The 142,626-nt window shown below is 44.1% G+C and overlaps 7 protein-coding genes and 1 long non-coding RNA gene across 12 annotated transcripts; 5 read left to right on the top strand and 3 right to left on the bottom strand.

Annotated features, from left to right (window-relative positions):
• The first annotated feature begins 39,603 nt into the window (after positions 1 to 39,603).
• rpl38 (ribosomal protein L38) lies at positions 39,604 to 42,267 on the top strand. Of its 2 annotated transcripts, none has more exons than XM_053413689.1 (5): positions 39,604 to 39,672; positions 39,879 to 39,896; positions 40,470 to 40,530; positions 41,079 to 41,201; positions 42,198 to 42,267. In XM_053413689.1, the coding sequence occupies exons 2-5, from the start codon at positions 39,894 to 39,896 to the stop codon at positions 42,221 to 42,223; spliced, it is 213 nt and encodes a 70-aa protein (XP_053269664.1). In that variant the 5' UTR covers positions 39,604 to 39,672; positions 39,879 to 39,893; the 3' UTR covers positions 42,224 to 42,267. The 2 variants fall into 2 exon arrangements, with proteins under 2 accessions (XP_053269664.1, XP_053269665.1); XM_053413690.1 differs by having other exon boundaries at positions 39,615 to 39,668.
• Positions 42,268 to 43,699: 1,432 nt separating this feature from the next.
• On the top strand, positions 43,700 to 89,177 carry ttyh2 (tweety family member 2). 3 transcript variants are annotated; one of them, XM_053413860.1, is made up of 14 exons: positions 43,702 to 44,174; positions 54,937 to 55,109; positions 63,332 to 63,443; positions 70,564 to 70,784; positions 72,651 to 72,746; positions 78,857 to 78,929; positions 81,616 to 81,685; positions 81,767 to 81,822; positions 83,556 to 83,648; positions 83,771 to 83,863; positions 84,249 to 84,391; positions 85,204 to 85,389; positions 85,471 to 85,549; positions 87,620 to 89,177. In XM_053413860.1, exons 1-14 carry the CDS (start codon positions 44,052 to 44,054, stop codon positions 87,698 to 87,700), a joined length of 1,599 nt encoding a protein of 532 aa, XP_053269835.1. In that variant the 5' UTR covers positions 43,702 to 44,051; the 3' UTR covers positions 87,701 to 89,177. The 3 variants fall into 3 exon arrangements, with proteins under 3 accessions (XP_053269836.1, XP_053269835.1, XP_053269837.1); XM_053413861.1 differs by lacking the exon at positions 85,471 to 85,549 and having other exon boundaries at positions 43,700 to 44,174; XM_053413862.1 differs by lacking the exons at positions 43,702 to 44,174; positions 54,937 to 55,109; positions 63,332 to 63,443; positions 70,564 to 70,784; positions 72,651 to 72,746 and adding an exon at positions 74,020 to 74,168.
• Positions 71,640 to 73,915, bottom strand: LOC128426816 (uncharacterized). Its single transcript, XR_008333290.1, has 3 exons — positions 73,719 to 73,915; positions 71,810 to 71,881; positions 71,640 to 71,729 (listed from the first exon to the last, which is right to left on the bottom strand). It is a non-coding gene; the product is annotated as an uncharacterized LOC128426816 (long non-coding RNA).
• Positions 89,178 to 89,572: 395 nt separating the features above from the next.
• Positions 89,573 to 90,590, bottom strand: LOC128427164 (collagen alpha-1(I) chain-like). Its single transcript, XM_053414263.1, has 2 exons — positions 90,380 to 90,590; positions 89,573 to 90,013 (listed from the first exon to the last, which is right to left on the bottom strand). Exons 1-2 carry the CDS (start codon positions 90,459 to 90,461, stop codon positions 89,817 to 89,819), a joined length of 279 nt encoding a protein of 92 aa, XP_053270238.1. The 5' UTR covers positions 90,462 to 90,590; the 3' UTR covers positions 89,573 to 89,816.
• A 1,435-nt stretch (positions 90,591 to 92,025) lies between these two features.
• Positions 92,026 to 94,220, bottom strand: LOC128426837 (collagen alpha-1(I) chain). The gene is made up of 3 exons (XM_053413883.1): positions 93,982 to 94,220; positions 92,965 to 93,156; positions 92,026 to 92,379 (listed from the first exon to the last, which is right to left on the bottom strand). The coding sequence occupies exons 1-3, from the start codon at positions 94,061 to 94,063 to the stop codon at positions 92,336 to 92,338; spliced, it is 318 nt and encodes a 105-aa protein (XP_053269858.1). The 5' UTR covers positions 94,064 to 94,220; the 3' UTR covers positions 92,026 to 92,335.
• A 2,380-nt stretch (positions 94,221 to 96,600) lies between these two features.
• On the top strand, positions 96,601 to 122,653 carry kif19 (kinesin family member 19). The gene is made up of 20 exons (XM_053413991.1): positions 96,601 to 96,715; positions 98,579 to 98,659; positions 113,249 to 113,359; positions 113,449 to 113,536; positions 113,922 to 114,058; positions 115,946 to 116,071; positions 116,185 to 116,379; positions 117,352 to 117,498; positions 117,597 to 117,719; positions 117,874 to 118,030; positions 118,127 to 118,298; positions 118,636 to 118,834; positions 118,925 to 119,195; positions 119,342 to 119,466; positions 119,806 to 119,960; positions 120,069 to 120,174; positions 120,620 to 120,743; positions 120,878 to 121,266; positions 121,357 to 121,554; positions 121,616 to 122,653. Exons 1-20 carry the CDS (start codon positions 96,677 to 96,679, stop codon positions 121,727 to 121,729), a joined length of 3,057 nt encoding a protein of 1,018 aa, XP_053269966.1. The 5' UTR covers positions 96,601 to 96,676; the 3' UTR covers positions 121,730 to 122,653.
• Positions 122,654 to 123,529: 876 nt separating this feature from the next.
• On the top strand, positions 123,530 to 127,038 carry si:ch73-127m5.2 (uncharacterized protein LOC561202 homolog). Of its 2 annotated transcripts, none has more exons than XM_053413732.1 (5): positions 123,530 to 123,627; positions 124,242 to 124,764; positions 124,845 to 125,045; positions 125,126 to 125,255; positions 125,337 to 127,038. In XM_053413732.1, the coding sequence occupies exons 2-5, from the start codon at positions 124,371 to 124,373 to the stop codon at positions 125,806 to 125,808; spliced, it is 1,197 nt and encodes a 398-aa protein (XP_053269707.1). In that variant the 5' UTR covers positions 123,530 to 123,627; positions 124,242 to 124,370; the 3' UTR covers positions 125,809 to 127,038. The 2 variants fall into 2 exon arrangements, with proteins under 2 accessions (XP_053269707.1, XP_053269706.1); XM_053413731.1 differs by having other exon boundaries at positions 123,530 to 123,659.
• A 1,090-nt stretch (positions 127,039 to 128,128) lies between these two features.
• Positions 128,129 to 132,401, top strand: si:dkey-21e13.3 (uncharacterized protein LOC100150043 homolog). The gene is made up of 5 exons (XM_053414336.1): positions 128,129 to 128,228; positions 130,234 to 130,341; positions 130,970 to 131,092; positions 131,174 to 131,299; positions 131,929 to 132,401. The coding sequence occupies exons 1-5, from the start codon at positions 128,129 to 128,131 to the stop codon at positions 132,399 to 132,401; spliced, it is 930 nt and encodes a 309-aa protein (XP_053270311.1).
• Positions 132,402 to 142,626: the final 10,225 nt, after the last annotated feature.

Raw genomic sequence — 142,626 nt, 5'->3', positions numbered from 1 at the left:
TTCTTATATATTTTATATTTATACTTGCACAGATGCACCACAGCAAAGTCCTTGTATGTGTAAACATGCTTGGCAATAAAACCTGAATCTGACTCACACAAATCACTTCTTCACCCCTGGTGTAAACGAGGAAAACATTCAGCTCTACCTGTGTCAAATTTACAGGCTGAGACGCATTAGGACGCCATGTTGATAGATTCGTTTGGACCTTCCTGCCAGGAGAGCCAGTGCCTGCCATAAACCCTCAGCGCCTGCATAATGTCTCTGTGATGGAGTGGCATGTTATTATAGCTCTTTGTTTTCACCTGATAATCAGCTGCACATTAGGTCCCCTCTTCAGGAGGCGTCTTTGTGTGTCCACATCTCCATCATTAACGCAGTCAGCCAGTGCCTGGGCATGACGGGGGGGGGGGGGGGGTGTCTCGTCTCCCATGAAAGTTGGAACACTGTGATGCCAGCCAGAGCTCTGTTTAATTACCTTCTCCCTTTCTGCCCCATTGATTTACATTGTGAGCCCTTTAATTATACAATTCATCACCTTTTAAACATGAAAAACGGTGCAAAACACACGCTAATTAAACCTTGTCGAAAGGTTTTATGAAAGGCCCCAGTAAATCAAGGGAATGGACTGTGTGCGGACTCTGTGTGTATGTTGTTTTGTTATTTCTTTCTGCCACGTGCTGCCATCAATTCTGCTTAATCCAGCGCAGCAAGCCGATGGAGGCTCAATGACATTGGAAGCAGGTGCCATGAATTAATTTGAATGCCTTCGCATGCTGTAGCTTTTGCCTGTTTTGTTCCCTAATAGAGGGAACACAACTCATTCTCATACAACATTGACGGAGGAGGAGAATTGATGAGTGGAAAAGTTCTCAGATAATGGAGGATAATGGATTCAGGCCCCTTTGTTTTATTGCCGTAGCCGCTCGTGTGGAAGGTGCTCGTCTGTGTACTCAATCACACACATCCACCATTGTTCATTTGTTTTTTGTTCCGTGCGTTTCTGCCATTACAGTAAATGATGATGCTGGTGAAATTCCCCCCCCGTCATTCTGTCAAAACAAAATATCCCATGAAAAGCTTCAAATCAGCGATGAAATGATGCTGCTCAGTATCGACTGTGAAGTCACAGCCGGGTTCGGTTTTATTCTATTGTGCTTCGGAGTTCTATTGTTGTTCAGAGGCGTTTAAAGTCCCGCCACTGCACAGGGTGACAGGTTCCTTCATCACGAGGAACATGGCCACAGAGTTCAAACACTTTAAATCCACATTAGAGGAGCAGATATGTATAAATACACAGCTGATATATATGGAAAAGTAGTAAAAGTCAGAAATTCAGAAGGCTACGTATATGTGGAAAATGAGAAGACTAGTATCTCATTCTTATTTCTCACCAGTGAAGCAGCCTCTCGCTAAAATACTCAAGCCTGGTGACTCAGATCTTATAGATACTTAAAGCAACACTAGGTAGTTTTTATACCTGACTCCTGTGGAGAGCAGAGGATGTCACACCTTGTTAAGTCCTGTGAGACAAATTGATTGATACCTTTAAATAACAACTTCAAAATCCAAACTAATAACAGGGAGAAAGGCTTGTCTTCCATTGCCACAGCGCCCCCTGGAGGCCTGGAGCTCCACTTTGTAACTATACTGTACCGTGCTGGAACATTATGACCTGCTCACACACCAACAACCGGAGCTGGAGCTGGCAGATGGCTTGGAAAGACAAGTAGCTTCTCATTCTCAGTGTGGACATCACTGCAGAGCCACTAAGGAAACCTAAGAGGAAATGAAGAAGACGAAAAGAGAAAGTGACAGAGTAAGCTGTGTGCAGGATGAGGCTCGGACCACAACATGTATTTGTGCTTTAATTGATGTTGTTGGTCATTAGCAACGCTCGGCTGGCTTGCGTCCATTCCTAGGTGATTCTGAGAGAAGCTGTGCAGTTTCTAGTCTGTAGTCTCTGGAGTGAACCTGATGGCCTCGTCCACTTCCTGCTTCTTTTCCCTTCAAACAACACAATTCAGATGCTAAAATGTCAGAAATGATTGGCCTTCTTCGCCAGGTGGAGAAAGACAGGTTTTTCCTCTACTCTTAAAGCCATCATGTCCTCAGTTATAAGATATGCTGCAGCATGATTCCATTAGTTTGGCTTGTTTGGAGTTGGGATCCGACCTAATTCCCTTTGCAAGCAACCGTGTGGCAGTTGGTTGGGTTGAATGTGGAAGGGTCTCTGCAGAGCTTTAGGTCTTCACAGTAAAACCTACTGGGTACGTGCTGTTAGAATCCACAACATGTAGAAAGAGATGATGAGTCAGAGCGGAAGAACACTTTTACAATTAGATTTTTCTTAATTTCTAAATTAGTTAATGTGGGTACTTGATAAAACAGTTATTTTACTGTGAAAGTCATGAGCTTCATTTCCATTTTGATTATTGCTGGAGGCCAAACTGGCATTGCTAATGACCAGTGCTGTCTAGGACATATTGACTGGTTTGCCGAGTTACCAGAGTTCATGCGAATGGATAGCCCAGCTCGTACAGTGGGCTGCTCGCCTCAGACACACACCAGGAAGAGACCTTCCGACCTTTTATTTAACACCGCAAGCTTATCAGTGGCTTAATCAGTTTCTGGCCTTGACATGAACGCGTCTAATTTGTGGTGTAACATAGAGCTACATCAACCTCCGCTCTAGTTTTTGAGAGGGCGTTGCACGAGAGTATTGAGCCCCTTTGACACCAACCGTCTTTTACTTCTAATAATACTCATGTAGAGGCTCAGAGACAGTGGGGAAACACTTTGTTCCTCAAATCCATTCATTTCCAGTCCTTCCCGACGCCTCACGCTGTCACCACAGCTGTCACCAGTGTCGCACACATAAAATTACATAGTCATGGGGACGACAAACGCTATAAAACTCACAGCAACAGCTTGTACCATTTTGTTAAGGCGCCTTGGCACGGGGGGGGGGGGGGCCGCGGCACAAAGGGTAGCCGTCTTCTTGATTCCGTCTGTAGGAGGCGCCGCTCCGAGATGTGACATTGAGAAGCAGAGGTCAGCGGATCAGCAGAGAACGTGTCTCGAGATGGAATCTCCACCGTCTTTATATCGCTTCTCTCCCATAGAGGGACGAGAGGAATACTTACAATGTATGAGGCATCTCTGAATGTATAGTTTGATGTAGGTGAGAGGTCTGGGCTCCGTGTATGGAGAATGTCAATCAGGTAGCAGAACTATTTCACAAGGACACACACACACACACACACACACACACACACACACACTAATATTAACCAGGCGACTGCAGAGTCATTTTAAAGTCTTTAGTTTCAGAGGGGCCGACGGTGCTTTTGCATAACCTTGCCTGGTGTGTAATCGTTTCAGAGAACTCTCTTGTATTGTCACGTTGTGCAGCTCGTGTCCAACGGCAAGTCATCAAGTGATTTAATTTGAGTAACTAGTGAGATATTTGCGGCTGGGGGAGAACTGGGGGCTTTCTAAATGTCACCTTCTCTACATTCTGGGGATGCTCGGGCTTTCTAAATGGCACTGCATTAATGATCTGCGATTAAATGCTCAATATCAAATAGAGTCGGTTGCAATTACAGTTTGTTCGGTTTTGCTGTTGTGTGGCCTTCAAGTTTCCCCCGACATGAAAAGCAAATTATAAAAGGCACGTGTGCCGTTGTGCATGTTGCTAGCTGGGAATATTCCCCTAAGATGATATGTGCCATTTCCAGTGAACTCCTCGCCGGAACAAAGGCGTCTTTTGTGTCTTTCCTCTCCTGATCCAACATAAATGACCAAATTGAAATCCTCTCCTCTGCAGTGACCTGCAAATATCTGGGGACATGAGATAGGAGCTCGCGCCGCCTTGAACAATGCCACGGAGTTAGGGTTCTGATTCATGCTGAAAACGGATTAATTTCTCCACAAATTAACTGCTAATTCTTCTCTTATCTTTGCCCCAGACTCTCATTGAGCAAGTCGCCTTTCTCTCCTCCGCTCTCCGTGTCTCTCTCGCTCGTGGCTCTGACTTTGTGCGACTGGGCTCGGGGCGTGAGCTGCAACTGGTACCAGGCTTTGGTCGTGTTTACCCACGAGTCTGCTCCGTGAAGCTCGGAGACATGTCCTGTATGTCCTCCTTCCCCTTTTTCTGAAAGATGTCTGCAAGCTAATTTGCCCCCTGAGCTGCGTAAGTATTTAACGACAGTGACCAACTCAATTAGATGTGTGAAGTGAGTGCTCGTGCGCCCACAAATGGGAACTATAAAACACAAATATAGAATGCCAGGAGATATTTTACAGCTTGGTGAGAAATGCGAGCGGGCGACCTTTGTTTCGCAGAGATGAAGATGTTGTCGGGATGATGCAGGGCCGTTTGTTTACAGCAGAATGGAAAGGCAGCCACAAATCAAGGCCCAGCGAGCAGGAAGAAGGATTATTGGCGACTCTCTGGCTCTACACTTTCTACTTGCTGCCGTACCTCCAGGCCCCAGTTTGATACCAGACCTTCAGGCTATCGTCTCTGCCGTAGACGCCTTTGTAATGAGGAGATACAGCGAATAGCTCAGCCCAGGCAGTGTAACACCATCAGATTAGCGGCACCTAGCTCGTAGAAAAGGGAGCACGCCGCCGTGTCTGCCATTTAGCGAACTTTGGAAAGGACACGGAGAAAGGACATGGATTCATTCAAACACAGCTCATCATTTATTCATGAAAAGTGAGCAGGGAATTCAAAGCTTTCTTTCTTTTCCTTCCTTTAAAGCAGTCTTATAGAGAATATTATATTTCTCACTGGGGCGATAGTGGGTTTATCTACCTGCTGCACCTCGTGTAGCTTCCCTGGTGGGCGAGGCTGCTTGCACTTACAGTTATGTATGCGCATATACGCTCGGACGCAGGAGTATTAATATGCACATATGCCCACACATACACACACAAATCACAGGATACACAAGAAATACGCCAACACTTGCCATACGTACACGGTGTGTGCTTACACAGACTCAGAATTAATGGGCTCATTATGTTCAGCAAGTGTTTGCGTATCTGTACACTATCCTCTGGTTTCTGAAGAAAGTCTCTGCTGTTCTCTGGAGGGTTGTGACTCCCACCGGGACACCGGTGCCTCCATAACTACTGTGACATGCTTCCACTGAAATATCCTTTTGAAGTCAAAAGTGACTCATGCCGAGATTGACAGTGGCATTTAACTCCGCCTGGCAGCTCCTCACCCTTTCCTACCTTGATTAATAAGCCTCGCCTATTATTCGCTCAAACTCCAGGATAATATGGAGGTAACGTGTCACATCGGGTTCTTTTGGGAGTCATTTCTCATAATCGTGGTGATAACCCTCCTTGAATGGGGGGGCTAGGTGCAGGGAGGGGGGGGGGGGGGGGGGTCAGCGAGGTGGCAGCCATGGACAGCTGTAGCACTCTATAAACGAGTATGCTAATGCTGACTGACATTTCCTGAAACAGCAGAGAGGGAGGAAATGCTAGCTCCCAATTACGCCGAACGTCAGTGTGGAATAATATACGTCTGGGAATACTTCAACAACCACAGCTATAGGTCAGCAGTAAAAACAATAAGACTGTATATAAAAACGCATGTTGACACCGGGTTTGGAAAGTGCTCAAACAGAAACTTCTCTTGTCTCGAATGACCAGCAGGGGGCGACTCTACTAGTTGCAAAAATAAGTCAGTTTATATAGAAGTCTGAGGATATTTTTGAAGAGGAGTTTTTGATCCCAACTCAAATTTCAAGTCTTCTTTAGTACAGAATAATAATTTAGTAAATTATGGTCCCATCTAGAGTCAAATAGTCGAGAAAGCACTGTATTCATTGGGGCATGTATGATTGACAGCGGGTAACGTCCAATGGGTGCAGATCTCAGGTGTAGGTAGGCGTGCAGGGTCCCTGAGCTCTTAAGGACAATCAAACACCCCCCCCCCCCCCCCCCGCTAATGTGGATCTTCACCAAACAGACTTTAAACAAAAGGTTATAATCAAACAATTACTGCAGCTTTAAACTTATATTTTAACTAACACACACTTTACTTGAATTAAAGAAATACTAATAATAGCCTCTTTTCTTGTGATTTCTAATTTAATGAAGAAGCTGGTAAACATGAGCCGCTTTGTTCCTCCGGTGAGTTGAGTAAAGTGAGGAGGGGTTTTTCTTTTTTTAGTTTGTCCTTGACCCAATGATTAAAAATGCTCCTCTTATGTTATTTCAATTGGACTGCAACCGATTCCTCCTGTTGACGGAGAGTTGTGAATATTCCATATCAGGAAAGTTATTAATCCTCATGTCACACTTTTAGATTAGGGTCAGCCGAATTGATTTCTTCTGCTCAGGTTGGCAGGAGAAACAAGAAAGGAAGCAAAGGGGGGGGGGAGACCGGGCGGAAACGATGAAAGCACACCATGAGCCGTAATTTCCCTCGGTCACATAACCAGGGGAGTCATACATATACATGCACATACAGTCATACACATGCATTTATGCATAAAGTGTATGAATATATGCAATGAGGTCATCACTCACTACATGAAAAACAATTATTGGCTCTTTTACTGCTCTGCTCCACGTGAAATCAATCTCCAGACTTCTGTGAGGGTCGGGGGGGCGACACCAGCGTGCACGTGATATCTCCTCCTGCTGCCGCTATCAACACGTATCATCTGTCCTGTGGATGAAAGAGGAAATTATCTTGTGGTTACAGCTACAATACTTTCAATCTGATTAGTTTTAAAAGCCAAAGTGTGTGTTCTCATTTTAGATGTTTACATATTATCTCGTGCAGGAGGAGCATCGCAACGAGGGCACGAGGACAGACGATCATGATAGGCAAAAGCAACAGCAATTTTGTGAGAACCCTAATTCTATGAGTTCCCCCCCCCATGAGTCCCCAGGCCACTGGGTTTCTGCTCAAAGCTGCAAAAGTCTGTGATGACCCTGTGGAGGAGGTTTGCACTTTAACTTTACGATTTATGAATATGCACAGTTTGCAATTCATACTAAAATAATCTTTTAAAGATTGGAAGCATATGGTTGTGTTTGGTTCGATGTACCCCCCCAGGTCTCTTTTACCTTGGGGCCCCCAAAGTCTCCTGAATCCTTCCTGCTCATGTTTGTATTTTATCTTTAGATTTCTCCTGTGAATTAAAGACACAAAATGAATCATCACAACACTTTGAATAAATATGGGGATTTCTATGGTATCAGTAGTATCAGTGTCTAACTGGAGCAGCAGGGAGTTCGAAGACGGGGGGGGGGGGGGGGGGGGGGCAGCGACAGCAGTTTGATGGGGATGTAACCTGTGGTCCTGCAGGTCCTCCACCTGCAGACGGGTTATTGATCGGTGCAGACTTTGCACCTGATTAAACAAGACAAGAGGAGTTCACTCTGGGATGTGACAGGAAGCTGCCGGCTCGTCTTTCCTCTCCCCATCTTTCCTCGGCTAATGGATTCACCTATTGGTTTGTGGGCAAGGTCATTACAGGGATTAACTTTTTTCTTTATTCTCTTTCCTCCCGTCTCAGACATAAGCCTGTGGTAACGGGAGCCCACACCCGAGAGACTCGTGAGTCACTGGTGGTGCCGGGCGGTGGAGTGACGGCAGCACAGACGCCTGAGAGTGGAACTGCCCGGTGAGAACAGCAGGAATTGTGGGATTTTTTCCTTCTGGGGTTTGGTGAATCTTTTCTTATCCATCTGTTTTACAGGATGTGAAAGTTAAACAAACTCCGGATCAATTAGTGGGCCACTGAAATGAACTCATGGAGTAAGAGCATATGACAAATATGTTACACTCGCCTTTATTGAATTCATGGCAGCTGATCTCTGTTTCCTCAAACAGCTGGCTGGCTGCCGGGCTATCAGGGCAAGGCTTTTATTCAGGTATGTAAAATAAAAGAAGCTTTTTGGAGTTTTCAATCTGAATTTCATTTCTGGAGAGAAGTTTTATTTCCCTGCATCGACGTGGCACCAGGAGAAGATGTCTGGCGCAGAGTGGGATGGGGGGGGGGGGGGGGGGGGGCAGCACCGGGGCTTTGGGGAAAGACAAATGGGAGTGAGGAATGAACTGTCGAGCCCTGCGCTCAGCTAATGGATCACACGGCTTCCCCTGAAGTGGCCGGCCGCGCCTTCTACTGACCACGCCGCCGCTGCACTGTAATTACCCGCGGTGAAGGGACAGATATTGAGAGAGAGGCCAGCAAGAGAGCAGCCAGAGAGGAAGTGAGTAAAGACTGACGGGATGAAGGAGCACTTGTCAAAACCATTTTCACCTGCGGGGAGGATTTTCCACCCAGTTTCAAAAAGGGTCTGATTCATCTAAAGCGAGTCTAAGACCTTTTGGATTATTTATATGAAACTCGAGTGAGACGCTGCCACTCTAACCTCTTCAGTATTTTTCTAATCTGTCATAAAGATACAAGTGACGGCTGCAGCTGACTCCCGGTCACCATTTTGTTTTTAAATGCCGGCACATTTGACAACTAACTCACTCTTTGGGAAAGAGGCTCATGCTCTAGACTCTAAAGATGGACGACATGATGGCTCCACACATGTAAAGGCAAAAGGGTCTAAATTGCCCCCTGGTGGCTGCCTCACCTATAGACTCATAAACTCCACCTTCTCCATGTTAGCAGATGTGGACATGGACCAAACTTCTAGTATATAATGTTTTTCAGAAGACGTGTTCAGATATTTTAGGTCGTTTTAAGTGTAGACGCCTTGTCCATCTTAAATTACACTTTATATTTTAAAGAGATTTTACACTCCATTTTGGATTCAAGTGTTAAAACTGTCCTGATCCCTTATTGCTTTAAGACAATAGCAAGAATTGTCAAAATTCTAATTTGCCATTCAATTCCACTCAGATGAATTTAAATTGATATCAGTATTTGTTGTTTCAAAAGCTGCTGTGACAGATTTGCTAGTTTCATTAGTAACTCGGCCGTGTATTGTCCGAGGAGAGGAACAGCCGCCTCGGTCGCTTGCTCCTGTTGTTCAGTGTTCTTTATTTATCTATTTATTTTGTGTGGCGGTGAATAGACAGTTCATTCTTCTCTCAGAAAGGTTAGCGGGATGATATTTCAGCCCAGCAGCCTCCATGCTTTCCCATGACCTCTGCAGCTCTCACACAGTCTATCCTTGGTGCACACAACAACTCATTCTCGGGCGTTTGTTCCAGAGTCCCTCCCTGCAGCGAGCTGTAAGTCAGCGCTGAGAGTGAACAATGCACCAGAGTTTCTTTTCAAAATTAAACCCACATCACAATGGCCATCCATAACCTCGACTGGCATGTTGTTTTATTCTTCTGCGGAGGATTGAGATAGCCAATGCTAAGAAAAATGAAAAAAGGAGCAGAGGAATAAAAAGCCCAAACACTTTCTCTCTCCGGCTCTAATGAGGGCGAAGTGAGACGGCTCCAAAGCAGGAGGCTGGGAAGGGCCGGCTCGCCGCTGGCTCAGGGCTGCTGCAATTAAACGTCTGTCTCGTTGGACAGTTTCGAAGGCTGCCTGGGTAAAATTAATAGCAGCCAGTCCTTTGGTGCTCCCTGATCTCTTCCACCTCTCGCCACACACGGGGTCGCGGGTTGTTCAGAGGAGCGATATGAGCTGGAAAGAGAGAGAAGTAATGGACCAAGGAGCCAGAGGAAGCCTGGCGAGAAAAGCAACCCTGTGTAGTTTCTATCACTTCCTGGGTTCCACTTTGTGACATATCAGCAGCATCTGAATTCACAGTCGCTAAACAAGCAGCATCTTTTTAAAAGTTGGATGCACATGTCTCACTGGGAAGGTTCTTTTTAAGTTTATGGTTAAAAAGCTGAAATAACTACATCCTCTGCTTGTTTGTTGGGTCGTTTTAATTAGAGTTCAAAAGGAAAGACAGGCTGCTGGTGCAAACACTGCTGCAGCTTCTACTCTCTCGTTTTGGTTTGCAGATTCATGAATGTGATAAAAACCTTAATCATTAACGAAACCCTAACAGGTTCGTGGCCCATCTTTTTAAATAAAATGGAGAAAAGTGTGAAGGAAAACAGTTTGGAAAGTGATTTATATTTTACCGGCTGGACCCCAGATAGTTTCCCCACTTGTCTCTTGTGTTGTCAACAAACTTTAAGACTCTGCAGATATTGGTTTGGTGTTTTTCTGCCTCCAAAAATAAGAACTATGGTTTAACCTTAAAAATTAAAACGAAATACAGCAACAAATTTTGCCTGAAGCTGTCACATTTACATAATGTTGTTTGTTTAACACTTTGACCAGTTAAAAATAACCAGTTGCTGCTTATTGACCAGTTTAAAAGAACAGAATACATTGTGTAAATAACTCTTATTAACTGTTGGGCATGTTTCTCCCTCAGAGAGCCAGGTTTCCTCCGGCCTCTAGTCATCAATACAGAGCTCAACACTTCACGACTCTTTAAGATTCAAAAAGTTTTACACCAGACTTCAATTCCTCTCATCACCCAAACAGAAAAAAGTAAGAACGTCCACGTAGGAGCAAACAATTTTAATGCAAAAAATATATAACTACTGCATGCGAGATATGAAAATGTCTATTTCTTTACACTGAGATACAAAGAAATCTGAATTAAAGACATCACAGGTGAGAAATACTATTTGTTTCCCCATTTAAAATATCCACAGTGTTGTGTTTGACTGGAGGAACGATTTCACACGACTCGTTTGTCATGAATTTCAAAAGGTCATGAAAATCAGTGTCAGCTCTGCACACACACACACACACACACACACAGCTGCTGTAAACACTGTATGAGGAATTATACAGCTGTTGACTCCATTATAAACTAATCACTGTTTCCGCTGCGTTGCCAGAAAAGAAAAGCAAACTCAAGTTTAACAAACACGTCTTTGATTATTATTTTATGAACTGAAGTTAAAATAAATGGTCAGAAGACGGTACCTTAAATTACAGAATTGGGAAAATGCCTTTGCAAAGTGAAAACAAATCTAACATCAGGACCTTTTTCTATTTGCTTTGGAGATAATTGGTACCAAACCATTAACTAAGCCAGGACCATCTGGAACACTCCATTGGAGGGGAAGGGTCATGATTGACCTTAGGGTCATAAAAGCCTTTTAAACATTTGTGAGCTGGAACAAGAGCCACATTAGCCTGTGACAGGGACAGGGACAGACCTCGATAACGGGACTTATAGGTGGTAACGTGCAGTCGAGGACATGTTGTCATTAAAGGGCCGGATCGATAAGTGAAATGTGGAATCCTTCGTCACCTTTAAGGGTCATTTATGCTAAATGTTTAAGAAGATAGGAAACAGCAACAAGGTTCAGGACGAGCTGATGGTGACTCTCATTTCTGTTTTCATTCATTGACCTCCTAGAAACACGTGATTATTCAATATAGTAACTCTCATCGAATTTGTGAAGATGTTTAATTCATTTCAGACTTGATGTTTTGTCTGTAAACCCAGGCTACCTGTCTGGACCCTTTGACTTTGTCTCAACCTCCTCGTCTTTGTCTTCTCCGGTGCACTCGGCTTGTTGCTTTATCAGTCGATATCTGTCCGTCGTTTCTTCTTCTTCTTCTTCCTATTAAATCAATTTTAATCTCCCTTCCTTGTTTTTTCTATTTAAAAAAGAGAATAAGAATGAATGCAATAATCCATATCTGTATGTTTTTCCCATCTCAGTTCGGAGATAGCGCGCTGTGCTCAGGAGTTTATTTGCCAGACCCATTTGATTGTGATGGGCTTGTCTCTTCTGCTCAGGCAGACACTGCCTCGACCTGTCGGCGTGAAGTGGGCCCTTCCTGAGAGAATAAGTAAAAGGTTCAACAAAGGCCAACTCTGTGAATTATTAAATCTCTTTAGCTTGAAAAGGTAACAACAGTCCATCTGAAAAAAAAAAAAAAAAAAAAATGAGGGGCTGTGCAAAATGATTAATTTACCAATTCTGATGGAAAGCAAGCAGGGTGAAACTGGAATCTGTTGTTTTTCATCCCAGTGTTCTTTCGCCCTTTTGATGTCTTCAGAGACTCATTACACACTCTGAATTTCTCTTTGCCTTCCATTCTACTTTCACCGCGCCACTGAATTTTTTACAAGGCCAGCGGATCTTCAGGTGGGACCACTATCTTTAAAATCCATTGAGTATGCATTGGTCTGTATCTCTGTTATATCTATACATAATAAATGGGCTGAGACTGGGAGTAGCATGAAGCTGTACACTGCAGTACTGTGAATGAAGTCAAGTTAAGATAATTCCATGATAAAAGTACTCAACTGTTGTCTTAAATCAGTTTTTTTTTTACTTTTTTGGTTTTCTTTGCAAGATTCCATAGATCTAAAACTATTTTTTTCTAGTCTCCTTTTAGTTTACACTTTAATTTCTCTATTTTTACACTTCACTCGTCTCCAAAACTCCATCGATACAACCAGGATTATTTGTAAATCTGGCTTTTATGATAAATTCAAACCACTCCATCAGTGTTTACACTCTCCAGGCCGTCGAGCCCCAAAGGAAGATTAACTCTGAAGGACCAGCAGGGCCACCACCCGAGTGCTGTCGTGGTCAAACACCAGCACCACCACTACCACCACCACCTCCCTGTTTACTCCTGGAGTTCAGACTCTAACAGGCCGTGAAATTACATTTCCACTCGGCGAGGAGAGGTCATCTCTTCAGTGCTTCACCTGAAGACAGCGAGCCGATACCGAGTCAAACTGTCGTTTTAATTAGTGTCCACTGTCTAGTATTGAACAGCTATTTTAGTTTATGGACTCAGCGGGTCATCTGTCCCCTGCTGGTCTGTAGGGGACACTGCAAGTTAGCCACAGACACAGAGGTTGTATTCACTGAAGTGAGATCCACCTTTTAACAGTTGTATTTATATTTTGTGTGACGAAGACGAACAATGAGGAAGAATCATCATGGTTATGTTAACAAATATAATTTGTGATTGACAATGGGATAGATATGTCTCCTAGTATTGTGATGGTACCTTTTAGACCTAGTGTGAATGATCTATGGGCAGAAATAAAGTTTTTAGAATAACTTTTTTCATTAATGTTCATGAAAGAAAGAATGATTGTGTTTACTGAGAAATAGAATATATGACAAATCTGAATATTCATCCTCCACTTTGAAGGGGGGGGGGGTAGTTCTTTAGGAATCAATTCAGACAGACTGTGTATATTGTTTTGCTGCGTATCGGCGCCAATGGAGGACACACAGGAGCCTGGTAATAATAAAAATAATGACATGATACTGTATAACTTCTGAACATACCAGTGTCTGGTTTACATAATGGTAAAAATGGAAATTGGCTGCAGCAGTGAGTTTGCTGATGTCAGCAGAAACACCTTCACAGGGATGCAATTTCTTCACTGATCGAATATTCATTAATCAGTTTAGCAATCCGCTGTAATGTGTTGTGTCCATTTTCCTTTTGTCTGTTCACAGCCAGGACGGCCTTTACTATTCAGATCAATGCACGGAGACCTATGCTGCTTTTAATATTTCCAACCACATCATTCAAACTGCCAGGCGCTAATGTAATACACATACTGTAATATTCAACACCTGTGCCTCTACTCCCCTGGTGGGTCTCACAATCCCCTTTTCATATTTTAGTTCCAGGGAAATGGAGACATTCACCTCCGAAGATTACTGGAGGTCATTTTGAGCAGAGGCAAAAAAAACAAGACGGAATAGAAATAAGGAGAGGCGCCTCTTAAAAATTCATACTGTGTTTATCCCTGACGTGATTTTTTCCTCCCTATCACAATGAAAGACAAGACAATGCATAAGGGATAAGATCTATTGGTTTTTTTTTTCCATTGTCTCTGAACACCCGGTCTCCTCTGAGGCGATGCCCTCCCCGAGCCACGACCTTCTCCTCACTTATATCGCAAGTTTTCACTCCTGATGATTTTCTTTCCATTTCTTACTTTAATTATCTGCCGGCATATCTCGAAAAAATGCCCTTGTTGCCTGCAAGTATGGGAAGGAAACAGGTTGCATCCAAAAGCCTGAATCATTGTTTTTGTTTTTGTGTATGTGAAACACGTGCAACACAACCCTGGTGTGTAGCAGCTTGTCGAATACTCAAAGGTTTGTTTATGCAGGTCTTGTAAATCGGGCTCCGTGTACTTGTTGTCCAATTGCAAACTGGTAAAAGCAGGGAAATTAGACAGGGTTGTCAGGAGACTCGGAAATCCCTACAGTTTCTAGAAAAACATCATCCGTAACTTTCCTATTAATTTTCCCACGCACCAGCCTTCACTGAAGAACCAATCGACTTGACAAACGAAGCATTTCACTACTGGTATTTTAGCAAATAATTGCTGTGAAGCCAAGTAAAACTTCACCCCCGCCATTAGCACTGCTGTTTTACAACCGGGGAATAATTAACTCTCAGAAGTGTCACAGCGGCTTCCTTTGCTGCGCGTCTCTTGAATTTGTAAGTAAACAGCTTCTGAATTGATGTTTGACCCGATACATTCACAGGATCCACAACAGAGTGACCTCGGTTCCCCCGGTGTCCGACTCGGCCTGACCTCACTCGCTGGGCTACAGCTGCACGCCTCCGACACTTGTGTTACATGAATAAGTGGTTAGACAACAGCCCTGCCTGAACCTGAGATGAAGCCTGAGCTGAAGCCTGCCTGACTGGAGGAAAGATCTGCTCACAACATCCAACTAGTCAGACAAAACATGTTTTTTGCATGTGAAAGCTTTCAGATGTGGACAAAACAGACAAAAGGAGCAATACCATCAGAAATCACGAGGGGGGGGGGGGGGGGAGCAGTGCAGCCAATGGCAAGATACTAAAATGAAATTTTACCGAGGGCGTAATTGTTGTAGGTAAATTAGGCTAACCAGCATTTACAAGAGGGGAAGTACATGATCACAACCTCCTTCACCATCGACATGTTCGTTGTCAGAAACTCTAGAATCTGTGCTGCCCTCTAGTGGAGATATTGACACCGAACGATGAGGGGCAGTGATGGCTGCACAGACTGAAACGTTGAAATAATTTTTCTCCAACACTTGTCCTTTACATCATTGCATCTCAAAGTAATATAAAAAGTCTTTCCTCAGATATGATTTAGTTTAATAAAATAGTTAACTTTTATAGTTAGCATTCAGCTTGCAACTGTCTTCTGAAGGTTTGGGGCATAATTTAGGAACTTGAGCTACGCAACATAAACATTCTCTGCAATACTTGCAGTAATTACTACTTCAGCTAGGTTTTGTCTTTGTGTTATGAACCGAGAGCACAGTGTGGACAACAGGGACAGGCTTTTAATTAGTAGTCCAGTGTCTCTGTTCACACATTCCACAGAAGTACTGACCATTTATTTGAGCAAAGATATTTTGAGGACAGTGGTGGCCCAGTCGAGGGAGAGTTTGAGATTAAGAGAGATCTGCATCCGTTTTAAGTTTAATCTTGAGACCAATCTTTGCTCCCAGTGAGACACTTTTTTCCTTATCTTGTACGAGTGGTATTTACGAGGCACTTTACCCTAATAACTGCTCAGATAATTAATCTCTATTAGACGAGAAAATATCACGTAATTTTAATAGAGAAACCCAACAGTTCACACAATGAGCAAGCACTTTGGCAACTGTGGAGAGGAAAAACTCCTTTTAATCGGAAGAAACCTCCGGAAGAACCAGACTCAATGTGGGGGCCGTCTGCCTCGACCGGTCGGGGTGAGCAGGGGGAATTGGAGAGGAGAGAAGGGTGGAAAAGAGAGGAGAGAGAGATAGAGGAGGAGAGGTGGAGAGAGAACAGGAAAACCATCAGATATCAGCTCTGACTAGTTATAATTAAAACAGTGTAAAGATGTTATATTATAATCTAAGATATTCTTGTCACAATATAGCAAGTGAGAAATCAGTGGGTAACCAAGCTTCCAGTTCACCTCATTAATTAAGAGAAACAAGTTTGACTTTATGCACAGTTCAAATAATGAGCTAAACGTAATGTACGAAATTAGAGAAACAGCTGAACGCAATTTATAATATGGTTAGTACAGTTAATAGTTGCGCATTAAAAAGTTGTATTAGTCAGACAAATGATATATAAAACACTTCAATAGGTAGCTAAATGCAAGGAAACCGTTATAATAGTCAATGCTACGTATAAATAGTTAATGGTACGTATAACGGTTTTTAACGCCAAGTGTAAAACAGATGAAATAGTCAATTCTAGGTATAAAAAACAGTTGCTAAAGCTAGATATAAACAGTTGAAATAGTTAACGCTAGATATAAAACAATCAAAATATTTAACTCTACGTACAAAACAGTTGTTAACGCTACATTAAAAACAGTCCAACTAGTTAATGCTGCGTCTAAAACAGTCGTTAAGGCCAAATATAAACAGTCAACTAGTTAAAGTTACCTATAAAACTGTTGATAGTCAACTCTACATTAAACACTTGTAAGTTAATGCTAAATATATAAAAGTTCTTAAGGCCACGTATAGAACATTTCAAATCGTTAACCCAACATACAAAACAGTTCACATAGCCAATCGTATAAAACAGCTGAATTGATAACAATACATGAAATAGTAGTTACTAATAGTAGCTAAATTCTATGTTTAAAACAGTTATTTAAATGGTACGTATAAACAGTCATAACTGGTGATATTTATGAAGGCGTTGTATCGACACGGGAAAATCTGAAAATAATAAAAAAGGTTGGGGACAACTGCTTTTAATTCAAGCGAATAAACTTTTGGACTTAAGCAAAAGGCTTCAAGCAGCCAAAGAGAAGAAAGAATCCCACATGCCCCCGTTCGCTGCCGACAGTTTTCTATGCCTTGACATTTGGGCTGATGTGCAATGACTCACCTCAGCTGTAGACAAGCGTGATGCCAGGTGTTTACTCCAGCCTGCAATCAGCTGTCAAAGTTTGACACTGAGTCTCCATGATCTTGTCAACAGGCGCACATATTGTACGCTACATCAAACACGCACAAGCACACACACACACACACACCTTACAGAGATGGAGCCTACATGGGTTGTTAAGCTTGCAGGCTGCATCAGCGGGATAGATCTGTTCGGCATTGAGCCTTGTCATTGCTGTCATCTTAATTTTGGGCTTGGCGCGTTCTCCAAATCGCCCGCCCTCCCTCCTCCGCCACCACCACCACACACACACCACCTCGACCACCATCAGCTTCCCCTGCACCATCTTCAGCCGAGTGGAAAATGGACGGGACACCGACCACAGCTTGCTCCACTTTTACATGACTGTGCCTCCATCTCCCAATCAGACGCAGAGGAGCAAACTTCTTGAGACTCCCTGGCAAGAGGTCTATAGGGAGGGAGGAGGAGGGGAAGGGGAAAGGGGGGGGGGGGGTGGACAAAGGACAGTTTTATCTCACTTTTGCAAATGCACACCCCTCATTTCATCAAGCTCTCCCCCCTGTGAAATACATCCCCTCCTTCTCGAGCCAAAGCCCACGGGGGCCAAACGCCGGGGAAGTCTCTTATTGAAATTGCCATTTTATCAGATGAAATATCACCGAGACGTCACTTCACAAATAGGAGTGGTAATAAGTCTCGGTCAAGTAAGGTGCCTTTTTTTATATCAGACCCCTTAGCGTACAATGAAGCGGTTTTTGCTATTACTCAGATGTTGGGAAGATAAAATGGTATCGCAGCGGTGGCCAACTCTCCGGGCGGCTGCAGGGAACAGCTGTCAGGAACACTGCTCGATGAGAGAGAGCAAACACACACAGACACACAACAGTGCATCTACACGCCATCATAAATTACGCTATTAAAGCGTATATTGGATTGTTTTTTTATCCTCTTCAATCAAGCAGGGCAAAACACAGGCAATAATGGAGCAGGAAATTAGCCTGGATGGAAAATTAGCATTCACCCTGAGAGGAAAACATGTCACACTGGTGTCAAGAAATTCATCTAATTTCACAGCAAGTAAGAGGTTTGACGTCGCAGCTTTTTTATTTATTTATTTCTCTCATCTTTATTGAATTCTAGTCGGCCCTCGAAAACATCTGCTTCAGCCCCTCGGCAACGTGGCAGATCGATATCTGAACAAGTCCGTGCACATTCTCGGCGGTGCACTTCAATACAGCCGCATTAAGATTTTTGCTTTCCCCCTTATCTGTCATCCTGTCTGTTGCCGGCCCACTTGCAGGTTAACCCCCCCCCCCCCCCCCCCCCACCCCTCTCTCAGCGTGCCCCAATTCAGGATATGCTCTAATCTCACGTCGCTATCTTCAAAAGGCCATATGCCATCCTTCTCTTTTAGGAGGCTGGCAAAGATTGCCTCCGGGAAAGCACTTTCTGTGGCGCTCCATGGGGATTGCCGGGTTTGATCTGTGCTACCTGGACAACAATGGCGCTGCAGAGGAGGATCCCCCCCCCTCCTCTCTGATCTCTTCCACACACTCCCGTCTCCCATGTGGGCCGGGCTAATGCCTTTTGAGATATACAACCTTTTTCATAGCTACTCTATTCCAGCCATTTCAATTCCAATAGTTTAACGTCCCTAATCCAATTGGAGCTTGGAGATATCTGTGGCCACAGCTGAAGCCGAGCCGCGCTGCTCCAGGGTCAGCTCCCTGCCGATAAGAAAACCACCCTCATGATGAAAAAGTGGCCTCACGCTCACTTTTCCTGGGTAAATCTAGGAGCTTTATTTTAATGAGATCAGCGGTGTGAAGCACGTCGGGCTCACGGTAAATGTGGTCATTCTGTGGCCAGGTTTCCTTGCTGTACCTAATCACTGCTGAGGATGAGGTGATATTAGAGGCTTCGGGGGTTTTGGTTTGGGGAACAGGCTCGGAATCAGCTCTGACCGATCCAATCATCTTTACCTGGAACGACAGTCTGGAGTGGACGCGGTAATAAAGGTTAATGAGAGATGACACTTTGATTTTTTTCCTGGTGCTGAGAACGTTTTCTCTCAATGTAGAATCTGTTTTACCGATAGAGTAAAGCAGGTTTGGTTTTCGGCCTTGTGCTCCAGCTGTGTTCTACAAACCAAAACATTTAACTGGCAGTCCTGGGAACAACAGCGGAAATGTATTTCTAATGCAGATTTCTTAATGTACTTTGTTTTCAAGGGCCCTAGATACAGCTGGATGTCAGCAGACTGAAGTATGAATATGCAACGTTAAGTAGAGAAACATTCCAAAACATCAGTGAAAACATTGGCTCATTTTAAATTTTCCTGATGACCAAAATATACAGAATTGTGTCTTTTATTGCAAAGCTCTGTGGTCTACTGGCTGTTTCTAAATAAGCTTATAACTTAAGCTTAAATAAATTGAAATTCAGATGTTACAAACCAATTGTCTAATTAACGAAACAGGAAATCAAACTTACAGGGAGGTGATGCAGGCAAACGTCCAAACCAGCAAATCCAAGAGGAGCAGGCGAAAGATCGGAGTCCAGGTATTTGTCCAAAATACAAAACACAACAAATCTGTGTGAATTAGGCAAAAGCAGATGAATAAACAAATCAAATAAACAAACTGGGTAAATGCATGAGGGAGCAAGCTGCTAAACAAGGAAGTGACAGAGAACATCAAACACTGGGGACTGGTCAAAGCAGAGTATATAAGGGGTTTACTGACAGGAAGCACAGGGGCCAGTCAATCAGGTGACAGGTGAGTTGGATCAAGTAATCAGGAAGCAGGAAGTGAAGTGACCAAAAATAAAACAGGAAGTACAACAAGGTGGTTGACAGGAAGTAGATCATGAATGTATTGATTTGACCAAATCAGAACTAAAGGGTTCATAAAGTGAAGCCACCAAAGGGACCAAGCAGGATATAGCAATCATTGATTGATATCTTAACACACCAACTGTCAATATTAAACTTGCAGGCTTATGTTGCTGGGAAAGAAGTTTCATTGTGAATTCAAATTGTTAGAAAGTAGAGAAACATTACAAAAGGCTGATAAGAACATCTTAGAAGATTAAGTTGGAACCATAGACTTTATGGAAAGATCCCAATATTCATAAAAAGGAAGCTAAATATATCTTTGATATGAACTCTGCAGCCCTCAACCAATCACAAGACAGACTTAGCTGTCAATCATGATCCATGTGTACAGCATCGAATGACAAATTAAGCATCCAAGTAATAAGAATTATTTAAACTGACAGAAAATATCTATGAGACAAATGTATTTGATGCCTGCTTTGAAATTATTAATTTTCTCAGCCTTTGTCTAGTCCATTAATATGGAGGATTTATTACCGACTGCAGTCAGCCAGCAGGTGGTGTTTTTAGAAACTTTGGCTTCACTTTATCTTTATATAATCTTTATATAAAGTCTACGGTTGGAAAACCACCAGAATCAATCTGGACCAAATTGAAATTCAGAACCTGTTTCCCACGTTAACTCCAGAATAGTAAAGACGCTGATGCAGTTTGGATGAAACATTACGACACAGATTCAAACAGAGAACGGAGCAAATTAAACTACTTAAAAACACGGTTATCAGATGAGATCATCGGTGACAGATGCACTGAAGATACAGAGGCCCACCGATGAATTAGGCTGATGATGTAATTGACTATAAAAGAAAATGCAAAGCCATATGCTCCAACAGCTGAGCCCACTTCAATTTATACCTTAAAGCTCACCGAGAAGTGCCAACTCCTCTAAATGAAGCCGTTAGGATCAATGATGGATAAACAAAGCTCCCTCACTCTATTATTCATTCCTTCTTCATATGGTTGTTCCACGTTTGAACGCAAAACCAATCCCCCTCTGGGCCTATAAAAACACAAACGTCTGGAGTCTAATCACAACAAACTAATGGTGTGTGTGTGTGTGTGTATCAGCGCTCAGTGCCACAGGCTTTGACCTCCATAACTCCTGGTACCAGGCAATACATTTGTTTTGCAGCTCTGCTCCAGCGCGGGTTCGTTGCTACAAAATAATCTCACGGTTTGATCTGTTTTTCGTGGATTTTTTCCCCTGACAGGACAAAATAGTAAACGAGCTCAGAGTCATTTCTAGTGCGAGTTTATGCTGAGTCAGGCCTTGTGTTGTTATTAGAGGTTGTAAAAAAAGTGCGTATGCAAGGGCACGTGTGTGTTTTGTTTTTGTGGAAGTGCCTGAAACTTGTATTATACTTGAATATTGGAAGGTAGATATTTATTTATTTATTATTTAGACATAGATTTCTATAGCGATAGACTTCTTTTTGCAACCAGTGGTGTCACCCTCTGCTGGTCACTCGAGAAAATACACGTTTCAGGCACTTTCGCATCTTCTCAGTTGATCTATGATGTCAGTAAATACATTCCAGAATATTTATTGTCTCAAACTCTACTTGTAAGTCTTCTTTAATACGGCATTAAGTTCATTTTGTGAAGTAAGGTCACATTTAGAGTAAAATAAATGATAAAACACTGTTCTCAGTTGGACTCCACCCCCCTCCTACAAATATGGTTACTTCTGGTTTTAAAAACAAAACAATTATTATTCCTTATTATCCCCGATGTGCAATAATGTGACTTTTAACATCGAGTCTGTTTGCTCATTTATTTTAATACGTATTCTGTTTTTGCTTTAGCTTATTTAATTAATTACTTCTCTTTATTAATTTGCTATTTTCCTGATGCGCTCGCCTCTGTGCTCTCAGCTGCAGTAGCTCCACAGATTTCCACACTGTGGGATTAAAAAAGGATTAAAAGGATTCTTATCTCATAAATATGCTTTCAGACGGGTTATTAGGACGTGTGGAGTGGTTAACGTGAAGGCCGGTGTAATAATAAGACCGTCTCTGCCCACTGCTGTTCCATCTCTTTATTTTTTTTTTATTTCTACACATACCCACTCAATTCCAAATGCCCTTTTCTGCTTAACAATTAAAATTCAATTACCTGCAGATGTGAAGAAATGACTTTCCTTCTGGAACATACATTTGGCACATCTATTTCTCCTTTGTCACTTCTTATGCAATTACAGAGGAGAGTTAATGGGAGCGAAGATTGGAAATGGGGGAAAGTGGAAGAGGGGGAGTGGAAGGATGGGAAGACATGGGTCAGAAAGTTGATAATTGATATTGATGTCTGCATTTCAATGATAAAGCCACATGCTCCTCCTGAGAGAGGGAGATAGAAAGAGAGAGAGGGGGAGAGAGAGAGAGAGAGAGAGAGAGAGAGAGAGAGACAGCAAGAGAGAGAGACATTTACACCTGCAGTTAAAAGGCATCGTGTGTCTAGACATGATTTTAACCTGATTATATTTACACCTGCTGTTAATAAGAGTCTCCTGTGTCTGTTTATCTCATGTCTCCTCGTCCTTTTGTCTCCAGGGGTCCAAAAAGTCTCGTCTCCAGTTCATCCGAGTGTCTTGAGTGACGTCCATAGTTAAACATTGAGGAGAAGAAGACTGCTTTGTGTGATTCGTGGCCAATGGCTGCTGCGACCTCGCTGGTCTATGTATTTTTTCTCCGCCTACGCAGGTTGTTATATGTGGATTGAAAAATGAATTTGGAACTATAGGCTCGAGTTCAACGTGGTCATGTGTCCCTGATCGGGAGTTGACCACAACACGTCTCGGCAGCATTTACACATATTCACTTTTGTCTTGATGTTGTTTTAATAATCATTTGCACTTTTGTGACTTTGTCCGATGTCCTTCATGCATTAAGTAATTATTTGTGCTTCATGTGTCGGTATTTTAATTGTATGTGTTTTACCACCAACTCGATAAATGTGGCAGCTTCCCACGTTGAGTACACATGTTAATTCAGGCGCGTTGTCCCTTTTAAATACAGTGAAACATTAATGGGTGCACCTTAAATTCCATGCACCTTTCTTTAAGTGCCTTTAATTGGCTAAATCCAATTAGTCAAATTGTTCATATAACAGCAATTAGTTCTTTGTACTTCTGAAGAATCTTGAGAAAACCCAGAAACCATTAAAGGCAAACTTGAGTAAAAGACTAAGAGTGTGAAGGGAAGCGTGGACGTCCTCAGGAAACGACTTTTCCTTTTAGAGCAACATCTGATCTAGGTCAGAAGAGCAAACACATGTCTTGTACATGATGTTTAAATGTCTATATATTGACTTATTGAAGTGGTCCTGGATCCCAGGGCAGTGGAGCATGGCGCTTTATGTGAGGAGATTACACCAAGAACTGGGCCTCCATATCTCTGCACACGCCTAGAGGGGCTCTGTGGTTATCTGGCCTTTTCTCATTAACTGGGAGATGAAAGTAGGAGCTTGTCTTCGGTCATGCGGCCCTTAGAGAAAACCTGGACTGGGACATTAATAAAGGCCTGAAGTCTGGAGGGAATCACTCCGGTGCTATCTCTCATAGCCGAGAACCAGTCATTTCTCACAGTGATATTCACATAAGCCACCGCTTCCTCTTTTGTCTTTTTCTATTTCCACAAAATCCCTTCTCCGCACGACCCCTAACTCAAACAAGAACGCCGTCTCCTCGAGCCAGGGAGGGGTTAAACTGTTACAGTTTGATAATGAGGGGGTGATGGTCGGCTGCCTGCTGCTTAACATTATAATGTCACGTGTGTACACATGTCCCAAAGCGCAGAAGAGACTTATAATGAAGAGAAAACCCTGGACTGGGCTGAGAGGAAACACTGCATGAATGATAAGTCTTAAATAGGTCATAAGGAAATAGGGAAAACAACATGTTGGACTTTGCTTTTGAGTTGCTCTTCATTAGAAAATATTAAATAACACTTCTCTTGTTTTTGACGTCTTTAACATGCAGACACTAATTTAACAGATAGCATAAATCTAGCAGGGAATATAATTTTGAAATAAAATCCATACATACTTACATTTCCTACAGGTGCTAGAAGCAGTCGACCAATCACATGAGTGTGTGCTGGCTGTCCAATCACAGCAGCTGGAGCCGTTACCAGGAGGCAGGCCTTAGCTCAAATCAAGCGTTTCAGACAGAGGCTGAAAAGAGGAGCTGCAGCGATGGACAATATGAGGGAGAGTAAAGTTTAGAGCATGTAAACCTTTTCATGTAATAACACAAAGTAAAACTGCGCACCTGAATATGAGTTCATGGATTCAATGAAAGAGGTATTGAGTCCTCTCAAGAAATACACAAGTGATCCCTACTTGAAACCGGTCCTCCATGTTTTCAATAACCTTGTGCTCGAGCCTGAGGATGACAGCACTCGGCTCAACCCGACCATTAGAGAGGGCTTTTTCTAAACTACTTCTGCATCTGAAGTATAATGAACAGACCACTTAAAGCAGCTGCTACACGAGGCCTCTCCTGTTGACCCCTGGTTCCAAACCACAGATGTTAGAGGAAGAGAGGGTGGGCTGCTTTATGGAAAGAGACGTCTAAGATGTCTTTATAAAACACGTATGGCAAATAAATGTAATTGAGGTTCGATGTTTTACAGTTTAACCATAACGTTTATCAAAAATAAATTGATATGCCAGGACTCAAATATGTGACTCACATACACAGGCTTGGGTCTTTAATACACTTTTTTTAGACTGGAAAGCATAATAGAACTTTAATTAAAAAGAAATATAAAAAAAAATTACGTAAAATGTAACAATAAATGCATTGTGGGGTCAAATTCTCACTCAAATTGCTCAAAGGTGCCAAATATATCACCTTGACATTTGGAGAAATGTATAAATTGGGTTTTTATTTCATCAGTTAAATTAAAATGAGCAGCTTGATTTGAATACCTCACACATAACTTGCATGTGATGAATGTGTTATAGTGACTTGACTGATGATTTTCTTTCCATCTTTCCAACATCAAGGCTGAAGGGAAATAAAAAAGATGAAAGCTGTTTGAATGTTAGAAACGTTCAACATATTTCCTTCTTAGTTTGTTCTTTTCTGCGGAGGAAGACAACCTCGAAGATCCGCAGGTCCGGGTCAAACCCGACCCGTCTGAGCGTTTCCTTGTGGATTTGTTGTCGTGAAATATAAACCCAACACATGTCCCACGTCTGAGCTCAGGTTCATATGTCATCTATGCCCGGAGAGCAAACCTGGCTATGATACAAGGACGAGACAAATTGACTGAACCTCCAAGCCCCTGAAATCTACCAAGATGGATGTCTGCAAGAGCTTTGCAAACGCACGTCGTGTGAATTCTAACAGCTCTCCTCTCCGATCCGCCTGGGAAGGACAAAGTTAAGTTATGTTCTGCCCAGGAGTTTTTTACAGAAATATCAAAAATTGCCAATATGCTCTTTGAATTCAACCAATTAAGCCAGGAGAGCCAGATGAAACTTCCTGACAGCTTGACTGATTTGAAATGTTGTTTTAAATTGGGCCCATAATTTAGAGCTCTTGGGCTGTCAAGGTGTGCTCTTCCATTTGTCTCATCAATTAGCCAGATCCCAGACGATTATCATATTAATACACCCGTCCATCTCAGGTGGAGTAATGAATCTAGATCTGGAATGAGGACGAAGAGGACGTGGCTATACGACGAAGAAGGAGGAAGATTCTCAAAGGGAAACGCTGATCCAGTTAGAGACGTGTTTATATAACATTATAACATCACTACAGACGAGTGCTGTGTGTGTGTGTGTGTCCCAACTTCCCGTCCCCTCGGCCGAACTGCAGGCGATCTCCCATCATCCAGCACCGAGACGCAATCTCCCCCAAAAATAATGGAGCTTGGAATGAAAGATGGAAGCCAATAAGCCATGAATGGAAAATAGATTTACATCACGATTATAATTTGAAACAGAGGCAGAGTTTGTGGTCAATGTAGAGAACAAATATACATTAGACAAGCACACAGTGCACATCTCGATGGGCACCCCCTGAATGACACCACAATAATGGCTTCCCAGAGATCGGTAATAGCTGCTGCTGTGAGGGGAAAGTTCTTTATTGTATTTGCTTTTCTGTTTATAAAGTTTTTAATGATTTGAGAGAAGTGATGTTTGAAATGTTCCAAGGTCGTTAACATCAATAGACCGAATATACTTTTTTTTAAACGTGATTTTTCCTTAATCTAAATTTTGATACCTTGACGAACAAGTCAGAGATGTTTATTATTTCATTTTTATGCATGATTGTGCAATTTGATGCCAGAAGAAATGAAAGTCCATCTTTTCAAATGACAGCGAGTCAGATCATAGACAGGAGATAGTGGGGGAGCTCTCTCACTCGGGCAATTTTGCTATATCTTCATCTAATAACAGTCATTTCTTCAGCCCTTCTTTCTAACTGGGTTTTGAATGACTACCTGGTGAATTACCTGAGAGAGTCGTTCCACTAATGGCTTTAAAATCACCTTGGAAATCTCCATCCACCAGAGAAAAAAAACCAACTCTCTTTTGACTTGTAGAGAAACTTCTCACTTGGTATTTGTAATGATCTTTCTAAGTCCACAGTCTTAATGTTTTTCTGGTTGTTTGCCTCTTCCTTGTTCAGACGGCTCGGTCTTTCCATGAAAAATATGGTATTTTCCTGACTTTCATTTTGTAGCATCAACGCAGAGAGTAACTAATAAGGGTATTAATCCCACCGCTACGGCTCAGAGGCTTCTCCCCCCTCGTCCCGCCCTCCTATAATCTATCATATCCTCCCCTCACAAACAAACACTATGCTCGTTCACTCATGTCAATGTGCACATAATGACTCGAGCGGCGAAATGCCACCAGTTTAAGTGTCAGCTCTTGTTAGAGTAAAAACTTGTGTGTGTCTAAATCTGCCGGTTTGCCGGAGACTTGGCACCGAGCGTACGAGGGAGCCGCTCCGAGCGAGTCACATTTAGCATTTGAGCATTTGCCAATTCCTCGCAAACCATTAGAGTGATAGCGTAATGGTTGGGGTAGAGGCCAGGAGCCTTGATCCACGTTGCTGAAAACATTTAACCGCTTCAACGATATCCTTTATTACACTGAGAGAAGATAAAAGAGGCCGCTTAGGCTCCAGTTAGAGGCGGGGGCGGGGGCGGCGGGGGGGGATTGTGAAATACTCACATGAACGCGGATGCGGTGCAATATTAGCAGAGGAGGAATTGATGATTGTCGATCCAATTTAAAGATGCTCCGAGGGGCTGCAGGTGAAAATAATGAAAACACACCGAACAGCACGTTAAGTCAAATGAGACCCTGCAGCTGTTTGAATCAAAAGAGGAAGATACGCAGATATGTTCTGGTGCAGTTTGGACTTAACGTCAAGGACACGTGAAGGACGCTTCTTTGACAGTGTATGTGCAGTGGGTGAGGGATGCTACACCCAGTGGGGCCGGGGGGGGGCCTCACCGCTCTCTGGCCCAGTGTTCCCAGCCCGTGGGATGATCCATAATTCATGTGGGAGCCGAGCACTTGTCACCGTGGGTCTGCGCGGTCAGCTCCACAAAGACGAGTTTTGTGGGTAATTGGCAAACCCAGTTACGATGCATCTCCCAGCACCGTCCTCCAGCAGGGAAACATGCACGGCTCAGTCCGCTGCATAGTAATGTCCAAGTGGAGCTGTGAGCGATGGTGACCTTATTGTGCGCATGCATATTTATCACATGACTGTTGACGATCAGTCACAAACACACACACACACACACACACACACACACACACACACACACCGAAAAGCAGTCTTGCTCGTGGTACAACGAATGTTCCACTTCCCAGGCTACACACCCACAGCAACATATTACTCTATAATGTAGTAGGGTTGGACACAATGACACAACTTCCTGTACAATATAACACAATCTCATGTGACGCCGACGGGAAATAGAATCTCACAAATTAGCATAAGGATCGGTCCAGGTCCTTCTGACTCGCGCTCGATGGAAAACGAGGATTTTGATGCTCAGCAATTACGTTGCACTGTGCAGGTGTATGGCTGATTGTGTCCCCCCCCCACCTCCACATGTAGATTCTAATGCCTTATTAGTATACTAATGGAAAAGAGGGCCCGGACTCTGCAGACGGGAGGATTCTGTTCATCATTCCCAGCACAATGTGTGAGGCTCTCTGGTCTATCAGCAATACAGATCTCAAGAAAATCCCAGGGTTGAATAATGTAGAGATAAAAGACTCTGTACAGTGGAAATAGTCTAGGGAGGCTTTAAATAGAAGTGCAGTCTGTTTCTCCAGCTTTATAATAAGTTTTTGCCACACGACAATAAGTGGAAAATAAACGTTAACACAAAATGTTACGACAAATAAATAATTTCGGTGAGACAACTTGTAAGTAGTCATGTATTCGTTGGAAAGCTCTACGGAGTGCTATTGCAATTAACCATGTTAATATGTTTTTATAAGGCAGGTTTCTCTTATAGTGTTAATTGAAAATAAGAATGCAGGGACAGCTTCATCTACATTTAATGTCAGAATTAACAACATGCTACACCTGAGCTCTGACGACAACAAACACACACATCTCCGCAAATCCTAATCACTCACATGGACAATCCTGTGAGTCGCAGCACATCACAAAGCTCCATATCGACATTAAGAAGAAGCATTCTATACCATATGTAATTACCACTAATTAAAGTATGTAAACCTGAGACTAACGAGGTGATTTAAAAGAATAAATCTCATCTCCCACTGTTTTTGTGCCAATCGTCAGAAAACATTGACTGTGCCTGGCTGAGCGGATCAGGGAGGGCACGGTGCACGGTGCAGGGCATCGACTCCTCGCCCACACACCGCTGGGGACTTGACACTTTTTATCACGCGGGCTGACACACGTCACATCAACGGGATTCACCACTGTCACATTAACCAGCAGCCTCGGCTCCTCGGGAAAACGCCCTGCGGCTGTACCATGACGCCATCCGGTGTCCGAGTGGCATCTTGTTTACCAAAACACGAGTGTAATATACTAACCTGTTTATTTAATGGTATTTAAACTTCCTTTTTAAATATTGGGGAAGGATTTGCTCGCTGCCTTTTTCCCTCTCCAATCCCATTAAGCATGTTGGTAGAGTGACCTAATTTCCCCACAGAGATAATAAACAATATTTCTTTTTAATATTATTCTCTTTGATCTCTCCTGCTCGATTTGCCATTCTCATCCCGCCGCTCCTCCCCGTGATTCATCACCGGCTCACACTTTACGAGGAGTTCCACTGAATTTTAAACGTGTTCTAAAAAGGCTTCACACTTTCCCTGTGATGTGTAACTGTACCATTCACGCTCGTGAAAACCCAGTTCCCTTACAACACTTAAGAGCTGTGAGACGGCTGTGATGTCGAGCTGCTGAACAATAAACGACATAAATCATACAAAAGAGGCATGAGGAGAAAAGGGAAGAGACTGGATTTCCCAGGATGATCCGTTTTAAAAGCTGTCACAATGAAATCTAATCTCTGTAATGCATATTACAGATAACGCAACAAGAATCAGGAGCGAGTAATTTAGAGTTTGATGCATAAACCACAGGTTTCCTCTTAAAACAAAAAGACACTTGTAGAGTCTTAACCCAAGAGACATGAGATGAATTGCGACACATTTGTATATAAACAGTTTATGTGTTTGTGTGTTTGTAGACACTCTTTTTGTTACCTGAGAGGATCTGTTCCAGTATAAATGCTCACCTTGTCAGGACCAGTAGATCCTGGTCCTAAAGTATGGAGGTTCTTACTTCTCTTTATGCTAATTATTGATTTCATGCTCAGATTCTGAAACGTATTCACTCAACCCCTCCGCTTGCACTCTAATAGAACCTGCTTATGCTTTGTTTTGCTCTGGTTGTGCTCTCAGGTGTTTGCTCTGATACTTTGTTGCTTGGACAGATTTCTTGCGCTCCAGCTCTCACACTCACTCCATGTGTAGCCAGATGGAAAATGTTGAAGTATCATATCAGAAGCTGAAAATTGAATTGCAAGGGATGGGATGCTCCGTACCAGAGTTTCAAAGCTGGGTCCAGATTCCGAAGCGCAGGTGTTTTGAGTCACGTTCAATACCAGGTGCAGTGTTGACAAATTAAATTGTCCCGCCCTCGCTGTGGCTGCGTTAGCTTCACTTGTTTGAGAGTTCCATACAGGTGCTTACTTTAACCGGGTTCATGCACTCATTCCCTCCGTTGCTTTAGTATAACACCAGCTGTGTGCTTCAGGGACCATTCACAACATATTCGTGGAGCAGGAAGCAGAAGGAGTTTTGAGTGTTTACAGAATGTGAACGTGAAAATCAATATGTGCTGATCTCAAAGTGAAAGAAGCTCTTAAACAGGCAGAAGTTCATTTCTGAGGTTCTGGTTAGCGGCTGTGAATCGTGGTTAGTTTAAGGTCGGGCAGGATTTGGTCGTGCTTCAGGTGAGGGATAAGAGTTTGGATGTAGGTCAACCACAATGAATGGAAGACTGAATAAGTAAAGCTGCACAAACCTGTGTGTGTGTTCTTCTTGTTTCCTACAGCGATGTTAAATGCTCTCTACCCACTTGGCACTATTAACAGCTCGGCGCTCGAAGGTCAAGATTGGGTCATTAACGTAAAGAAAGGGTGGTTATGACTCTTAAAGACCTTTAAAGGGCCCGTGGAGGTGGTTGAATCTCTGCAGAGGCTTGTTCTTAATGTCGGGTATTAAGGCTGCTCGTTATTAGAAATGCTGAAAATTGGTGTTTCAGCCTTTTCGAGCTGTTTTCTCCGAGACAGAAATGTGTTTACTTGCCTCCGCCGGCAGCCGCTGAATGCATGAGATACAAAATGGATAAATAGATCCTTTTTGTTTTGGAGACCATAAATATCTCATCCAACTATAACCCTACGGCGGCAGGGAGATTGGATAAATATTCAATGACGCAAGGGGAGTAGGTGGACATTTCAATATACCCTCTATAAAGCAATAGACTGCAGCAGCAGCAATATTCTCTATGCACATAATGGCCAGTGCAGGTGAACTGCTTTTCAAAACAGATGCCACAGCCTCCTCTCTCCAAAAGCCCCCCCGATGGTCGTTTCATAGCTCGATCAGGGAATCTGCAGAAGTGCCATCTCGTTCTGTGATACCAGTACCAACCCATTGCCCTTAGAATTCATCTTAATATCTTTTGGTACAGATCATCACCTAATTACCAGTGACAAAGAGCAGCTGGGAGGTACACGGCATTAGAGGAAGTAATGATCCAGCGGTAATGAGAAGCGTTAGTGAGATATACTGTAGACATTATGTAGATATGGAATGCACTGATTAACCTAATGGAACCAGTGTTGTGGCCGCACCAGTTTGGTGCTTTGAGGGAAAGACGAGGGACGTGGAGCGAGGAGGGGGGGTACGTGATGCAAAGGGTCGTTTGTATTGTGTCATCATAGAAACCAATTTTTGACTGTTTTGACGAGATGCACACACTTGATATCAAAATAGTTAATGTCAGCTGTGGATTACACATAGTAGAAGTAGTATGAAATATAATTATAGCTCACATCTTAGTGATAATGATAAAACTGATCGACTTTACACTTTCATTTTCTCAAAGAGAAATAATCAGCCTGTGAAAAGGGTTTTCAATGTTTTCTGTTGTTGTTGACAAACGTGACATGGGAGGTCAATACAAGTAAATAACAGAACTTGTTAAAATACATGGAAACAAAAACATAGAGAGAAAGTTTAGTTGAGGTGAATTAGTTGCTGATAACCTTGGTTTGAAGAGCTGCTGCTGCAACCAAACACCCGAACTCTGTTTAGAATTATTCATATTCTAAAAAGTTTCCGGCTGAATAATGGAAATAAACTCTGGTTTTTAACGACTTCTATGTTTTTTTAAACTGATCTTCAGTTCAGCTTTACTGCGACACTCTGTTGTGCCCACTCACCAAAGTTCCACAGAACAAAAACAGACAGTTCAGGGTGAGAAGTGGGAATAAAAGAAGAAACATTGCTGCTATTTAAGTTTAAAAAGTAGTGTATAGTTTTTTTGCTTTAAATCCGGATGTGTGTAGCCAAGCGGAGTTTTTGACATAAGCAGCAGTTCACACACCAGCTGTTCAGAGAGGAGCAGCAGCAAAGCAAACAGCCAACAGCTCCCCCCCCCCCCCCCCCACCCACGCTGAGCAGAGTCCAGAACATGTTAGCTGGTTAATGCCGACCCGCTGTCAGCCAGGACTGACACCGCAGGAGCAGAGCGGTGCAGGGGAAGGCGGTCCGACCGAGGGCACGCGGGACAATAGACATCCCGGCAAGGCAGTGATGGAAGGTGTGTGTTTGTGTGTGTGTGTGTGTGTGTGTGTGTGTGTCGGCTGCAGGGAAGCAAGTGTACATTGATGGCTGCTCAGACAGTGAGTGGCAGACGGGCAGGTCTCAGCCGTGGTCCAGAGGAAAGATCTGCTCCTCCATGATTTGCTGGACTCTGCTGCACAGTCGTATCCGAGTCAGAGCGAGACAGACCCAGTGAAAAGCTGCCACTTTAATTAGCAAGAATCTGCCTTTCTATCCTTTCTGCAGGAGATGGTTCAGTGGTTGAAAGCTCAGCCGTCTCACTTCTATTTAATGATTCTTTAAACGAAAACAGCTGTTGTACATGCTGAGCGGCTGCTTTAACTGAGAGTGTTATTTTCTTACAACCACAGAGAAGCAAAAGATTTGTTTTAGCAGATAAAACTAAGCTGCCTTAGAATCAGCCTGGTTTGAAGCTGGTGCACGGCAGCGTAGCAATGTGAATAAAGAAATTAATTATTGAAGTTTTGTCAGTATTGACACGCAACGCTTCATCAGCTCAAATCGATTTTCCACAATTCAACTGTTCAGCTCGTTTTACTGGATAAAGGTTGATTCAAAGCATCAAAATGCAAACGATCAATACATCTGCCACTTACTGAACAATACGTTAAAAATTTCACGACAGAAAAACAATTCTGGTTTTTTCTCTGAGGCTCTGAGGTTTTTTTAACAATCGAAGGTTTTTAAAAATTGAAGCAATGGTGAAATCATCGAAAGCGATCAAATAAACTCAGAACGAAAAAGTCACAAAAATGTAGAATCTGAAGACGGAGAAGAATGTGGAGAGATAATAAATCAGCTTCATTCTCTTGTTATTCTCTGGTTGTTCCCATTAATTCTCTAAAAACTATTTCATTCTATTTCATTCTCTTCACTCGTCTTCATAAAATAGAAAATACCTTCTTCTCAAATTCTGTGTCCAGAGTGAAAAACTGCCTCCAGCTGTGATTCACCTTGTTTACCCCAAAAACTCTGAAATACTGCATTTTTTTTATCATAGTTTGTATATTTATTTATTTTTACGTCCAAACCTCCTCCACCAGAGACAGAGAGTCAGTTTTGTTTGTTCCTGTGTCTATAAGGACATGGAGTTTACTGGCTAATGGGTTCTCATATGTTGGCTACCACCCACTCTGCACATCACATTTAAAAGAATATTTTGGCTTGAGATGATGATGATCAAATATTTAAGTTTCCGGGCAGTGATTTCCAAACACGTGGGATTCACGATACACAGAAGGACAGTCATATATATACGGAGGCTAAGACGTCTCACACAAGGGAATCAACAGAAAACATGAATTCAAAAGCTACAACACAACTACAGTTGATTTACTTGTGATAACCCAGACAAGCCAGTCGCTGTTTAAAATGCGATGCTTGTCTATTTGGTGTGTTACGGTACAGATGCGCTCCAAACACCTGTACCAGCCAATTTTGTCAACATCAATTGTCGCCCACTTCTGTTGTCGTTGTGTTTCCGTTGTGACTATTCGGGAAAAGAGTTGTGGTCGAAATTCTCTGGTACAATAATTTTTTGGGTCGGAGGATGAGAAGGTTTCAAACCCCTGATATCGGTTCATAAAACATCACTTCAGTCTCGTCTTCTCTCCTCCTCCGACCTTTTGACCTTGCTTAGATTCCGAAAAAATTATCATCCTTCACATTTTGCACTTCTATCCCCCTTCGATGTAACATTCATCCTCCACCACAGAGTCTCTGAGGTCCGGTGTGTCGGCCCCGAGGCCCGGCACGCTGAGACAAGTGGAAAAGGCCTGAGGGCGAACAGGTGCGACTGATGACTGCACGGACCGGATGGAATAAGTGACACATCTGAATTCTCGTGAATCTGAATGGATTTCTTTGACACCCTGCTCAGAGCCATCTTTAAGACGTGCCTTGACCTTTGTGACCTCCTCTGCATGAGCCTTCAGCGCAGCATTTAAATCTGCAAAACTCCGACCAGCGGAGCACACTGATGTTCCTCCTCCCGTCTGTTCTCCTCTCTGTCTCTTTTTATCTTTGCTCTGAAGCTGCTTTTAGACCTGCTCTGAACTCCTGAGATCCTCCTGATATTCGGACTTTCTCCGGCCAGCTCCACAGTAAAATGTCAAACGTTCACATCTGGAAACGGTATTAAAACGACTGTGATAAAAAGCCGCATCGATTACTCACAGGAGCAATTTGCAGCGAGAACTTCACAGAAACTTTCTCAACGCTGTCGGCCTCTCTGGCAAGTCCTGCTGACATTGAGATTCTGTCTGGGTAAAGCCTCAGACTCTAATAATCTCCCCTCATCTGCAGATGTACTCTGGGTTTGCCTCTGATAAGACGGCCGCTCGAGGGATCAATACTTGACAAATCGATCGGATCGATAATCGTGGAGATTAACTCGGCAGTGCGGGAGAGAGGATTTTCTGAAGTACACTCTCCTCTTGCATCTCTAATGACACACGCACTCCAACACAACTTCACTGGCACAGATTTAATTTCACATTAACTTCTAAGCATCCGTATTTCACCCCACATTATCCCCGCAGGTTGTTTCCCGGGGTGAGTAATAACGTTCTGAACACAGTTAATCCTTTACATGAAGAAATAAAGTAAAATAACAGAACCTGGCCGACCGCCGCTGCCGCTCTATATTACAGTGCGATCAAGCTCGACGTGCATTAAGAACCTCCACGAGCAGAATGAATCCAATGAGGACGCTTCAGTTAACTATTGCAGGTGATCTTTTGTTGGGTCTCAGATCAAATTGTGATGAATGACAGAAGCTGCTCGGGTGGAAATGAAGAGCATCATCTACAGCATCTGTTAAAAAGCATCTCTGAGCTTTAAGATGGTTCCTCTTTCGTCCCCTAACACCCACTTTGCCTTTTTAATGATCCAGCATAGTTAACAAACTGAGATCAGCCATTCGCTTGAGGGTTCACATTTTTATTCCATTAACCAAACTCACACAGAAAAAAGGGAATTTCTGATTGTAGGTGTGTCTAATAGCTTTCAGTGCAGAAGGAATTCACAAGCAAACAAGCACCGCTGTGTAAATAAATGAATAGTTGCCCGAGGTTTATGAATCCATCTCTTTTCAGAGTAGATAATAGATTTTAAAAACAGTGAAAAGGCAAAGTCTCAGTCTAAATCCTGAAAGAGTGATGGGATGTTCTTTAAATCTTGAAGGAGGAACAAATCTTTGTTCATTCTGATAAGTTGAGATGTGTTTATAGCAAAAACAGACTTTTTAAAGGGTCTAATGGTTAATTCCACTTGCACGACATCTTATAAAACCAAATATTTGTCTTTTCCCATGTCACTAAAGGAGTAAACAGAGATAAAGGCTGTGTGGAGAACGGTGGAGTCTATTCCTTGATCCACAGCGTCTCCCATCGTCCTCACCGAGGAGGAGACGCTCCTCACAGCCACAGCAACAATTACTCACTGCCCTCTACTGCACGGAATCCAGAAGTGCAACTGTAAAACACATATAGATGTACATTTGGAATCAGACAGGGTTATTACAAGCAGCTTGGCACCGAGGATCATGTTTGTTGCTGTGCAAGCAAATGGAATAAAGATCATCCTGGTGGAAAAGAGCTTTAGTTAAACCAAGCGTGGTCATTTGTTATAATCTACGAGGCTGAGCCGATCCTCCCTCTGCGCACACACACACACACACACTAACACACACACACAGGCTCGTAGTGTGGGCAACAAATGAAAATAGATGATACATATAGTAAATACACTCTCACACATGGATTGATAGAATTAAGAATTGAACATGAAAACTATGTAGATGAATAAATTCACTTAACGCTCGATGTTCTGTGTTGGAATCCTGTGAAGCTCAAAATCCCTTAATGTTGTTTTAATGGTTTATCATAATTTCTTATTAACACAGTTTTTAATTTTTTACAACGCAGAAACTGACCTTTCAAAGCTAAATTACCTTCACTAATCATAACATATATATATCCTGATATCTGTTATTGGAGTTTACTCTGACATCTTGATAATACAACTACAGAATAACATGCTGTCCATGTGTTTACCTGTAACTGTGCCTGTACACTCAGCTCTTTGTATAAAGAACACTAGTCCCCCCCCCCCCCCAGCACCACCACCACCACCAGCAACACCACTACTAGCAGCTGGGACCACTGGAGGCCGGTTGGGTTCAGGGATTCATGCTGCTGCCGCCTCATTCTGACCCGACTGTCTGCAGCCTGAGCAGAAATAGGATTTATCACACCAGGCTGGCTGGTGATGATGAGCCTGTTCCCACTGCAGCCCCAGTTTCCTGTTGTTGGCTGGAAAAGTCCTGAGCTTATTTCCTGCTGAGTTACTGTGCCTCTCTCTCTGAGCTCGACCCAGCTCTGACCCTTCTCCTCTGACCTCCCTCATCAACCAGCGGTTTCTCCACCTGCAGAGCTGCTGCTCACCGAATTGTTGTTTTTCCCTCTGCAGACGTCTGTGAGGGAGAATCCCAGGAGAGCAGCAGCTTCAGAAACACTCACATCAGTCCGTCTTTTCACCGTCCTGATGCACTGAGGCTCCTGAGCCACAGCTGCATGATGCACTGCAGCACTGCAACAGGTTAGCTGATTGCATGAGTAAGCAGGTCTACAGGTGTTCCTAATAAAGTGATTTGTGTGTATATTTGTTTTTCCTTTAGCACAGAGGAGATTGGAAGCATGAAATGTTTCTTATCGTTCCTCCACGCGGGAGAGAAGAATTTCCTCAAAAGTTAATTTGTGCTCTCAAATGATAAGATTTGATTGGTCAGAGGTCAAGGTCACAGTGACATCATGTCATCATGACTGCAATTTGTTAGGAACATCTGGAAGGAGGGAAACTGCAGCAGATGGCGGATTAAAGGAAGTATTTCTATTTTTATTATAAATTATAAAAACATTGATGTTTTTTGATCAAGTTTTGTCCATCTCATTAAACCCAGTCTGTGGAAAACAGAAGGTTACCATGTAAATATTGTTTCTTATATATAAAATGGCGTTTAATGAAAAAAGAGAAGCATTTATTTGAAAGAAGAAACTAAATGTTGATTTTGGTTGATCGGGATTATTCATTTAAGTAACAAAATATCCACCATATTGATTTTAGATTGTATAAAGTATAAGATAAGTTCCTCATATCTGTGTCTAAACCAGATTTCATTCCGACCCTGTGAAACCCAGCAGCTTCGTTCTCTCACATCCTGTGAACAGTGATCAAGGACGTCTTTTATAACCTGTTAGAAAGGAGTGAGGACCCAGCGGCGACCTTTCACAGAGGCTATGAGTTCCTCTTCGTTTCCTCCCACGTGCACGGGTGAAGGACATAACTCAGCAGCGGCGAGCTGTGAGAGCCGAGGCCGAACCGGCAGTGTGACTGAACGCCAGCTGGAGAAACAGATCTTGTGGGCAGCGAGAGAACACAAGAGCCACACTGAGATAAACTGATCATTCTAGCTGTTGTTCTGGAGAGGAAAATGATTTGTGGCTGCAAACAAACACACACAAAAAACAACAACAGGAACGATGATATAAAAACATATACATCCTGTGCTTGTGTTGCAGGGGATTCTATCCGTCATCTGAAATCCTGAAACCTTTATTGAAACATTCCACAATCTGTCTCTTGCTGTGACTGACAGGAGGCTGCTGAAATGTTAAAACCCAGAGAAGGACGTGCTCGGTCGTAGAAGAGCTGATTGAGTATCTAGGGGGACATGGCCTGTGGCCACGGGCAGACAGGTAGATAGGAGGTTAATTATAAATTACTGATATGATGTTTCCTCTGTTTATGAATTAATGTCATGCCAAAGTGGATCTCCATGGAAAGAGACTGCATTAAGCTAAGGGAAACTTTGGCAGCACAACAGACCCACCCGTTGTTTCTGTGCCGCTCTGGAAATACATGGAATTATTTTTGTCAGGTTGTTTGGATAATAGATGACACTTTCTCCGGCGTGAACCATTTATATACTTAAAGGCTTATTATTTTGGCACCGTTTGGATTTATCTGTCCTGACAGTGAAAGATAATTGAACTCATAAGTCAGCAGGTGTGGTGGTAATGTGTGCAGTCGCAGAAGGTCTCTGGCAAATCTTTCTTCCTTTTTTTTTTTTTGGGGGGGGGGGGGATGAACAGCCATAATTTGCAGTTAGTCTGGAAGTGAAGAAAAACACCTGCCAGAGTAAATTCCACAAAAGCACAAACACAGCAGGTTTTGCAGGAAAACAAATTGTGGGTTGAATGCAATTTCCTAAATTTTCCAAAGAAACAATCAAATCAAAATGCAAAGCTTTTTCTTTTTCTTTTTTTCTCAGGTCTCCCTCAGCTCGATGCTCGGCCCGGAATCGGATAAGACGCCTGATGTCTGCTCACTGGAAAAATCACCTCTGGGGTTTTCAGCCTCTCTGTATTCACCAGGAGAAAGAAAGGAAAAAAGAATAAGAGTAAAGTCAAATGGATTAGAAGGAACTCACTGATAGAACGAACACAATTATGACTTGAATTAAAGTATTTCAACAATCAGACGATTCTTAAAATTGCATTGAATAGATTTGGCAGCTTAATCTCTCTTTCTTTATCGACGGGAACACCGCCGCCCCCTGAGGCAGCCTTGACCTTGGGCTGTTAGATAAACCTGCAGCATTGACACAACCTGCTGTGTGAACATTATCCATTGAAAAGCATTTGAATAGAACGTTTTAGAACACGTTTAGTTTCAATTCAACATTATTTTTTCTGGGTGAAATCAAGGTTTTGGAGGTTGTCACTCTAGAAGTCTCATTGTCCACACAGTGTGAACTTTAATTGAAAAACATTTAACTTCATGTGTATCCATCATCTTTCTCCTAATATATATAATTACGTCACTTTATTGTAAACTTTACATTTTGTGTGAACTGTAATGTTGGATTTTTCTTCCTGTTGTCTTCAATTGTAATTCTGTTGATGTCTCAGGGTAGATATACAATTATGATTACTGTATGGTCTATATCTATTGTACAACTATTAACAAAGTTCTTTCAAAATCCATGATGATACATAATATATGAAACATTATTCTGAGCCAATTTCTATCATGTTATTATAACTTATTACTACTACTACTACTACTAATAATAATAATAATGCTGAAAATGATACTACCGCAAATCTGAGTTTACTAAACTTTTTATTTAGTTTAGGTTAAGTTTTGTATTACATTCTTAAACAAATGATGAAATAACAAATCATCTTTCCATTTTTGGATCAAATGAACGAACGAAACAAGGATTAAAAACTGGAACAAAAGATTAATTTAAAATTATTTAATTTCATACAATTAACATACAAATTAATTATTATCTTCCAGATGATCCCCAGTCCCTCAACCGGGTGCTTCGCTTTTCCTCCTCACCAGACTTTGACCCTCTGTGGCTGCCGTCGCCGGGTATAAATACTCTTTGAACCGGAAGTCCAACCCCTCTTCATCCCGTCTCCGGCAGAGTGAGTGAGTTTCACGCGATGACACAAACAAACCAAACATTTCACATCATCTTCCATCTTATTAAACACACAGTTTCACCTCCATCTTCCCGCTAACGTGTGATTCTCCTCATCACGAGCTGCATAACCATATAAATATTAATCTTCCGTCACTTTGCAAATAGATGTTATAAACGATAATCTGACTCCATCTTTCTTTTCCCTCCGCAGCCCTCCACCGGCAGCATGGTAAGAATCCACTCACTCGTAAATCCCTCAGTTTGAACGTTAGCTTGTTATTTAATGTGTTATGTAGTAAATAAGTAAACAACGTAATGTTTAATGACCGTTTGTTGTGATGTACGAATCAGTAAACATGCTGAAAAAAGCGACTAGCCTCGGTGGGTTAGCATTAGCTCGATGCTAATGCTAAACTGCGCCTGGCCTCTCTCTGTTTCTGATCCGTAGTAAACTTGTATTTCTTTTAAATGAGGCACCGGAAGTACGTGATGCTGAATTAAAAGTAATTAATGTTACGTGTCGCATCTCTGGTTCGTGACCCGGTGTTCAGTCGCTTCTGGTGTCCGGGTTATTACGTGTATTAGCCCGTTAGCAAGACGTCCAAACATCCCGGGCTGACGGTGCCGGTGATGCATTTCACAAGCTTGCAAGATCAAGGATGGACCTAGTGCTGGGTTTCGGCTTTTTAACAGAAACCCCAGTTCCACCGGTCCACTGACAAACCCTGTCTGCTCATCTGTGTGTTCTGGATCCGAGCAGTGACGCGTTGTCTCACTCTGGTTTTCTGTTCTTGATTTGCAGCCTCGCAAGATAGAAGAAATCAAGGATTTCCTTCTGACGGCCAGGAGGAAGGATGCCAAGTGTAAGTTCACCCCTGAACCCGAGTGGACAGGCAGATGATGACTTTCATACAACTCTTAACACTGCATGACAGAGTGGCACGTGTGACCATGCTTAAAGATGTATAGATATTTTATTAAGTATAAATGCATTCAACAGTGAATGATTCAGGTCCTTGTTTGTCCATTATGGGTGTTTTCAACTTGTTTCTGACATTTGAAGTCACAGATACTTAAATATATATTGTAATCTAAGTTAAGATGCTGCACAGTAAATTAACTTAGCAGTGAAATCAATTACCACGATATTAGCATACGTAGTTGTCTGTAGATCCACTAATTAATGCAAAAGTATAGTGAAAGTAGTTTATATTAATTGGTACGCCTCCCCGTGAGGTGCTAAGCTGAACAGACTGTAAAGTTAAATGTAGTCTTATCTTTTAAGTGAATAACCTTTTATTATCACGTGTATCAGGATCTAATTGATGTGTCTAAGCACAGCATGTTAGCTGCCAAGTGATCAGTGATGCTGGGCTACATGGTTAAACTCTGACTCCCTCTCTGTCTGCAGCCGTAAAGATCAAGAAGAACAAGGACAATGTTAAGTTCAAGGTGCGCTGCAGCAGGTACCTGTACACGCTGGTCATCACAGACAAGGAGAAGGCCGAGAAGCTCAAACAGTCCCTGCCCCCAGGTCAGTGTCACTGGAAAGACTTAATAATAATAACTTAATCACAGCAGTTAGGAGATAGTGTTCTTGGTTGGAGGAACTTAGATTTGCTTTAGCTCTTTGTTCAGACTCTCACTGATTACACAACCTGCCCACCAGCCTCAAGTCTATTCCGTTTATTAATAGACATAAAAGCCATTTGGCGGCCGTCACATCCATCAAATAAAACCAACTCCTGCCAGTGAGATTATTGAGGTTTCGCTGCCTGTAGCTCAAAGTAATCGCTTCACTGACATTGAGCCGACGCATCTTTTTCTGCAAAGCTCAGTTATTTTGAGTCCTGATGGGAAAATGTCCAAATCATAGTCTCTAGCTTTCATGCCCGTCACAAGCTCAGAAATGTGTCTGATGACCAAGGAAGAAAAACTGTCATTAATTAATGTGTTTTTTAAATAGATCAGTGAAGACTCAGCTGATGTTTTACAATGAAAGGAAATATTTCAACATGTGCATTTTGCCTTTGAAATGCCGGTCATCTCAAATAATTAAGTTTTATAATAGTTTAAAATAAAGGAGTAGTTGAGTATCATTAAGCCTAAAAGTGGTTCAAGCACCAAAAACTACATCAATCCTACTGTTGTATAATTGACTTATAGTTGCCAATTAAGTGGTTCTGGTCTCTGAAAAACCCTGTCTTCCTTGGAAATCCTCCAATCCAATGCATTTGTAATTAGTCTGCATTTGCTGCAGTGATTATGTTGCATTATGGGCTGGGGATTGTGTGTTCAATTAATTTACGCACTTGTCGTTAGTTTGCCAAACAATGTTACCATCAATTTACAACAAACATGAAGCTTCATGTACAAAACTTGTTAAGGAATTGTTTTAGTGGAAATGATCTTCACAGGTTATTGAAACATGGGCTGCTTTGTCGGATGTTCAGTTTGTCCGGCTGTGTTTTGTGTTTCTGTCAAATAGTCTCAGCAGCAAATGTCTAACCAGTTGTCTTTGTCTTTCCAGGTCTGGCTGTCAAGGAGCTGAAGTAAATCAGTGATGTACAAATAATTGTAATAAAAACAGAAAACACCAAGTCAATTGTTTGTCTTCTGTATTTTTCATAATAAAAACAGGATGGGTTAAAACTGAATTCTGTGATGGCAGGTTGGTTTAAAAAGCTCAGACGTGGTGTTTTTAAATCTTTCCACCAGATGTCACTGTTGCCTTGAAACTTTGATAACTCCTGGACACTGACACTTACCTTGTAGATGGACAGTGTAACTAACGTTTCTATCACCCTTCTGCTACTTGCATGGCTCTGACCATTCGAGGCACGAATGAGATCTGCAGTATTTAGAGAACTCCTGAACTTCTCGTGTTCCATAACATCCAGTCTACGGTCAAGGGGGGGTGTATGGACAGGACTTGAGGTTTCCCAACAACAGTTATTTTTTGCTTGCACTTCTCCCAGAATGCATCCTGCGGCCCTCTACCAGGTGCACCATGTGACCTTTGACCGTGACTCAACATCATTATTTGACCCGTCAAAGTGGCTCAGCTCCTCTTCAACATTTTTCCTTCCAACACATTAACATCAATAAGTGACAGTTCACTGCTGCCTGACTTCAGCCCTCTTCTTTGATGGATGTAATGAGTCAATTGATGTTGTTCACTTCACCCGTCAGCGGCTTTAATGCAGAGACCAGTTAATTACAAGGATCTGTCGTGATTCTGTGAATGTTCTGTAAAAGAACAGCAAATCCATGTCAATGTTTAATCAAGTTGAAACCATTTAAATTCATTCATTCTTGTCCATCAAATCAGAACATCCGTTTATTGAATCTGTTGAATTATTAAACAGGGTTAATACACCATGTTTAACCCTTTTAACTGGCAATTAAACATGAATGAATTATTGATTGTATGCCTAAATGCACCTTTATACAGAAGAGCTGTGCACTGAGCCTTACTGAAATCTGACCGGCGCCTGAAATGCCCTTGTCCTGCCTGTAAAATCAAAGTATATTTACCACTGAACATTTACACATGTATTACTGATGTCCACTCTTGGCCCGAAAGCTTTGGCAACCAGCGTTAAGTGCCTTCATTCTGTTGGTGGGGTTTATTAAAGTTAAGTGTAAATACACTTTTTTTTACGTATGCAGCACTTTAGCAGAGCTTCACAAACAAAAACACAGAAAAAACATGAAGGTAAATTACAACTTTATACAAGATAATGCAAGACAATGGGTTGAATACAGAAATGTAACAAACAAATACCTGGTTAATAATAAAAGGTTTAAATAAAAACAATGGAAAAGAAATCAAACTATCAAAGTCTGACCACCAGGTGGCAGCACGGTGGCTGACTCCACTGAGGGAAGAATAAAAATGACACTTTAATAATGAAACGACGTGATGATGATGAAAGAGCTGAAGGATTGTGGGTATTTAATTATCACTCTTATTCTCAGACAGAATTAAAACTAATTGAGCGTGCCCTGTCTGCGCGCTCTCGTGGCCCCCCCTCCATGTCCCCCTTAACCAGTGCGCGCCCCCGCTGCTCGCTGTGTTGTGCGCTCGGATCAGAAGCTGCGGACGCACACGGACACATGGACGCACTGTGATTATTCCCCCTGATTTTCCTCTTTTCTTTGCGGGATCTTCTCTGCACCGGGTCCGTCTCTGCGGGGGACTTCTCGTGCGTTGTTGTTTGGGGCTCGTGCGTGTCTGGAGTGTGCGTGTTTCCCCACTGAATCCAGCGCGCACGCTTCCACCGGAGCCTTTGTACGAGATGAGGCTGGATTAGGGATCCGCGGCTGCTCGGCTCGACCGGACGGAGGCTAATTCAAAGTTCGGTGGTTCCTCGGACCCGGGATGTCTCGGGTGGATTACACGGCGCCCTGGTGGACCTACTGGCTGCACAATTTCCCCCACATCAACCTGAGGTTTCAGCCCATTGACAACAGCTTCCAGCCCGAGGAGGAGAACTACCAGCAGGTCAGTGCAGGAGGATGAGACAGGAGCCCAGACACCCAACACAGGGGGGGGGGGGGGGGGGCACACACAGTATCCAAACAGGGCTGCTCTACTCTAAATGGAGGTTAATGGCTTTATATGTGTGAATCAAGGAGCCAATAAAGTCAATATAGAGTGTTTTTATTATTCAACTTACACTTTGCTTTATTCTACAACACCGGTGGTCCATAATGTGTCAGTGTCCTCCAGGTTTCTTGAGGAGCCTCCACTTCCATTGATCAGCCAACGAAGTCAAAATGTGTAAAACTTTATTCAACCTTGGACAAAACTTTAACTTGTAAGGGAATCACAACAAAGGGAATGATGATGTAAAGAAAATACACCATTGTAGCTGAGTGATAAGTACTATGGTACAAAAATAACTTAAAAAACAAAATCTTATCATATGGGCACATTTTTGATTGTTTGTCTATTGAATGGATCCAGAATGCTTAGTTTCAAAGAGATGGGCGAGACGGGGAAAGTCAAAAATGATTTGTATTGGTTGGAAGTGGTTGTGCATCATCAAGTCGTATGGTTCTCCCTTCAAGAAATATTAAAGACACTTAGTTCTCTTTACTCGTGGATTCAGGACATCTTGTAAGTCCTACCTTCAAACTGGTCCCTGTAACATTACCCATTTGTCTTTGAGGTGGGACTAATGACCTGTGTCTGCAGAGGCAGACCAGGACGTGGACTTGCTTCACCCATGGGAGTCAAAGTGCTTCTAAAAGTCCACGGGGATCAGCCGCTGGTTGACTAATGACCTTCTTGTCAAACACCATGAATGTTTATCATGACACTGGTTAATTTTTCAAGGTTACAGACGAGCTCCTGTCAGTGCAGTGGAGTGTAGCCGCGTCATGGTGAGAGCGGGCGGCATTACCGTTAATCATCCTCAGCAGAGTCTCCAGGGTGAGGTCAGGGGACCCGTCACGAGAACCAGTGAGTCAGGGACGCACTCTGTAACGATGTAGAAGGGTTTCATTTGTGAAATAACAGAGCTGCTGTGTATCCGTTAGAAATCACAGTTACATGAACGTGTGTTTTCTCTTTTTAAAGGTGAAAGCAAAAGGAGAAACTTCTCGAGAAACCAGTTCAGTTTAGACTAATAACGCTTTGTTGAGATGAAGGATAGGGCCATGGTGGGAAGGCAACTGCAACTACTTTGATGAGACAATAAGTCAGGATATGAAAGGCAGCGTAAAGCGAAACTCTAACTTGCTGAATAATATCGTCTGGCTGGTTTGTTTGATTTCACGATGCTAACAAGGAAGAAACCCTCTGTTTTGATCTGTGTGTTGAACCCATAGACGATATTTAAAAAATGGACGCACACTCCGGGCTTGGAAAGTGAAGCCAACGGCAAGTGTCTGAAACAAGTCTTCTCTGGAATGACCAGCAGGGGGCGACTCCACTGGTAGGCAAAAATGGATACCCTTTCCATAGAACCAAATATGGTTACTTCTGGTTTCAAGAAAAGAAGATGGCGCCGGACAAAATGCCAAACTTGAGGCTTCACCACAGCAGATCTCAAATCAACGGGGGATGTTCGGTCGGAGTTCGTACAGCTTTAGCTAAAGTGTGTCTCCATATTTCAACGGAGAGTTTTCCTGTTGGTGAAATCGTCTGTGACAGTCTCATCAAAACCCTTCAACAGTAAAGCCCTACCTAAAACGAGGCAAAGCTTTCCCTTCCTCTCCTGCAGCCATTTTCCATCCATCGTCAGTGTCTTTGTGAAGACGGACTCGGGGCCCTGGGAGTGAGGGAGGGGAGGGTTGGGAGTCTCAGCAGGAGAGCAGCGGCTCCTCCTGAGAGGAGTGTCATGCACAGGCAGCTGGTGAGAGGTGGGGAAACCCCCGTCAGCTCCACCATCACCCCCCTCTGCTTCTCCCTGGCTTTTGTTCCTTGTCTTTCTCCTCAGCCTTGTCCTCGTCCAAACTTCGCTCCAGCTCTATTTCAATTTCAGGCAGAGGCGAGGTTATTTGGGCCGTTACACTTCCGTCCTTCGTGGGGGTGTCACCTGGGTAGAGCATGATGGAGGCAGGACATGACCCGTTGTTGTTAACATCACATCAACACCTGCGTCGGCCCTTATCGCCAAAAGCTCTAGAATCCTGTCTTCAGTCCAAGTCGGCGTCTTTGTCGTCTCTTTCTTTTACGTCCTGAGATATTTGTGTTCTGCCAGTTTTCACATCCGTTCCACAGCAGGATCGTCATCGACACCTCCCACTCGCTTGATGTGAATCTTTCCTGTTGTGTTCTTACATGCACTCAGGACAGGAAACTGCCTGTTGGGGGTGTATGTGAGAACTCAAAACAAAAACACACAAAAATGTCCAGAGCAACTGACGGTGACATTTGCATTCTCACATATTTTTAGATATTTTAATCATGCAAGCAAATCACTCTTGAGGGTATTCTGCAGCTCTTTACTTCTTCTCAGGGACGATTAACTGGATTCCAAATTATATTTTCAACATATTTAACGTCCGCGGAGAAATGACAGAGTGAATGTTGAGTGTTTGTGCTGCTCTGGATCGAGTTGAGCAGCAGAATCAAACAGCTTCCGTCCGGGCCACATGCCTCGGCGGTGGAATTGTAATTGGCCGGCTGCAGTGTGGGCAATCCTGGTGAATTCCTCCGCTGGCTCTGGGCCATTGAATGTGATGGAATGTAGGGTCAGGGTCTTTCACTGTGCTTTGTGTGTGTCCTCGTGTGTGTGCGTGTGTTTTTCTCACCCTCTGTCGGACACTGCTGTTGTCAGTGGAGCCGGTTCACTGAATCACCTGACCAGAGTTTTTTTCTGTCTCTAGTTTCTGGAAATTCTCAAGTTTCATGTGCATAGTTGTTGAATTGTCTGTTTGGAAAAGTTCTGGAAGTTGTTGGACTCAGATAAAAAGACTAAGGGGATGCATACACACACACACACACACACACACACACACACACACACACACTCTTGAGACTATCTGCTGATCTCTTTAGTTCTCTGGAAAGATACGTGGGACAAGGGCCTTGTTTTTTTATTTGTTGTGTGTGTGTGGGACTTTGTGTGTGGGTGTGTTTGTGTTGAGCCAGACATCATGTGTAGGTCAGCAGGTCCTGGTCCATCTGACTTCCCTTTTTCCATTTCCTGCTTTGTCACCCAAACAAGTGTGAACCAGCTGCTGTCCGATGTGTCCCTGACACTCTGATGCTCTCCAAACACACAGAGCTGAAACACAAATACAAGCTCTATCATTAAATCATGGATCGATTAAAGGCTAGAATGTAGTTTTTGTATGAAAGCAGCAGCGTTGGGCTGCGACTACACAACGTCCTCTTCTCCCATCTAACCACTGGTCTCTTTTATGTCTAGCTCAGCTCACACGTTCCCTCTAAAAGCTTTTATCGTGCTCGTACCGTGGCCCAGAACGATACGACATAAACGAACAAGCCACGGTTGTATTGTTCAATTACAGCGACACACACACACATACACACACTCTACACTCAACCTTTGTGCTTCACTGGCTTTTCTCACAGGGATTCTCAGGGAACAATGTTCCAGCCGAGTGCATCCACACAGTCTCCCCCTCCAGACCGCTCTGTGTCTTTCTAAGTTGTCTTCGGTTTATTTTCTCTGTTATGTTCATCAGCATCTTCCTCCTCCCTCCTCCCTCCCCCCTCCTCCCTCCTCCCTTCACCCTCCTCCCTCCCCCCTCCTCCCTCCTCCCTCGTTGTTCTTGGTTTTTAACGTCAAACGTCCCTCTACTGATTTAAAATGGATGTAACCTTCGCTTCACAGCCGCTCGTGTGGAAGATTTGAGAGAATCCATGTGAAGTCATGGGGGATAAAATATTCATCCATTTGGCTAAACATACATTTGTGAATATTTCTGATTCCATGGTACCTCAGGGTTTGATTGCGTATTTGCTTCAACCCATTGAACTAAAAGCCGTCTGGAGCAAATAACAGCTGAGTTTACAACTAAATGCATCTGCATTGTCTTTGCATGAAATTAAAAATGCCATAAACACAGTTTCTGCTCAGCTCTCTCAGCCCAAGTCATTTACCAAGTCTTATTTGTGCTCTTAACGAAATCCTGTTTTCATGTCCATGTTCCTCGTCCCACATCCACCTCCATGTTTCTGTGAATGATTGTTTGATCTTATTGTGAAAACAGCGATTCCCCTCATCTCCGTCACATTGATGACGTGTTTTTCTTCTTCTTCCTCGTTTGTGTTTTGTATTTGCATGAAAGATGCGATCGCAGTGCCCCCCCCCCCCCCCCCCCCCCCCCCCGCCCTCTGGCTCCAAGGAAGATCATTAACCCCAATCTGTCTCCATGGTGCTGGAAGCCAGTAATTAGCATCACCTGATTGGCTGGATGGTATTAGCGAGGCTGGTGCTAATAAGGCAGCAGGTCCATACCTCGCTGATCTAACAATATTCAAACAGGAAGTGACAAGTGTGTCGGCCGTCTCTCGTGCCGGGAGGGAGGGGGGCTGTGATTGTTTGGTGTTCCTCTGCTGTTTCTTGGTTGCATCATATTCGTTGGTAATCACCGGCGCAATAAGAAGCTTTAGCCGGGGAGATCAAATGCCGTCAAGCAAGTGTGCCCACTCGCCGGCTCGGCATGAACTGGGACAAGTGGATTCATGCAGACACATTCCCCTCCAGCGGAAAAGAACCCCACAATGAGAGTCTGCTCCTCCATGGAAGCTGGGGGTGGGTGTTGGGTTTCCTTTGTTGTGAGGGTGTACCATCAAAACCATGACCCCTGACTCCCCCGAGGGAAGGGTCCGGGCTTCGGGGGTTCAGGGAGGGTGTCATGGAGACTGGGAGATAACAAGCCTCGCTGCACTCTGAAGATGTCCCGTGAGCTCGGAGAAGCAGATGCTGGCGAGAGATTTACGACGGCTGTGCAGAACTACGGGAATAAGCCAAACATTTCTCTTTGGGGGGAAAAAAAGCGTAAACCACAGGAAATGAGCAGCGGGGCTTTACCTTCACAAAGACCCAGGGACCCTCGGTTTGTTCATGGAGAAGTTTGAGGGCAACGAGGCAGATTTAATAAGGAATCCTTTACATCCTGTCTCTTCAAATCCCTTGGGGTGGCTTTACTGGGAGGTAATGGTGTCCCAGCTGTGAGCACTGGGCTGGATGACCTCTGGTCCCCGGGGCTTTCACCTGAGTGTCAGAGGGGACCAGGCAGCAGCAGTGGGACTCGCACCGCTCTATTGATCCTCGATGAGGGGGTGGATTTCCTTATGGTGCTGCCGTCATCGCCCACATTGCTCACGGAACTTAGCATCTCTCATTCAACCCCCAAAGGCCCAACGTATGCATTATTTAAACTGATGTATTTAAAGCATTTTCCACCATTTCCCAGTTACCAGGAACCAGGGTTTAAACTCCTGGTTCCTGGTAACTGGTTCGTTCTACAGATACCCCCCACTGTGTGGATCTGTAGAATTTAATAATTAATAATCAGTGAAATACGAAGACTGATTATTTCCAGCAGTAAGAAGAGAATCCTGCAGCTCACTAGGCTTTGACCTTTTAAGGTGGAATTTCCTTCTACTTCCTCAAACGGATCTGACACCCGTTTAGCCCTTATGTCAAAGGAATGTCACTGTCCATTCCGTCTGTGTACAAACACACACACACACAAACACACACACACATTGTAGATGGGTGCACATGAGCCTGGAGACCTTCTCCACCTACACACAGCTGTCTGCCACCTGCTGTGCAGCGGCCACGCTCCTGAAAGCCACTTCCTATCTCTTAGCGTGTATTTAACACCACTCACCAACATGTGGACCTCAACTGTTGTGTGACTCAGTCCCACTTAGCAGATGCACTGTAACAGATGGAGGTGCTCTCTGTCTCTATGTATTAATTATGATGACAACTCGTGTTTTTAAAAATTTATTTTTAGTGGGCACTCTGCTTAAGGTACGAGCTACGCACCACTTAGCCTGCTGTGAATCTGCATCTGTCTTGACGTTCATCACATCTTCCATCTCCTCCTGTTGTCTACCTCTTTTCTTGCTGCTCCAGTAAAGTGCCCCTGGTTTAACAGTGGAGTGCTCATCAAGTGGGAGATATTCAGGTCCTCTGGGGAAATAAGAGATATCTGCAGGAAATCAGTGTTTCGGAGTCCTGATGAAATGAAGTGAAGGTTTAAACACAGATCTTACATCCTACCCCCAGAGTTCACTGCAGGGTCACTGCTAATCCCAATCACGTGAGCATAGGTCATAACACCAGTCTCCTCCATGTTAGTTGATGAGAGATGGACCAAACTAAAAACTCGAAGTACACACGCTGTTTCTAAAGTCCTTAGACGTACAGGGAAGTGTGTCTTTCAAAGATGGTAAAGAAAACAGATGATTTTACGATCGAGAATAACAATAGTTTAAAATCTATTTCCTGTTGGATGAGCTTGACCTCTTCTCTGCACCTTCAGACGCTCCTCAGTGGCTTCACCTAATCTGCACAAGCGAATGAATTAATATTGAAAATACAAATTGCCTGCATTTATTCACCTGTTTCCATGAGGATGTCTAATGCTGCTCCGGTGTTTCTTTGCATGAACACGATGAAACCGTTTCATAAAGTCGCTCTCATGTTTGAGTTACACACACATCTTTTACTTTCCACTGTAGGAACAGCGGTTGCATAACTTTTTTTTAAACAAAATGAACCCTAACTAAATGTGTCTTCGGTTCACTGTGGTTATTAAAACAAATATCTCTACTACACCTCTGCCTGAGCTGTTCCTCCCACAGCTGCTCTCTCTCTCTCTGAGGAGAAGCACCGAACTCGCTCTGGGGGCCGAACAGATTCTCCTCAGTTATTGATTTCCTCTTCCCAGCCTTGTAGTCTTGAGAGCATTCAGAGTTTAATTTTTTATTTTTCAGGTGCTTTTCCAGATCATCTAATATTAAGAACCGATGCAGCTGCTCTGCGGTGGCCAGTTATCTTAGAATCGTGTCTCTGGGTTCTTTGTCCTGTTTTTTTTCACGAGGCTTCATAATGGACCATTACAGCCTGAACGGCCATTTATCAGACTGTCCTCATCTGTGCCGTCATCCTCCCATCGGCTTTCATCATACCTCTGATGGGACTAGGGAGGGGAGGAGGGTGGGGGGGGGGGGGTGTAAATGACTAACACAGTCCCCTCTGGGTCATATCCGCTCCAGGCTATTACTACCTCATTATGCCTCTCCCTTTGTCTAATAGGTGTCTGGCTGTGAGTGTGTGTGTGTGTTTGTGTGTCTGTATGTGTGAATTGCATCTTCCTTTGTTTATTTCTGAAGCATTTTCCTTTTCTTCTTTTAAAACCTCAGTTATTCACCAGATTATCGTCATTAGGCACACAGTGTACTTCAGCACAGTGCCCGACTCTAAATTGTGTTTTCATGCAAACCACTCGAGACTTTTGAGACATTTTTGTTGTCGGGAATGGAACAGTTTTTTAAAGATGGCCATTCACTGTGTGGTTATAGAGATGTTAAACTCTGTTTGGATTCCGGGCTAAAACCATTTCAGATGACCAGGGAGACACCTGCTTGGTTCTGTAGCTGAATTTTAATCACTTTTTAATAGGAAAAAATATATCGACAAAGTGAATAGTGATAAAAGTCATTACTTGCAGCTATAATTAAATCAGATTGATTTGTGTGTTGGCAGCTTTGCATTAATTTCAGATATTTTCCGTGAACCCCCCCCTCCTCCCCCTCCTCTCCTTTTGACTCTGCTGAGTTCATTCGTGTGTCATCCTTTAAATATAAATCCGTCCATGAGTCGTTCTTTGAGGCCGAGCTCGTGGCTGATTTGTCTTGTCACACGCTTGTCTTCGGTTTTTGCCATTAAAGATTGAGATTCCTAGGTTTGCTTGCTATCTGGGAAGAGGCGTAAGATTATGCAACGCTGCCGCCTCGGGGGGGGCGAAGGCGTCTTCAGTGGGAAACTGGGCCGTGCGCTGAGTAATATCGGAGGTGGCCACGTGGGTGAGGAGGCTCCGTCTTTGTCTTCCCATAAACTGGCTTTGTCTTCCAGTCATTTAGCATCACCGCCACCGCCGCTCTTCTTAAACTGTTTAAATGTTTCTTAACTCTTTCTTACCAACAACATTCCCTGCATCACTCCATCACCGTCTCTGGGTATCTTTCTTTTCCCCTCCCTCTCGGGGGGGGTTTGCCTTTTCCGCTCAGCTGGATCCTCCTTCCTTTCTTTCCTGTGTCATCGCCCCCCCCCCCCCCCCGGCCTCCCATCCCTGTCTACAGGGACAATTGAGAGGAAGCAACACAAGGAGGACACTGCAATTTGCCTCTTGAGTTCAAGGCGCAGGGTGTGAACACATCCAGTTTGCTCTCATTGGAAACTACTCCCACCTAATGTAGGCAGCAGTTAAGTGGTCGGAGCTGAAGATTTGATTTTTTTTTTTTACCAAAGAGGGAATGTGTGCAGACAGAGATAACCAGTGTTTCTAAACCTAATGGAAGGTTGGAGCTCTTGGGGAAGTGATGGTTCCAGGATGGGGTTGTGGTGCGTGCCTTTGTGCGCCTCCCTCCACTGAATGGATGCTACATAATTTAGAAGCCATTATTTCTTGCACCTGACAGGCAAAGGACAGTGGAGATTCTGAGAGTGAAAAGACTGGAAGGGGAAGTGGAAACCCTACCACGGAATAAATGTGTCTCCAAAAAGTTTGTGTTTTTGAGTTGCTTACCTGCTACGTGGGTTTTTACCTCTGGCAAGGAGGATGTTTGTCTGCTGGATTATGCAAAAACCACGGAGGCAAACTTATTGAAACTCGGTGGAAGGATAGAAGATGAGTCGAGAAAGAAGACCTGAACTTTTGGAGTTGAGTTGATAAAGAGGGTGGATCCAGGAATTCATTTAAATTCCTTTAACACTTTGAGATGAGGGTTTTAGTTTCTGCTTAATCCTGCTAACAAACAAACAAACACATGCAGATAAAAACACAACCTCCTTGGCAAAGGCGATCATTCGATGGTTTGAGTCCAGAGCTTCATCCACGAGGAGCTCCAGCCGAGTTCCTCCAACGTTATATATAAGTTCCTCCCTGGTTCTCCTCTTTCTGCCACACTCCCTCTTTTCTTCTGCATCGCCAGGCTGCAGAGGAATCACAAGACAGAGGCATGGCAGTTCAAGCCGGCCTGTCACATGCTGTTTAATTCCAATAGACAGGGATAAGTCGCCATTTCACTCGTCCTAACCCTAACCCTATCTTTCATTGGTCCGAACTCGCCCATTAACACAGTTACAGTCCACTCCCTTAAACCAGATTTCCGTTAATTTCCACACTAACTTTATTGGACCCTTAAGGGTACATGGGGAAATCCTGGGTCTTTCTGCATCTTCTTCTTCTGTGGTGAGCAGATGTGCGGCATGTGGCTGTGAAACGGGACAATATGAGGCCCTGCACCCGACAGATGGAGCCATAGGGAGAGGAGCGAGAGAAATATTGATTTAACTGGAAGGGAGCAAATAAAAAAAAACGAAGATTCATGGTGCGAAATGAGTGAACACGGCTTTATCGTTTCATGCAGTTGTAATTTTTATCTTTTATTAGCAGAGTTGACAGGATGAGGGCCGTGTCAGATGTTGCCAACAGCTGCTCCGGAGGATTTTTTTCAATCTTTTGCAGTTTACCTGCCTCTTTTATAACGCTCGTCGACATAATCCTGCAAATTCTTCCATTTTTCATATTTAATCCCGCTGCTCGACTCGCAGGACACATGACATCACAGCATGGGAACAGATGGCTCAGCACCAGAAAGATTTCAGACAAACTAAAAAGGAAGAGCAGGGGGGGGGAGGAAGAAGGAGCCGAGCTTGAATAAACCCATCTGCTCACAGATGGCTGCAGAATTCATTTCAGGCTGTTAGGACACTCTTGTTGCTATTTTCGTCGCCACACTCCATCTCTCGCAGGAGGTGGGATGGGGGTTAAAGGAGGAAGGAGAGGGAGGGATGGAGGCGCAGGGACGTGTGAGGAGGTGTCTGCTCTCCAGCTGGAGACAGAAGCATAACAGGCTCCCAGAATGCAGCTTGTTTCTTTCTTGGGCACCGGGGGAAGTTATATTCACTTGTTTTTTTATTTTTTATCGTATCACAGAAGAGCATCCTCACATCATGATGCTAAAAGAAGAAAGACATTTGTTTTGTGAATGAAAAGAAAGGAATGATGTTTGAAATGGATCAAATAAAAAAATTACTCGCAACACAACATGTTAACAAACAATGACTCAGCATTATTAGCTTTAATTGGCCTCCTGAATATTCACTTGACTTTTAGCTCCACATTTGGTTGCCACCACCTGCTCAGAAAATAACTGGCTCTTCAGATTCTTAATGTTTTACTGTGTTCACATGTTAATAACTTATATTTACTTTAATTAACGCCTCTGCTTCTCGTACTATGACGAGTTTAATGTCTGTTGTCAGAATAATACGTCTGAAGTTACTTTTGAACACAGGAGATGTATTTGTAAAGGAGCAGGACACCTTGAAATCGAATTACTTCCAATGCAAAGTGCTCTAATTGATTTGCTCTGCCTCGACAGGAACTTGAAACAACACCAAAGTTGTATTGATCTTTTTTTACATTGAGTTTTCTGTTGCTTTTTAAAAGCTGGTACGCGTCACTCAGAGTTCCAGTAGTTCCAGGTCCTAGAACTTTTTGTTTCTGACTCGGCCGTGTCATGTCTCCCCTTCCAGTCCCTGATATTTCTGGCGTGCGTGGTGGCCGCAGGACTCGGCGTGAACCTCCTCTGCCTCGCCATCTACCTGAGCTGCTTATGCTGCTGCCGCAAAGATGAGGAGGAGGAGAGCAAGAAGAGCAACTCCTGCTGCGTCACCTGGTCGGCCGTGGCAGCCGGCCTCATTACATGGTAAGAGCAGGACGAGCTGTTGATTGACACACACACACACACAAACACACACTCTCTCTCTCTCTCTCTCTAAAGCAGTCTGCTGGTTGGAGCTGTAAGATGAATCTGTCTGACATGCACATCCACATTTCCCACACGAATCCATAACTTACTGTGCAGACTCTTCTCAGTTGTGTACGTCTGCCTGTTGTTGTTTTCCCATTTGTATTCTGGAGGTGTGTGTGTGTGGGGGGGGGTCACTCTCCCCGGTCGACACGCCTGTCCGTCCACTTCTCTTTTGAAATGCCCCAAAGCTTCTATTTCCAAGTTCCTGCATTTACTTGGGTTCACCATCGCACAGCCAATATATTCTCCTTTTCATTTCCTTCCTTTTGATGGGATCCGTCATTGATATGCTTCTGCTTTTCACCTCCTGTAGCCTCGGATGTGGTGGATGAAATCTCTGTGATCACCCTCTGCTCTTCCAGTTTACTGTTTGATATGTGCTTTTTAAAAGAAGACATAACATGAAGAAAAGAATGAATGTTTTTATTCTTTGTTCATGCAGTCGTCTCCATGAATAAATCTTTCAAAACTGTTTCCAGGAAGCTGTTACCTACAAGTGACATGAACAGAGCTGTGACTGTCGAGCACTTTACCACCATAGTGGGAGAGTCACGTGACCTTTGACCTTCCAAAATATAATCAGTTCATCTTTGAGTCTTAATTAAACATTTGTGCCAAATTTGAAAGAATTCTCTTGAGGTGTTTTTTAAGATAAAGCATTCACAATTATCTTGACCTTTGACCCTTTATCCCCAAAGTCGAATTAATGAATCCGTGATCCAAGCAAACGTTTGTAACAAATTTAAACAAATTCAAAGAAAACAAATATGAAATAAACTGTGGGACTTTTTAAAGATAATAAGGGAATTATAAAAAGTACATGTGATGAGTGTAAAGTAATTTTACACATGCTTAAGTGTTGGTAGGAAAATAATACTCATCTCGACACTAAGTGCAGCTCAGGAATAATAATGGGATTCTGTAAATAAAAACTCCCTGAGCCTTTGGATATAAAGTTCATCAAGCGTAGCCTATTTATTTCTGTGTCGATGTAACCTCCTGTTTATTTTTCTGGATGGATGACGCCTCATCGTAATAAATGAAAAGCGGTTACAGGTTACTAATGGAGGGTAAAATTAAAACTTGTATTGCTCCCTTTAGCGCAGACCTGGTCCTACAAGACCTCAAACAGAATCTATAATGAGTTTCAAGCTTCGCTGCCATGTCTCGTGCATAAACAAATTTCATTTTTTTTATTATATCACTTAAATTATTAAAAATGTGACCATTTTAGAGGAAGAGAAACGTTTCCTTTTACATAAGAAGAAGCTGGACCCAGTGTTTCCCCTCAGATTCTACTCAGCGTCAAAGTGATTTATTTGGGCTGGAGGCGTCTGGATCTCATTAAGTCTGCGCCAGACTGAAAACTTTCCTCATGTGAAGTGACGTTATGTTTATCTCCAATAAAGATTGAATGATATCGCTGTTGTAGCCTTTAGCTGCTACACAGGCAATCCAGTTAGGTTTTTACTCAAGAGCCAACTTTTCATTTTCCAAATATTCCGCTGCTGCTGAAAAACCTCACATCTACTGGGGACGAAGATTCGAGAGCTTTCTTTATGTCTTTATTCTTTTAATTTTGAGAGCGTTACTTCCTCATTTCATGCTCAGATTTTTCTGTTCTCTTGGATATTTGTGAAATAACCACGTCAAGATTCTACCCAACCAATAGAAACGTATGTTATTGTCACAGCCCTCCTACTTCTTACAGAGTCAGAGACATTGTGAGCAGCCTAATGTTTGGTGATCTCCAGTTATCTCAATTAATTTGGAAGAATGCTGGTAAACAAGCCACGGAACCAGGATGAATTAACAGATGGATGGATGGATGATTGGATGGATATATGGATAGATGGATGGATGGATGGATGGATAAAAAGATGGATGGATGGATGGATGGATGGATGGATGCCTGCATTGAGAGGCGGTGATGATCACATTCAGGCAACGTCCCACCGTGTCTCTCACAATCAAAGATGACGCTCTTGAACAAGTAGAAAGTTAACTCCATTAGAGACTCACTCACCGTCTAATGAAGTTACTGAAACACATCTGATACGACGCAGTCAGCGCTTACATCACCAGACACAACCCATTAGATCAGTCCCAGAAATCTACTCTATTCATGAAGGAGCTAATTGAATTTGGTGGCGGGGGGGGGGGGGGGGGGGGGTTACGTCTGTCAGCCATGTGACAGTCGTGTTTATAAACCAGTGAGGGATATTGAATTAGACCTAGAGCATTGTTGTGCAGGCTTGTAGGATTCCATCTACTTTAACTGAGGGTGAAATATCTGTTCTATTATAGACAAAGTGTAAAGCACATGTTCTTTACCTCTGGAGGTTTTAATTATACTTATAATGTACAGTAGATAACTTTTATTTATTCTCATATTGTTTTTTCTCTGTCCGAATCTACTAAATTCAATTTAATGACAAAGTATTTTTCATAAAATGTCTCAAAATATGGATGTTTAAAAGCAAAACATTTAAAATTATGATTAAAACAAGATTCCGGACGTCAAATTATCTTATATTTATACTTATTATCTAAATCCCTGCTTGTTAGAACAGCACTAAAGCACTACAGCCTGATTCTCTAACACTCAGTGTTTCCCCCTTTTGGCCAAAGGAAGCCAACTGGCCTCTGCTTCCCACCGAACTCCGCCAGTTTTCATTACGTCATATTTAATCATTCATGTTCACTTTTCTTAAACTGTGCCGTGGCAGCACCCCTCACATTAAACATGTATGCAGCGGAATTAAAATTAGAACAGAAAGACGACGGAGGTCAGGCCCCAGTGGAGATGAGAGGTCTGTTCTGTTCTGTGTGGATTCACCAGCAGGTCAGGTTGTGTTTTCAAACCACAGCCTGGGATGCTGCTGCTGCTGGAAGAAGCTTTAATGAATTGATTGTGTGGTTTTTGTGGTTTATTTGCATCGTTATTAATAAAAACCAAACCACAGTCTCACACTTAAGATCCTTTGCAAATATGTGGACTCCTTTACCCCTCATATAATTATTGCACACATAATTCTATAATGATAATTACAAGGTTTAACATGTGGCCCCCAGCTGTTAATTCCAATGCACATTATTCCTACTTGCATAAGAGCAGTGGATGGAAACACATGTTTATTTGGATTTAATCTTGATTAGAAACAGATTCACTCACACATATTGTTAAGGGGATAAAGTGTTCTTTTCTAATTGTTGCTAAAGTTCACTTCCTTATTTACTTATATCGGAATAAAAACCTAAGAACTGCACATATGAAGTTAATCTCTTTTCCCACCAATGTCCCGGGGAAGTGCATTTTCTTTTGTACTTTAGAAAGAAAATATGTAACTGTGGATAAACGACGGGGAAGGTCTTCATATCCTTGTAAGAACTGTTTCCACTTAAAAAAGGAATAAAGTCTTTGTCCGAGCCTGTGGGAGATTTAGTGATAGCGGCTGTTTCATATCCATCTGTCTGATCGTCCCCAGACTGATAGATATGATCTGTCCAGCTCAGGATTTAAGTGGAAACCTCTGTCACAGCATGTGCATAGTAAAAGTACTTTCGGGACTTTTAAATATGTCACATGAACTTTTGTCTCCGTATCCATCCCAGGAAAGTGACTCGTTCTGTGCCGAAGCTTAAATTTGAAGACTTCAGGTTTGAATGAGACGGGATTTCCTTTGGGAAATCAACTCTCTACTTTGATTCTCAACTTTGATTGGGTCAATCCACTGGATCCACCAGAGGACGGATGGGATTTAGCGTTTGGCCTTTGACTGAAGAGAGAAACTGACTTAATTTTAATCTCATCAGTCCAGACTCTTCCCCTCTTGTCCCCTTCTCCCACCCCCCCCCCCCCCCCCCTCACCTCTACCCCCTGGGTCCCCTCTCGTTCTGTCCGTCCTCCCCTCGTCCCTGTGTTTTCTGTTTTAAAGTCCCACTGCGCTCCACTGTTATTATGTGTGACAGTGGCGGGAGCCGATGTGCCGTTATGTCCATCCTAATTAACGCTGGTGGAGCCGGAGCAGATGTCACTCAGCCGTGGTCGCAGCCCTGCCCATGGTGTAGCACTGCGACTGTGTAATTACACTGTCACCACAGCAGATCAGGCTTCTCGTGTGGAAGACATCTGAACGGGGACAAAGCATCTAAGTTTTTAGTGTATCCTGTCCTGTGACCGTCTGGTACTGATCAGTTTCATCTAAAATTTAGTTGAAGAAATGTATTTAAAGTGTAATTTGACCTTTTAATTTGGTCCATGTCCTGTATGCTAACATGGAGTAGGCTGGGTTTATGTGGTTGGGACCATAGAGTAGATTTAAAAATTGAAAATTAGACCGCTGCTCAAAAGTGAAGCCAAAGCATCTTGATCGCCCCCTGGTGGCTGCCTTCAGTATAGACCCCAAAACCTGTCTCCTCCATGTTAGCAGATGGGACCTGGACCAAACAAAGAAGTCAAAGTACACTCTTGACAACTGAGACTGACACTTGCAATTGGTGGGAGGGGACACTGCCCCACTAAGCCTCTTTTACTTCTTGGGGATAATCTTTTTCTACTAATTGGAATGAAAAAACATAAAAATGTGTTTAACTGCTCCTTGGGCGTTAAAATAGTTATTTTAGAAAAACCTCTCCCTCTCAAAGTCAGAGATTCATGCGTGACACATTCAGATGAGCCGCTGCATATTAAGAGGATTTGCTTTGGGGGTGACCCTTGCTGTAACTCGAGGAGGACAGGGTAAAATATAAATTCGTCTGTCAGTGTTTGTCACGTCAACCGAGTCTTTGCTGCCGTTGTGGAGCCGAAGCTCAAACAGTCAAACATGTCTGAGTCTATTTAAAGTAGCCAAAGGCCTTTTTCTCTGCTGCAGGCTGAAGGCTCCTTTTCTCTAAAGTCCCTTCACTGTCTCTCATCCTCTTTTGTCATTTATCAACGTGACAGTCGGGAATTTGGCTCCATGCTCGGCTGCTGAAATCCACGATATCCTCTCTGAATGAGATATTTCAAGGAGCAGCGCTAACTGGGCCGATGGATGGATGGATGGAGGAGAGGCGGGGGAAGAAAACGAGGGATTCGCTCGTGACTCTCCGTCCTCACGTTAATTAAAACCCGAACTTTTCAAAATATTTGCAAGGTTCAAAGAAGGCGATGTTTCTCTGGGGGGATTTATTCACACAATGCATTTTTTTGATGTGTGATCAGAGATAAAAAGAGGAGCGACTCCTGTGGTTTGCTTTTGTAGGTGATTCTTTGGATCAGAGGAAAGATGAAGAAGAGCAGCAGCCTGTGCGTCATCATCGCCGGATTGTGGCTCAACGTGGCCACATGAAGCAAAGCTAACCTTCTCGTATTCGCTCTCTGTTTTCTCTCGTCTCGCTGGGATTCGCCCGTCCTCCTGCTCTCGGGGCTTGTGTCATATTATTTGTTGTGAGCGGTCCGTCTTGCTGTCCTCACAAATGCAACAACCGCTGCCTTTTGCTTATTTCCCTGTCAGTTCACTGTCTCTCTGGCTCCGTCCACATCCGTCACTCCCCGTCTCTCTCTCCAGACGGATGATTATATTGATGCATTCTCCGTCTTTCATGTGTCTTCTTCTGTGGGAGGTTTACCTGCAGGGCTTCAGTTAATGAGACTCGAACCTTTTTGTACTAATCAGGGCTGTTCCGCCCCAGTGCACCCAGCATGGACTTGCCACACTGCTGCACAGCTCGCTCAGCCAGATCCAAGGGGGGAAGCTGCAGGAAGCAGCATTGACTGCGGTTTTATTGTCTCTATTTTCTGCTTAATGCTTATTCAGAGCATCAGGGAGGATTCGGGGGGGGGGCATAAGGTTTAAGAGACTGTCTCAATTAGGCTGACTCCTGATTACCTTCCCTTTGGTCCTGACCTGCCCCAGCATAGCCTTTATCTGGAGAACACTTTGGCAGTTGGTTAATTTAGAGATTCCCAAACCTGACCTCCTTACTCCAGGAGGCACTTTGGCAAATTCCTTTGGAAACATTAAAATCATAGAGTGGTTTAACAAATCACATTTTAATTTCAGAAATCATATTGACTCACCCTGAAAACCATGTTAGTCTGTGAGAACTAGCAAATAAGAACTTGTGATTGTCGAGGTAGATTGACAGATAGATGGTTATCATCTGATTCAGATCCACACCAACTTTCAACCCGTCACCCGGCTTCTCCCTTTGCCCCCCCCCCGACTTAATTACCACCACCGTTAGAGGTCACTCCAGGTCTCAGGGAAACCACGGTGATAAATCCCTGTAGAATTAATGTGGTCATAAAATATTGACTAACGAATAAAGCCAAGTAGCCATAAATCCTGTCTGCTCGACACCGGGGAGTGAAATGATTCCCAGTTAAGCTCCATTGATTATCAGATAATGGACTGAGGTATAACTGGGGGATGCTAATTCGGGGCGCTAGCTACAACCGACGTTATTCTATACGACAGCTCTGCAATAATAAAGCTTGTATTTAATCACCGTGAGTCCGATGTATTGATTCACGCTGTCCAGCCGCATGTTTTATTGAAAAGAGAAAAATTAGAAACACCTCTCCAACTCATGCTTAATTCAATACCAATAACCCCTATAGGTGATATATTAAAGGGAAAACTTTTTGTATTTAATAAATCAGTGGGATAATGATGCAATAAAAGAAAAGAATGTTTTTTCTGCTGAGTCAGTTGAACATCTATCTATCGGGGATTTTTGCAGCTACATAATCTTTTGTGAAGAAAGTTCAACCCTCCATCAGAGTTCAGAGGACTTCAGGATCACTGAGACCCGCAGAGCAGAGACATGGTGGCTCAACACGTTACACTGGTGTTGTGTTAAATGTGTGCCCCCCCGTGTGACACTGAACACCTCCGAACATCAAACACTCAGTAAACACAGGATTTCCTGCAGCGCCTCTGTTCTAATTCAAGGTTTAAAGCGTTTCCTCCAGCAGAGACGTCAGCGGAGGTTTGGAGCTTTGTCGTCTTCCGAGTCTGACGATTAAAGAATGTCTCTCGTCTTATGATGAATTTAGTTGCACTGTGTCATTAAGCACAAGAACTTCCCTGCAGATTGATGTTTAATTTTAATAAAAGGGTAAAAGTGTCCTGCAGAGATTAGCAGATGTTTTTTTTTATCTTATGTGAGACAGGCTTTTCACTGCCCTGGATTACCAGTGTGACCCGTGACCTTCAGTTCTTTACACCAGCTCCACTTGCTAATGTCCCACGTGTCCTGTGAGGCTGTGAGACATCTTGTCTCCGCATCCGAGAAAGATGCTTTCAGAGGGGGGGGGGGGGGGGGAGAAGCCACAGCTCACAGAGACAACTTAAGATTTTGTGTTTGTGTTGGAGGTTATTTTGATTGTGCTGAACAAACCGAATCCTCGGATGACTGAATCCGTAAAAACAACTCCCGAATTATGCATATTCCAAAATCCCTGTGTTGTATGAAATTCCGGTTGAAAGAGTGTTGTTTACATAAGCAAACACAGAAATTCAGAGAGTGTTGTTGTGGAGCCGCTGCGGCGCTGCAGAGATCCAGTGTTTGTTTTCCCTGCTGCAGTAAACCCGTCTGTTTTGAGGTTTGCATAAACACGTCCATCAAACGGGAGTTTACTGCAGAATACAGTTACTTATCTTTATGAACTTCTGTTATTGCATCGGAGAGAAAGTAAGAGGGGCCACAGTCTTTGAGTTGGACTCAGAGAGGCTCCCCTGAAGACACAATGTGAATGTCCAGATGTTGTGTAGATGCTGTTTTCTGTTTTGCCACATTTCTAATCGGTTGTTTACATCTTTCACAATGTTTGATAACAGACGGAGAGTCAGTAGTTTGGTTTTGATAATTTCTAAGCTTTGGATGAACTAATTTTGAATTAATTGATCCAAGGTCAAAGGTGAAGATCACTGTGGCTTCACAAAACAGGCTTTTGGCCTCTTGAACTTTATATCTTATAAGTCAGCCTTTCTTGGAGATTCAGTTTTGGAAGCTGACGAATTTATCTTCAACTTCAGGACCTCACCTTCGATTCGACTGATTTCCCAGTCCAGCCAGTGTTGTCCTTGTTTCCAGTCTCACCAGTTCCCGTCTTTCTCTCTCCACAGCGTTGCAGTGGGTGTGGGCTTCTACGGAAACAGTGAAACCAACGATGGAGTGTACCAGTTGACCTACTCCCTGTACAACGCCAATCACACGCTGGGCGGCGTGGACAGTCTCGTAAGCAAAGACACACACACACACACACACACACACACACACAGAGATCACAGATGACGGATCTATTCAGCTGTAAACAAACTGCTGTGAAGTGACGGCTTCAGGAACATTACAGAGTCGCTCGCTCGCTCACACAAGAGGAGACGAGCCCAGAGGACACAGTTTAGTTTCCCTTGAAAAAATGGTTTCATGGTCTTTTTATAACTTTTTACCGCTACACAAAAAACTGACAGCCTCTCTACACAAAAACTCTCTGGTTCCAGACAGACAGGTCTCTCTCTCTCTCTCTCTCTCTCTCTCTCTCTCTCACCCTGGCCTTGGCAGAAACAGAGAGTCGTCCTGTGTCTTTCTCTCCACTCGGCTTTAGCTCAGTTCGTGTGCATGATTCCTTTTTTCTATTTTTATCGGGCCTCACTTCCCATCTAAGAGACGCTCATCAGACAGACGCCCAAACTCACCACAGTCACAGATATCACACTAAACGACAACGTGTCTTTCTTTTTAGTCGAGAGACAAACCCTCTACTCTAGTCTTGCCTTGATACTTGTGTGAGTTGATTTGTAGAGTGACTTGAGACTTGTGTAGAGTGACTTGAAACTTTTTGGACTTGTTAGTTGACTTGAGATTGTGTAAGGACGTAACACTTGATTGTCCTGAGACTTGACTTGAAACTTGTGTAGACTTAATGAAAGACTTTTAGAGGTGTGTATTATCTTGACACTCACACAGATGGATTTTAGACTTGGCCTGACACTCATGGAGTCTGACTGGAGACTTTAAAATAGCATTTGGTGTTTCTCCAAGCTGCACCCGACCAAATTAATAAAGTTATTATTCATGACCCTATAACACTATAAAAATACAGTGTATATACTATATGCCTGATGGATATGAGGTTGCTGAAGAGTAGCTGTGTGTTGTCGTGTCCGTGGTGTGAGACCTGCAGTGGAATCAGATCCTCTGTGACTCTCTGTTAAAGAGCAGGGATTAACTCTCCATCTGTGTTAATGCAACTTAATGTGGTGGCATGTGAGCCACTCTGTGATAAACCTGTCTGCACACACTACAGCTGTACTATGTGGTATTTTAGGATGTGTTGCAGTGATGATGGAGGTTTGAACACAGAGGAGTTGTCATCTCTGAAGCTTTTCGATGTTTCACTTTATAAATGATTTAAAGTGGAAACATGTTAGAACCCCACGACCACTGATGTCGGAAGATAAGTTGAGTCAGCTGGGATTAGATCTCACGTGATGTGCATTAACATGGACAATGAACACGCTTTTATCATGTTCCCCATATCATCAATACAAGCACATGTCATACAGCAGAGGGGGGGTGTAGTCTCCCTCTCATTTCTAGGATGTTTGAATTGATGTACACTGATCGTCTCGTATTAATCCTGCGCAGCTCTTAGCCTCATTAATTCCTCAATGTCACAGTAGAGAGCTGAGAGGAATCATTAGCATGTATCCCAGCGAAGGCTTGTTGGTGCGTCCTCTGGGACGTGTGAACCCACACAAGGACATAATTGGACATGGTGGCCTTTCTTTTAGCATCTTAATGCATGTGAGTGCGTGTGTGCGCATGAGTGAGTTCATCGCAAGCGGCTATAGACTGCTGAGGAGTCGAGTTCTCGGAGTAGGACAAAGAGCCCAGTGTGCCACACACGGTTCACAGTCTCCCCCCCACCTAATCAACCATGAGCCCGGGAGACAAAGCCCTGTGATGGGGGGGAACACGCAGCAAAGCTCGCCCGTCTGATTGGCAGACTCGGGATTGGAATTGAAATCACTGACAAAGACGGCTCCGCTGCCCTCTGGCCCACACAAACGCCTTTTAGCCGAACTCCATGAGAGTTTAGAAACCGGTTGGCTTCTAAAGACTCGGTGTGTGTGAGGGAGGAAAAGGACGGAAGTCAGATTCTTTATCAAGAAGAAGCGTTTTGTTTCTTGGCCGCTGTTGAGAGCGATTGGTTACAGTCAGTAATATATGCTCACGATGTGTACAACAGAGTCTCACGAAGAAACACGGTATTTATTTGTGAGAACCTGAATTTGACTTTGACTTTAATCAAAATGGACCATGTGAAGACCCCAGTGGTGAAATACCTTCTCTGTGGCTTTGCTGCTTGTAAAAAGTGCCAACAAGTATTAGCGTTCGATAGCCACAAGCTGTTTGTGTAGCACGTGTGTTGCATCATGGGTGATGTGTTGGGTCATGGGACATATGGTAACGAGTCCGGGGAAGGGTTCGGATTTGGAGATAATTGCAGGCGTCAGGTCCGATGTGGAGCTTTACAGGGACAGGTTCACAAAACTGAAATCATGAACCAGTCAAACGTGGACTCCAGCCAGACTGGATCATTTATCTGTGCTGCAATGGGACTGATGGGACGCTCTAAGTGTTTAACCACACTAATAATAACTTTATTGTTTGGGGATGGATGTTGAGAGAGGAGTTGGCAGCCGGCAGTCGCTGGGTCGATGCCGGGGTCGGTCAATGAGCCTTTGGCCGGAGCTCAAAAGCAGATTGGACGTCGGCCGACTGCATAATTACTGACATGCATATTTCCACACTATTCTCATAATGAGCTTGTTGTAATGACACAGTCTAATAAGCTCTTATTAGCTCTCTTGATGAAGCGGGGGGGAGGGGAATCACATAGAGAGAATAACTTCACGCAGACAGTGGAATTCAGATGGCCTTGGCGAGAGTTGAGATTTCGAAGGACTGGGCCATGTTCTCTTTCCCAGTCTGACCCTGTTTCAGCTCCAGAAATAATATTTCTGGGAAACCGAAGTCCTCAGAGGAGTTCAAGTATTTTTGGGACCTGGTGCTATTGTTTCAAAGAGCATAAATTAGAGTTTGACAATCCCTCATTTACTTTGTGATAAGAGCGCTTGTTTGCTGGTCTGGGGAAAGGACTCAGATTTGCAGTTGAATTCACTTTGTTAGTTTTTGTTTTACTGAAAATGAAAAGACTCCTGACGTTATCCAATAAGTTTCAAGTTGTTTTTCATTTTAAACTTTCTCCACCGGCCACAGAAAACACAACAAGCTCACTATGAACCACTGAGTCGATGCTGTTTCTGAAGCTCAATGCAAGTATTGTGTTTTTAAATGATCTCGGTCTCAAGATGAAGCTCTCACTCGAGTGGGTTGAGGTTCCAGCTCCAGAGCTATTTGGGTACACAACAAAAGAATGAGGTTGCATGTACAAAAAGCCTGAAATGGGGCTGCAGCTCCTTTGGGAGACACAATAACATAAGAGCCTTCAGGAAGAAGCTTGTGGGGAAAGGGCTACATTTCTAAATCAGACGGACAGACAGAGATCTCTGGAATTATTTGATAGATTATGAAATATGTGTTATATCTGTTATTTTCATAATTTTGCTGGAAAAACATAATCTTAAATTCTGGTCCCTCCTTCAAACAGCTGCTGTCCCTGCAAGTCCAAATGTAAAATATCTCTTTGACATCCAGTTTGTGCTTTGTAATAAATGTGCTGCTGGGTGCGCTCCAGTTGAGATATGACTAATGGACACATTTGCTGACTTCCCTATTCTTGAGAGGCTGGATGAGCTGCCATGTAAAGTGAGGTGAGGTGAAGTGAAAGTGCTTGACGCTGGGGTCAAAGGTCGTCTCTGAAGCCAAAACAGCAACTGCCTAACCCCCCCCCCACACACACACCCACACCCCTGTGAACTATTGCTCTCTGAAAACAAAACCACAGACAGAGACAGATTTGTGGAACTGCTCTCATCTGGTTGTGTCTCACTGTATTTGTAGCTAGTAGCCGTTTAATCCCACTTCCTTCATTCAGACAACAATTTTTTATTGTGTTGGCTGTTGCTTTTGCAGAAACCCTGATTTAATGGCTAAACCCATAAATGTTTGTCAGTCCTTCTGCAGGGAAACCTCCTAGAGCGCCGTGGTCATCGAATATCCGAGAGGGTGAAACGTAGATAGTAGAAGGATGTATTATTAAAGCGATGTTCCACCCAGCACTGAAGATGTTCTGATCTTTGAGGTGCAGAGGCACTTCAGACCCATGTTCCATTTCATGCTCTAGCTCCCACATTCAATTTTAATTGAAGGCAGTCTCTCCACTTCCACGCAGAGACAATGAGACTCAGCGAGAGAAGAGGATCTGAACCTTTTGTTTGACTTCCACAAATACGCTCATCGGCCTTTTATTGAAGTGATAACGGGTCAAGTACAGAATATAGAGGAAGTGACTCCAGGCCGTTTGCACAGCAGCTGAAGTGAGAACAAATTAGTTCATGGACGAAGAAGAAGAAGTCAATGGCAGAGCCTTGTTGTGAGAGTGACGTGGAATTAACAGATTTTAATTGGGGATCTGAAGCTTATGGAAATGTTATCTGTATTTTCTTGACCCAAGTTCCATCCTTCCGCTGAGTTTTGTGGAAATCAGTTTTGTACTTTTTGTGTTGTCCTGCTGACAAACAACAAAACAAGCCAATGGGCCGGAGCAAAAACATAACCTCCCTGGACAGAGCAGAAATTCATGAAATCCATCCTCATCGGACACCGGCCTGTAGGGTGTGATTCACAACTTTCAAAACAAAACACGATGAAAAACAAGTTTTTTACCAGCTCAATTAGGAGCCTGGCGAGTTTCTGCAAGGTTTGTGTCTTAGATTTAATTAAAAACGTCCCTTTACAGCCCCCCCCCCCAGGCTTAAAGATAGAGATCAACTTCTGGTGAAGAGAAGTGGGATTTCTATTGAGCAGAGTGTGAGAGGATGTATTGTCCACTTGGGGACATGACCCACATGTTGGCTCTTCAACTAAATCTTCTACTTCCTTTCTTGATCCTGAGATATGGACTCTTAGATAAAAAAATACATTGACATGCATTAGGATGAAGTCATATTTGTCATATAGTTAAACTAGAACCTTTGCATCATTTTCTTTCGGTTACAACCTACATTTGATATTTGGGGACGTATCATTTCTTATGTGTCTTCTTTATGTCAGTTTTTTACCCTCCAGCGTGCAAACCCTAAAATGAAGTCTCCTCTGCACATTGTTTCTGCGTAAAAAGATGTGAGGCTTCTCAAATGTCCTCAAAACACCAGACGGAGATAAAGACAGAGACGACCGGAGCTGGGAATCATATCTTCTCGATCGGTGCGGATCACTTAAGGATCAGATGGAGAGGAAAGACAGATTATCTGGATCGGCTGTCTCCCCGAGCGTTTCAGATAAGATTCTCACACACGAGTCAAGGATCAGATACGAGGCTTCATTTCTCATCTGTGATTCCATCTCCTCGGTCTCCGGAGGAAGACGCAGTGTCGATGAGCGGTGAGATAACAAACCACAGAGAACCACGGGCATGTGTCCTGTGTCTCTCTGTGGCTGACTCAGCGTGGCTCTGTTTTCACATTTAAAGTATTAAAGTCATTATGTGTCACACTTTTATTTGATTAGAAGATGCTTTGTGTTTTTCAGATGAAAAAATTTGACAAATCAGCTTTGGAGCCATCTGTAATCATTCCAGTGCATTCTGTGACACGGCCACAGGGGGCGCCAGAGCAAAGCAATTCAAATTCTACACATAGTAGCTTTAACGATGACAATAATAATAATTTATACATTTTGCATTCAAGTAATGGAATATGAACAATCACAATTAATTACTCAGAGAATATGTTTATATTTTTGTGCATCTTAAATGTACAATATGGACCCTCGGCCACTAGGGGTCTCTCGGGGTGAGTTATCGTCTTTACCGACATTTTTTGTCCCACAATAATAAAATAATGAAAATATCTGATGTCTTTCGCTCGTTGAAAAGATAATTTGTCTTCTCAGATTTACTTCAACACTGAATGATCTGAGGAAACTTTGTTTTCTTCGTGTAGCTCACAAGTCTCAGTGAGTCATGGAGGTCTCTCCTCTTTTCTTTCCTCCTTTCATTCCTCTCTTATTCAAAGCTGTTTTCTCCTCACTTTTTCCATACAGGCCTTGTGCTGCACTTTGAATGCAAACCCGACTAATTACTCCCACACAACCTCTCCACGTCCCGGCTCCAGCAAAAAGCCGCTCCCTGATAAACACAACAACAATATGAGTTGTCTCTCCGGTGAATGCCAAGTACCCCGAGCTGAATGGGAGCGTTTATTACCCTTTTTTAATTATCAAATAGCAGGATGTCTGTCCCTGTAAACACTTTCGGCCTTTAAGGAAAGTGATTAAACCAAAGTAAACGGTTAGTGCCCCCCCTTCCCCACGTATACTGTTTAAAGTGGTCGTGTAGTGTTTGGCCGATGAGGTAAAAATCAGATCCAACAAAATAAACGAGTCAGTCTGAATGAGTTTATTTGTGCTCAGAGTATCACGTGTCCCCCTGGTGGATTTGATTAACTCCGAGATCTCACGGTTCAAACAGGTCAAACAAACAATCGCTCTCATCAACGAGGAATCACTTTGGAAAATCAGCCTCACGAACAACAGGAGGTGGAATACAGAACTCCACCCTGAGCCAGAGAACTTCACCTCGAGGCTTCTTCTCCAGTTTGGGTTGTTTTCCCGAGCTGAGTGGTTTTCTCTCCACGGAGCTTTTCACCGCTCGCCCACGCTCACTCGTCCCGCTCGCCCACACCGTCAGAAACTCGGAGCTGAAACAACCTCATGTTCAGGCTCATCTTCACCTTTGCTCACTTTGTTTTGGGAAAAAAAGCTGAATTTGATAAGGCTCCCGAAGGGATTCTGCTCTGAGCTCAGCACGAAGACGAGCATGAGGAACAGATCTAGTTTTAGCAGAGAGGTGGAGGGTTTAAAGATATGATCCTCTCCCAGGAGAAGTAATACACACGGCCGGCAGCTTTGGAAAACACAAGTCTGAATACAGCAGTACTACCAAGTGTTCATCAGTGCACACATCATCATTTTGAATCAATGACTTTTCATATAAAGCTGTTTCCAACATAAACTGTGCGATGTCCAGGCTAGTGTGTGTTTTATCAGGCAATATAGATATTTGAATCTTTATTATGCCACTTTCAGTTTCTAGCTCGGTTTTCCTCTCCCACCTGCAGCATTGTTTCATCTTTCACCCCCCCCCCCCCCCCCCTCTGGTCCCCTGCAGGTGACCGGCACCATGGGCAGCATGAGGAGCGGCCTGCACCAGCACCTCGCCCGGCTGGACGAGATCTTCGCCACCCGCGGGGACTTCGTGCAGACCCTGCAGTTCATGCAGCAGATGGCTGACAACGTGATCAAACAGCTGCTGGGCCTGCCGGACTGGGAGGAGGCCAAAGTGGACCTGGCATCCATCGCTGATCAAACGGCCAACGTGGAGTACTACAGGTGAGGAGCGGAGGAGTGCGTGTTGCCGGCTTGCACGGCACAGTGAGGCCACGGGGCTGTGTGTGTACTCACAACACCATGATGCTCCAGATGTTCGGGGAAAGAAAGAGAAAAAAGCCTTTTGAAAACAGGTTTAACCCTCGAACCAGGTCGACCAGATACAAGAAATTTGAAAAAAAGGCAAAGATACAAGACTGTCCTCCATCTTTATTTGCAGTCTGTGTATTAAACACTCACCCTCCGTAGACCCTGCTGATGAAGTGCAGTTGTCTGGCGTCGCCTCACCGGTTGTTTCTGTTCAATCTGCTCAACACACAGGCTGGTGTGTGTGTGTTTGTATTGATCTGTAACGTGACGGTGGGATATCTCAGCTCCACACTGATAGAGCAGCAGAGAGAGAGCAGACAGCGTGAACTGTTAATGGATCAATTATCACCGCCTCGTGCCGGCAAACTGTGTGTGTGTGTTCTTTGATTGAGCTAATCAGCGACTAAATGTTGTTGTTGTGTTGCTGCTGTCAGTCTGTGTCCGTGTTCTCATCCAGAAACACTTTGTTTACTTGTGCAAACTCGCACACAGGGATTGTTGTGTTGCTTTACGGAGTCATTACAACTTAGAGGAATGAGATTTACAACTGAGGCGAAGACTGAAACAATCCTATGAGCTTCTTCTTCTTCTTCGTCTTCTTCTTCTTCTTCTTCATCTTCATCTTCTTTTACTTCTTCTTCTTCATCCTTTTCTTCTTCGTCTTCATCTTCATCTCTTCTTCTTCTTCTTCTTCTTCTTCTTCAGCATGTGGTTGGCAAACATCTTCCTCCTCTTCCTCTTTTACATGAAGCTGATGTGAAGATGACAGGGACATCTGAGTGAGGCGTTGTGTTCTTTCATAATCAACCTTTTACAGGCGAAGCCGGCTGAGTGGCCCTGAGCTGTCCGACATGATTTCTGTGAGAAAAGTGTTTTTCTATTATACATTCATGTAACCAGCCTGTCCCCCCCCCCGGGCCTCCCTCGGCTGTACTCACTTTAATTAGATTAAGATAACACGAGGACTGTGTCACCCAGAGGAGCCCATGTGCATGTTGTACTGTACCCGACTGCCAGCAAGATGAAATGAGGAAGAAGTGGCATGGAGGTGGTGGCGAGGGAGAGAGGGAGAGAGAGAGAGAGAGAGAGGGATGAGATTAAAGAGAGTGGATGAGGAGGAGGAGGAGGAGGAGGAAGAAGGGAGCGATAGAGGAGATGGATTCTGTAGAGTGATTGGAAAAGACTGATGGGAAATATAAATTATAATTAAAACGATAACAAGACCATAAAGTGACGGGAGAGAAGAGAGGGGGATGAACACAGAGTGAAATGGATAGATGATTGTTGGATGAGAGGAAAAGAGGAAAACTAACTGACTTTTATATATATATTATAGGTTTTTTAGCTCAGGGGTAAAAACGAAAAAAAAAAATTGTCTTCACTGTATAAAACATTCAGGCGTATGGATTTAAGTTCATTCATTAATAATCACTTGGACAGGTTCAGTGTGTCCAGTCACAAACTGACTGCTCACACAACAGATGCATGCACAAGGGAGACACACACACACAGACACACACACACACACACTTCAAATGACAGCTATTCCATGTGCCTGAGGTGAAAGTACAGTAAGTGGGACACTCGCCTTTTGGGTTCTGAGTCCTTCTTGTTTTCTGTGAGAGTTAAAACAAGCTTCACAGTTGTGAGTTTGTGACACTGAATCTCACGTGTGCAGTTTCTAACAACCCAGAATGTCCCTTTAACCCGAACTCTCCATGCTTCGCTGCAGGACACCCAGTGATCAGCAGTCTCTAACTGTTCTCTGTCTCTCTGCAGATGGCTCACATACCTGCTGCTGCTGATCCTGGACCTGGTCATCTGCCTGCTGGCCTGTCTGGGCCTGGCCAAGCAGTCTCGCTGGCTGCTCACCACGTGAGTCTAATGTGCCCGGTAACACTGAGCTATTTAGAAAGTCACAGGCAATGACGGGAAGCAATCTGTTCCATTTGACTGTATCCTATCATATGGTTTATCCTCCTGCACAACAGGAAGGATTGGAGAGAGGAGGCAGGGCCGAGGAGAAAAGTGGTGGATTTTCAGATTACTAATTCAAAGCTAACTGGGAGGAACCGTTCTTTTAATAATTGAGAAATCTCTATGTCTGAACTTCCTCCTCCTCCCACTGGAAACCGCCTGGTGACTGAAGCTGCACAGTACTGGATCCCACTGCCTCACTGGCCCTGTTACATTTCACCAGTTGCCTCAGAGCGTTGCCAGTGGTGGGGTTGAGTTCGCTCAGAGTCGGAGCCATTTGATGTTATCACTGTAACTCCCTGAAAATCCTTATTCCAGCGTAACACTGGCTTCACACAGGAACTACATCCGATTCGGAGACTGTATCTGCAGCACAGGTTCCTGCCAGTTTAAAACCCAGCCCTGTGTAGGTATGGTGGACCAATGGTGGACGAGTGTTTAATTATTCAGCTTTGTATTTTTAGGCCTTTTTTTCTTCAAATTCATATTTTATTGATTTTACCTCTTATACGCGCCAAGACAACAAGCTAAATAAATCATGAATAAAAGCAGAAGCGATGAAATTTAAAACAGCCAAACGGAGAAAAAAGAATCTAAATCTAAACAAAATTTGGGAAAATGAAGGAATTATAACAAGATACGATTATATTACATAATATAGCTTAACATACGAGAAGAAATAAGATAAGATAAGATCACTTAACATAAGATAACATAAGACAGACATTTTCTGTGTCACAGCAGCAAAGGAGATGGTAGAAATAAGAAGGAAAGAAATGCTATTCACAACGTAAACACAATCTTTACATTGTGTACTGTAAGTGCAGTCAACTGTATGTACAATATAATGTATATTCAAATGCACTTCACCTCCTCCTTCACTTAATCTCTTTAGATTGTCCATAGTTCACCAGCGTCTCTGGTGGAATGTGATTTCTTTCCTCTCTGCTGCAGCACAGGCTCCATGGGGCATGAAATCCACCCCGGCCTCCATTCATGCAGCCGAGCGTCACTCTGTCTCTCTCAATCAGTCACTTCAGGGTGTGAGCCGAGCTAAACTCGCCCTACTGGCCACAAACCAACCCCCCCCCCCCCCCCCCCCACCCCCCATCATCCCCTTCTGCACACACAAGATATGAGTCGGTGTCAAAGAGTGTCACTCCCCAGAGATGCTCTCTTCCAGTAGAGTGGAGGTGGTTGGAGGCTCGAGGGAGACGATTACCAACTCGGGGCCGATACCGGCTCCTTCTCTGGTGCTGGTGGCCGGCAGGCTCCGGTGTGAGCGTGACACGCTAACACAGTAACAGCTCAGACATCGAGGTGCGTCCACGTGGGAGAGAGACAGATACCCGCCGACCTTTCTGTCAGCCGCGGTTACTTTTCTGTTTCTAGAAGGAAAAAGTTGCCATTCAGTTTTTTTTTCTGGTGCCATTTTTTCATCCTTTGAACACGTTTCTCTCTACGCTCTTGCAGCAGAAGGAGAAATGTCAGAAAAACAACATCTGAAAGTACATAAACTACAGAGTGAACTGAAGCGTAAAATGTCAAGATGTAAACACGACATATTTTAGACCTTTCTGGGCTTCGGTTTACAGACTGCAGGGCTGCGAGCCACCGGGGGTAGAGTAGAGTGGAAAATCATTAGAGCTGTTCTGACCTACAGCGAGAAGAACGAGGGAAATCGTGCTGCGCTCAGTCGAGAAACACGACTCCGGATTCTGGAAATTATCCAGAAGGGGCTGGATGTGAGGAGGGAAATGTCAGAATCTGTTTTTCCTGCAAGCTCCAAGTTCGGAGTGAGGCCACTTGAGAAAAGAGCAGGAGAGTGTCCGGAGAATTCACCGCGAGCGAGTGATTGTGTTGGTGACACAAAACTGGAGGAATATAAATATCTCTGCATGAAAAAGAAGAGCTACACACAAAGAAAATACAAACAAAGATGTAGACTATAATTCTGAGGCTGGACATTATTCATCATATCTGCTTCCTGCTGCTCTACCCAGCCTTGCCGGATTTCGTGAAAGATGAATTCCTTGTATGAAAACAGCTTCAGTGAGATTTGCTTCAATTACAATAACAGCAGATTGTTTCATAAACGAGGAAAGAAAAGAAGAGACATCTTTGCCGCCTGGAGGAAAGTGGAAAGAGAAGCTTTTGTTTAAAAGCAATTAAACTGTTCAGGTCACCTTGAACCAAGTGTCTTTAAGCCGGAGCTGAGTTCAGCAACTAGACTAATATCTCATATCTTCTCTCTCTCTCTCTCTCTCTCTCTCTCTCTCTCTCTCTCTCTCTCTCTCTCTCTAAATGAAAGAAATGTGATGGTTGTGCAGTAAAACTCCTTCAGCTCGAAACCTGATGAATAACGTTGATTCAGATAAAAGTCAGGACGCCTGCTGGTCTAGACAGAATCACACAGAGGGAACGGAGTCGCTTTGAAATCACGCTTGTGTGCAACTTTTCATGAGGCAGCGAAACGTAACAGAGCCCGAGATTCGTTTTCATCACTGTAACGAGGAAACGATTTTAATTAACATCTGACAAACGTTCACTGAAGAGTAATTTAATTTCTTCCAAATCGTTTAACCTTTTTTTATGTTCCTCTTTTTGTGGTCTTTGTTAAAAAAAACTTTGAAATTTCAAGTTAAAACTTTTAAGAACATCTTTTTTAATCCTTTATGTATACAAGACTTAAGAAGTACCTCAAAAAGTAACTTTTACAAGAAAACCTTTTTTATTAATATTTTAATAAGTTAATAATTTGATATATTCAGTGACTTTAATCTTAAAATTGAAATGTTTGATATATTTTTGCACCAGCGCTCTTCCTCTGATTTAAACTTTATTCTTCTTCTCTTTTTCACTTTATTCTTAACATTACCCCTCAAAATGCTAAAGAAGAAAGTCTTAAAGTATCCAGAATCCCAGCGGTGACGACACAGAGCAGTTCTTAATATTTCATTGTTTGCAGGATGATAATTGATTGAATGAATTTATTGATGAAGTCACAGTTCAGCTGCTGCAGGTCTCAAATGACTCAGATTTGATGATTTATTCAAACTGCAGCTTCCGACCGAGGTCTGATGAAATCCCATAAAAACAGTGGAGTGAACTCACTGGTCGTATCCAGGCAGTTACATCAGGGACACGTATAGTAAATATAAACTGAGACGTTGAGCTGAAAAACTCATTAAATCAGTAAAGTGCCGACTTGACAATTCTGTTCCATAAAATTCTGAATCTGTGAGGAAGTTGTTCTGAGCTGCCGGAGACGCTTCATCACAATATAATGAGCTTCAGTCCCAGTTCCTCTGAAGTGACGACCAGGAGCCAGAGTTAGAACGTCAGAGGAAGATGTGAATAGAAGTTCAGGAGCTCGTCCCCCCCCCCCCCCCCCCACCCCCCCACCTGCTCACTGGCCCCTGTGGATCCTCCTCTGTATTTATATTTGCTTGGCGTCAGGTTTACACTCGATTTGCCGCTGAAGCTCGGTGGATCCTCTCTACACAACACGGAGTAAAGTCCTGCTTTGGTTTGAGCCGCTCAGAGGGCATCACCCTCATGTGCCCGGCCACGTTGGGTCATAGTGTGTTTACAGAAGCTCAGACAGTCCAGTGTTACACAACATGCAACAACACACAGACACACACAGGTCAGTAAAGTCCCCAACCACCTTTATTTCCTTTATTTACCCTTAAAAAAAAATTGTATCGCACGTAATGACCTTAGTGCTGTGACTATAAACTGTAAATAAAGATGGAAGACATGACAGCTCCCCAAAAGTGTCGCCCCCTGGTGGCTGGCTACTTTATAGGTCATAATCCTTGCCTCCTCCATGTTAGTGGATTGGACATGGAACAAAATGAGATCTGGTGTTTTTGTAGATTTCTCAGGATATAATCATGGATCTGGATGAAAATAATCCAACCATCTTTAAACACAGTCTGGGGTTGTGATAGTACTTTATGAAGTACTGTCATTTTAGAAGCAGGATTAGATGAAAGTTTTCAATAGTCCCCAAGAAAAAACAACATTTTGAGAAAAGTCCGATAACAGACTTCTCTTCATACAGCTTTTATCTTCACGTCATGCATTTACATTCAGACCTTTCACAGCCCTGAACCACAGCTGCGTTTGGGAACTGCCACCACTGATATATGTACTTACATACATATAAAATGGTTCAAACCCCGAAAGATCCAAAAGCACATAACCTTGTCACTTCATGCAGACATCCCCCTGCTCAGTGGCTCAGTCAGGGCTTTGTATCAGGGAGCAGGAGGGAGACGGGCTAGAGGAGCGACTGCTGATAAAGAGGGAGGCAAAGAGAATATGCGGGAGCGAGGTTTAATGGGAATATAGAAAGTGAGAAATGGAATAAAGATAAAGGAAGAAGGAGCGAGGCGTCTGCAGCTCTGTGAATTCTGTATCTTCTGTGAATTGGATTAGCCGCTGAGCTGGAGGACGTTTGTCCAGACGAGCGGGCCGCGACTAAACCTGGACATGCAAACACAGATTCTATTAAAACACTGGTGGAAACCTAAAGTGCTGTGGTGGTGAAATCAACAGGAGCTTATTGGATTTTCTGGAGATTATTCGACCCAATGAGAGTTGATCCACGATAGAACCAGGGTTCATCTTTTAATGGGTCGGGATCGTCTGTCTCACTGAATCAACACAGACGGGGAACGGGCTCAAAAACACAAATCCTCTCAACTTGGAATCGCACGTATCTGACGCCGTGAGATCATCAGGGTGGGATATGAAACATTTCTGTAACCTCGCGGGGGAAGGAACCGGGGGGCTGTAATCGAATGTAGGCCAGTGGAGGGGATCCGCTCGGCTGCTCGCTCCTCGTCTGCAGCTGCTGCGTGTTGAGGCTGCAGAGTCGACTCCCACAGAAATAAACATAACCTCCGACTCCCCCCCCCGCTGATGACAGGCCAGTGAGATCACCGCTCCTGCCCCTCGAGGCACGGGGCTGTTTCCTTTCTGCAGCAGAGGCCATCGTGAAAATGATTCCATCTGCGTCACTGTATTCCCTCTGTAGGGGGGGGAGGGGGGGCTGAGAAGTACATTAACTGTTTGTCCATTGTCCACTTCTGTGTATGTTGTAGAGTTTTCATCCTGCAATAGGGTACTTTTCCTCAGGACTAAGTTTTCCTCCTGGTCCAACATTTTTTGGGGGGGGAAGGGTCACTCTTACTTTTATCAGTACAAAGAAAAGTTTGAAGACGGAAAAGAGTTTTACCTTTTGGCGTTTTGAGAATAAAGAGGAAACGTTCACAATAAAGTTGAAATATCAAGAATAAACTTTCAATTAAAAAAAGTTTGAGACTATCTCCAGCTGCTAACATCAGTGCATGTGATAAAACACCTCGTGCAGATCCATTCGTGCCATTTTTCTTCTGAGAGCCACTGGTCAAGAGGCCGAGCACGTCCAGGAAAGGTGTCGGCCTATCACAGGGCGGACGTATGAAGACAAACAACCACTCACACGTTATGATTTATAGAACACACTTGCCTTTGCCTCACACTCACAGCTACTGAGTGATTTATCGTGTGTTAAGCGGTTTTCAGACTTAGAAGATAGCAGAAAACTTTCTGTTCAAGAGGAGAAACCAAACCAAGCTTGGAGAGACGGGACACTGGCAGCCTACATTTCAACTTCAGTCTCAAAACGGGAAATACAAGGACTATGAGATTAATATACTTTATAATACATGGAAACAAACTCAACCTCAACAGTTTATCAACAGTTTAGGTGATGATGCGTCGGTGTTTACAGCTTGTTTCAGTGATCACAGTGTTCCTGCTGTAGTCAATACAAATTATTGGAGGGACCTTTCTTTTGCAAATGGCACAAGTGATGTAAATCATTAATCTCTGTGTGTCACTTGGATTGATTCCAAGTTTTTCTTGGTTTTGGATAAAAGAGTTTCTGTGGATGTGTTGATTTCCCTAAACGCTGCTGTGTGTGTGTGTGTGTGTGTGTGTGTGTGCTCCTGCAGGATGATGGTGTTCGGCGTGCTGACGCTGGTGCTGAGCTGGACGTCACTGGGAGCTGACCTGGCCACTGCTGTGGTGAGCTGCTTCACCTACTTGACCCCCCCCCCCCCCCAGCTGCCCGGCGTGACCCGATATGAACCGGCACAAACCGGCCGAGCACTCCTCGTTCCTATCGCGCCCTGACAGTGATGATAAATTGCTTTCACTACACGCACACTGCACTTGAGAAATGTCTTTCTCTGTGTGAGAAGTGATGATTACACACTGCATCCAGTGTCGTGTTAAAAGATATCTGCCGGGTGTCAGAGCACGAGGAGAAACTGTCTGAACAGGACGTTAGTTATAGGTTTCTCCTCTTTCTGTATCTTCTCAGGAACATATTCACCTATTTTTTTATAAATGAAAACATTGTTTGACGGTTTGAATCCAGGTTCAGTCAGTTCCTGTCTTTGTGGAGTTTTCATGCTCTACTGTGTGTGCGTGGGATTTTTTCTAAGTGCTGCAGCTTCCTCCCACAGTTCATACACATGCAGACTGGTGCTAATGGGAAACTCCAGATTAAGTGTAGGTGTTTATGGTTGTTTGTCTCCCTCTGTGATGATTTAGCCTCTGGGGGCGACAGGCAATTCAGGCTTCTGGTGTCGACAATTTGCCGTCAACTGTTTCCACACAACATGTTGCCTCGTCTCTATTAAAAGCTTTTGAATGCAGAATCATTGAAAAGCAGATTCATTTGCATTAAAGCCTCCTTTGCTCTACACGTGAACCTGCGATCAAATCCTACTCAAACACAAAGGCAGTTGTGTTCAGTTCAGTTGTATTAGTTTAGACGGGGCTAAAACACTCATGTGAACAGTGTAGAGATCAGTTTTAAAATTAAAAAGATAGTAAGGATGTAGCCTGTGTGTTGACCCTGTGATGGGCCAGGACGACCTGTAGAGGGCGCACCCCACCTCTAGTCCAACGTCAGCTGGGATTGGCTCCAGTTTTTCCCAACAGCCCTTTTTAAGACTTTCGGGCGTCTCACTAACCTCTTTAGGATTCATGTTGTTTTTTAACTGAGCTTTACTTTCCTCTCGCAGTGTCATCTAAAGAAGTTTGTCAGCTTGTCCTCGTCTCAGTTTGTCTTTCACACGTCTCCCTCCTTCACTTCTGATCTCTGCCATCAAACAACACACCTCCAAAAATAAACAAAAAAAAGAACAAGCTCTCCCGAGCCGTTACACAGGCCTGAAGAACTCGAGTCAAAGTCAAGGATTATGACGAGAGGCTTTTTAAAGCTCATCATACTGAATAGCTGAAACATTTCCCTGTTGTGGTCCAAAAAAAAACAAAGAAGCCACTCAAACGTTCTAAATGACCTGGAGGGAAATAATCGATGTGAAGTGTGAAAATACAGAGAAGCATTTCAAGGAGACGGAGAAGCGCTGACTCACTCGCTTCAGGCGTCTGTGCTGTGTTTCTCAGGATGTCGTGTTTTGACTCGGGGGGGGGTGCAGAGGATTGTTAACACGTGTGAATTAAGGTTGGGGATAATGAGCAGCAGGAGGAGCGATCAGTTCCACATCAGTCGGTGTCCTAGTCTCGTTACTGTCGTCTCTACACTCTCCAGTGTCTGCGGCTGTTGAAATCCCGATAGTGAAAAATCCAGGACACACAGGAAACGATGGACTTCTCAGTAAATGACGGATGATTCACAGTCGGGCTGCTGCTCCGTCACAGATGGTGTGAGCAGGTGGGAGAGTGGGTGGAAGGTCAAAAGGGAGTTCAGTCTGTGGGGAACATGAACGTCCAAAACAAGTGTCACAAGTGACCAAACACAACAGGTTGAGTGTTCGACTGAAGGATCCAAATATAACACATTCACTTTATAAATACGTTTAACGTGTCTCTTCTCTGGTGTGTTACATTTCTCCCCACAGAAAAACAGAAGCCCACAAAACACCTCTTCAATAGTTGTAATACCACAATGACCCACATCTGGCCACGCCCCCCTAACGAAGCCAGGCCCACATTTCGGGAATTGGTTAACCAATCACAACACAGCTGCCCTTGGGTTATCACGTGAAACATTACATACGTTAGAATGTGCTAAGTTCGTTTGTTGAAAGATATTTTAACATGATACTGATCTGTAGATGGGAATCCTCAACTTAAATATGTGTGTCAGTAAATAAAAGCTCGATAGCGCCCCCTTCCTCACAGAACTCGTAATAACCGACAGTCGGGAACTCTGAACTCTCTGATCTCAGAGAATCAATCTCTTCTCTTCGATAACTCGGACAAATCTGCTCTTCTATTTAAGCTCCTTGGTTCTTTCCTCGTTTCCAACAAACTGAGACTTTTTCCCCATCTTTTCTCATCTCAGTGTGGGGCTCATTAGCGCCCCCCCCCCCCTCAGCTACATACAGTGTGTGTGTCCTGGGCCCCGGGGACATTCAGCATTCAGGCTGCACACTTTCTTGTTAGCGCTGTGCAGTGGAGTAGAAGCGGTGGTGAGGGACAGAACTGGATGATAAGAGCAGCTTCTCCTCCTCTTTATTTCCTGGACCTGATTGTCTCCATTGTTATTCAGCTTCGTCGGATGTGGTGATGAAATATTAATTTCGGGCGCACCACTCACTGCTCGACACTCCTATTCACTGAGTCTCTGAGTTTTTAGATTTTTCATTTCGAGAGAACCATTTATTCTCTGTGAGTCTTTTGTCTTTTGTCTTTTGTCTTTTCTCTCATGCGGCTCCTGTGTTTTTAACTTTTTCAGGGCACGAGTGATTTCTGTGTTTCCCCCGACAAGTTCGTCATGAGCCAGACGAAGAGCCTCATCCCTGCTGGTGAGTGTGAGTCAGATCAGTTATGTTGCATCATTCACTTTTGTTAATGTGAGGAATAAAAATATGGATTTTTCTCCACAGATATTGTTCATTATTATCTTTACTGCAACCAGACGCTCTCCAACCCTTTCCAGCAGGTGAGAAATGACACGAGTCAAACTTTACTATCAACTTTTCTCCCACACAACCTTATAAGCATTTAGTATTTAGATTTATGTTATGATTAAAATGAGGGTGAAGTGTTGATTGTGGTGAAGATTTGTATCTTGTGTTTCCGTCTGCATTTGTTTACAGGGAAGAAAAAAACTAAGTTTCTCATACAGATCAAACTAAAGTTTCATCTTAAGCTTTTTAACGTTATGTTCCCAAACCACAAACAAACACAAACAAACGCAGACAAAAACATAATCTCATCGGTGAAGATAGAAATTAAATTGAGAATAAACCTCAACACAAACACACACACACACATTTTGGTCGTTATTCAGAATGTAATGAGTTTTATTCCCAGCAGCTGCAGAGGTGTTAAAAATGCAATTTCTTTAAAAGTCTAATTAAATTTAAAGCAGCTCCTAACGATGTATTATTATAAAGTTATCTCGAAGCAGTTGAGAGTAAAGTTAACGTGACCTACTCGTCTAACAAACGCTCATCTTCTGATCTGATGCTGCTCAGTTTCAAACCGTTTGAACTTAAATATCTCGACATCTTCTGACCTGTGATTCCCTGAACCGGAGCTGGAGGCTGAGTTCATGTCGGTGCTGCTCACGTCTCATCTTTGTCAAGCTGGATCTCTCCGGTCAGAGCGGTCTGTGTGTTCAGATCCTAAACTCACCTCAGAAAACCCTCGGAGAAGATAAAAATACTCGTCCTCTCTTCCTCTGCACCCGTGTTCCTTCGTTTCTGAGGCCAGAACCTGCCAAGATCATACCGAGCGGCTCCAGACGTGAATCCCCGCTTCAGCTCTTTTTCTGCTCTTATTGTCGTCATCTCTCTCTTCTTACTTTCCTTCTCTGATCCGTTTCTTTTTTTTAATTCTGTTTGGCTCACATCTGCTCCGGCGGTTAGATTGTGTAGCAGACATCAGTTTGACGATGTTCAGACCCACAGATCTGGAAGGAATATTCAAATCAGAGGAAACCAATTACATTTCTGGATAGTTGAGGTAATTGACCGTATCCTGTTTCCGTTTAACTCCCTGCCACAGATCCAGCTCCTCGTTAGGTTGAGCAACTGTGAAGTCTCTTCGTCCCTTTATTGTTCTGCTTGAATGTTAATTAAAAAAAAGAAGAAGGCACGAGGCAGAAGGTGCTGATTTCAGGTTGGGATGTGATGATTCTGTATTATTGTGGCGAATGTGGAGGCTTACTTTGCCCCCTGGTGGTGAGAACGCAAACCAACAAGACAACGATGGCTGAGTCAAACTTAATAAATGTTGAATTTATATCTGCTCACGACCAGAAAACATTCAAATTAAGGAATATTTCACCAAAACTGAGCCAATGAACAGAATTCACGTTTACGGTAAAGTATTATTATCCCGCAGGAAGTCGAAATTTGGAAGAAACCTGTTTTTGTTGTTGTTTTCTTTTCCTAATCTTTATTCAGGAGTGTGGTCTTTGGGTTTGAGAGAATGATTTATTGATTTTGTGACGCTTTCACTCGAAACCCAGAGCTTGCATTCAAAGAGCCTCTGCTTGTGCTCAAACTCTTATATTGTGTTGCTTGGACAGATTTCCTGCCTCAGCTCTTTTGGGAAAACGACCCCAAAAAAACATATTTTATTTTAATTCTTGTTTTTTTCTGCTTCCTGTGTCGTCTCTTCCTTATTTCTCTTAATTCGTCTGATCTTCACCTTCTTGTTTTTCAGCCCCTGACCATCTTCCAGAGGTCCCTGACCACCATGCAGATCCAGATCCAGAGTCTGCTGCAGTTTGCTGTTCCTCTGTTCCCTTCAGCTGAGGTACCCCCCCCCCCCCCCCTCCCACATTAATACTTACTCCTGCTCAGTATAATGGAGTGCTATTATTTTAAAGATCAGGATGAGAATAATGTTCTTAAACGTGTTTTTGGTCGTCTCCGCAGAAAGACCTGCTGGGCATCCAGAATGTGCTGAACTCCTCTGAGGCCAGCCTGCACCAGCTGACCGCCCTGCTGGACTGCAGGGGGCTCAACAAGGTCTGTACACCGCCTCCAGCCACAGCCGCACAACTAGGTCAACAGGAGAGCAAGTAGCCAGGCAGGGTTTCTGCATGAAAGTGAGAGTGGGACTAGGATCAGAGCCGAGCACAGCACAACACAACACAACACAACAGAGAGAATCGTTGTATTCCTCGTAATGTTTGTGAGTCCCCTGCTCCCTCCGACTCGTACACTGTGACTTGTGTGTGCAGTTGAGTTCACATGAGTAATGTGCATGATATGAATGAAAGTACGCGGCTTCCTGGAGGCGGCACACAGCGACGCTCTGAGTGCTTTTTCATCTCTGACTCATTTTGTCTGCAGCGAAATTCAAACAAGGGCCATTAGAGCAAAGTGTGTGTTTTCTCTCCGACCTCCTCAGGACTACCTGGACGCGATGGTGGGGGTGTGCCACGACGGCGTGGAGGGCGTGCTCTACCTCTGCCTCTTCTCCGTCCTCGCAGCCTGCGCCTTCACTGTCATGCTGTGTGCGATTCCCAGGGCGTGGAGACAAATAGCCAGCAGGTCAGTTCCTTCTCCGCTCGCCTTCCTGCCTGAGCGCCCTCATTTCCCCCGTCCTGCCTCCGCGGTGCTGCGGGAGCCAACTCATGCATGTGCGTGAATAGTTCTTTTTTTTTTATACAATTGTACAAGAGACCAGATGTTTGGCCCAAAATGCAAATTCTCCTTTGCAAGGTCATGGATGAAAAAAACTCTTCTGAAACTATAAATAACATTAATCTGAAGTGTATCCTTGAAACATCAGTGCTCGTCCATTTAAAGCAAAGTAGGTTTATGTTGAATGTTGTAAACCTTCCAATACAACTTCATATTTATATATCAAAGAAGATATAGTGTTAGATTCATTTCCTTTCATTCAGTCGCCTTTGTTTTGACCTATTTTTATACAATGATCACTTTTTAAATTTAATACAAGTATCATTTATTTACTATAATCGGAAAGGAAACTTAAAAAACGCGATAATTCAAAGGGAAATTCACGATCTTCTATAATTTCTAAGCAGATTTATGGAGATTTACTCATTACATACATGTGCTCGACCAATCAGGAGTCATCTCAGCTGTCAATCAACACCTTTCATCCTGATTTAAGAAATAAAAAAATGAACGTGGACATACATCACTGTTGTTTACAGTCCACTAACATGGAGGAGGCAGGGTTTATGATCTTTACAGCTGCCAGCCACCTCAAGATGAACTGGCTTCACATTTCAGGGAGCCGTCAAGTCGTCCATCTTTATTTACAGTCATGGTTGTGACCTCCAGTTTGAAATCCCTCTGGACCAAACCAACTGTCTCCCGATGTTTCTCCTCAGGGAGCAGGACTATGACGACATCGACGAGGAGGACCCGTTCAACCCCCGGGTGAGGAGGGCCGTCTCCCAGAACCCCACCCTCCCCAACATGCACACCTTCTGCAGCTACACCAGCAGCATGGGCAGCCAGAGCAGCCTGCACCCCCCCGCCCCGGCCGTCTCCACCGCCCCCATGTCCGAGTACATGTGAGTGAACGGACGTAACGTGTGGAGCGTCACGACGAAGCTCCTTCAGCTTCTGAGTCACTTGTTTCGCTCTCCTCTCAGGAACCAGGCGGCTCTGTTCGGGGGAAATCCTCGCTACGAGAACGCGCCGCTGATAGGACGCGGATCTCCGCCCCCCTCGGTGCGTTGGGTCCCAGAGGCCAAGTCCTCGCTGTGATGTCACAGGAAGTTGTTTTTTCAAAACCAACTGCCTATAATTTCATTCATCATTTTAAAGTGTCGACTCAGGGAACATCCTCCTCTAAACTCCACGTTAATGCCACAGCCATGTTTACTAACGATTTAGAGAACTGTGCCTTTTGTCTGCCGGAGCTCACAGGAGGCTGACTTCAGAACCAGGAGAAGTAATGAAGTTAATATTTAATCATGAAGCGACCGGCGTTTAGCTGCTCTCAGGCCAAATCCCCAGGAGGAGGCGACACGAGCCTTAAAACCATGAAGGTTTACTTCATCCTGGAATAAATGAGCCCCCCTGCTGGGCCCCTTGTGTCCTGTCAGATGACGCAGATCAAAACAAACACGTAAACTTTTAAAAAGCCTCATTTACAGTGAGGAGATGCAGTGGAATGGATTCTGCAGGTATTCAATCATGAGCTGTGTTTTAGAGCAGAGAAACATTGATCCGATCAAAAAAAAGCATAAAATATTTTTAAAAAGCACAATATTCTATTTTATCTCATTCCATTTAATCTTTTTTCCACTTTCAATGTTTTTTTTTGCCTCAGAATCTTATTATTTTGTAGATAATCATTATATCACATGATCGATTCTTGCTTTTCTGTCAGTCGTCATCCTCAGCCGCCATCAGCCTTCATTTCTAACTGGACTGCATTTGAAGATGTGATGTTAATTTGCCTTATGACGTCTTTCTTGATTGTGATGTAGAATTCAATTCTCCCTCATGACTGTGACTGTGCAGCCCCATGCAGTCGTCTTCGGCTAACAGCTTCTTTTATATATTTTTGTGTGTGTCTGTGTGTGTGTGTATATTTGTTTGTTTATGTTCGTTTGTATCTTTCATTTCTGTATTTCCTCTTTTTTTATTTAATCAACTTTTGGAGATATACTCTCAGCCGTATAGAACCAGAGTAAGTCTTTTCAACTCTTCCTCAGGACTGACTCCCCCCCTCCTCTTCTCCTCTGTTGCATCGATCACCTCTCCTCCACCTCTCATCACTTTGTTTGGTTCCTGTGCGGTTCTTCCTGTTTGGCATGGCTTCAAACTCACAACCTGTTGTCCTCATCCCAGACGGTGTCCCTCTGAGCTAGTGTGGGACGTCCGCCCCTGGTCCTCACAGGGTGGAACTGTAGTTGTGTCCCTGGATCTCCTCACAGTCGCCCCCTACTGTGCATGCAGTCCTGCTCCAACCATTCAGTTCTGTAGCTTGTACTGAACATGAGGTGTTAGCACCATGCATCCAGTCGTGATATAGAATCAACAGATTAATGTGTTATCAAGTGTTGAGTTAGTTCAACAAGTTTAAATTAAAGGAAAACTCAACTAAACTTAGTCTTTAATTTAGTTTAGAGACTTTAAATAACAAATATACATGAAATCTGTTTTTACCATCCTGAATCCACATGATCAAAGCAACTCATTAGTGATAGTTGTAGGTTTGTTGTTCTACTTCTTAAGTACAAATTATATTTTTATCTGCTAGATTTATTTTTGGATTTGCACCGAATTGCACATACTCATAAATATCAGTCTAACTCATAAATATGTCAAATTGTTTTTATCATGATCCATGAAATATTCCCTGAGAAACGCCATCCAGCAAAAAATATCCAGGATCTTTTATGAATGAAAGTAAAGTAAGTTAAAAACCTAAGTACAAGCAGGTGTACAAGATTTCTGCCAAAGTAAAATAATACATAATACTGCCCATTGATCTGTATGTACAAGTTTTGTTGAAGTCTATTATTCTCTAGGAGAAGTTTGAAGTGTATTTATTCTTAATCCTGGATCTCCATCATAATCCAGTTTAACTCCTTTGAATCCAAACAAACTTCAAAAACCTTCTCAGACCTTCAGAGAGTTCCATGTTGTCAAGAGACAGATTCTCCGTGCACTTTTCCTTTAAGCCCCTCATGACATTGTCTTTATTTTTATCTGGTGATCAGAAGTGAAATCACGGTGTTGTCCTCTAACGTGTCCCCTGTGCTGTGTCTCTGTGTGTGTCTTCCACAGTACTCGCCGAGTATGAGGGCCACCTACCTGTCCATGACCGAGGAGCAGATTAGACACTTTGGAAACGACTTCCAAGCATAGACTTCTTAAAACTGCCCCTGGAGGAAGACGCCGTCACACACACACACACACACACACACACTCGACAGGAGGAGTGTGTCCAAGCATCACAAGGAACAGCGTAACGTGTCGTCCGTCTCAGGACAACATCAGAAACATATCTGTGCTGTTCTGACTCATCCCTTATTTCTGCCCCAAGTTGAACTTTACCTGCTTGAGATCTGTTTTGTGCTCCGTGGGCAAACTGACACGTTCTGAAATATGAACTGAATAATGCCTTGTTTGTCAGGCACGGGGGGGAAATAGTGAGTTCAGTGTACAACTGATTAAACCTCCATCAAGGCCGAGCAGTCGAGTCAAGCTGAACCTTTATTCCACACACTCTTAGATATCAGTTCCCTTAATGTGCCTGTTTCTTTTTTTTTATCCACATCAATAAATTATTCCCTGCGAAAAGTGTTTTTGGGAAAAAAATTGAAAAACGTCCCATATCACAATTTTAAAGAAAGTGATCAAATGATCTGGGATCTGCTTCCTATGGCTGATCGGCACCAGAAGTTCCTCCTCCCTCACACATTCTGCATCCTCCCACCAAGTTTGGTTGAAATCCCTTCAGTACTTTTTTTGTAATATTGTTCAGAATCACAAACAAACGCGTAGAATTGATAACACCTACAAATATATTTAAACTAAGACACCGATTAAAACGCATAAAAAACGCTCTGGAATCAATAGCTAAATTGATTATGGAAAAATGTGGACGGGGGGTGAAAACATAACTTTGAAACATGTCCAAGTTTAATTTATCTGCTCTTTATGGAATCACTTCCTTCAAATCTTTGAAAAGAAGGTTTGTTTCACATATGACAACGTTCAGGTCGGTGAAGAAGGAAAAATATTAAAACACACGCCGCTGTGTTTTCTACATGTTGCTCTTCATGCTTGATAAACATGTGAAGCACCGAGAACACACCAGGAGGAGGAGCCGTCATAATCTATTCACGTTCACACACACGTGAAACTTTACGTTTCTCCGGACATGAGACGATCTCGAGACCACGACCTCTGTAAATAAAAACAAATGTCCAATAACAGACTGTTGTCTTCTACTCTGATTTCATTTTGTTTATAAACAAACGTGCCATTTCTTTTTATATTTTTTCTAGTGTTGTGTGGCAGAGTCACAAATGTTGTTTTTCTTTCTAAAGAGCCATTAATCCATATCGTCTTTATGGACTAACTCGATGAAGTTGTGATGTCTGCTGTAGTTTGGGAAGCCGCGCTGCACTAACTGTCATTAATGAGAATATTCAGGTCATTTTCTTTTTCCTCAGTACGCGGTCAGGACGACTAACAGTAGAGATTTAAAGCATTAGTCTTGATTTGTGTCTTTCAGCATGTTTCACTGTACAGGCACTGAGTGGTGCTGCCGTCTGTGGGGGGGGCCCCGAGACTCAGGGGCCTAACTGTGAGTTCAATAAACCTGTTTTTTTGAGAACTTCCTGGTGTGTGTTCATTTTGTTGTTGTGTGTTAACGCAACGTCATGACATCGACGTCAAGGAGGTGGGTTCATTCAATCAATCTGTACCTGGGACGAAACAGTTTCTCACTCTCTCCAGCAGAGGTCAGTATAGTGCTGCGGTAGAAGCTGCATTAAACCTGGAGGGACTTTATTTTAGTTTAGTGACGAACAAATCAGGAGGTAAAATATTAACGCTGACTCATACAAGGCCTACAGACGACCCAGAGAGAACCAGACATTCAACATATTTAATACATACTGCAGTGAAATCGACGATTGAGTTGAGTTTATTTATTTATCCCATTTTTCTCCCATCAAAAGCTTATGTAAGAAAAATTGTAGAGAGGCTTTTATTAAGTGATAATGATTAGCTTCTTACTTCTCTGAGATAATAGCATTTATCAGGTTGTGAACCGAGGGCTCGTGCATCTCCACAAATGTTGGCTATTGAGAGATTCCCTTTAAAAAATGCTCAAATCAATGATGCAGAGGTCAACACATCCAGACTCTAAGTGTCTTCTACAGGTAAAGCTTTGTTATTGGCAAGCAGGCAGGCTTAGGGCCTCAATCCACTCATGGCCCACGAGCCTCAGATTGTCAGAGACTAGGTGGGATCAAGGCGGTGTACCATCACCAGGGCAGAGGGGGCAGCACTCTCCTTTTGGGTAGGCACAGTCGGGTGTGACCACGCAGATCCTCTCGTTGCACGCGATGTATCCACCGTCGCAGAAGCAGGTCCTGCAGAGCTTTGGTTTCCATTCACTCTTGTCGTTGTACACCTTTCCATCTAATGTGCAGCCACCGGGTGGCACTGGAAGGAAAGGAGAGAGCCGTGGTGAGTTTGGTAACAGTCAGAGTAAATACCCCCCCCCAAAACAAATAAATAAACTGGGTGTGAAGTTCTATGGGAGCCAGATGTGTCCCTGCACCAGACAAGACAACTTCAAACTCATGAAACTAGAGCTGCTTGGATCAAATGTGACGCACAAAACCAAAAATTCAGCAAAGTATTGATTTATTAGTGTAACTTTTTTCCTTATGTACTTGTAATGAATGCTGATGTAAAGACCTGACCTCTGGTATGAAGCTCAGACCCTTTGGCCAATGTCTATCCACATCTCGAGGGAGCCACAAGTCCCAAAAACAAGTCAAATCAAAGTGTGAAAGTGATACTTACCATCTTCCTCGCTTAGACCTCTCGCCAAAAGCACCGCTGCACTCAGCAGCAGCGCTAACCGAATATCCACAAAGCTGAACATGTCTAAATATTACTCATGCACGGTAGGGTCCGGTCTTTGCGTAGCTCCAATCCAGATCCTAGCAGAAACTCCCTACTGCTTAAACAAATGACTTAGCTTGGCTTTTATATGCCCAGAAGTTTTGGGGAGGTCCCGAGCGCAGCAGATCACTTGTACATGTTCAAGGGGCAGAGTCCCTCCTTCATCAGAGAGAGGGGCCGTCTTAAGAAACCAGGTCACACAAGTTCACGTTTCAGCTCAAACGTGGACGATGAGCGCACTCGTCTTTTACGCACCAGCTCTCCACCGTTCAGATGTGTTCGTTCGCCCTCCTGTTTATTTTTTCTGTTATGCAGAAGGTGCTTTTGTTTAAAAGCTTATGTGATATGTTCATTTGGACTTAATGGCTTCTTTAACAAAACGGGGAAAGGGCTCAGAACTATGTCTGGTGATGGAGAATGAAGTCTGCGCATTTGACGCGCAGGGAGGAAACCAGATGGAGATAAAAACGTTGCCAAGAGCATTTCAAGCTCCAGTGTTTTCAGACTAAATCATTTTCTATATACAAGTGAATCACATCATATAAGTTAGCCTTCACTAATCACTGTCCCAATAATTTAATGGGATTCCTCATTATTCAGTTACTTTTCTCAGATATTAGCATTTATCAGGTTGTGAATCGAGGGTTTATGCATTTACACAAATGTTGGCTATTTAGAGATTCTCTTTAAAAAATGCTAAATCAATGATGCAGAGGTCAACACATCCAGACTCTAAGTGTCTTCTACAGGTAAAGCTTTGTTATTCCTGAATCCTACACCTCACAGTTGTGTATTTAATGTACAGTGTCCCTGTCGGTCTTTTTACATTTTTAAATCTTTCCATTCAACATCCCTCCTTTTCTTTTTAGCACAGGACATTTTGGAGCCTCACATCTCAAGTGAGTCCTGATGAGCTCTTCAGGGATCATTTCCCAACACTTGTTGAAGTTGTTCATCTCACAAATCAACCACTTTCCTCTGCTGGAGCCACACATCTTTAAAATCAGGTGTGAAACCAGAAGAATATTACTTCCGTGGCCCCGGAGGAGCTTTGCCAATTCTTAGAAAAAATGACCCCTGAAGAGTGTAATACAATTAAATTAGGCAACACCCCCTAAAGTGACATTTTACAATATATAATGTGAGCAACTGCAGGTGAATTAGTCTTTTTTTGTTTGACATGAATTTGAACACTTGGTGATTTTCCTCCTGAGAGGATCTCGTCCTACGCACGTTGTGTGTAGTGGGGTCGTTACCACATGACCTCCCTATGAGGACGTACGGTTTCCACCCTCTCTCCACGAGGACCATATTTACCAGCAGCCCTCTCGTTTGGACTGGTCCCTCGACTGGGACCATTTAGTGGCGCCACCAGTGAGCCTGTTAAGATGATGAAGGTGGTGGAAGTGATAATGAGCGTCATGACTGGGAAGCTGCTGAAACCAGGTTATTTATTTATTTATTTTCATCCATTTATTAGGACGACTGGTTCTCCAGGGGCCCAACTCAGAAACTATACAACAGGACACAACAAAAACAACTCATAATGATTCATATTTTAATAGAATAATAATGAACAAGCACTGAATGAGAAACAGAGGAGCCAAATTGTTTCAACTCACCGACCCTTCAACAACAACACAAGTCAATCACATCAGAGCTGAATTACACAGGTGGTTTCATAGAGAGAAGGTCAGCCAGCAGGCAAACGACTTCTCCTCCTGGTTCCTTTGTAAAGATCAAGTCCTTGAAGCTCAAGCAGCAGCATTCAGCCCGTTCCAAGCACAAGTCGATTTGGTTACACTGTGACCGTGAATCGGCACATTTTTCTGGCTCTGCAGCGGACAAACCTCCTCACCAAAGGATTCCTGTTCTACTTCCTCCGCCCCTCTTAATCCCTATAGAACCAACGAAGAAGAAAGTGTCAACACCTCTTGAACATTTATGAGAGAAACATTCGTAACTATGAAGATTCACAAAAAGAAACGTGGCAGCAAAGGTGTTTGGGTGAGGATTAGCATTAAACTGAAGCTCACAGCTATCTACAGCGGGTCTAAACAAGAAGTCAGTGCTGACTCAAGAATGAAATACAGAGTTATTGTGAATCAAAAGTCGACCTCTTTGATTCAAAATCATTTCTGCAAAAGAAGAAGTGGAAAACAGAGGTTGTTTTGGGAGAAATGAGACATGTGTAGGCCATGTCGCAGCCTGCACAGGTAAGCATGATGATGAGAAGTAAAACATGCACTGCCAGGCTTCAGGAAAGAGCAGGTGTAATCCGTTGTTGAAAGAATGCATATTGAAATTGAAATGAGGTAAAAACAAAGCGACTGAAAATCCTCAGGCAAGCAGGCAGGCTTAGGGCCTCGATCCATTCATGGCCCAGGAGCCTCAGATTGTCAGAGACAAGGTGGGAAGGCACTAGGTGGCGCCACAGAGCTTGTTAACCACACAAAAGGCTGAGGAGGATCAAGGCGCTGTACCATCATCGGGGCAGATGGGGCAGCACTGTCCCTCTGGGACGATTGGGTTGGTGCAGCCGGATGGGTACATGCAGCGCGGCATACTGCACAAGACGTCTCCACTGTTGCAGAAGCAGAACTGGCAGGGATCTGGTTTCCATCTATCTTGATCACCGTACACCTTTCCATTATATGTGCAGCCACGTGATGGCACTGAAAGGAAAGGAGAGTTTGGTAACAGTCAGAGTAAATATCCCCCCCCCCCCAAAAAAAAAACACAGAGTGATCAACTGGGTTTGAAGTTCTATGGGAGCCAGATGAGTCCCTGCACCAGACAAGGCAACTTCACTGATGTAAACCTCTGGCATGAAGCTCGGACCCTTTGGCCAATGTCTATTTTTGCTGACAGCAACCTTTGACCTTTCTGTCCCTTGATCTCTGTCATCTAGACCACATTCAGATTGAACCTGGAACACGTTTATAGAAGGATTTGTGAGCAGAAACAAAGTTTCTATGGAAGTTTAACTTCAGGGATTGCTTTCTGGGTAACCTGGGCCTGCGTCAGGTCAGAATACAGAACTTCATGGAGCAGAAGGAACCACAAGTTTGAGGCTTTGAAGGAGCGAGCACCGATGGATCCACAGTTCCAGTACTGGCCACAGAGCTGCGCTGTTGGCCACAGAACTGTGTCTTCCGCACCCTTCTTCTCCTGCTTGGTTATTAATTGGCGTCTTGTCCTGTTTTTTACTGTTGACGTCAGACTTTAGCGATTTTTCCACTGCTGCTTTTTTTCCAGCAAACAAAGCCCAGTTTGATTTAAAGAGGAAATATTTCGTTTGATTGTGTCTGCACGTCAGGGGGAGAGCATCAAGCCCATCAGAAGTGAGATAACACCTCATCCCCATCACTGGAGCCAGGGATCCCGCAGAGGAGTATCAGTCCTAGCAAACAGCGCAGCCTCCTTGCGCTCTATCCACATCTCGAGGGGGCCACAAGTCCCAAAAACAAGTCAAATCAAAGTGTGAAAGTGATACTTACCATCTTCCTCGCTTAGACCTCTCGCCAAAAGCACCGCTGCACTCAGGAGCAGCGCTACACGAATATCCACAAAGCTGAACATGTCTAAATATTACTCATGCACGGTAGGGTCCGGTCTGTGCGTAGCTCCAATCCAGATCCTAGCAGAAACTCCCTACTGCTTAAACAAATGACTTAGCTTGGCTTTTATATGCCCAGAAGTTTTGGGGAGGTCCCGAGCGCAGCAGATCACTTGTACATGTTCAAGGGGCAGAGTCCCTCCTTCATCAGAGAGAGGGGCCGTCTTAAGAAACCAGGTCACACAAGTTCACTGTTCAGCTCAAACGTGGACGATGAGCGCACTCGTCTTTTACGCACCAGCTCTCCACCGTTCAGACGTGTTCGTTCGCCCTCCTGTTTATTTTTTCTGTTATGCAGAAGGTGCTTTTGTTTAAAAGCTTATGTGATATGTTCATTTGGACTTAATGGTTTATTTAACAAAACGGGGAAAGGGCTCAGAACTATGTCTGGTGATGGAGAATGAAGTATGCGCATTTGACGCGCAGGGAGGAAACCAGATGGAGATGAAAATGTTGCCAAGAGCATTTCAAGCTCCAGTGTTTTGAGACTCAATCATTTTCTATATACAAGTGAATCACATCATATAAGTTAGCCTTCACTAATCACTGTCCCAATACTTTAATGGGATTCCTCATTATTCAGTGAGCAGGGTAAACACATTGCTAAGTACAATCTTCACCTGAAGAACATGGGTCTGGTGTGTGTGCACAAGATTTGACTGATTCATCAGGCTGCTGATAACAATTGGCCGAAATGAGTCCTTCACAAATGTGTTAGTATCTGACTTTATGTTGGCTGATATGAAAACTTTCATTTGACAGAATAACCAATTCGGAAAAGATGCATTTATATTTACATTGTATATAAAGAAATGATTTCTCTTGCTTGATATTAAAATATCAACCCTTAATCACATTTCGTTCTCACAAGGGTTTGATAATTACAATCATAGGAATCATTGCCAATTTCTTTCATATATTTTGGCAGATATAACGTTATTGGACATTGTCTTTACATCCTATTTTCGGCATCGACCTCATAGCATATTGATAAATTCAGCCTGGTAATAAGTTTTTGAGTATTTTCAGAGGAACTGATCCTGTCTTGACTTCTAGTGAAGGATTTGAGCAAAGCGTATCACCATCCAGCAAACCACAGGAATGTGTTTTTCTGAAACAACAGGCAGACGTTTCCTCTGAGCATGTGCAGTAGATCCCTCTGGACTCCATGAGATCCAGCTCTGAGTCCGGCCCAACGTGTTCTGAGTACTTCAGAATGGTTGAGAAGAAAACAAAAGTGATCTCAGTGCAAAAATAATGCAATGTGCTCTCTTCTCCCTCCCCTAAGATCCAAAAAAGCCTTCTCTCAGCAGATGGTTTTGAAATACCAAATCTTTCAGTCAAGTAAACAGATTCTGATCACATGCTATGATAGCTAGTTTCTTTAACTTTATTTTGCCTCACATCCCTTTTTTCATGGTTTGTGCATAATAATCATGTATTCTAACAGATATTTACTCGTTTAAATTACAGTAGAGGATTATATAAATCTTACCATTTGAAATTTTTCAACCTAAGCCCTCTACAAGAACTGAATCTCATCCTAATTGCTCTAATGGTGTTAGTGTCTCTGACAGACAGGTAACACAGTCCCCAGACTCAGGGGCCCAACTGTGAGCTCAATAAACCTGTTGTTTTGAGTACTTCCTGGTGTGTGTTCATTTTGTTGTTGGGTGTTAACACAACGTCATGTTTTACTCATAGACGTCAATGATGTGGGTTCATTTAAAATCGTTTGTAGTTGGGACAAAACCATCTAGTTTGTTCTCCAGTGAGTTCGTTTCTGACTCTGTCCAGCAGAGGTCAGTATAGTGCTGCAGTAGAAGCTGCATTAAAACTGCAGGGACTTCAGTTTAGTTTAGTGACGAACAAATCAGGAGGTAAAATATTCAATAATAGATATAAAAATAATGGATAAGGTGAATATAATATATTTAGTAATGATATATTAGATGGATGGCTGGATACATATATAGATGGTGAGATAGATTGATTGATAGACAGATATATAGATACATACAATGATATATATATATATATATATATTTGTTGCATGACACTCTATGTAAACATTTCTAGGAGCAACTACAAAAAGTAAAAACAAACACACGCTATAAGCGGAAGTGGTGTTGTGTTGTTTACAGTAGCTGGTGTGTAGCTGCCGCGTCTCCAGGGACAACACACACACGCGCGCACGCACAAACATGCACGTGCGCGCAGAGCAGCGACAGACAGACGGGGCAGTGAGTGTAGCAGGTGGGCTGCTGCTGCTGTGACCTGTGTTACCTGTCTGTCTGTTACTCTGTCTGTTACTCTGTCTGTTACTCTGTCTGTTGCTCTGAAGCGTCGGTGCGTCTCGGTGCGTGTTAGTGCGTGTGCGCGCACGGTGGAGCGGACATCGTGAAGCTGCTTCGCTCCGGGCGGCAGCTCCTGGTTGTTCCCCCGCACACAGACGCTGAGAGGCGGCCAGTGCAGCCACAGGGAGCCCGCCGGGTGCTGCAGGAGGAAGAGGAGGAAGAGGAGCAAGATGCTTCAGGGTCCCGTCTGACGCCCGCACTGTCCTGCACTGAAGGACCATGAAGGACACGGGGGAGACCAAGGAGCAGCAACTCACTGTGAGTCCCGTTACTTTAAACCAGATCCTGAGCTTTAACTTTTTATTATTTGTGGTTATAAGAGTTTCATCAAACGAGCTGTTATCAGTGATCGATAATAGACACAACTCAGTTTATTAGGGACAGTTCACTGCTATTCTAGCTTGGATTTTCAGTTCTGAATTTTGAATTATTATGAATTTACATGTTTATGTCCAAGGGCGACAAAACAATATCAGTAATTGTCAACAGCATAAATTATCCACCTCAGATTAATGTTATGTTTTCTTTCTCGTTATCTGCACATTAATTAGAGTCTTTAAACTTAATATAAAGAAGACATTGATCGATTATAATAATAAGGCAAACAAATTAATTATCACCCAGACTTCATTTATAAACAAGTGTTTCTATTTCTGTCCAATCTGTTTTTATACATGAGTATAAAAACAGTATTTAAGCATTTAAACTTATTAAGACCAGTCTAACAACATCTCTGTTTTACAGAAGGTAGATTTGTACTAGATTCTATTAAATGCAGTTTTAAAATTTGGGACAGTTATCATATATCGTATCGTATTGAGTCACAGTTTTGTGCAGTTTTGTGTTGTTCACAGTTATTGAAAATCCGTATTAATTGTATTCACCTGAGTATTTTTCACGTTTTGCACATTTACAGACGTCACCCGATGCTTTAGGACGTGATCATTTATCACCGATGTTTTATCCACCAAACATTTATAGACAAAGGAATAACCAGGCGTTTATTAATCCAGATAATTTATAGTTTACAGATGAACTGACAGTAGAAATGATAGTTTCTTGCAGCTCAGCCCGTCACTCGCTGCACTGTGCGCATCTGAATTATTGAAGTTGCTGTTTCAGTCGCCTGCCCCCCCCCCCCCCCCCCCCCCCCCCTCTCTCTCCCTCACTCCCTCTCTCTCTCGTTCAGCATGAAATAAGCTTTCTGCTCACGCTGACTCACACAAGACTTTGTTATTCCAACGCTGCTGCTGCGCTGGAAATGAGCTGAATTCTTATTATTATTACAAACGACCCAGAGAGAATCAGACATTCAACATATTTAATATATAACTGCAGTGAAATCGACAATAGAGTTGAGTTTAAATATCCTGCTGTGATTGTTATTTATCCCATTTTACTCCCATTAAAAGCTTATGTAAGAAATATTGAAGAGAGGCTCTAATTGAGTGATAATGATTAGCTTTTTACTTTTCTCAGATATTAGCATTTATCAGGTTTATCAGGCATCTACACAAATGTTTGCTATTGAGAGATTCCTTTTAAAAAATGCTAAAATCAATGATGCAGAGGTCAACACATCCAGACTCTAAGTGTCTTCTATAGTTAACGCTTTGTTATTCCTGAATCCTACACCTCCAAGTAGCATATTTAATGTACAGTGTCCCTGTCTGTCTTTTTACATTTTAAAATCTTCGAATTCAACATCCTTCCTTTTTTAGCACAGGACATTTTGTAGCCTCACATCTCAAGTGAGTCCTGATGAGCTCTTCAGGATCATTTTCCAACACTTGTTGAAGGTGTTCAGCTCACAAATCAACCACTTTCCTCTGCTGGAGCCACACATCTTTAAAATCAGGTGTGAAACCAGAGGAATATTACTGCCGTGGCCCCGGAGGAGATTTGCCAAATCTTAGAATAAATGACCCCTGAAGAGCTCACCGGGATTTCAGCACATTTCATATCTATTCAATTTAAACTCCCACATCCCACAGACACATGAGGTAGAGAAGAAGTCATTCAGGGCCGTCAGTTTCATTTGTCGCCATCGTTGCATCATTTCCCTGAACTGAATATCTGTGAAACTCAAAGACGACTGAGTTCTCTGTGTGTGTGGCGCAGGTTGCCCTGAGGATCCGACCCCTCAACGATGCGGAGCAGGAGGAGGCGGCTACGATCGTGGCCCACAGAGTGGACGACCAGGTGAGACGGTGTGTGTGTGTGTGTCTGTGTGTGTGTCTCTGTCCTGATCACCTCTGTGCACAGGGGTCAGTGTGTGTGTCTGTTTGGGAGAGGCCTGTTGTCTCTGCCCCTCAGAGTCACGAGGCCGATCAGGTAAAGTATCTGACCTCAGTGCAGCCAGGAGCTTTTACTCTTTCAAAGAACAACTTGTTAGTAAAGCTCAAATGTCACATTTGGTTTGGAGATGAACGCTGAGTGACTCACTCCTGCAGCAGAGACACTGACCTTTCTCAGAGAAAGACACAAATTCTTTCATCAGCGGACGTGGTCTGAAAGCTTCTTCAGATCCCCGGGTTCAATGGGACTGCAGGGCTGATAGAAAACATCAGTGCAGATGGTTATTCAGTCTCTCAGTGTCTGAACTGACTCACTGCAGACAGCAGGAATTACATCTGATGTGAACTGGAGCCCAATGAATACTGGACTTTCAAGGTCATTCGTAGATAGTGAAAAAATACTTTATACGGTTTGGGGTAAGATGGAAATGGTTATGGTGTGTGTGTATGTGTGTGTCTGAGTGTGTGTGTGTGAGAGTGTGTGTCTTTGTGTGTGTCTGTGTTATATATTTGGTAGAAAGCATCTTTTCTCTTTTCTCTTTGCTTTCTGATTCGTAAATTGCTTTGAAAGGATCCATTATGATAATTGCATTTCACATTAGAATAAACCGTGACGGGAACATTTCTGAATAAACAATGTGTAGATTGCACTTCACCGCCTGAAACTTCTTCTTCTTTGAATGACTTGAACCTGAACACTTGACCTGGATTGCAGAGATGTGAGTAGTTGTGTGTAGTGGGGTCGTTACCACATGACCTCCCGTATGAGGACGTACGGTTTCCACCCTCTCTCCACGAGGACCATATTTACCAGCAGCCCTCTCGTTTGGACTGGTCCCTCGACTGGGACCATTTAGCGGCGCCACCAGTGAGCCTGTTAAGATGATGAAGGTGGTGGAAATGATAATGAGCATCATGACTGGGAAGCTGCTGAAACCAGGTTATTTATTTATTTATTTTCATCTATTTATTAGGACGGCTGGTCCTCCTGGGGCCCACCTCAGAAACACACATTAAAAAACAGAACAAATTTGAAACTATATGACAGGAGACAACAAAAACAACACATAATGAATCATATTTGAATAGAATAATAATGAACAAGCACTGACTCACAACTGGAAGAAGACGAATTGTTTCCCCTGTCTAACCCTTCAGCAAGAACACAAGTCAATCACATCAGAGCAGAATAGTTCTTCACAGAATAATTCTGGCATATTCATAATAAGTTTAATCATACAGCATCTTTCACAACAGCCGTTACAAAGAGAACAAATAAAAAGAAGACAAAGAAACATCTGAGACAAGAAGCCGATGGCATTTAAAATCAAAGACAGATAATTATGATATACAGGTAATAGAAAAAATCTAAACTGTAGAACAGCAGCAAGAAAGATTTAAAGTAACGACAAAAGAAAAGGATAAAAGAAAAATATATAAGAGAAAATATGTCACAATATCAGAAACATCATTTTAAGCGCGTGCTGCCAGAGGCTTTTACTAGAAACCGATAATCCGCGTTCGACTTGTTTGTCTGTCGTCTCAGAAGTAATTCAATTACACCGAGTCCTGAGGACAACATCAGCACTTCTGTCTGCCATGACATCATTAAAATGGGCTCTTACCCGGGGGGATTAGGGCACGGCGGCTGGCGAGGGAGGCAGATCCAAGTGCTGACACCAGCACAACCACACAGGACGGTGTTATTGTCTTTGTTGGTTCCACCCTTTGAATATCACATGGTGTGGTACATTGTGTGTGTGTGTGTGTGTGTGTGTGTGTGTGTGTGTGTGTGTGTGTGTGTGTGGAGGGAGTTGGAAATGGTCAGATATGATTGCACGGCTGCTGCCGGGTCACGTTAAGTTCACTCAGATACGTTGGCAGCGAGGGATTAGTGGCGTTTACACACACACACACACACACTCACACACACACTTGTTATTGAGATGCTGGGCTTCCTGGAATCTGTTGTTTACCTGTTGGGTTTACCTGAACTGCCCTGGCGTGGATGGAGGGTAAAGGTCAACAACAATAACAACAGAGGGGAGGGGATTACCCTGCACGGCATTGATGAGGCTGTTATACCTAATACCCCAAATATATATTTATAAATTCATCTAAAAACCATTTAAACGCACACCCGCCCCTTTGCAAACACACACACACACACACACATTATGTCCCGATTGGTTTGTTTGCGAGCAGATGGACGCCAGGTAACGTGCTCAGACAGATTAGCAGAGTGCTTGGTCGACTCGGTGGCAGCACTCAGATCTGTCCAGGCAGAAAGCAGACGACTGGGAGCTGAATGGATAAGCCAGTGGAGATGAGCTCATTGGGCGGGTTTTGAGCTCAGGTTAAGCCTTTTGCCACCTGCTTCCCCCCCCCCCCCACCCAGGGTCCTGGGTGCTGCCTCTCATCGACCACCTGTTGCCTGTTTGTACCCAATGAGCTTTCCTTATCCCAGTGAGTAGTAAACAGGTCAGAGGTGAACTGACGTGGACACTGTATGAATGGGATATTTAATGGCTCAGGTTTAACATCCATGATATTAAAGCTAATTTCTAACGTTATTCATAACAAAACTGTGTTTACGATAATCTGGCTTTCCTTCAGTACATTTCAGGAGCATTTGTATTTGTGGTCGTTCTGGAAATCTTCTCAGGAAAACATCCAGACATCAGTGCTTGTTTGAAAAAAGCAGCCAACATGAAAATCAATAAAGAAAAAAAAGAATAATTACTACCTTATTATTTTCTGGGCCAGCGTGTCCTTGGACAAGACATTTAAATGATCTATTAGAGACTAATTGAATCTGTGTTTGTGTAACGATGCACAAACCATTAGGAACAGACTGGAACCAGCTCAAACAAAAATCATGCAAAATGAAAAATATGGCAGAGCTCATCTTGTCCCTCTGTTTGAATCAAGAACACATGTCGTTGACGTGTTGTTGCTGACAAACAAGTTGTTGTCCTGTGATCAAGGCTGGAGTAAGAGGCTGATGGGGAAAGCTCTGTTTAGCCCCCGGGGGGATAAAGATGGTGGCTCTGCCTCGTGGACGGTACGATTTCCTCTCTCTACTCATTTCACTTTATTTAGTTTTGGCTCTAAAGGCTCAAACATACGTGTGGAAGGAGTTTAGAACATACATGAGACAGGATGTCCTGCAGCTGTCTTATACAGCGGGGTCCTATTTGTCCCTGTGCTCATACACTTGTTTGTGGAAGTGAGTGTTTACAGCGCTCAGCCTCGGCCCCTCCAACTTGTTAAGCTGGTTTTCGACGGCACTGGTCTGTCGGCAGCACTGGTCTGTCTGCAGCACTGGTCTGTCTGCAGCACTGGTCTGTCGGCAGCACTGGTAGCACTGGTCTGTCTGCAGCACACAGTGGGGAATGCTTTACAGTGAGGCCTAGTCTCCATGGATACACCTCCACAAGATCAGGGTCATTGTCTGTTTGTGTTTTTTTTGTTTTTTTATCCCTGATCCTCGGCGCTCCTCTTCTCCTCGCAGGAGGATTTAAAGAAAAAAGCCAGGAGGCGAGGAAACCCACAGCCACATGGTATTTATCTGTTCCCAGTCGTGGTGAATAGATGCGTTCGGGGACATTTCACTCGTCTCACTCGTCAAAGCATTCTGGATTGGAGTGTGAGTGCAGAAGCAGTAAATACATAGCGTACTAAGTATTGATCTTTTCAGAGAACACAGGCTGTAAAAGCCTCTTCTTCACAGATGAGAGGTTTTTTCCAGGCCCGGCCTTCAGTCACATGTTTACCTGATGGAAAGAACAACCTGAGGTGCAGGTGGTTCCATAGAGAGAAGGTCAGCCAGCAGGTGAACGACTTCTCCTCCTGGTTCCCTTGTAAAGATCAAGTCCTTAAAGCACAGGCAGCAGCATTCAGCCCGTTCCAAGCACAAGTCGATTTGATTACACTGTGTCCGTGAATCGGCACATTTGTCTGGCTCTGCGGCGGAAACAAAGCTCCTCACCTGAAGCGCAGTGTAGAGTTTCCTCCGACCTCCACGTGGGTCTGTGGCTGAAAGGACATCCCCCCCCCCCCCCCCCCCCAGCCCCTGCACAACAAACCTCTGTGAATGAGAGAGTCTTTTCCCTCTGAACAGCATCTAAACGGTGATGTTATCGAACAGACAAGTGAGAGGAGACGTCAGGAAGTTGGAGAGTATGAACAAGGCAGTGGAGATTTTGTGCAAAAGCTCAAGTGCTCATCCAAACTGGAGGACTGATGCAGCACTGATATCAGTTTGATACTGAGCCAGACAGCAGGAGTAGGTTTCAACACTAGGATTGTCTATGTCTATGTCTATGTTTATGTGTCGTGCATGAGAAGTGGGTCGGTAGAAACGTATATGCCACGAGAAGGAGAGCTGACATCGGGTAGCACGGCTTGAAACACAGGTGTAGGTGTTTGGAGATACTTCACGCTTGCTGTGCCAAGAGAAACCTCTGACTACTATGTCTGGGCCGCTGTGATTGGCTGTGGTTGGCCTATTAGCTTGCTGGAATTCTGTAGTCATAGTTTGCGATAAATCTAGTGTCTGGGAATCCCTCGAAATATGTCTCTTAAGAGTTCATGTGTATTTGGTTCTGATCTGGGGCTTTTGGCAGCGAGTTCCAAAGGTTTTTAGTGAGTAGAAAATCTGGGTTAAAGTCGTGTAGCCTGAAAAGAGTCATTCCAGTCTCAGTTGGCCACACAGGTTATTAATTAAGCAATGGTATCACATCGATATCTGGTGTTCTGATGGTGTTTCTTCTTCTGCAAACATGCAGTAGTAACATGCATCAGAAACCCTCAAATTTGAGCATCTCGATATAAAAATATCCAGGTCCCATGCTGCCTTCATGGTCCCTCGCCCCTCCCTCTCTTTTCAGAACACTCCATCTCTGTAATAGCCTCGTTAACAATCTGTGGAAAACGTGAAGAAGGCCACATTTTGTCTTGTTTTTTACGACACGGCGTGTTTGAATAGCTTCGTGTTTGGACAGGAGAGGAACTACAAATAGTCGTGTCCTTTTTTAGCTGCGATGTTTTAACCTCTTCACACAGAGGCAGAGCCGGGAGGGAGACGTGGACCTAAAGTAGCATCAGTGGTGGAGAGGAGGAGGAATGACTTGGAATGCACGGGAGAGTTTATTTCGGGTCGGGCACAGAAGTTAATACGACTTCTTCTCCCGTCTGGGTTAATATGTCAGCTCCAACAAACCCTCTGACCTCGGAGAGTGGATAATCTTCGCTTTCCTTCGCTTCTCTCGTACTCCACTTCTCCTTCTCGGCTGCTCTCTGACTCCACTGATCCCTCGCACTGCCTCTCATGGGTGCGTGTCTGTGTGTAGTGTGTGTAGTGTGTGTTTGATCCCTCTCGGCGCCCTCCCCTGCTCCTCCACCTCCTCCTGATTACGATGAGAGGAGCAGGGCGTGGCGCTTCACCACGAGCAGCTGCTGAAGGAGGCGCTGGACGTTCACTCCCGAGGAATCAAAATGAGCTCATTATTGTTGTTTATGATAATTATGATTATTATACAATGCGGTTGTTATATAATGAAGAACGAGTGTGTGGCAGGTGTGAACTGCTGCGTCCTCGGGCGTCTTCTGAGTCCTTCTCTGCGCCACGAGGGGACGATGACAAGCACCGAACTACCCAACGGGCTTTTGCTGCAACCTCATTGGCTCGTTGTGTTCTCGATTATGAAAGCACAACCTCGTTTTCCATTTCAGTGGATTCATTTTGGTGCTGCTCAGTTTTGTGTAACAGAATCAGCAGCACGATGTTCCCCTGCTTCCTCCACCGCCACCTAATACCTCTTACACAAGCAGGAAGTGCAGGTCAGCCGCAGGGGCATCGATACGCCGACTTTATTGAGCCAGAGAGAGACAAGCAGGGATTCGTCGATTGTAACACAAACTGATTGTCACGGCAAAGTTCACACAATTATGTGTCCCCTTCAAATCTCATGAAGACACTACCGAATTCATCTGAAGGGAAAAGAAAGAATAAAGGAGTTGTTGAAAGGGTCAGAGGCGTGGAAACAGCAACAGGTGGACAGAAAGAGAGGAAGAGGAGGATGAAGAGAAGAGGTGTCACAGAGGACAGACAGATCTGCAGCCGGCCATCGGGTGTTTACAGAGAAATCATGTACTGCATGTCTCGGGATTTAAGGATCTAGAGGGAGTACGTCTCTGAGGGGGGGTTTCAGTGAAATGCTCCTCTGTCATAACACAGTGTTGTTTGTGTGGTGAGGCTCAGGCCTGACGCTGTTTCTGGGAAAGATGATGTTACCTGAGCGGGAAACTGCCTCATCCACCAGAGAGGAGCTGAGGAGCCTGGGTAAAACTGAGCTGGGTCAGGACTTCATTTGTCGTGGATTTTGTTTTTGAGAGCCGCAACTGGATGTGTTAAAACTGAGAATGTATTATTTGAAGAAAACCAGAATCCTGAGTTCTGCGAACATGACTCCGGAAAGTGAAGCCAATACGGGAGGCCCTGAAACCTGTGTTCTCTCGGCTTACCAGCAGAGGGCGACTCCACTAGTTATAGGTTCTTTAAAGGCTATAAGAAAATTACTCACCTTCCTACTAAATTATAACGGGAGTAAACATTTTCCTAAGAAATCGAAAGGCCTCAAATTCTAGTTTCAAGTCGTCTTCAATACGGGATGATGTTCATTTAGTAAATGAAGGTTTCCTTGAGACTTAAATAGACGTTAAAGCACTGTATGCATTGGGGGTGTGGATTCCATGTGTTTTATAAATACTCGAGTTCTGCAATTGTTCCAGTGTGAACCCTCTCACAACCCTTTCAGCAGGACAGTTCTTCATCCACACAACAATTCATTTCAGGCTGCAGGGACTCTCTCCAGCCGTTCTCTGGGTGTTTTTTCCACTTTTTTCTCGAGGACCACAGATCTGTCTTTAATCTTCAGGAAAAGAGGACAGTGCACTTTATTTCCAAAGGTTCAAGGTGTGGAGCGGCTGCTGGCGACTTGGAAAGAAGCTCCTTCAGAAGACTAATGGCTGCTGTTGTGTTTCACACGGATGACCTCTCTCGCTCTGTCATGTCGACGGATTGCAAAAATGGACTGAAATAGCGAAGCTGTCGAGCACCGGTCTGCTATTACTGATGTCATTACATGTGAACACGGGTGTAGAGCCGCCCTGACACGGTGTGGAGTGGATCCTTGCACAGCTTCATGCTGAAAAGACCTTTCCACTGGGTGCAATCCACAAAATGTATTTTTGATCAGCCTGAGGAGAGTTGTGTATTCATTTTAATGATATCAAATGTAGGAATTCTTATTTACGATGCCAGCAAGGCAGGTAATCTCCTGGGGCCCCAAGCAGGAAGAGGGCCCCTGAGAAAGACAGACCCCCGTCCCTTCTATAAGCCTCCATGCATTAGAGTGCGGCTGCCTGGCTCCACGGGACCCGACCGGTCAGGCCGAGCTCGGACAGAGGTTGGGTTCAGGTCGGGTTCTGTCACCTTGTTTGGCTCTACTTTAATCTGAATGTAATTGGACCCTCGGGTGTCTGTTGTTTGATGTTGTGTTGAGTGGATAAGCAGCTTTACTGGTAAAGAGGTTGTGTTTCCATCCTCTTCAGTCAGTTTGCAGTATCTGGTCTAAAAAATCTAAGAGCTTTCGATACAAAGAAAGAGAAAAACGAAGGTATTTTACGAGTTTTGTGACCCCAGGTCACAGTGCACCCTCCACACACGTCACACTTTGTTGATATGCAGGGGGGGGTCAGTGAATCGCTCTCATGGATGACAAATTGCTGTATTGTTCCTCCATATCCTTTGTAACCATCTGGGCCTGTGACATCACACAATACATCTGCGCCGCGCGGCCTCGACACAGAATCGACGAGGGAAAAACACGGACAGGTGGCGGAAAGAAAGAAAGAAAGAAAGAAAGAAAAGCAGTTCCTCTCATCCACCTCTTGATCTTTCAAGGCGTCCTGTTGTGTAAGGTGGCAGGAATCCAATCCCAAAGTGTGTGTGTACATGTAAGTGTCTGGGTCGGGCCTTCGTCTGACTGCACTGACCCGGCCTTCGTTAGTCTTACGTGACCTCGACTGCAGGAGCAGACTCTGCCATCAAGCTCCCAGTATCAGGTACACTGCCAGCCAGCGCACACGCCTCCGATCATCACGAGCCCCTGAAACGGGATCTACAGTAGCATTGTGCGGCGAGGGCAGCTCCGAGGTTTTCTATCAGATAACCAGCCTTGCAATTGTGCCCGCTGGACTTTCCAAAGCTTTGGTTGCGTCTCTGAAAGAGCAGCTTGAAAGGTGGCCCCTGCAAAGGTCACTGCCGGGACCTGATTGCTTTCTTTGGGTTGATCTTGATCCTTTGTCGGCTGCAGGGTTTTTCTTGATGCAGCGCACAGATGTCACGGTTGATTGATTCTGATGTCATTGTGCAGCCTGAAGATAAGAGAAGGGGATCTGGTGAAACACACACACAGAGAGAGAGAGAGAGAGAGAGAGAGAGAGAGCACTAAACATCCACAGCAAGGCTGCTCGACACCGAAATTGTGTTTTTTTGTGCGTGAATACAACAATCTACATGATTGTGTGTGAGTCGGGTTTGATATGATTCAATGAAGGTCACAATGAGGATGACACTAAAGCCAGAGCGCTTCCTTTAGTCTCCCCCTTGTACGTGCATGGTCGACCCGCCGGGCTGGAGAAGAGAGGATGTAATCTCACAACCTTTGAAAGCAGAGCAATAAAGACAGGACACAAGTGCATGCAATAAAACGTGACATCAGTGTGGACAGGTGGTCGGACTCGGTGGTTCAAACCCAGCCTGTGTGCTTTTGTTTAAAACGGACGTGTGTGTTGTTCGTGGCCCTGAGAGCTCAACACACTACAATTCAAGAAAACATGCAAATAAAAGAAAATACTCACAACGTTCAGTCATGAGTAATTGGTTGTGTTGTGAGTAATTGGTTGTGTTGCGAGTGTCTATTTGCTGCTCCCGTTTTGTCAAATTGCAGGAGTTATGTGTATCTGTGTGTTGCCCTCTCAGTGGCACCGTACATTCCCTCCTCCTGTTTCTCTTCTCTTGGATTCTCCTCCCTCCTCACTGCGGCTTTTAAACTGTTTTTGTGTTTATTTGGAGCTGCGGCAATTATCTGCAGACAAGAGATGTTGAATGTTTCTCAACACACACTCGAAATCTTCCAGTTATCACTGAGATTATCTGTGTCATTCCAGAACGAGCTGAAGGTGGTTTATAAGATCGCTCTGTAGTCATTTCACTAGAGATTGTTTAGCGATTATTTGGACATTAAAAAGGGTTTGATGTCTCTGACTTGTGTTGCCCGTCTCGGCAGCGTCTGCCACTTGGCACGCGACAGCCGAGCGAGTCATGACCAACCAACCAGGGCCGGCAGGACCTGTGAAACCGCACCACATCCAGGCTTTGAATTATGGATCTGCGGTGGGACTTGGCAGCGCGAGGATCAGCAGGACAGAGGTGGGGGGGGGGGGGGCACTGGGCAGTACCCTGCTCGTACCCGTCAGCTCTCTATGGCGTTTAGAACCATACCGCTAATTGGTCTCATGTCACCACATAAGCAAGCTGCTGTTTTGACTTTGGCTGATTCTTGTAAGGAAATTAATATTTCAGGAGCCTTTTTCTTGTGTGTAAATTCACACTCTGGCTGCTTGTTTTGTCAGCCCCCCCCCCCCACCGGGGTCGAGTTAAATTGAGTCAAGCCCTGCAATGAAAAGTGACGTCCATTGTTAAACAGCATGATTAAAGCTGCTAAAAGCGACAGCACGTTTACAAAGGCTGTCGATCAGGAGGTTGCTGGTCTTTTCACTTCACGTGGTTCTCGGGTCCCTCAGGCTTCTGGCCCTGGATCAGTCAGCAGCCAACGAAAAGAGGTGATTGGTTCAAAGGAGCCAGTTTCGACCCTCGGGGGGGGGGGGGGAATCTGACCACGACATCACCCACCTCATCCTCTGTTATTGACCTGACCTAAAATATTAGACTATAGATATTTAACCAACTTGTTTTTCTCTAAATTTGTTGCCGTAAGCCACGAAAAAGCTCTCGAATCTTCTCATCTTCCCAAGTTGACATCTTCATCTTCATAATGTATTATATTTTATTTATTTTTTTGTTTTGTGTCTGTTGTGCCCACTCGCTCTTGAATACTCCGGAGAATCTCTGGAATTTCCAGAAAAATATCTAGATTTCAGCACATGGATGAAAACAACTATAGAAAACAAGTGTTCAAGGATTCAAATGTTATTTAGAAATGTTATAGATTCGGTCAATAAATAACCCTGAATATCAACATGGAAAAAAAAGACTGTAGGAATGTAGCATCTTTCTTTGTTTATTTTATTTCTTTTTAGATTTCATTTCTATCTTCTGTTCTTCTTGTATCGGCAGTCCTTTAAATTTGATTCATCATCAACAGTGCATGTCTTCTGCTTTTGTGAATTCATATTCTACAATGAAATGGAATAAAAAAGAGCTTATAAAAGAGATGAAAGATGAGATGAATTCAAGCAGCAGCTTTGATGTTCACAGTGGAATCTATTCTCCTTTCTCCTCCGCTGTCAAATGTTTGCAGACTGGAATGATTTTGTGTCTTCAGGCCTTTGACAACAGAGGGTGAGACCAGGAGAGCAGATCCGTCCTCAGAGAACACAAACAGATCTCTGATGAATGCTTGAACCTTTCACCTTCACATCAGAGTCACAGCCTTTGTCCCGTAGTGGATTCTCAGTGTCAAAGTCACGGCCCGTCCTCCACTCTGTTCATTAACAGCAGCACCGGACACGTTTCTATTAGTCTTATCAGCCGACCGAGTGTTTTCTGAACTGAGCCAGGTGTGTTTGCCGAGCGGTTGCTGTGCAGCTGTGGATTTATTAATTCACAGCTGATACCAGAGGAGGAATCGATGCTTCTGCTGCTCGGAGCCGCTTGTTCTGTACACGTGGAAATAAATCATCCAGCTTCACCCAGGAGAAATCTATGGCAGCGTGTGATGACTCACACTGTCACATAACACAGAATCTGAACAGATGCCCAGAATGACGTCTGCACCTAACGGTTGTTTTTTAATGATGCATTTATTTGCTGATTATTTTCTCGATCGATCATTTGGTCTTTGAAAACCTCAGCAAATTGGAATTAAGGTAACGAGCAGCCGAGTTTGGCATTTTGTCGGTCCCAGTTCAGAGGCTGCATCCCATCTCGGAGGCTCCTTCAAATGCGTCCTTCCACCTTGTGAGAACCAGGAACTCAAATGGGCTAATCCTCCCCCGCCCCAAATATCCCAGAATTCATTGCGCTTCTTCTGTAGACCAGACCATCTCCTTTCGGTTGGCTTCAATTTCTAAAGCTGGAGTTCTACTTTTTCTTAAATCATTTTACTTTTATAGTGTTGTCTCTGTCATTTGACCTTAAGCTGGTGCTTGCACTCAACTCAAGAGAGGAAACGGTGCTTGTTATTTTCTGTAAAAGAAAATCGACTGCATCCAACATCCCCCCCCACAGGCTTGGTGTGTGGGAGATCTTGTGGTCAATTTGCTTGCACAGACCTGCCTGTTGCAGTGGACACGAGATGCTGCCGTCTGAGTTGCTACGTGTGTGTCCATGTGTGTGTTCATGTGTGTGTCCATGTGTGTGTGAGTCCATTGTTTCCATGCGACTGTGTGAGACTGAGTGAGAGAGGAGAGGGGAGGGTACAGTATGTGGGAGATTGGACGGTATCCATGAGACTGCCGTGTTTCCAAACGCTCCTCAACCTGTTCTGAGCGCCGGACGTCACTAACCTGCACTTCACCTCGTCCTCTTTGTTTCCCAGAAGCCTCTTAATTGACCACAGAGGGACAGTAGCTCTGTGGAAGACGCCCTTGTGCCAACCTGCCGTCTGTCACTGGCGCCCACACCCCCGACGCACACGCCCAGACATCTTGAGTCTCATACTGCTGCTGCTGGCACTGTCACCAGAGCCAGCATCTCCACAGTCTTATCAGAAGACTTAAGAAAATGAGCGGTGTAGAATGTGCACCGGGCGGCAGCTGCTGTGTGTGCAGGTCCGTGGGCGGAGCCGCGGCAGGTACTGTTACTCAAGAAACACAGATGACAGATGGGACCACAGGTGTCATCAACACCCCTGGTCTTTAAGGATTTCCCCCAGAGCACGCACGCAGGCACAAAACTGTGCATGGGTGCACGGCGCGCACTATGTGATACCCACTCTGCCTGCAATTATGTGAGAGCATTGTTGCACGCCCATTAGCTCTCTCAAGGAACACACACACGCCATGAAGCTGGTGCACTGCGACGTGGCTGCATCTGAAGAGGCTTTGTTTTCGATCACACACAACTGGTGTTGTTACACTCACACGACACGAGGTCAGGTTTAAAGAACAAGTGTCATGTTGTAATGTGTCGGAGGACAGAGATGTTCTTTATGGAGGTGAAGCTCCGCCTCCGCTGTGCGAGCGTTGTCTCCGTGGTCATGTGACCAGACCAAAAAGTGATCCTCAGATACTTTAAAGATTTTTAAGTAAAAGTGATTCACTGATGATTCAAATGATGAAAACATCACCAGTTCAGATTAGAGCACAGGTTGAGGACAGTATTGTTATTAGGGAGTAAAACCTTTCCGATATGAATCCACTAAGATTAATTTTTTTTTAAACGGCAATGATTTCTAAGATGTCTTTATGACAAAGAAATGTAATCGAAGCTTTTTATTTTTACAGTTTAACCATAATAATTTTTACTATTAACTTTATATAAAAAGCTTTAATTGTCACTGTTTTGTACAAAATACAACTAAACTACGAGTGCGACACCTGGTTGGGGCATTAAGTTTAGATATTAAATACACAACATATCACAATTAAAGACAATATTGATAAAAAACGATTACATATAAAGTGTTATATTCAGTTGATTGCACAGTCCACTGTAGGTTTTACATTATATATTCCAATGTAATGGTTATTCATGATGTATATTGATTTACATATATCTGTGAAAGTCTCATATCGGCCAAGTTCTATCGGCCTCCTGATAAATCGGTGGGACTCTAGTCAACACTCAGATAAGTGTTGCTTGACCAAACATCCTGAAGCCCCCCCCCCAAAAAAAAGGTCTTATCTTTACACCTCTCCGTCTGTGTTTCTTCTAATGGAGTCTGACGGTCATCGGACCAACTGACCTCAGGTCCTGACTTTGGATACTGAGAGACGTGCTCCCTTGTTAACAGTATCCTTCCTGTGAAACGCGATCAGAACCCGGACGTCACCGCAGCTGGAAAGAGAAGTTAGAGGAGAAGCAGGAAGTTAAGAGGAGGAGGAGAAAGAAGAGGAGGGAGGAAGAAATCCGCTGCTGCACATGTTACACTCATTCTCACATTTTTTCTCTGGTGAGAAGGTTCGATCTCCTGTGAGAAGAGTCACAGCTTCAAGTGTGAGACTCCAGCAAGGTGAAGAGTGAAGCTGAACTGAGATCAGTTAACAAGACTCAGAAGTTATTAACAAGCAGAGTTTTTCTCCAATATTCAGCAGTAAACTTTTGAAAATATAAAGAATTCCAAAGAGAGTTTGGTGGATTTGTTACAGCAGCATCTCTTCGGGTTCAGGAAGCAGAGGATCATGGGTAATATCGACCCTTCAGTTGTGATTTGGTTTCAGTGAGTTTTACGACACAGTCCGAGTTCCGGCTTTGTTTTGATTCTACATGAAAACCACTTCATCGTGTGCCTGCAGGGGGCGCTGCTGCTCAGTGACACTGGCATAGTGTTGCTTTAAATATCCGTGTAGCTTTCCTCCCTCTCTCCTTTTCCCCTCTTTCGCCCTCTTAAGCTCCTCACCTCCCTCTCCCTCGCCCCTCGTTTCGCTGATTGCTCCTCGCCCGAGCCTCCCAGCGCCGCCCACCTTCACCCGCTGTGGTCACTTTATTAAAAGTGGAATCTCTCCTCTTTGAATTTCAATGGAGAGGCTTCAAAGTGAGCGGCTCGGCGGTTGAGGTGGTAATCAACCGGGCCGGGGGCTTCAGGGGGGAGAGGCCTCCGAGGGCTCTCCTGTTCGGCTAGTGGATGGCACACACTCCCCTTGGTCACATCGGAAATACAAGGGGCTGTCTCGACTCTATTGTTGTCATTGTTATTATTATTATTATGATCATTGACATTTATGCCACTTACTGTCGTGCTCTGTCAGAGATTCTGTGATTTACTGATGACAGTGTTTCAGGCTTTAGCTTCGTCAAACAGCAACAATCACAAACAACGTGAGACACAACCCCCCCCCCCCCCCCCCCCCCCCTTGGTGCAGCCTCAAGGTTTCTCCAGTTCCTTGAGAAAGGAGGCGTTTCCTGCTTTAGTGATGTTGAGCTGAGAGTCACGATGTATTTTCTGGACGCTCAAATATAAATATCAACACTTCTTCATCCTTCATCCTCCCGTCTCTTCCCCCCCCCCCCCCTCATCATCAGATGGTGGTTCTGCTGGACCCCATGGAGGACCACGACGACATCCTGCGGGCCAACCGCTCCCGGGAGAAGACTTACGTGTTTGACGTGGGGTTCGACTACTCGGCCACCCAGGTCAGCCGAAAAGGAAAACAACTGGGAACAATGGAAAAACTCTGTGAAACTCCTCTGGATGTAAAGTGTGTTTTCTTTTCCCTGTGCAGGAGGAGGTGTACAGAGCGACGACCAAAGGGCTGATCGAGGGCCTCATATCGGGCTACAACGCCACTGTGTTCGCATACGGACCCACAGGTTTGTGTGTGTGTGTGTGTTAGTGTGTGTGTGGGTGTGTTACCTCGGTCGATTACCTGTGACTCCTCTTGAATGGAGGTCGTGATACTTCTCTGAGTCATCTCGTCGGCTCACTGGGAAACTGGGACACGTCTCAGTCACGTCTGTTGTGGGTTTTTGATCTCAGCGCAGGTCTGATTAGAAAATGAGTCATGCTTTAACACCAGTGTTTCCAGCCCTAGATCCTCAGAGAATATTTTAGCACCGTTTCTCCATTTCCATGTGTCTCTATGACGTCTTCCTCCTGCCCGTCCATCTGTCTCGGCTCTTCCGATGGGTTTTTAGAATGTAAATCATTTGATTTTAAGGGTGAGGACATGTTTTTATGGTCCATATTCTCTCCCAGGCTGTGGGAAGACGTACACCATGCTGGGGACGGACAAGGAGCCGGGCATCTACGTTCGAACGCTGAACGACCTGTTCCGTGCCATCGAGGAGACAAGCGACGACATGCTGTACAGCGTCTCCATGTCCTACCTGGAGGTCAGTCCCACAGTGTGTCCCTCCATCACAAACACACAGAATGATAACACATCTTCAGACTTAATCCCGATGGTGAACCACAGATGAGACAGTGGGGGTGCTTCATTACCGAGCAGCTCACACTGTGTGTTTAATGACACTGAAGCCATTAATAGCTCCGGGTGCGATGGAGCTGGATCATTTGAGTCTGATAGCAGTAACTAAGTTAGAATCCATGTATAATGAGGTTATTTGTGTCTTTCCCTTGACTGGAACTGGAGTTGAAAACTAGTATCTGGGTACAATGAGTTCACAGTTTATTTAATTCGATAGAAAAGTCTCCTCTCACATGATCTATTTGCACTTTTCACCTCGTGGAGCATAAAGCACAGGAAACGTTTCCGTCAGTGTTTTGTTTAACTGCCTCGTTCAGGGACTTTTTTTTAAGGTTGTAAGTGAACAATTTGTCCGTCACGCTGTCGAACTCCACTTTGGGAAAAGGATGCACCGTGGTGTGAATATTAAAAGAGGAAATGAGTCACATTTATTCAGAAATGCTCGTGCTGTCAGGGAAGGTAATGAGAAAAGGCAATAAAGGGATAAAGACAGAGCAGTGGTGATTATAACCTTGTGTAATCACCAGAGAGCAAATATGAAAAGAGCTTTCACCCGAACACGCCACAATATGAGCACTTGGTGGAGGGGGGGGGGGGGGGGTTATTGCATCAGACATTCAAAATTACATTTTGTATTCCCAGTGCCAAACACTATCATTACTTGAAGTGACTGACAGTGTTATTGAGGCTCAGCTCTCTTAGCGGCGCTCTGGGCGGGTGAAACATTCTGCCGTTAAGACGCCAGTCATTGCGTCTGGATGTTCTCTGACCTGTTAAACGGTTCAGGATGAGTCCCGACACCAGGCCGCCCTGTGACGTGCGTGTTTGCCGTTTCCACGGAGCAATCCGTTGCCACTGTCGCCACAAAGAGGTTAAAGCGCCATTTTTACTGCCCGGCTGAGGGATGTGCACACATGCACCGCTCCTCTTGTCCCTGGTCGTGCAATCTGTGAAACATGGGCAAAGACTCACATAGAGAAAACGCAAATACAAAAACATGGTACAGAAAATCTAGATTGTCTCTCTCGGTAGATCTCCTTCCTACACCAAGACTCACCGTCCCCTCAAATTCAATCAAGCTGCACCAGATTGCACAAACTCATATATATCAGACTTTTCTAAACTTTAAAAAAATGTCTAGATACAAAGAAACTCTGGATTTGTCACTTATTTTAGAATTGCACCAAAATCTCGTTGTTTTTCTTTCTTTTCTTTTCATCCTTCTACCAAGTTCGTGTAAATCCATTCAGTAGCATTTGCTGAAAAATAAATAAACCACAGGCAGGGGTGAAAACTATGTTCATGCACATAGAGCAGGTAGCATGACCATAGACTGAGAGTCTTGTTCAAACCCAACCAGCAAAGGAAAGAATAACAGAAAACAAAGAAACTCAACTCTCAGAGCCAGTTAAAGTCTCTTCAGAGGTTTGATCCTCTGCTGTCGTGCGTCGGCCACTTTCCAGGACGTCACTTCCTGCCGCGAGCCTTCATGTGGCTCCAGGAGCTTTTACACTGCACCTTCAATAACAAGAGAAGAAGAGGCACTGACGGAGGCCTGGTGAAAGCCGGCCGCCCAAAAAAGCTGTGGTTTCTAAATGACCGGCGGATGAAAATATAGGTCTTGATGTTGTTGCACATGGTTTGGATGCGTGTTGGAGGCCTGGAGCTCTGAATGGAGCCTTTTCTATTCACATTAACATCTTTCCAGTTGATTCAAGTCTGTAATTTAAGGAACAGAGCAAACGTATGTCCTGATATTTATTTATGACGATTGTTATTTGTGTCTTTTCAGATCTACAACGAGATGATCCGGGACCTGCTGAACCCGTCTTCAGGCTTTTTGGACCTGAGGGAAGACTCGAAGGGAGAGATCCAGGTCGCCGGCATCACCGAGGTGTCGACCATCAACGCCCAAGAGGTGAGACAGGCTGACCCCCCCCCCGCACCACATTTAACTTTAATCCACAAACATTCAGATTCCCTCCACGGCGCCCGGACGCAGCACCGAGCTCTCTCCTGTGTCGTTGTCAGATCATGGAGCTGCTGATGAAGGGGAACAAGCAGAGAACCCAGGAGCCCACAGCAGCCAATCAGACGTCCTCCCGCTCCCACGCCGTGCTGCAGGTGGACGTCAGGCAGCAGAGCCGCTGCCGGGACGTCCTGCAGGAGGTTCGCTTCGCCCGCCTCTTCATGATCGACCTCGCCGGCTCCGAGCGGGCAGCACAGGTGTGTGTGTCTCTGTGTGTGTGTCTCTGTGTGTGTGTGTGTGTCTGTGTGTGTGTCTGTGTGTGTGTGTCAGTCAGGAAGTTCTCAGCTGACATTGAGATGAATTGGTCGTGGGGAGTTGTTTGGTGTGTGGGTGTTTTCCCTTTTGTCAAACTCAAGTTTCTGTTCAGAGCCTTTTGTAAAACAAGTTGAGTGTGGTAAACAACATTTTATTAAATTTCACCAAAGAGAAGTAAACACAAAATTTGACTTCAGACTCTTGTTCAGGGTTAAATGATAAAAACTAACCTTCAGAAGAAAGGGAGTACTGAAGCTGATCATTTGCTCAGTCTGTTGAGAACCTTGTTGATAATCTCTGGAGGGCAGAAAGGTGCGGCTCTCTCTCAGCTCATTCTCACTTTTGAAATGGTCACTGGTCCACGTGAACACCGCCGACGTCAGATTACCATGCAAACCAGTGAGTACCACTTCTTCACCATGGAGACTATTGATGGATGACACGTTTTATGAGCTCCATTAGGAGCTGAGCACAGCACCGAGCTGTTTGTCACTCGAGGGCACAGGGGGGACATTTTCTCTCTGCCTCATCAGGACTGGAGCTCAGGCAGGCTCATAAAGTTTATGTTGATTTAGTTCAGCCGAGCATTGACGGGGGGCAATGGAGGGGGGGGGGTGGCGCCACCTGCTGGGCGAGAGCAGCAACACGACAGCTACTCTAGTAACAGTTTGAGGTGTTTAAAGCTCCAACAGTTTGCATGCCAGCTGGTTTTTTATTGTGTTTGCTTGAAATCTATTAGTTGTGCATCTGGTTGTGTCACTTTCACTGATATTTGTGAGTCAAAGATCCAAGATCCTAGTGCTTGTGCGACATCTAGTGGCAGGCATCACACATTCATGACTAAATGAGCAGTTTTAAAATAATCTCTCTCTCCCTCTCTCTCTCTCTCTCTCTCTCTCTCTCTCTCTCTCCAGACTCAGAACAGGGGTCAGCGGTTGAAAGAGGGGGCCCACATCAACCGCTCCCTCTTGGCTTTGGGCAACTGCATCAACGCCCTGAGCGACAAAAATGGCGCCAAGTACGTCAACTATCGAGACAGCAAGTTGACGCGCTTACTAAAGGTACAACAGTTTTGAAATATTCGTGAGAGACCAGATCCGACATCCTGTGTTCTACCGTTCAAATCTGATTTTCTTCCTCTGACGTCTTTGATTGACAGGACTCGTTGGGCGGGAACAGCCGAACGGTCATGATCGCCCACATTAGCCCCGCCTCCTCTGCGTTCGAGGAGTCTCGGAACACGTTGACGTACGCCGACCGTGCCAAAAATATTCGAACACGGGTGAGATCAAGTTTTAGCTTCTCGTCTTATCGGAAAAAAATACATTTAAATATACTTAGCATAGTATTTCTAACAATAATTTTTGGTGTGAAATTTGAGACCCGTGTAAATATTAAAGCGTTTTTCTTTGTCTATTCGTCTCCTTGTGTCTCAGGTTAAGAAGAACCTGATAAATGTGTCGTACCACATCGCTCAATACACCAACATCATCTCTGACCTGCGCTCCGAGATCCACCGGCTCAAGAAGAAGATCGCAGACCAGGCGAGTCGCCAGGTCAACTCAGACCGGGCCGACATCCGCAATGTCCAGGGTAAAGACCCCCCCCCCCCATCCCCCCTGCAGGACATGAAGAGTATCTGTCAAAAGAAGCTGTTTATGGCTGTTTCTCCTCTCGTTGTGTTTCCAGCTGAAGTCCAGGCCCACTCCAGCCAGAGTCGGGCGGAGATGGACCAGCTGAGGGAGCAGCTCCTGGACGCCTTCCGTCAGCAGATGGAGATCAGGAAGAGCCTGATGGAGCTGGAGAACAGCAGCATGTCCATCCAGATCGACACGTCCAAGCACCTGCTCACCATCGCAGAGTCAGTGCTTTTATCGTTCTCATTAAATATTGAAAAGGTTGATGTTTTACATGAATCTTTTATTCAAGCTGTGGTCACCAGTTTGACCCCGGGTCAGATTTAAATGAGCGTGGATGGAGTTTTAAGCAGCTGGTTACTCCCCTCGATGAAACAGACCCGACCGTGTGTTTCACTGACCACAGACAATCGTTAAAAACTGATTTATCTGGCCTGTGTTCGTTCAAATGTAGCAGCAGAGAAACTCAAATCATTACGGCCGAGCTGTAAATCATAAAGCAGGTGACTTGTTATCATTTCTGCCTGTTTTAATGTAGATTCATTATTTTTCTTCTTCCAGCTGGGAGCAGGAGAGGAGCCGGCGCAGGAGGAAGTGGCGTGCAGAGAGGAGAAAGGAAAGTGTGAATAAGGATGAGAGCGAGAAGGACTCTGACTCCCCGGAGTGCCCCCCCGACAGCACCGAGACCCGGGAGGTGGCGATTGCCCGTGAAAATCTGGTCACACTCATGGCCGAGCAGAAAAGGATTCACAAGCAAAAGGTAGAATTGGCCGGAAACCTTCAGAGACGTCTTCTTCCAAATCGAAAATACAGAAATCTAATTATCTCCTTGTTATTCCCCCCCCCTCAGACGTTGCTGGAGCGCAGGTTCCTGGAGCTCCGGGACCGAGCCCGTCGCCTGGAGGAGCTGCTGCCGCGGCGGGTGAGCTCAGAGGAGCAGCGGGAGGTGCTGGGCCTCCTCTGCAAGGTCCACGAGCTGGAGATCGAGAACGCCGAGATGCAGTCGCACGCGCTGCTCAAGGACAACGTCATCCGGCAGAAGAACTTCGTGGTGCAGCGCTTCGAGCAGCACAGACACCTGTGTGAGGACATCATTCAGCAGCAGAGACAGTTCATCGACGGTGAGTCTGACCACCAAGAACCTTTAGTAAATATCTGTCCTTTGATTGATTGATTGATAAATTAAATTTCAGCTCTGGCCTAGTTTTTGTTTGAGATTCAATGAATTGGTGATTTACTGAATCATACGTGTGCCTGTGTGTTCCAGACCACAGTCTGCTGGTGCCCCCCCACCTCCAGGAGCTGTATGACACTTACATGAGGGAGCTGGAGGAGAGGAAGCTGGACAGAGCCATGGCCCTGGACAAGGTGACCACCAGACAGACCATCAAGGTAACACACCATCAAAGCAATCCCAGTATAACAGATTTAAGTTAGGTAACGTAATGGCAGCATATTAACAATATTAATGATTAGCACCTTTGACCTTTTAGCGATCAGCCCTGAAAGTTGGTAATGTTGAGATACTCACCCAAGTAACATTCCCACCAAGTTTGGTTAAAATCCATTTGTGCATTGTTGAGTTATTTTGTACATTCACACACAGAGAGAGTAAAAAGCAATGCACTGTTTGCTCGCCTATGCTGGTCATGATATGAAATAATAATAAGTGTAAATCTTTCTACCTTGTGATGTGAATAAATCTTCTAAATGCTCTGCCTTTGTTTCCAGGAGGGCTCTCTACCTAAGATCACGCTGCCCGGTCACAACACGCAGGACGTGGACTCAGACCAGGAGAGTGTTCGCAACATGTTCCCCGATAACAGACGAGGCCAAGCCAAGACCCGGAGGCACACTCTGCCCCCCATCCTGCGTGAGCCTGAGCTGTAAGAGAGAGAATTCATACAATGTTGTGAAAGAAATCAGAAAAAGGTCTAATGAACAGGTCCACTTCAGGTTCTCAACTGTTCTCTCTGCTTTCTCCTCCGGTTCAGGGACAACAACAGAGTTTTTAAGAGCAGCCCTCATGCCAGGCAGATGAAGAACTCGGCTGTGATGACGCCGCCTCCCATCCACATCAACCGAAAGGGCAACAGAGAGGTGAGCACGTCCCTAATGGGCTGTTCGCCCAGGTTTCTTCCATTTGAGTCTCTAAGGGATGCAACCATTATTGAAGTGTGACTCATAAATCCCCATTTTAGACCAAATTAAATCGGGTTCATGAACCAGGCCTGTTCAGGATTCCTGGAAAGTAGCTGCCACCCAGAGAACCAACATGTGTTTACATCAGTTTTGAGCTGAGCCTGTAACCAGAGATAATAATACATAATATTGCATTTTTCCAGCTGAAAAGTGCAAAGCTTTCCTCATCTTCCATTACCACCCAGTACAATAGTAATTGCCCATATGAAATGTCGGGTTGAAAGGTTCACTCTTGAAACCCTGTATTTCTGGTCCCAGCTGGGAACCTGAGCTTCAGAATCTAGACTGAGTTATTCTCAGTTGATATCTGATCCTAACGTGATGTCCTGTGTCTCCTGTGCAGCTGCAGCCTCTGGCCCCTGAGAGCTCGCTGAGTTTCAGTCACCTCAGCCACAGCCTCAGCAGCCACCTCGACTCGTCACCCGAGAGCAGCGAGGCCGGCGCCGACATCCCCCTGTCACGAAACGGTAAGATGTCCACAAGCGACTGAAGCAATTCAACTAGATAATGTAATAGTTTCAGCTTTAGTTAATGGTTGTGATGGTGATTCTGTTTGTTTCTGAAGTCTGTTACTAAACCTGATTTCCTTGTGTCCCCTCAGAGCGGCAGCAGATCCTGAAGGGCGTCCAGAACATCGTGGTGAAAGCTGCTCGCCGACGCTCCAAAGCCCTGGAGGTGGACGCCCTGCGACTCCCCCCTCCCCCCTCTCCCCTGGACCCCAAGAAGCAGAAGAGCAGCCTCTCCCTGAGCGAGGCGCCACCTAGGGGTTTGCCGATGCGGCGCGGCAGGCAGCCCAGCCCCGACCTCAGGCACGCCACCTCGGACGACAACCTGTCCAGCAGCACCGGGGAGGGGCCCGGCCTGCAGGTGACCTGGACGCGCCCGCGTAACCGCCAGGTCGCCGCCAAGAACCAGACGCCCAGAGACGTGGACTTCGAGGCTCGACGCAAGAAGAGGCGCTCACGCTCTTTCGAGGTCACAGGTCAAGCTGTGAGTATATTTTATTCGCATGTACAGAATTACTCTTCTAACGCTGTAGATGAATATATTGATCAATGATTTGTTTCCTTGCACCTGCAGCTTCCTCAAACCAAGACGACCACGGCTCAGAGGTTTCGTCCTCTGGACAGCACATCAGACCCCCACCTCCACATCAACGGTCAGCCCCAGGCCCCCAGCCTGCGCCCCCAGTACCGAGGGGTCCCCCCGCTCGCCAAAGTCCGGGCACCCCACAACGGCCAGCAGACAGGTAAACTGACATCCCTGTCAGCGGAGACAGTTTTTTGTTTATTGTCCTTTTTATTGAGCTTTGTCTTTGTGGTTCCTTGTTTCCTCAGAGTCGTCCACCGCCCACATGAATAACCTGAAGAGAGGGTCCCAGCTGCGGCAGCCCCAGCCCCTCCTCTACATCACCACCACGGGCGCCGGGGGCCAGCGCACCCGCAGACACTGAACCTCCACCCGCGGCCCCCTTAACACCAGCACTGACACCCAAACCAGCTGTTTCCTGCAGGGGCTCCCTCTGCAGAGCGTCCACACTCAACCTCCAGACCCATTTAAATGAACACTCAGCACCCAAGTGAAGCTCAAGAGGCTGCACGATGGAGACTGACCACGCCTGTCTCCTCTGAACGACGGCGCCGACTGGCTCTGAAACCGACCGGGGCCGCAGATCGCTTCACGTGCTTGTTCCGTTCTGTCCAGTGTTTGCACTGTAGCTGGCTGTCGTGCTGTATTGGCGTTTTTCCGGATGTTGTCGGGCTCCTTACGAACGCAGCCCTGTGCTAATGTCTGTGCATTATGATCGTTCACTGTGTGGTAACGTGCTGTGCTCGTTACGAAGGCCAGAAACTGAAGGAAATCCGGCTAATGAGGGAAGTTAAAGGGGATAAACCTCAAAGTAATGATGAAAATGAGTGATGAGGGAATAACGAGGTCTATTAGACAAAAGATAAAAAAGGCCAAGGGGATATTTCACTGATGGAAATGTAAAAACTGTTTAATGAGCAGAGGCCTCCTGTCAAAATGTTTCAGTATCAATGTTTCTTGTAGTGAAACTGTTTAAATTTGACGACAAACTCATATTTGAGTTTTAAAAAACACTTCATTTTGCTTCTCGTGCATTCAAACTCAACCTTTGTGTTCTGACATGACCCAGGTCTTCGCCTTTATGACCTTTATGACCTTTATGACCTTTATGACCCACACTCAACTGATAAGTGTCCTGATTGTTTTGTGTAGATATCAAGTGTGCTATCACGAGAAGCTTTCCAGATTAGCTGTCTGTATTTTTAATGATTTATTTAACTATTGTCTTTTCTTTTATGTTGTTGTCATGGACGTTTGTTTTCATATTGACGACTTTCTATGCTTTATTTTGTACCTTTTTTTTTAATTTTTACCCAAATAAATTAAAATGAAATATGTGAAATAATGTTTACATTTTGTGTCTATGGACGTTGTGCGTTTGTCAGAGCGGGTCCCAGAGGAAGCAGGAATATATTATTAAGAATAAAATGTCAATGAAAACCTGTTGGTGAGGTTCAAGTCAGATAACCCAGTAAAATGTCAGCTTTTTCAAATTAATTTTGAAAATGATTAAATTATAAATAGTTATGTAATTAAGATTCAAGATTTAAACTTTATTGCCACAAAACTAATTTGTTTGGAATCACAGCATAACACATAACAAGAAAAGGAAGAAAAACCATAACCCCCTCTACAAAAACATAGCATGGATGTAAAATACAGAATAAATACAGAATAAAATAATGCATAAGAGCAGGATGTCCGGTGCTCAAGAATACATTAAAAAACATCAAATTAAGTTATTAAGTTTTATATATGGCTTTGCGTTTGATGAAGAGTTGAGGAGCCACTTAATGTTATAAATAATGATTGGATTATATGAAATAATTTATAAATAATTTTAAATCTTTTTCAACATAATGAAAGTTCTTAAAATATTCACTTTCTTGAACTTTTACACTTTCTCAAATTGTTCTACTGTATTTTTTATCAAGTCTGAGAAGATAACAAATGTGAAAATGTCTCAAAACACAGAATTTTGAAGAAATGTTATTCTTTTGTCTGTGGGAAAGCCTGAGCCGGAAGTACCGCCTCCCGTACTCGACTGATAAACCTCTCGTCCAATGACAGATTGCGGGATGTTTGACTGATGCGTGGATCGTCCAATGAGCGTCGGGATTACGGCTCCTGAGCGGAAGTGCACGCAGAGCTGATTTGCAATCCGCCGGAACCAAAGCAGAGACGGAGGGGAAATGTCGCTAGCGTCGTCGCGGACCGTTCTAGGATCAGTGTCCTGTTAGGAGGCTCCAGGCGGTTGCTCCGGTGAGTGAGACCCGGCACCAGTTGCATCCGAGGTGAGCGGCTCTCAGGCGGACCCGTCCGGGCCAGAACCGCCGTGTGTCCGGGGCGAGCAGCGTCTCAGGCCCGCTGCAGAAACACAGACAGAACAGCCTCAACGGCCGGCGGCCATGATGGATTCCAAATGTTATCAAGTGTTGTAGAAACTAAAAAGTCTTTAATTGATTTTAATTAACCTCAGTGAGGATGAAACACTTTGAACACCAGCTGGAGACGAGGCTGCATTTGTTATCGTTTAAATAAAGTTATTAGTTTTTATAGTTCCATCACTTAAGCCATAAAGTGGTGGTTAAATTATTAATATTAATTTGAGAGTTTCTCGTCTTGACCAATCACAGACATTTCTTCTCCAAAGGCATTATGGGAAATAATTCAGTGTTGTACCAAATGATGAAGTAATCGACATAGACGATAAAAAACAATAACAATAAACAAACAATAACAATTATTTGTTTTCAAAATAAATATTACGTTCAGAAAATACATAGCTAGATGAACGAGTTTCCGCTTGTTTATATATTACATATTTTCAAATGATTAGAGTGTCATGAAAAGCTTAAACTTTTGTCTCTAACCAGGATCCAGGACCCTTTAAAAAGAGGAAGGTGTGCTGTATCACCACATGGGCCTCGGAGGCCACCTGATCTGATCATTACAGCCTCTGGAGCCTCCTCTCTCAGCTTGAAGGTTAAAACCTCAGCAAAGCCATGGATCAAACCACCAGGGTTGTGGGTGTGGACACCCAGGGGAACTTGCTTTACGCGTTGGTGAAGCCAGTAATGGGCATCTTCCAAGTTCCCTCAGAACAAGCCGGCAGCGTGGTACAAGGTGGCATGGACCTCCAGGGTTTATCTGAGAACACGCTGGTCCTCCCTCAAATGCAGGGCCAGGCTCCGCTCGATCAGAACCACGTGGAGATGCACAACATGCAGCCTCACATGCAGCCTCAGATGCAGATTTCTGCCCCCGTCCACACCCAGGATGTGTCTCAGAACCAGGAGACGCCACCGAACCCCAGCACCAATTCAGGGTCTGGGACCCAGATGCCCTTCGCAGAGGTGTCGTCCCTCCTGGATCCGAACATGAAGGGATCTAAAGCTCGTGAGTGGCCAGTTGTTTGAAGACTTTACCTCCTGAATGTTTGACAAACTAACGTCTTCCCTGTGTTTCTCTACTCTCAGGGAAGTATCTCATCTCGTACGATGAAATCAAACGGCGCCTGCAGGACCCGGAGAAGATGTCCCTGCGCTCGCTGGCAGCGTACACTCGTGTCAGCAGAGGCCCGGCCAGCAAGAAAACACTTCTCGAGTCACTTAATGTTCTCGGCCTCACTCCAAGCACAACTACCTCCGTATCCTCCTCGTTCTCCAAACTCACAGAAGGTAACGTGTGTGTAATAATCTGAGAACGTGGAGTAACAGTGCCAGAGTCTGCTAGTGTTTTGATGATTGTGTTTTCTCAGGCGACACCAGGGCTTTGTGTGAAGATATGAAAGATTTCTCTGAGGACTACATTGATTACAGCAACATGGCGAAGCAGCTCATCCCAGAGACCAACACAGTTCAACACTGGTCCAAAATGATTGAAACCAAGTACGTACTCTATGTTCTCAGTGAACCTCGAGCTTTCAATCCTGTTCTTGATATTAATAACACGCTCTTTTTCCCCCGTAGGAATCACCTCGAGGATATGAGGAAATGTTTCAAGGACCCGGGGAACAGCGGTGCGTTTGATAACGTGACTCACGGCCTCGGCCTGGGGATGCTGGACGTGGCACTGGACATGATCCTCATGGTGATCGAGCAGCAGATCCGCATCTTGTCTGGTGCAGCGGCGTCAGACCCGGTGGACACCGGTCCGCCGATGCGCCGTATCCGCAGGCGCCACCGTAAAACCCACTTAAATAACATGGAGACGCGTCACAAGGTGACTGGGGGGGTCAAGGACCAAGGGAAGGTCATTTCCAAAGGAAAGGGGCGAGGCAAAGCCAGGAAGAAAACAAGACAGGAAACTGTGGCGCTCGGTCCAGTGGAGACACCGGCAGACCAGTACAAGCCAGACGACGTGGAGGGTAACGTCCTCACACTGGTTTCTGTGGGATATGAGACTGTTTCCACTGGGCTCAACGCAGCAGGAACTGTTTGACCACTGGTCACACCACAGGTCAAAGGGACCAATTACAGTCCCATTCAAAGAGACACAGCAGCGGGACAGTCGGCACAAGTTGAGCTTCATTGAGTTCCCATGAAGACGAGCACAGTTGTAGTGAGCTCAGCATCGCAGTGTAAAATCTGTGTCCCAGTTCAGGGGCCTGCGTCCTTCTATTTGAATGTGTCCTTTCATTCCTGAAAAACTAAGGATCCAACAAGTGGATCCTTCTCAGGCCAACTTCCTCCAGGATTCATCGTGAGCCGGTGGCTGAGCTCCAAGTAGCTAACGATGCCGTGGGAAGAGCGAGACAAGCTGGTGACTTGAAATTCTCCGTAGACTAGATTGTCTCTGTCTCTGTCCTGTGAAGGACGCCGTCCCTGGACTGGGACACAGATAATGTCACATGTTGGAGTCCACTGGAGGCAGCAGCAGGGAGTTAGCTTTACTTAGCAGAAAGACTGGAAACAGGGAAGCAGCAGCTTTAAATTTCAGTTAAAGCCCCACAGCCCTGCCCAGAGGATTCTTGATTTCCAGATCAATTTATATTTGGAATTATTTTTTTATTTTTTGTTATAAAGTCAACAGGTCTTAAATGGAAACCCTGCTTAAACAATCACAAAAAAAGCAATTAGTGTTTTACAGGCAGGTTTTAAGTGTCTTGACTATAACAAGCTCGAGTTTCAACATTTGATATATAAAGTGTTTAGTCCCTTTTTGTTTCCTAAGAGCCAGGCTATCTGTTTGCCCCTGCTTGCTGTCTTTCTGCTAAGCTAAGCTAACCAGCTGCTGTGACATGTGACAGATGTGAGGTTGATCTCCATCTTCTCCTCTGACATTTGGCAAAAATGCGATAAAGCACATTTCCTGAAATGTTGAACTGTTTCATTAAGTGACTCCTCTGTTTCTTTAGTAGGGTTTGTATGTATTTCGATGTATAAACTGAATCCTGTCACATTATATTTTCCTGTCTTAGGTATTTTTTTAGCGAACAGACAAACCAAGGAATGTAAAATGTAAACACATTGTTCGTGCACAAGTACAGTTCACAGTTAACTATATGCGAGGTCTCGATTATTATTATTATTGTTTTGCCAGTACAACGTCTCCTGTTACACTCTTTTATTTATTGTTTAGATTTCCAGGTCTGTTTTTCTGTACTAGAGTGATTGAAATAGTGTCTGTCTGTTTTTACTGAAGTAAAATATGAAGATTTAATTTTCATAACTTTGTGAATCTGTTATTGTGAGAAAAAGATTTCACAGATCGAGCTCGGTTTGAATCTGTTAATCCCTGAGACAAAATAAGAATAAGAGATATGAGCCGACCTCAGATATATAGTCAAAACCATTTTAAGTAAAAATTCTATATATGAGTTGTATTTGTGTTTTCTTTTTATTTATTATATTAAATTAAAAACTCACCTCATTTACATTTCTTTGTTTTAAGGGCTAGATAATGACGTCTTTGGAATCATTGAAATTTAAAGAGAAGTATCTTCAGTACTCGGGTATCACATATATTTGATTATGGGTCGGGCTCTTCTGTTTATTAAAACCATAATGTTTCCTTACATGAAATCACTATGATCAGAAACCTTCCAGGTTACAGATCATTAACGCTCAGGTCTGCTATCCTTTCTCTTTCTCTGATCAAGACTCCACAGGTTTTCTATTTGTGTCCCAACAGCTCCCTCTCGTGGGCACTTCAGGGAACATCACATCAAATGAACGTGTCGAGGAGGTGGTAACAGAGTTGACATCAGGTGAAGTTTCACAATGAAACAGGAAACTTGCAGCTGTTGATAAATAGATAAACAGTTTGCATCAGATCATCAGAGCATTTGTTTTTCTCTGGTGAAGAGAAAAGCAAGTCCAGCTTGAAAAAAGAAATGATCAGGATGAAGATGCAGAAGAAAACCCCTCAATTGGTGGCACCTGATCCACCTAACCCTAACCCTGCATTGTGGGAGATTTTTGTATGTATGAACTCAGCAGAGTCAGCCAAGTGCTAATACCTTTACTTCAGACACACACACAGGGTGGTGGGGGGGGAGTGTGCTATAAATCCTTCAGCAGCTTTACTGAGGATCTTCTCCGTATTAACCCTGAGAACCAGCTGGAGAATAAGGAAGGAAGGCGTGCTGAATGAAAACACATCCTTTTATTTATTATTATATTACCTAAAGCAGTTTTCTCCAGCTGATTAGAAATCTCCAAAGAACCAATCCAAAAGGAGGATGCACGAAGATGTGTTTTGTGTGAAGAGTTGGACCTGAGAAGGTTTCAGCTGCTCAGAGACGACAGGGTGGAGCAGGATGGGACACAGCAACGTGCCTCCCACCTACAGCTGCTCTCGTCCACAGACGGACACGAGCAGGTCCAGTGGACTGAAGCCGTACACGGTCAGCTGCAACGGTGAGTTCAGCACCGCCACGACCGGGACATGGTCCTCAGATCATGTGACACCTAACATCTTCATTCAGGACACACTTTGCTTCATGTTCACATAATTAGACTTTTACTCTTGTCCATGACCCACAGTTTTGTAGGTGCAATGTTTCCTTTGATTTCCATGAATCATTAAGGAGCCAATTTGCCAATATTTCTGATGTGTTAATATATTAATTTCTTTAATTTGTAAATAGTTTTTACCACCACCCAAACAGCTGCTGTTTTGAATTCATTTCTATTACACATAAAAAATCTTCTTGAAACGTTCACATCACTGGATCTTGAATCATCACTTAAATTCAGACAAGTCTCATGATAATGATTATGATAACAATGATAGTAATAATCTAAATAATGACACCTGTCATAAGTATCTTGCCCGAGGACACTTCAGCATGCGGAGCGGGGAAGACTGGGATCAAACCACCAACCTTCTGGTTAGAGGGCCACCCGCCCTGGTTTAACCACAAACTGTATCATAACTTGAATTCAGAAAGTGAACATAAATTTTGTAATGTAAAGCCAAAGTTTTCATATGAGGAAATGCAGATGCCGACACTGAAATGTCTGTTAAGGACAGATTTCTGTCAACAAACTAATAAATCGACCGGACTCCAACTTAAAGTTTATAGATATTTCTCCACATGCTTCATGCATCTGGAGAAACACCGACCACACGACTCCTCACTGTGTCACTCTGTGTTAGTTCATTCAATGTCCACTCACTTATGAGAGAACTGGTTTGGCAACAGGAGGATGTTATGTTGACAGAGCATCAGGGAGAATGTGACCATGAATTTGAACATGTTTGATTTATTTCCACTGGTGTTTAAACAGAATTTAATTGACCGGATTTCAGAATTAACCCCGGATCAGGCATCTGGTAAATAGTGAATCATCAGTGGCTCCATCCAGGGACAGATGATTATCATGTAAATTCATGCAGACGTTTGTGGTGACCTGACGTTTCCTGCAGCACCGTGAGGATATATCTCTACTACTGGATATGAATAACTTTTCATCTGGAGCCATAACAATCACAGTTTCTACTTTGCTTAAAATAAATACCTGAAGAACTGGTACGATTCCCCTCAGCCTGATTCAGACTTGTAAGCACAGCACTGCTGCACATCAACATGTTGTCACTGACGGTGCTTAAGCATGTTGGCAAAGCAGCCGCTGCTGTAAGTACACACTCTCACAGCTGCTGGCGTGTCAACAGAACTTTAATCGTGTTTTCCTTTGCACCACAAAGACCAACAACCCGTCAGGAGCAGCTCAGGTCTAATCCAGAGGGAGCCGACATCTGGATGTTTCTACATGAAGGAACACAGTGCATCTCAGTTCACCTTCTTTTAATTATTCTCTGTTCTCAGTTATTATTTAGTCCAACTGAAAAGGTAGTGTAAGTCTTAATTTTTAGGGAGAAAGTTTAGGAAACATCCAAACTTGATAAGAACTAGATGCTGGACAGAAGCGACAAAAACCTGGAGACCAAGAAATGTCTTTTACTTACGTCCCAGAGTTGAAGCATTAATACCACAGACTGTAAACAAAGATGGATGACACGTCTCCACTTCCTCCCAGTATCCAGAAATGAAGCCAAAAGCTGCCATCTTGCCCCGATGACGTCATTTGACCACTTGACTCAGCTGTCAATCACAATGTTTTATCCATATATCTACAGCATCAAATAACTTCTTAAAACCAGACTTATCAGAAACATCAATATGTAAATTGACTTTTTAGTTTGGTCCATGTCCAGGAGTTATGAGCAATACTGCAGCCAGCCACCAGGGGGCAATTGAGACGCTTATAGGCTTCTCTTGGGGAGCTATCACCTCATCTGTCTTTATATTCAGTCTATAGATCGTACATACAGTGTATTCATGACGTATATATGCTAAATGATAAATGGTTTGATGCCTTTAATATGTCTCAGTTTATTTTATCTCTCATCTCGGCACAGACAACCTGAACAACGCATTAGGAACCATCAGGGTCCTTGGTCTGGAGCCGATCGAGCATGAACTGAAACCACACCTGAACACGGTGCTGACCGACATCAAGGAGGGAAGTGAGTTCATCTACACTGATTTTCACTCTAACACAAATGTATGATGAGCTGTAGGATCCTTCAGGCCTCAGCGGGGACACACACCTGCGAGACAACGTGAGATGTAACACAACCTGTCACAGCCTCGCTGCTGTAACCAGGAGTTCTCAGGGTTATTTTCTGTGTCACAACACGTCAGCTCATTTGATGAGATATGAATTGCAAAAAAATGTACACAGCAATGCCGCTGCATCCAATTTACATATTTATGTGATTCCACACCGGTGTACCTTCAGACATCGTGCCTCCCACTCCTCGTGGAAGCAGCTCGATCGTGGCTTCTCGGTCTGAATAATGAAACGTGTGCAGACCCACGGCTGAGGGGAGGGGGGGGGTTCTGTGAAGGGATCTCGTGTGTGACAGTTGTAAATCCGCGGCAGACGTTAAGCTGTATTTGTGTCTCCCAGCGAGAGAGCAACAGGGAGCTGGAGGCAGAAGAGGTAAACACAGGTCACAGCCATCAACGAGAGGAAAGACTGAAAACACTTCAAGTTTAAATCCAGAAACGTTCATTCCAAACATTAAAGCAACAAATCATTCAGGAGCTACAGCTGCTAACACTTGCGTGTGTAACTCCACTCGTGACCAGAGAAGGGCGCTGCTGAGCAGGTGGTGGTCAGCGGGATCCTGCCGATCCTGGCTCTGTCTCTGAGGAGCCGAGGGCCCCTCAGTCTGCTGACGGCAAAACTAGTTGCTGAACTCGCCAAGGAATGTGAGTCACTTCTCCAGATTCACGTACAAACCAGGTTTCTTACTGGTTTCACTCAGTAAGGTTCATTCTGTTTCCCTCCAGCTGTGGTTCGTAAAGGTTTTGGCGACGCAGGCCTGGCCACGGCTCTGCTGTCGGTGTTGACCAGCACGGACCAGGAGCTGCTCCTTCACGCCACGAGGGCCATCGCACGCATGTCGTACGACAACTGTAAGTGAAGTTTACAAATATCATCGTATCGCAACGAGGCTAGCAGTAGGCACGTCGCAGTTACAGCCCCTACTGGCAGGGGGCTGTAATCGTAGATATATATATATAAAGGCTAGAACATTATTCTATTTTTTAGAAAATAACATAAGTATTCATAAGCATGCAGTGTCATAACTACATCTCTGACGTTTATTAGAAACCAAACCGTTTAAAAATCAGTTGAAAATTTAGCAAGTTATGGTTATCTAAAAAGTACGTACAGCTACAACACAATGTTATGTGTGAGCGAGCCGCCTGTGGCAAGATGGCCGCCATGTGCGGCAGTCAACTCCGTTGGCCGAGACATCTAGCCTTTATATATATATCTATGGCTGTAACAGGCGGCTTGGAAACAAACCATAGACTGTACATAAAGATGGACGACATGATGGCTCCGAATGTCCGATAACATGTCCTCCATGTTATCGGACAAGTACCTGATTTTCTTTCTCAAAGATGGCGGTTATTTGAAGCTATAAAAATGGCGTGATACATTTTGATTGACAGCTGAGACTGACTTCAGGTATAGTGACGTTTATAAGACATAAAAAGTAAAGTGAACAAACTCTGAATGATTATTTCTCCTCCAGCGAAGCAGCAGGAGCTGCTGCTGCGTCGAGGGGCGGTGCCGCGGCTCGTCTCCATCCTGCTTCGTTTCCCGGACAAGGGGCCGCTGGAGGAGGTTTGCCTCCAGGCGCTGTGCAGCGTCAGCGGCATGGGGGTGGCGGAGGGGGCCGGGATGGTCTGGGAGAGGGGGGCGTCTGTGAGGCCGGACGAGTCGGTGTTCCACGGCGTCTCGCCTCACACCTGTGGTTTTGCTTCTTCTGTGATTCTGGTGCGAGTGTCTCGATGGGCGCCGGGTCAACACACGGTCAACATCGAGGTCTTCCAGCGCTGCTCCTCCTCGTTCTGGAGCCTTCACGGGAACCAGCGGACTGCTCACTGGTTCCCCCCCTCCAGCTGGGAGAGTTTTTCAAACCTGTATAAGATGATCAAGTTCCCAGGGAGGAATGTTCCTTGGATAAAAAGTCTGAAAACTCGCATGTTCCAAACTTTTCTCTGACGGAGGAAATGAAGACTGAACTGATAAAACCTCTCTGATCTCACCACTGATCCTCGATATCCACCAACACACCATGAATGTTTACAGCCAATAAACCTGCACATGGATTTCTTTATCTGTGCTCCTGTTGTTTTGGTTTTAAACAACATAGTATACATGTATTTTCTCCTTACTGTTGTTATTCCTTGGCTCATTTTGTAAGAACAATAGTTCACTTTCCCACCAACTGCTTCCAGTACAACCCAGTTGGTGGCAGTTCATTTTAACTGGTTGAGCTCTTAGGGGACAATGATGTTCTGGTAGGTTTCTGTGCAAATAGTTAAATCAGACATAAGGAAAAAAAAGCTAAGCAAATAAACAAGAAAACCATAATAAGAAAAATGTGTTTCAAAAATTATGAATTCATATTCTCGGCAGCTATTTGCTCTTTATTTTTTATTATACATCATTCGATTGGAATCCAACTTTAAATTAAAAAAAAAAAACATTTAATGTGCACGTGCCTGAACAGCAGATACACTTTTTTAATATTGTTTGCACACAAGAAACATGTACTGGTTAATATTGTACTTCAAATAGTACCTGAACCACGACCTTCCAGAGTACATAGAACTGTTGTAATTTACATACAATTTATCAGGTAACGTTTATGTTTCTCTTTCATTGACATTATTTGTTCAACATTTTTCTAAATCTATTACTGATGTATCTGCAGCTCTTCCTCTATCACACATCATCTCACGGCACCATGTCTGTTCTGTCTGACCTAATTTGTTTGAGTACTAATTGTGTGAAACTTTTAAAAGTACTTCGGGTCACCCACTCTTAACCTCAACCAGCGCTCCGGCCTCCCACAGGCGCTGCGTTGACAGGAGCCTCAAACGATCCCTCCCAGAATCCCCGGCTCCTGCTCAACGCTCGGCTGCTCGTGTGCAGCACTTTGCTCTGTAATTTGATTCAAATGGGTTTTGGACTCCAGGGGAAAACGTTTCTATGGAAGTTGTGGGAACGCAGTCAGAAGGAAACCCAGCGAGGACACAGGCTAATGGCTCCGGGCTTAAACTCGCTCCACCTAAATGTACCAGGGTGGTTTTAGAGTTTGAGAGAATCTTTTTTTCAATGCAGCCATAATGTGTCCTTTGCACATTCATCCTAACCTGACTCTTCTCTCACTCACTGTGTTAGAGTCAGTGGACTGAAGCAGCTTGACAGGTGACCACTAGATGGCGTGTATGTGCTTTGTGGAAACCAGTGTCCAAATCAAAGAAATGGAAGTTTGTGACTTTGCACATGTGCCCCCGAACACATGGACCGAGTCTAATAACGACGAGCAGAGGAGAATCTCTGATATTTACATGGATTTAATTGGTTTGCTGTCCCCCCGCTGATATGAAAGCTGTTTGTGGGCGTGTCTGAGTTAAATTGAACGCCTGCCCTTTGATTGTAAATCTGTTAAATAGAAAAATGCCAACACAAAGACGCCAGTGCATCCCTCTTCCTTTAATTATCTCTCTTATTGGTTTCATCCGGCTCCGGGGCGTCCAAACGCGGGGGCACGTCCTCTAATCAATCCAAACTGTATTACTCAGGGAGACACGTAAATATTTGATGTGACAGAGATGAGGCGTTAGAATTATTTACAGGTAGAGAAGAGGAGCAGGCGACCGTATTCTGACTGACTCGACTGTCCTCTGGGGGAAATCTGGTTCACTAGGCCCCATGGCTTTTGTTTTGATCTGCATCATATTTCACACACATAAATATGGGTCCTCTAAACTTAAATAATTGTTTTCATGAAGATCCATGAATCATTCTCTGAGAAATCAATGTAAATGTGGAAAAACATCCAAACAAACAAACAAACAAATACAGATAAAAACGTCTATTTATATAATAAGTGTTTTGTCTATTAGATATTAGAGATGTTGGACCTGCAAATGTAAAAGGTTATAAAAAAAATGAAAGTTATCATTATCTTCCATTGCAATCAAGTAAATAAACAGTTATTTGTTGTTGTCTTAGTCTTTGCGGGAACACGTGACGCTCCAGACGCGTGAAGAGTTAAATCAATCGCACCCTTCCCCGATGCATGGAGAGGACTTATATTACTTTTAATATGCGACTCATTAATAATGCATGACGAACTTTGCATTATATGCCCTGAACCTCAGAGAACACGGCTGAGGACTGTTTTATTGCTTGTCTTTGCAAATGAGTCATTTAGACTTTAATCCTCTTGTTGTTTCCTGCAGAAACAAGTGTGTGTAATTGCATTAGGATTTCACGGTGCTCACATTCTAATTGCTGCTTTCGTCATTTCTTCACTGTGGCCTCAGTTATTCTGAGCCTGTAGCATTTTTCAGCGGTAGACAAAAGTCACCCACCATGTTGATTTATACACACACACACACAAACAAACCACAAAGTGACACAGATATTCATGAAAAGCCACACATCTGCACACTCACACAGACACACAACCTGCAGGAGTGTGTGTTTTCCCTCCGGACAGTGGAAGCCATCACTTTGATTCCTCTGGGTTTGGTTCTTGTCTTCAGAATAAAGGCAGTTTGATTGTCGAGCAGATAACACACGCACACACACACACACACACACACACACACACACACACACACACACACACACACACACACACACACACACACACACACACACACACACACACACACACACACACACACACACACACACACTGATCCTCTCCCTCTGCAAACCTGGTGACAGGTCGATGACAACTCTCATCAGCAGAGCCCTGGATTAGCTTTAACCAATCAATTCTTCTGTCAAGTGCAAGTGAGTTCCTTCAGACAGCTCCTCTCAATGGAGCCGAGTGTCGTCGGACCTCAGAGAAGAAACCTGACGCCTGGAAGTGTGTCTCCAGCAGCTCGGCCTCACGGGTCCACAGAGCAAGAAACAGTCAAGAGAAGGAGTTGGTTTTCTTACATGGCCGATATATAAACACAGCTCATTTCATTCAATTAGCCTGAAACATCAACGACAAGAGCTTTATTTAATCATAGAGTAAATCTGGTGAATGGATTAAAGAAAAACTTGACATAAGAAGCGAGCAAATACAGATTTTACATCATTTTGAACTTTAACTACACAAATGAATGAAGATATTTTACCCTGATTTGATATTCTGTCCATAGATTGTCCAATAAAAAAGAGCAGATTACAGACTTCGCCTGTTTTTTTACATTTTAGCATCCAGCCCCCAAAACCTCCACATCAGTCCTGTTCTATTCCTGACCTACAAATGCATCGCCACCATTACCCTCCACAATCAACCACCTGCTGCCTTCACTCCACCAGCACCAGTGTCTAGACACCCGAGGGGGGGGGGGGGGGGGGGGGGGGTCCTGTCTCATCTCCCTCGTATATGAACCTATGTCTCAATAAGGTCGCTGCACATCGATGGAGCAAAATCACCAGAGACATTTTCTATTTTCAACCTCAGGAAACAAAGTGTCTCACTGTGGATTTGTCCTTTTATTCCAACACGTGAAGTCACTCAGAGGCCAAAGTTTAAACCAGATCAAGAAAACAAACTGTGATGTTTGTCTAACGGTTAAAAACAGTGAATTGAGATTTCATCCGACCGCCGGCGCGCCCGTGGTCACGGCACCGACCTGCACCGCGCTGCAGATGTTAAACTCAACACCAGAGAGTTCACCACGTGTCAGGCAGCTTATTTTTACCCGGCAGATGTCAGAGAGCTGAGCGCTCGGTTCAAACGCCGGCGCCTTCTCTTCTATTTCTGTCGCGACATCACAGGCACAGATGTAACTCGCTCCCGCTGCTCTGAGCGACAGAATAAGGCTGGAACTGGAACAGGAGACAACAACTAGGACCAAACACAGAGGCCGGGCTTCAGGCACGTTCCTCTGTGTGTGTTTGTGTGTGTGTGTGTGTGGGGGGGGGGGGGGGGGGGGTTAGTAGGATGGGAGGCCATCTGTCCCGGCCTATTACGTCCATCACAGGAGGTCCTATCCACACACACACACACACACACACACAGACCCAGGCACAACTTCACACAGGTTGTGGCTCATAGACGGTTTCTAAAAGGAGAGTGCATGACTAATCGTGGACATTATTTCCATGCACAGCGTTTTGTTTTCTGAGGGAATATTGCAGCCTGACATCAGCAGCAGGGGAAAGTGAGAACACGGCGGAGGAACAGAGGACGACGGCAGAGCGATGACACGGCAGATGGTTGATTGGAGCTTATCGCTGTGGGAGGAAACACCGGGAAGCCAATTAGGGGAAGGGGACAGCGGGGCACAGACGGTCAGAGGACCAATCAGAATCCTTCATGTTTGAGCACGTACTGGAGAGTTTCAGCATTTTTATCCTGAATTATGATTATTGGACAAAATAAATGCCCCACTTTTGAGTTGGGTCCATGTCCCATCCGCTAACATGGAGGAGGCAGCGATTGCAAATGTTTATGTTTATGTGTGTCCAGTATCTCTGTCCAGGAGGTTATGTTTTCACCCCCGTCCCTTTCTTGGTTTGTTTGTTTTTAACACAAAAACTACAGGATTGATTTCAAAGATCCAGAGATTTGCTCTTCATGTTCTTCAACATTTTGAAATCGGGCGTTTTTTTCAACATTTTCCTTGATTTCTCAGAGAATAATTAATTCATCTTGAATATAAAGGTTCTAAAGAGCTCCACCGAGTAACATGCCAGTTCAAACCAGTGGTTAAACAGTTAATGAACGGTTTTGAGAGGGTGATTATAACTGAGACCTCTGGGACGTCCTCTTAATCAATGATAAGATGACAGGAGAGTGTGTGTGTGTGTGTGTCTGTGGTAAAGATATAGAGAGTACAACAAGCAAAGAGACAGTCACAGAGCCAGACTGAAGGACAGACGAGTCACACACTGAACAAACAGAAAAAAAGAAACGACAGCCGCAGAGCGACAGACCGGAGTGGAAATAGAGCTGACTGACAAAAAACATCAAAATGATGCTTGAACTTTCCTTTAAGCCTCGTCTCCTCTTTTTTTCTCCGTTTACAACTTTGTGTCTATTCTCGTTTTTTTTTTCCTCTCCTCCTGCTTTCTGTGCCTGTTCCAGTAAAAAAGTCTCAGCTCCCTGTTTCCCCTCAGCCTGTGTGTGTGTGTGTGTGTGTGTGTGTGTGTATGGGTGGGGGGGGGGGGGGGGTTGCAGTACAGTACGAGCGGCTGTCATCCTGCTGAATAACGATGACAGTGCGAGTAAGTGTGGCCATCGCTTCAGCTCCTCTGACGGATAACTTCCTCCTGAAACAAAGGAGCCATTAAAATATGCCTTCCACAGACGTGTGTGTGCACAAACAGCTCAAACTGAAACCAAAACACAAATATTCGAAGTGAGACGCACACACACACACACACGAGCTGCTTCACGTCTGTTTTACAAATGTCAAGGCTTCACCGGCACCAGAAGCTTAGAGCTGAAGCTTCACCACGAGCACAAAACAAACTCCGGCTTCTATTCAAACTGAACAATCGCCGACGTTAAACAGTGTCAAGTACAAAACGCTGCACAAACTCACAACCTGAGCCGCCTGGAGCCCGACCAGGAGAGAGAGAGAGAGTGAGAGGCGCTGGTTCTGAGGACGGCCAATTAGTCTCAGTGTGGTGGAACTGGGACGTGTCAGTGGATGTGTGAAGGGCGGACAGAGCGAGTGAGAGCAGAGGCAGTGAGAGGGAAAGGCTTATGCTAATGTGTGTCTCAGTGCCGCTCCTGGTTCTGGATCTGTTTGGCCCCGAGGAGTCAGAACCTGAGAGTGAGAACCACGTGTGACCTCTGGAGAAGCTCACAGGGTGAAGAATATTCTGATATTTAACTTTTTTCTACAGCTTCAAGGTTAAAATTTCGTCTGGAACCAAAATGGACAATTAGCTTCGGATGAACAGGACAGATTCATATACATGGAGGTAATCAATGTAAATACATGTAAAAACTCAGTTATTATGCAGTTATACACATGTCTGACCTATGAGCCATGCTAACATGCAAACATACATTTTATTTATTCTACAGACTGTTAATAAAGATGGACAACAAATTTCTACATCCTCCCATCGCACAAAAACTAAGCTCCTGGATAAAAGTGCAGCCGACCAATCGTGAATCAGTCTCACCTGTCAATCATGACGTTTCACTATGTTTCCAAGTGACTGAATAAAGAATTAAAACCAAAGTCAGACAAACATACATCAGAGTTATAAGAACTAACTAAACTTAAAATATCTTGTATCTAACAAGCCATCATCGGCCATATTATATTTGGTGAGTCTTTTTTAGTTTAAGTTTTATTTTACAATATTGGCTTAAAGTTTAGTTTATAGACATGCTAACACTTTCTAAAGAGCATTAAACACCCTCAATTGATAGAGGGGAGTTATGAAGTGTGAATTACCAGAGTTACTACAGCTCTGCCTGTGGGGGAACAATTTACAGCAGATATTAAATAGTTGTAAACCACAAATGTCAACCATATGAATATGGAGAGTCGTTAGGATTCTTTTTTTTTTTTTACAGTTTTATAGCACAGACACTCATGCAGCCAATGAATAATCTCCTTATAAAAGTCAAGGCAACAAATGCCACAAAACATTGTCTGTGTTCAGTCCAATAAACAAAATATTAATATATCTTGTTTATCTCCAGGGAGAGTGTGAGTGATTGAGTGAGACTCTTCAGAAACTCTCCAGATCCTTCATCCATTCATCCATTCATTTTTTTAAAAGCTTTTAGCCAGCAGCTGCAGACGATCTTTGATATCACCGAACAACAGCACATTGAAACAAGCTTAATGGAGCTTAATGGAGCACACCTCCATCTTTAAAACACCATCAACAAGTACAGGCACTCCAGCCTCGTCCCAGCCTCCCCCCAGACTGCGAGACAGAGCTGCCAGGATTCCCTCCTCGTCCTCCTCCTCCTCCTCCTCTTCTTTTTTATTTCCCCTCGTCTCGCCTGATCTGTCAGCGAGCGTCTCGCAGCCATCACTCTGTCTGACAGACGGACTATCTCCGAGTCGTCAGTCACTCCACCGCCTCTCTGCAGCCGTCATCTGCAGCCGGCAGGGACACCCCCTGCAACACAGCTGTCACACCGCAAATGAAGAGAGGCCCCTCGTCTCCTGGAACCGGGGGAGCATGAGGAGAATATTCCTCCTGATTAAGGAGCCTCCCTCTCTTATGTGGTCATTAGCATTGCTATCAGGGGTGAATTTTAATAGGACGAGATCCGACCTTGAAGCTTCCTCGTGTATTTCTGCTTTAATAAGGTGTAACATGCTCTGGTGTTTTAACTACAGTGGCTAGAATCACAGCCAAAGCAAAGACATTTGATTTAAACATTTTTAAAAACATAAATTACTTCATGGAAGATGGATGTTTAATTAAAGCTGCCGGTAACAACAAAATGGTTTTCAGGTGGAAAGGGTTAGAGAGCAGGTGATTGTCAGGGCAGCTTTTGATTTTCCCGATCTACAAGATAAAACACAAAACAACTAATACAATACAAGTTAATAAATACAAACAAGACAAAGCAAAAGAATGAGGTAAAAAAAACTCACAACAAACCCCCAAACAAGATGAGAACAGACTGAAATGTGTCTGTAGCGCTGACTTGTTGTTTCTGACATTGAGGGGTTTGGATCAGAGATGAAAGTTTGGTGCAGACGTGGCAGAAAAGGTCGAGTTCTGTGATAACAAGTTGGAATCCTCAAGTTTGTGTTGAAGTGGGAAATAATGATCCAACGAGACGAAACCCTTAAAAATGAGCTAAAATTAGGTTTCTTTAACCAGCAGCAGATCCAATAAGGGCAGATACAACTTTTAATCTCTATTTATGATTAATATAAAGACAACCTGTGCATCAGCTTCCTCTGTCTGTGGGTCACGAGACTCACATTTCTGCGGTGGGATCATCGGCTCAGTGGCAGCAGCAGTGAGTCGCTCGGAGGCGACTTCCATTTGGACCGAGGCAGTCTGAAGGAGACGTGGATTTATAAATGTATTTCCCCTCAAAGCGTGATGGATCGCCCCATGACACTTTGAAAAACACGACAGAGAGAGGGGAGGTGTGCACGCATGCTCATATTAGCATGTGTATGTGTGTGTGTGTGTGTGTCTGTGTGTGTGTGTGTGTGAATAAACCGAGGCATATTCTCGATATAGATACACCCACCAGAGCTATCATGGTTAATAATGTGTCAGTGATGATTGATGGTCAGCTACAGGGATGGGATTGGCTTGTTTGTGTGTGTGTGTGTGTGTGTGTGTGTGTGTGTGTGTGTGTGTGTGTGTGTCCATGTTATATGTGTGTTTGTATGTACACACCATATGTCTATGTTTATCCTCCTTTTCTGTTTTGGCCCTTTCCACATTTCTCTTTCCCAGGCCTCCCGTAGGTTGATATATGTACATGTGTAGTGTATATATATATTTAAGGACAGAATATAAATACACTCAAACTGAAAATGAAAAAACATAATGAGGACATGTGTCTGTGATTCTGAATTCATTTCTGCTGACTAGACCCTTCACGCTGTTTCTTTTATCCTCGCTTGTCCTCTCAGCTTTCTCACCAAACAGCTCCTCCTCCTCCTCCTCCTCCTCCTTCTCTCCTTCTCTCCGTCTTTCATCCGACACAGTTTTCAAGCATCTTCCGAGTAAACAACAGTAAAAAAAAACAAAAAAACTGGTCAGTGCACCAGTTTGCACGCAGCCAATAAAAGCATCTCGTGTGACAACAAGCGAGCGTGTGAACAAAAATAACTACAAACCCACTGAGTCCCGACGACAGCTGTTTGGTTTGATGTGATGTTTGAACTGGCGGCGGCTGCAGGTTCCAGACCAAACATCCAGAGATGCTTGGTGACCTTCCTACCTTGTTTGTGTGTGTGTGTGTTTGTGTGTCATAGACTCTGTGTGTTTGTCATAGACTCTGTTTGTGTGTGTGTACGCTACCGAGAGCTTATGACGTCTGTTTATTCTCAGGTTAGACGATGAAGCCGATCACTGCACGAGGACCAGGCCACAACAGAATGTGATGAGAAAATGAGTGGACGTCGGGTGAAGGATGACAGAATACACGGAGGAGGGAACGAGGGAGGAGAGGATGAAGGGATCTGGGTAACAGGGAAGGAGGACGAGTGAATGAATGAGGGTAGGGATGACAGAAAGAGGGAGGAGAGGATGAAGCAATGTGGGTCGGGATGAGGGAAGGAGGGAAGACAGGATGAAGGGATGTCGGTATCGGCAAGAGGGATGAGGGAAGGAGGATGAATGGGTGTGGGTAGTAGTACAGTCGATTTCCATGCATGGTGATGGACTAATTAATTACCACTAGGGGGTGCTATAACTGTCTCAGAGGTGTATTTGGTTATTAAGGTTTTTTGACCAAAAGGAAACAGGACGTACAGGACATATATGACCTGTGTGGCGGGTGCATCTATAATAACAGCCATTAGTCATCAGCATCTGTCTCCTTTGCTGTGTCCCTCCACAGATCCCAGACCAGCCGTCCCGCTGACATTGAGACCAGCTGTCTCACCGCGGTCTCGTGTGACTACGACCACAGGAGGGGGGGTGGGACGGCGTTTCCCGGGTTGACGGGACGAGAGAAAGATGGCCGTCTGTCCTCCCAGGGCCGACACGATACTTCAATCAACTCGCACCTATCCTCCGTCTCATCCTCCGTCTCATCCTCCGTCTCATCCTCTGTCTCATCCTCCCATCAACAGCTGCCCACAGCGCACACAAGGCCGAACCTCAGTTTTTTTGTCTCATCCGTCTGTGTCCTACGTCTGCGTTTGTTTGTCCCTGTGTCCTTCACTCTCTCTCCATCCTGTCGTCCCCTCTATCTATTCATGTTGACCATTTCCTTGTTTACCCCCCCCCCCCCCTCTATCTCTATCTCTGGGTCTCAACGTGGTATCTATGAAGACAAATGTGACCCTAAGGACGCGGTGCATGACATCTGTTTACCAGCTAAAGTCAATCGGCCGCCATGTAACGAGGACGGATCCTCGCTCATGTGGAGAGAGAGAAAGAGGAGGAGGAGGAGGAGAGAAAGAGAAAGATGCTCAATGGAGGAACATATCAATATCTTCTGCACAATCATCTGTTCAATCATACAGTGAATGATTCATGCAACTAATCGTATTATACGACCAATCATTAAAGGACAGGG

Source organism: Pleuronectes platessa, chromosome 21 (genome assembly GCF_947347685.1).
Source record: "Pleuronectes platessa chromosome 21, fPlePla1.1, whole genome shotgun sequence".
NCBI lineage: Eukaryota > Metazoa > Chordata > Actinopteri > Pleuronectiformes > Pleuronectidae > Pleuronectes > Pleuronectes platessa.
This window is presented reverse-complemented; position numbering and strand designations above follow the sequence as displayed.

Bases quoted from the DNA above. Each gene is read 5' to 3' on its own strand.
- rpl38 (XM_053413689.1), top strand. The intron at 40,531-41,078 runs GTAAGTTCACCC...CTCTGTCTGCAG, and splicing joins CAGGAGGAAGGATGCCAAGT to CCGTAAAGATCAAGAAGAAC. The intron at 41,202-42,197 runs GTCAGTGTCACT...TTGTCTTTCCAG, and splicing joins CAAACAGTCCCTGCCCCCAG to GTCTGGCTGTCAAGGAGCTG.
- ttyh2 (XM_053413860.1), top strand. From the start codon at position 44,052: ATGTCTCGGGTGGATTACACGGCGCCCTGGTGGACCTACTGGCTGCAC. The intron at 72,747-78,856 runs GTGAGTCTAATG...GTGCTCCTGCAG, and splicing joins TCTCGCTGGCTGCTCACCAC to GATGATGGTGTTCGGCGTGC. The intron at 78,930-81,615 runs GTGAGCTGCTTC...TAACTTTTTCAG, and splicing joins CTGACCTGGCCACTGCTGTG to GGCACGAGTGATTTCTGTGT.
- LOC128427164 (XM_053414263.1), bottom strand. From the start codon at position 90,461: ATGTTCAGCTTTGTGGATATTCGGTTAGCGCTGCTGCTGAGTGCAGCG. The intron at 90,014-90,379 runs GTAAGTATCACT...CTTTCCTTCCAG, and splicing joins AGGTCTAAGCGAGGAAGATG to TGCCACCCGGTGGCTGCACA.
- LOC128426837 (XM_053413883.1), bottom strand. From the start codon at position 94,063: ATGTTCAGCTTTGTGGATATTCGTGTAGCGCTGCTCCTGAGTGCAGCG. The intron at 93,157-93,981 runs GTAAGTATCACT...CTTTCCTTTCAG, and splicing joins AGGTCTAAGCGAGGAAGATG to TGCCATCACGTGGCTGCACA. The intron at 92,380-92,964 runs GTACAGCGCCTT...TTGGTTCTATAG, and splicing joins CCCCATCTGCCCCGATGATG to GGATTAAGAGGGGCGGAGGA.
- kif19 (XM_053413991.1), top strand. From the start codon at position 96,677: ATGAAGGACACGGGGGAGACCAAGGAGCAGCAACTCACT. The intron at 98,660-113,248 runs GTGAGACGGTGT...CCTCATCATCAG, and splicing joins CCCACAGAGTGGACGACCAG to ATGGTGGTTCTGCTGGACCC. The intron at 114,059-115,945 runs GTCAGTCCCACA...GTGTCTTTTCAG, and splicing joins TCTCCATGTCCTACCTGGAG to ATCTACAACGAGATGATCCG.
- si:ch73-127m5.2 (XM_053413732.1), top strand. From the start codon at position 124,371: ATGGATCAAACCACCAGGGTTGTGGGTGTGGACACCCAGGGGAACTTG. The intron at 124,765-124,844 runs GTGAGTGGCCAG...CTCTACTCTCAG, and splicing joins CATGAAGGGATCTAAAGCTC to GGAAGTATCTCATCTCGTAC. The intron at 125,046-125,125 runs GTAACGTGTGTG...GTGTTTTCTCAG, and splicing joins GTTCTCCAAACTCACAGAAG to GCGACACCAGGGCTTTGTGT.
- si:dkey-21e13.3 (XM_053414336.1), top strand. From the start codon at position 128,129: ATGGGACACAGCAACGTGCCTCCCACCTACAGCTGCTCTCGTCCACAG. The intron at 128,229-130,233 runs GTGAGTTCAGCA...ATCTCGGCACAG, and splicing joins GTACACGGTCAGCTGCAACG to ACAACCTGAACAACGCATTA. The intron at 131,093-131,173 runs GTGAGTCACTTC...GTTTCCCTCCAG, and splicing joins TGCTGAACTCGCCAAGGAAT to CTGTGGTTCGTAAAGGTTTT.